This window comes from Pinus tabuliformis, chromosome 8 (genome assembly GCF_031772625.1).
Source record: "Pinus tabuliformis cultivar Carrire ecotype Pingquan chromosome 8, CPIR1, whole genome shotgun sequence".
Lineage (NCBI taxonomy): Eukaryota > Viridiplantae > Streptophyta > Pinopsida > Pinales > Pinaceae > Pinus > Pinus tabuliformis.
Window position 1 is genome coordinate 1,954,282,167 of NC_142294.1, and position 144,179 is coordinate 1,954,426,345.

Below are 144,179 nucleotides of genomic sequence, written 5' to 3' on the forward strand. Positions count from 1 at the left end.
TCCATACACATCAAGAAAGCCAAAGACCACTCCCACATGAGATGTTGTATCATCGGTGGAAGAAGCCATTCTTGTGACACTCGAAGGTCTGGCAGAAGTTGTTGAGAACAGAGAGGAACCTCCAGTATTCGAGCAAGGAGAACAAGATACCCTCATGATCTTGGGCTCAGATTCTGGTACAGGAGGTGGAGGGGAAGGAAGTGAAGGAGGCGGAGGCGAAGACGAACCAACAGACTCAGAGCCAGAACCATCAGATTCTGAAGAAGAGGAGGAGATGAAGAAGAAGAAAACATGGCTGACCAAAACTTAGAATGGATGACTCAGGGATCATTGGCTCTCCCAAGTGCTTTACATAGGATGCCAAAGCATTAAGAAAGAATTCTCACCAAGTATGACCCTGACAGAGCACTGAAGGCAGAAGATCACTTGGACAACTTCTACCTACAGTTGCAGATGCTCGAGGTATGGTACGATCACATTGCATGAATATTGTTCCCGTGTACCTTGTATGGTCGTGCAGAAGTATGGTATCACAGCCTTCCTGTCAAATCCATCCATAACTAGGCTATGTTCAAACACGTTTCTGGAAAGAAAATTAATGGCAAGACCCTGGCCATGTTGCTCAAAACGTTGGGCAACCTAAAGATGGAGGTGAAATAAAAGGTAAAAGATTTCAATCAAAGGTTTTTGCACATATGGAACAAGTTTGCAGTGGAAACGAAACCTCATGACTCCATCACTATTGATTACTACATGTCTGCACTAAAGACCAGCATTGTGCTGTTTGTCAAGCGAGCTGCAAAACCAACATTACTAAAAAATTGTGAAGAGGCAATTGCTGTAGAGAAGGACCAACGTGCGAATGGAGTCATCAAGGATGATTAACCAATGAAGGACTCTAGAGATGCAAGAGGAAGCCCGAGGTTGCGACGAGAAAGGGAAAAGACAAAGAAGCAAGTGATATTGAAACCCTTACTCGTCTTGTTAAGAACTTGACAACAAAAGTGTCTGAGCTCAAACAACGAACGGTCGGCACATCTACGAGCAGCCAGCCACCTAGACAATAGAAAGGAAGCATGTCATCGGGCAGCAATCGCTTCCCGGCTAAAAATGCACAGAGCTCCAGTTCAGTGCTCCAGTTAGAAAGTGCGTGAATAATGATTTTTTCTCTTTCCATGAAGATGATCACCCAGAAGGGTCCTGTTCGAAATGGAAACAAGTTGCAAGCTCAGTATGCAACTATACATTGAACGTAGTGGGAAGTACGCAGTTCTAGCTGAGAGACATAGACGACGTCGAAGATGTTGTTTCTGATGAGGCACCCATCACTGGGCAGGTAATCAACATGTATCAATTCTCGCAAGTGGCACACAAGACTGTTAGTCTAGGTTGTCACTGATTTCAATATGGCAATGTTTGTGATGGAAAATTCTTTGATACATGATTTCCCATTGATGCCCATTGATCATAATGCTCATAGTGATGAAAGTTTTATATATAATGATATGATGAGATGGAGGAGCCAAGTGGATTGAATATATATATATATATATATATATATATATATATACAGACAAAATAGAAGCAGTAGACCCAAGTTTGGAGGTCATTGGAAGCCATTATGCGGAGGAGCATAAATAGTGTTAGCGGAGGAGAAAAGAACCCAATCTAAATGAAAGTTTGATATATAATGATATGATGAGATGGAGGAGCCAAGTGGATTGAATATATATATATATATATATAGACAAACAAAATAGAAGCAGCAGACCCAAGATTGGAGATCATTGGAAGCCATCGAGAAGCAAAGAGGTTCACATCGGCAAAGGAGCATAAATAGTGTTATCGGAGGAGCAAAGAACCCAATCTAAGAAAAAAGTTGTGGAAACCTTTTAACAAAGGTCTACAATGCATCGAAGTTAACATATCAGCAGTATATTATATCGGTGGCTTTATTACGTGTCACATTGAAATCTGCGACTGTGATTTGAGCTACGGACCCGACTGTTCCAATAGAACAAGCTCTAATGTAATACTGCATCAGCCATTATCTGAAATTTCATATCGCAAGTCATAAAGGTCATAGTAAAACTTGTGATTGCAATATCATTGCGAACCCACTGCACCATTGTAATACAACTCAATATAATATCGCATCCATCACAAAATCACAAACCATAAATTTTATTATTTATCACCGCCCAAAATCTGCGATTACGATATAACTACGAACCCACGGGACCATTACAATTCACCTTAAAGAAACATTACATCCACCAGTTGGAATTCTCATATCGCAAAGTCTTAAATAATGTCACACCACTGATATTGATAAGGGCGTGGACCCCGGACCGCTGATTGCAATAAACCCGATGGACCGCTGATTGCGATGGAGTTGTGGACCCGACGGATCTATTGATGACTGTTCAATATTATATCGTGTCTGTTTCATCGGCAGTATGAGTATAGGTTGCGTTACATCTGCAATGTTAAAGGTTGCGATTGAGGGACCTCCGAAAGTTGCAATTGTGATTGATGATGTTGATGTGGAACCTCATTAGGTACGGTCTCTCCTATGAAATTTTCCGTAAATAAAACGAGTTATGAGTAATTGGATGAGCATCAATAAGTTGGCCTCTCCTTCCAAATGGACGTGTCTTTTGGGTATTGGGGAAACTTGTATAAAAGTTATAATACCTCACCTTATTCATTGATCTCGGGCATTGAATACAAAAAGGAAGTAACAGTTCACAACTCGTGAACTCAAAGAAGTCGAAGGACGAGCGAAAAAGAAGAAACAAAGGAAAGGAAGTCGAAGGTCAATTAGAAGAGAAATACACAAGAGCATTAAGAGTTGAAGAACGAAGAAAGTTGAGACTGACTGCGCATAGGGTCATTCATACAATTCAGACCTATGATGAATTAATCTATGGAAGAAGTACAGACCACAACCTGTAGAATAGTTTTATGAAGATCTATATAACCTCAAACCAGTGAAGTAAGATTTCATCAGTCATCATTTGAAGGGAGCAGTAGACAACACCAGCGTTGAATTATTTGTGAGTTTGTTCCTTGGAAGTAAGATACCGCGACAATCACTCCTGAAGCAGTTACTGCAACAATAAGAACAGAGGGTTGAAAAACAGAGAATTGTTTTTTTGCAGACATTGAGGCTTAGCACAGCTTATCAAAGATATCTTGTTGAAAAGAATCAACAAATCTTGGATACATTATTGGAGATCACGATGGCTATTTGAAATCATCATGAGGTAACTCTACAGACTCTATTTGGGAAATATGAAGAATTGTGAAGACTCCTTCATATGAAGACAGGGTGTCATTGGTGTAGCAGTGAATTTGTAGATTGACAGAACACAGTGAAGAAGATTTTGAGATTAGTGTAATACGATCAAAACATTTCTTAAAAAAGAAAAACTATAGGGTCAGAGCCCTTGGGGTTGGCGCCTCAGAATTGGAAGGATTGGTGTCCTTGGAGTTGATGCTCCAAAATCCAAGGTTGGTGCCTTGACAAGATAGGGTCGAAGCCCTTGGGGTTGGTGCCTCAGAATTAGAAGGATTGGTGGCCTTGGAGCTGGTGCTCCTAAATCCAAGGTTGGTGCCTTGACAAAATAGGGTCGAAGCCCTAGAGGTTGGAGCCTCACAAAAGACCAAGTTGGTGCTTGGCAACAGGTTGGAGCCTGGGAGATTGAAGATCAGTGTCTTCGTAAAGGGTTGGAGCCCTATATATATTGTACCTGATTTATTGTAAAGATTATATTAATAAAATCATTTATTCCTATTGTTCATTTTGTGTTCTAAATATAATTGATTTAACTAGTAAAAGTAACAATTGAAAAGGAATATTGATCCACCTCCCCTCTCAGTATTTCCAACAATTGGTTTCAGAGCCACTACCTTCACTCATAGCCTAACATCTTGAAGGTTGATCAATTAGAACACAAATGGAAAACCCAAGGAAGAAAGTCTCCAATCCTCCTAAAGATGTGTCTCCCTCAACCACCAAAGTTGAAATCAATCAATTTGTGAAGGCTCCATTGTTCAATGGAAACTTTGATATATGGGAAGTAAGAATGAGGAATTTCTTATAGACCTAAGGCATTGAAGTCTGGAAATCAGTGATTACTGATAGCATGATGAATGGAGAATCCAAGGAGTACAATGCAAAAGCAATGAAGGCAACATTGAATGGGCTACCTGATTCTATGAAGGCCAATCTTCAGAATTATTCGTGAGCAAAAGGAATATGGGATAAACTTCATGATCTTCACTCAAAAGGAGCATTGACCATGACCACTAATCAAGAAGATGATGTAAACCAAGAAGGAAATCCAGAACCCATCATGGAAGCTGAAAATAAGAATGATGACATCAAGGACAAAGAATATCTAGACGATGAAGAGAATGGAAAATATTTCGAAGAAGATATCCTCACTAAACTTATGGCTGCCATGGAAGAAATTATCTGTTTGAAAAAGGAAAATGAAGAACTCAATAAGAAAGAACTAGCTCGTGACCAAGACCAAACAAGGAAGGAAGTTGACCTTGTCAAGCTTCCAGTGCAAGAAAGAGATGAAGAGATTTCCAATCTTAAGGAGGAATTTCATCAAAACAAAAGAAATAATCATGAATAAGTCATATCCATGAAAAATCAATTGGATAAGGCAAAGAAATAGGAAGATACATTGTCAAGCCACCTTGAACAAAGGAATAAAATCTTGAAAAAACTTGAAGCGGAGATTGGTCAATACAAGAAAGAGGTCTCCTCTCTTAAATCTAAACTAAAGAAGCAAGAAAGTTAGGACAAGGAGCAGAGAAGAAAATGGAAGCATTGATAAACATATAAGGACAGGTTGATGAAGCAGAAAATGAGAGAAACACCATGATATGCCAACTAAAAGCAAAGTATGAAGAGATATTCAAACTAAAATCTGACCTCAACCTTCTCAAGGCTGAAACATGTAAAGCTACAAGGATCATGGAAGAAATGGAGAACAGTCTAGCTAAGGAAAATGAAGAAATCTTCGAAATGAAGTCAAATATCATCTCCCTTAAAATAGAAGCAAATGAAGCAACTTGTATCAAGGAAGAGATTGAGAAACAACTTTCTAAGAGGAATAATTATTGCGAAAGATTGGAAGAAGAGATTGTCTCCCTCAAAAAAGGTTGAAGGGATGGACAATTTTTTTAAGAGCTCCCAAGCCTTGGATGACATGCTCAGCCATCAAAGATCCCAATTTGATAAATCAAGTCTTGGCTATGAAGGAGAATCCTCAAGCAACAATGATAATGCTTCAAACAACAAGGATGTGAGAAAGCCAAAAAGAAATATTGATGCTCCCAGATCCCGCAAAGGCAAAGATAAGAGTCAAGGCAGCAATGAAGGAAGTCCCGTTCCAATAAGAAATGTATATGGTGTTCAGGATGCAAGAAGCAATGAATATCATCAAAGGACCTCAAGACAGAAAGAATTCAGAAGTAAATCAAGGAAATTTCCATCTCCCAGGCACCAAATTTTATTTCTTGGTTATTGTTATGCTTGTACAAACTTTGGACACATGGAAAAATATTGTAGGGCATATCACAAAGATAAATATTATGGTCCCCGACAATCTCCGATAAGAAATTTTGCTAGAAATCATGAATTCTTATTCATGAATAGCATAGAATGCTTCAAGTGTCATAACATTGGTCATATGGCACGTGATTGTAACTTGACTTGGGCTCCTACAAAAGCTAGAACCATGCCAAAGAAGAAAGTTACACAAGTATGGAGAAGAAAGAAAATACAATCTGAAAAACTCTTGAACTCTCCAGCCAACAACACATGTTGATTTAATGAAGATATCCTTGATATTCCGAGTGTTTGATGATGGGATTCTGCCAAAAGGAGAGCATGCATACAGTTAGGGGGAGATTATGATGATTAGGCATTCTTGTAGAAGTTATTCATGAATGGATCCTTATGAAATCCTTGATGAGCTATATTAATAATCATTCTTTGATAAGATCATTTCTCAGGAGCACTTCATTGAAAAACGTGATCTCCTAACTATCCAATGGATTGTTGTTGAAGATGTTTTCCACTTGGTCACTAAGTAGAAATTGGAGCAGCAAATAAGGCCATCTAATAATAATAAGGCAAATAACTATGTTGTTGTTATTACAAAATTTAAATGTATCGACTCAGGGATTTGATGTAAGAGCAGGTAAATTATGGACACAAATAGAGGCAACCTTCAAACAAACAAATACATTTGGGAATGGAGCTTGAAGCAAGAGCAGCAGCATCTAACAAAACTGAAGCATTTCAAAAAGTTACCAATCAGTAAAAAAAGAAAATTAAAAGAAAGTCACAGACTCGATATCAAAATCTGCTAGTGGAGCAGAGATTTTTTATTTTTATTTTTTTCAAGAACACAAGAAAAAGAATGGCTCATCAAAAGGACTATAGAAAGAAGAATGTTGCACAATCGAATATAGCTCAGTAACTTAAGGAGAAACACAGAGATACAAAGGAACTAGGATCTAAAGAAAGATAGCGAGAAAGACAATTCCAGTGGCATCTTCTCCTGATTCGGACTATAAAGACCTCTTAATTCTGACTGTGAAGACAACAGAATTTGGATTGCAGAAGCATAAAAACTTGGACTTGAACATTTGGTGTATGACTATTTGGAGTCTATTTGGAAGCATTGAAATGGAGCATCTTTAAGCATTGTTGAAGCCATGATAAAGTAGTTTTTGAGACATGAAGAAGGGATAATGTGCTAGCTGATGATGAGGTAGCAATACTATTATCTTGAGTAAAAATAAGAGCACCATGATAGGGGAAGTAACATACCCATGAAGATCTACTATTCATAAAGAACAGAAGCAGTTTGACAAGGGAGCAGTTCGACAGGGGGAGTCCCTGAGCACCCCGTTTTCCATTGATGTCAAAGGGGAGAGAGAATGTTGAAAGGGAAAGAATATTGCCATCAATGACAAAGGGGGAGATTGTTAATCTAGGTTGTCATTGATTTCAATATGGCAGTGTTTGTGATGGAAAATTCTTTGATACATGTTTGCCCATTGATGCCCATTGATCATAATGCTCATAGTGATGAAATTTTGAAATATGATGATATGATGAGATGTAGGAGCCAAGTGAATTGAATATATATATACAAATAGAATATAAGAAGTAGACCCAAGATTGCAGGTCATTGGAAGACATCGAGAAGCAAAGAAGGACACATCAGCGGAGGATCATAAACAGTGTTATCGGAGGAGCTAAGAACCCAATCTAAGAAACAAATCATGGAAACCTTTTAGCAAAAGTCCATAGTGCATCTGAGTTAACATATCAGTAGTATATTATATCAGCGTCTTTATTACGTGTCACATTGAAATCTGTGATTTTGATTTGAGTTGCAGACCCGACTGTTCTAATAGAACAAGCTCTAATGTAATCCCGCATCTGCCACTATCTAAACTTTCATATCGCAAGTCATAAATATCACAGTGAAACCTGCGATTGCGATATCATTGTGGACCCGTTGCACCATTGTAATACAACTCAATATAATATCGCATCCATCGCAAAATTACAAACCATAAAGTTTATTATGTATCACCACCCAAAATCTGCGATTGCGATATATATACGAACCTGCGGGACCATTACAATTCACCTTAAATAAACATCGAATCCGCCTATGGGAATTGTCATATTGCAAAGTCTTAAAGGATTTCACACCGTCGATTGCGATAAACCTGACGGACCATCGATTGTGATGGAGATATTGACCCAACGAATCTATTGACGACTTTTTAATATTATACCGCGTCCGCTTCATCGGTATTATGAGTATCGACTATGTTACATCGTTAATGTTAAAGGTTGCGATTGGGGGACCTCCGAAAGTTGTGAATGTGATTAATGATGTGGATGTGGTACCTCATTGGGTATGGTCTCTTAAAGGTTGCGATTGGGGGACCTCCAAAAGTTGTGAATGTGATTAATGATGTGGATGTGGTATCTCATTGGGTATGGTCTCTCCTATGAAATTTTTCGTAAATAAAATGAGTTATGAGTAATTGGATGAATATCCATAATTTGGCCTCTCCTTCCAAATGGACGTGTCTTTTGGGTATTGGGGAAACCCGTATAAATACAAGTTATAATACCTCACATTATGCATTGATCTTGGGCATTGAATATAGAAAGGAAGTAACAGTTCACAACTCATGAACTCAAAGAAGGGGAAGGACGAGCGAAAAATAAGAAACAAAGGAAAGGAAGTGAAGGTGATCAGAAGAGAAATACACAGGAGCATTAAGAGTTGAAGAACGAATAAATCTAAGACTGACTGCCCATAGGGTCATTCATACAGTTCAGACTTGTGATGAATTAATCTATGGAAGAAGTATAGACCGCAACCTGAAGAATAGTTTTATGAAGATTTGTATGACCTCGAACTAGCAAAGTAAGATTTCATTAGTCATCGTTTGAATGGGGTAGTAGAAAACACCAGCGTTGAAGTATTTGTGAGTTTGTTCCTTGGAAGTAATATACCGAGACACTCACTACTAAAGCAGTTACTCCTGAAGTCGTTACAGCTACAATAAGAACAGAGGGTTAAAAAAGAAAGAATTTTTTTGTGTAGACATTGAGGCTTAGCGTGGCTTATCAAAGATATCTTGTTGAAAAGCATCAGCAAATCTTGGAGATATTATTGGATATCATGATGGCTACTTGAAATCATCGTGAGGTAACTCTAGAGACTCTGTTTGGGCCACAAACAACAAGAAATAAATGCAGTCCTTCTTGGGAAAGATAAACTTCCTCCAGAAGTTCATCTTGAACTATGCGCAGATAGTAAAACTAATACAAGGCATGATCAAGAAGGATGTAGTCTACAGCTGGGGAAAGAGGGAAAAGAATGCATTCACCCACATCAAGTAGGCTATAACAGAAGCGACTGCACTTTACAGCCCATATTTTAACAAAGATTTCTTACTATATACCTTCGCCTCCGACAACTCGCTTGCTGCAGTACTCACTCAGAAGGATGAGCTGAACGACGAACGTCCCATCTAATTCATGAGCGCAAGCATGAAGGGACCCGAACTCAACTACCCCGTCATTGAAAAACAAGCATATGCAATATACAAGGCGGTGAAACACTTCAGACCCTACTTGTTGAAGAACCATTGCGTAGTCTATGTGCCTCACCCAGCATTCCACTCACTGCTCGTATAGCAAGAGCTGGGTGAACGACGTGCGAACCGGATGACAAGATTGCATGAGTATGGTCTTGACATCAATCCAATTTACACTATCAAGGGTCGTGGTCTCTATAAACTTACAGCTGAGGCAGTCCATGCACAGGAGGAAGAAGAAGAGCTCACTAGTTAGGAGCAAGAAATTGAAATGTACGATGTAGAGCAAGCACCACCCACTGCATGCAGAAACTCTTGGTACGAAGATGTGCGCCACTACCTTCAGCATGGCACCATACCCTCTCACATATCCATCAGCAAAAAAGAGGGCATTGCACCTCAAATATTTATCCTATCAATCGGTGCACATAGTGCTTTACAGAAAGTACAATAACAAAATCTTCTCAGGTGCCTGGAGGCACATGATTCAAAGAAGGTCTTGCATGATCTGCATGACAGACCAGTTGGGGGCCACTTCGCAGGAAATACCACTACGCACAAAGCCATGTGAGCCAGTTTCTACTGGCCCACATTGTTCAAGGATGCACATGCTTACGCCGGAAAATGCCTGGTCTCTCAGCGATGCACCGGTAGAACATGAAGGTCAGCAACCTCGCTACACCCTGTTGCAGTGACTGAACCGTTCCAACGATGGGGCCTGGACATCTTCAAGGAAATTTTCCCACATTCATCAAAACAACATCGCTACATCTTGACAGCTACTGATTACTTCATGTGATGGACAGAAGCAGTTCCGCTCAAGCAAGTGAATGACCAAGAAGTCATCAGCTTCCTCCAATAGAACATCATCTCACGCTTTGGCATTTCAGTATCACTTGTGTTTGACAATGCAACTTACTTTACATCTTTGAAGCTTTATGATTTTGCATTGCAGTATGGTATTGTGCTTAAACTCTCATCTAACTGCTACCTGCAGGGAAATGGTCTCGCAGAATCCACAAACAAAAACCTTATCCGCATAATCAAGAATACCATTTACTCTGAACAGCATAACTCGCACTCCTATTTGACGAATTCCTTATGGGTTGACCATGTAATACCCAAACCCTCTCTGAAAACTTCTCCATAATTTCTGGTTTACGGTAAAGAAGTCATCCTACCACCAAACATCTACTTGCCTGCGCTCCAATTGTCCCAAGAATCCCAAGGCAAGCCTTGTATTCTAGTTCAGTGTAGGATGGATAGACTTCACAAGCTGCAAGAAGAAAGGATGAAAGAAAAAGAAAAATTTACACTCCACCAGAACCATATCAAGAGATGGTTCGACAAGAATTCTGCAGGGAATGCTAACTTCGATGTTGGTGGCTTAGTCTTGAAATGGGACAAACCCCATGAAGACAAGGCAAGCATACAAAATTCCAGTCCCTGTGGATTGGTCCGTACACTGTCCACGAGAAGCTTGGCCCACACACATACCATCTGCGATCACTTGACCAGAGGATTGACAACCTTCATGTCAACGGCCAAGGTCTCAAACATTATTTTTAGTAAGTCAGGGCCGCGCCTCGCGCCATGTACATATTTTGTTTACTGCTTGTTTTCTTTTCTCTTTTCTTACTATTTTTGTTTCATTTTATTTTGTTTGCTTAGTACCATGCTATTTTTAGTTGTGTAAATAAGTGCTTCCCTCTACTGAGTTCTAGATTTTGAATGAGTATGTGGCTAAGATATAAAGAGTCTTGTGACACTGCAACACTTGTCCAGTCCTACGTTCGCCTTCTCTGTGCTTAGTTATAACCTTGTGTCGATGAAGTTTTGATGGAAAATATGAGCCGTCTGTAAGGGAATCTTGGGTCCAACCATGAATTTGTGTCCACTTTGGGATACCCCATGCCTGTACTCAGGCTTATGCTCTATGTGTTCAAGCTCATCCAACTAGTAGAAATGGATAAATGGAAAAATCTAAACAAGCAAACCTATGTCAGAGGTCTTACATGCTTCTCTAAAGGAACAACTTCCTCTTCTCTCAATAAGTTGGGATCCCTCTTCCACCCCAAAAATAAATAAGTGCCTATGCACATTCCTCTTAAAAAATACAAAGATGAAGAAGAGAAAGCCTTCATGCGCAGAAAGGTGAAGCATGAAACTCCACCGAGGTACTAACCAGGCTTGCTGGCAGTGGAGCAATGCATGTGTTCCTACGTGACTCTGTCAGGGTACTTTCCAGGCCTATTGGTAGCGGATCAACACCAGAGATGAAAACTCATACTCTGAAAATTTTCAACTCGCGAGCCAAACTACCCTTCCCGATTTCGAAACACTATGATCAAGTTGAAACATGTTGTTGTGTTTGACTGAGTTGGCGAAAGGTGAACCATGTTTGGCTATGGGGTAAGTGGGGAAGCCAAAGTAACCCGTGTTGGAAATAATACTGAGAGGGGGGGTGAATCAGTATTATCAGATCAATAAAACCTTTTCAATTTCATACTCAGAAACATATACGCGACTTCAGTTAAGTGAATCCGCGTGTACACGCGACTGTGTCTAAAGAAACTAGCGTATATGCAGATATCTTATGATTCAGTTAATCTTATCTTCAGTAAATGCATCAGAACATTATTAAGCAATTTAACAGTAAACAGGTGCAGTATAACAGAACAGAACATCACACAAGAGCCACACACATGAACACCATGATATAAGGTGGAAACCCAATGTGGGTGAAAACCACCTGCTGCAATTCGTCTCTTTCTTCTTTAATGAGAAACTTCTTTTACAATATACTGGTGCAGTCCTTTACCAGTATGCAGGCTACAACCTGCAGAGGGCTACAACCCTCTCTTTCGTTTTCCAACTACTTCTGGAAGGGAGCTACAACCCCCTCAGCTCTTGTACTAGCTGATCCATTTACTAGTACGTAGGTGCTGACCCTACAACCTTCAGAGACCACGTTTCATCAATTTTCAGACTGGATCCAAGAGTACAAAGCAAACATTACCGCAATACAATCATCAACTTATACTTGCATCATAATTCATTAAACAACCCAATACCGAATCACTGAAACCCTGTCATCAAGAACACAGAACCCAAACCAGAATCTAGAACTCTGCAACAACCACCAGAATCAGCAACAACCTGAAATATCAACCCTTATCATGCATACGCTACTTCACTGTACCAAAACCGCGTGTATACGCGCTTTCTCCAAAGGCAACCCGCGTGCAGATCTAGAAATGATTACTTCTGCCTTTGCTGTCAGATCCGACCCTTGCCAAGCGTCCCGAACAGATAACCAGCAATACCAGATCCTCTCACTGCGTCAGACACCCACACACCTCTTTGCCTAGTGATCTTCTCCTTATATAGCCTTAGGCCTTGTTCAATACCAAGAGCCAAAACCATAGAAACACAATACCATCAACTTCAAAACTAGGGATCGACACGCCCGTCGAGACACAATGGTCCGAAACCATAGGCACAACTTCCAAGGACTAACCGCCATGGACCAAAGGTACTTTTCCACATACACGCGCTTTTTCTGAAGCCAACCTGCGTGTACACGCGACTTGGGCTTAACAAACCTGCGTGTATGAACTTCCTTGGTAAGCTGTACTAGGATCTGTCTTCTGATTAAGTTGCCATTACCTGTACCAACTTCTGAGCATCTGTACCAACCTCTGAGTGAGTTGCCATCAAGGACAACACTTGAATCATAATGCCAACAATCTCCCCCTTTGGACTTGATGGCAACCACTACACCAAGTCACTCTCCTCCTTTGACATCAAGGGCAAAGGGCGGACCAAGATATTCTCTTCTTTGGTATACCTTCTGCTGTCCATACTCCCCCTGAGTACTTGCTGAAATCTCCAACTGTGCTCCCCCTTTGTGTATGCCAAAGTGTACCAATCTATCCATCCTGCTCTTGCTGAAATGTGCTGTTCATGCTCCCCTTGACTGTAGGCAAGATCTGCAAAAGATGTTCTTCAAGAAGAACAAGGACTTATACATCATAGAAGACCTTCCTATCACCAAAAGACTCAACATACATTCATCATTCATCCCAGGCATAGTGGGGAAACCAACATAGGCCGTTACATGACCTTGACACCATAAAAAGAGATATCACAAGAGATACATGACATAGAGACGAAATATCTAGACCAAGACTTATGAAAGCCACCAACAGCATCATGATCTGTACCATAAGCATCAGCCTGCAATCCCATTCCTAAACAGTAAGATGTATCATTTAGCTTCATAGACTTTATCAACAACTTCTAACCATAATGCCAACAATGCATTATTTGAAGAATATTCTCCCCCTGAGTGTGAGCCAACCATGTCTGAACCATTTCCTGAGTCTGTTCTGCTCCCCCTGAGCCTGAGCCAACCATGACTGAACCTGGGTCTGTTCTGCTGCCCTTTCTCCATATACGCGACTTTGCAGCCTGTAACTCGCGTATATACGCGACTTGTCTTCATTATTTCAGCGTATGCAGGATGGAATACTGAATCTCATCACTTTCAGATTCCCCTGTGTCTGTTATGTCAGCTGACTGAGTTGTCCCACACCTTTCTGTCTCTGTCTTCTTCAATTCCTGCAACTGTGATGATGTATGGTCCCCTTGTCTTGAATTTTGAAATCTGCTCCTGCATTCCCTTGCTTTATGCCCATAGTTGTTGCATGTATAACACCTTATATTTTTCATGTTCCTTCTATCACAATCAATTGCTTTGTGTCCATATGCATTGCAGGCAAAGCAATACCCTCTGAAATACTTGGGATGCGATGATCTTTCTTGAACCATTCTACTTCTGCATCTGGCTGCAACATGTCCAAGATTATGACATACATAACATTCAACATTATTCAGCGGAGGAAATAATCGTCTATCACGTCCATAGTTAGGAGTAAAGGATCTTCCTTGAGGAATTTCTTTCCTTGGTTGTTCCTTGAGCATTTCAGATTTCTCATTAGAGTTTCTTGCCTCACCTTGTGAACTAGATTCACCTTCACCATATTCATGAAAACCAAGACCAGTCTTGATAGCAGGAGATCTTTGACTATTAAGAATATCATCCAAGACTTTAGAACTATCTTGAAATCGTAAGAGCTTATCCTTTTCTTCTAGTTTACCTTTCAAGATATTTACCTCAACCTGATGTTGTTCTTCCTTTTTCAGATACTGCTTCCTTAAGTCTTCTTCAACTTTTCTCCCTTCTTCCACTTGTCGCTTTAGTTCGATCACTTCATGTTCTTGATCTTCAAGATCTTCTTTTAGAGAGAGGATCTTTGATTCAAGTCTCTGAATAGTTGTGCTCTGATCTTTTGCTATATCCTGCAATCTCTCCCTTACCCTGGTTTCTGTTTCCAATAGTTCTTTTAATTTGGCAGCTTCTTCAGTTTCTGCATTCTTCTCTTCATGTGCCATGAGACTTTTAATATCCTCGCTATTATTGGATGAAGCATTCTTCTTCTTGTGCGCCATGAGACTTCTAATATCTTCACTATCATTTAATGAACTTTTAATATGGGAATAATAGCTTCTACCATCTTCTTCGTATATCCTTTCTTTGTTATGAGGACATCTAGCAGCATAGTGACCAACTCTACCACATAGAAAACATTTGAAAGGCAGCTTATCTTTGAACCGTCCAGTTCCCCGTTCAAGATTCTTGACAAAATTTACCTCATCTTCTTCCTCTGACACTTCGAATGCGGCCTCTGGTGGTACCTCTTGTCGCATTTCAAAAGCAGTTAAGATCCCGTGAAGCTGTGACATGGTAATTTTCCGCACATTCTCCTTTTCTTCTATGGCAGATACTTTAGAATCAAATTTAGTAGACAGAGATCTCAAAACCTTTTGAACTAAGACAACTTCCTCAAATTCTTCACCCAGATCCCTCATACAATTCACAATCTCATCCATACGCAGGAAATAATTAGCTACGCTTTCATTACTTCGCATCTTAAGAGTTTCATACCGGATTCTGAGAGTTTGAAGCTTCGCTATTTTTACCTGATCATCTCCTTCGTAGCTTGTAACGATTTTGTCCCATATTTCCTTAGCTGATTTGAGATGCATGATCTTCATAAATTCTGATTGAGTCAAAGTACTCAATAGGACATTAACTACTTTGGCATTGAGCTCATATTGCTTTTTCTCTGCTGGATCTGTAGGAGTTGCTGATGGGAATTTGTATCCTCCTTCTACGAGTCCCCAAACTTCTGCTCCAAGAGACTGTAGATATGCAGTGGTTCTTATCTTCCAGTGAGTAAAATTGTTCCCGTCAAAGACTGGTGGCCTGATGTGTGCCTCTCTTTCTGGATTAGCCATTTTGATGGATCTTTTCCTTCAAGCGATCAAGCTTCCTCTGAAGGACCTGCTCTGATACCAATTGTTGGAAATAATACTGAGAGGGGGGGTGAATCAGTATTATCAGATCAATAAAACCTTTTCAATTTCATACTCAGAAACATATACGCGACTTCAGTTAAGTGAATCCGCGTGTACACGCGACTGTGTCTAAAGAAACTAGCGTATATGCAGATATCTTATGATTCAGTTAATCTTATCTTCAGTAAATGCATCAGAACATTATTAAGCAATTTAACAGTAAACAGGTGCAGTATAACAGAACAGAACATCACACAAGAGCCACACACATGAACACCATGATATAAGGTGGAAACCCAATGTGGGTGAAAACCACCTGCTGCAATTCGTCTCTTTCTTCTTTAATGAGAAACTTCTTTTACAATATACTGGTGCAGTCCTTTACCAGTATGCAGGCTACAACCTGCAGAGGGCTACAACCCTCTCTTTCGTTTTCCAACTACTTCTGGAAGGGAGCTACAACCCCCTCAGCTCTTGTACTAGCTGATCCATTTACTAGTACGTAGGTGCTGACCCTACAACCTTCAGGGACCACGTTTCATCAATTTTCAGACTGGATCCAAGAGTACAAAGCAAACATTACCGCAATACAATCATCAACTTATACTTGCATCATAATTCATTAAACAACCCAATACCGAATCACTGAAACCCTGTCATCAAGAACACAGAACCCAAACCAGAATCTAGAACTCTGCAACAACCACCAGAATCAGCAACAACCTGAAATATCAACCCTTATCATGCATACGCTACTTCACTGTACCAAAACCGCGTGTATACGCGCTTTCTCCAAAGGCAACCCGCGTGCAGATCTAGAAATGATTACTTCTGCCTTTGCTGTCAGATCCGACCCTTGCCAAGCGTCCCGAACAGATAACCAGCAATACCAGATCCTCTCACTGCGTCAGACACCCACACACCTCTTTGCCTAGTGATCTTCTCCTTATATAGCCTTAGGCCTTGTTCAATACCAAGAGCCAAAACCATAGAAACACAATACCATCAACTTCAAAACTAGGGATCGACACGCCCGTCGAGACACAATGGTCCGAAACCATAGGCACAACTTCCAAGGACTAACCGCCATGGACCAAAGGTACTTTTCCACATACACGCGCTTTTTCTGAAGCCAACCTGCGTGTACACGCGACTTGGGCTTAACAAACCTGCGTGTATGAACTTCCTTGGTAAGCTGTACTAGGATCTGTCTTCTGATTAAGTTGCCATTACCTGTACCAACTTCTGAGCATCTGTACCAACCTCTGAGTGAGTTGCCATCAAGGACAACACTTGAATCATAATGCCAACAACCCGCACAGCAATTCAATACTCCTTGTTAGACCAAGGCCCTGTGTTGTCAATGGACCAAAACAGAGAAGTTGGAATTCAATCATTGTGTCACTATTGGGTCCCTATAATACTAGTGATTACCCCATACTATTGTAGTTATACCCCTTATTTATATTTTTGTGCCCCTATTACCCCCATATTGTTATTTCTGTGCCCCATAGAATCCCTCTATTGTTATTTTTGTGGCTTTATATTATTATTGTTAGGTCGGCTGGATTATATTGTGACTCCTTAGACTCCTATATATAGAAAGGAGGTTTTGTCATTTTATCATCCAAGAATTGTTCATTTATGTAATGTAAAGGAGGTTTCCCCCTCGAAGAGGCTGAATTCTAAGGCGTTGATCTATCTTTTCTATCTTTTCTTGAGCTGGTTTCATAACATTTGGTATCAGAGCTTTGGATTCTAGGGTTTCGCTGCTCCAAACAGGTCATCGTGGCATTTTCGCTATAACTTTTTTTCTGTGACGTTTCAGAAGTCACAAAAAAACCCATTTGAGAAGAAATCGCGTCGAACCTTGGGTCCGAATTTCAGAGCTTTTCGTGCGATATTTGCGGAGATATGATCTGAGGAAGTTGGTCTTTTTGCAGACTCCTGAATTACATTCAAAACAGGTGACCTGGGGAAAATCGTCATAACTTTCTCTCTGGGAATCAGATTGAAATTTCGTAAGAAGGTACAGAAAGAGGACGGACTGTAGTTTCTTTTATATCTTTTTCAGAACCAAAGATCGAAAATTGTACACGTGGCACTTCATACAAGTTCGCTCTACTGAAAGTCTATAATCAGGTCATCTTTGGAATTGTGCATAACTCTTTCTTGGAGAATCCAATTTGGATCAGACTAGTGGCATTGGAAAGAGGACACAGAGAGCTACTACAGGTCACAAATTTAGAACTAGATGATTGGAAAGTACAGAGATACATCAGAGGCAATATCGAGCTCCTACAAAGTGAAAAAAGGTGTGTAGATTTTTTAAAATTTTTGCTTAAGCTTGGTTTGAAAAATTATTTTGAAGGAATTCAAAGGGCATAGTAGAGCATTATTATCGGTAACTGATGCCCCGAGGAAAGAAAATGCAAACACCTAGTAAGGAACCTGAAAGCTCTAGCATGACTCATGAAGAAGAGGAAGAAATGCTACATGATATATCAAAATTACAAGAACAAGTGCAACAAATGTCACGCTCACAAAAGTTAACAGAAGCTAAGATAAATGGCGTGGAAGCTAAGATGAATGGCATGGAAGCTAAGATGGACAATTTGAAGATAGATTTGAACACAAATTTGAAGACAGGCATGGCAGATTTGAAGACAGAATTGACAAATTTTCTACAAGAAATACTTACTAATGGTGAAAAGGTAGTAAAGGAAACTCATGATGAGAACAAAAGAAATGTTAATCATGATTCCATAGACGCTAATGTTGGATCGAAGAATCACCATATTCCAAAAATCGATATGAGGAAGTTTGATGGCAAGGATCCCGCCACATGGATATTACAGATGGAGCAATTCTTCGATCTCAATAATGTGCAAAACACACAAAAGGTACGTATGGAAACTGTATATTTGGAACCAAATCAGTTTGTATGGTATCAATGGCTTTGTTCTCGTAAACAATTTATCACTTGGGCAATTTTTACGGAAGAATTGATAGCACATTATGAGGATACAAAAAGCAACACTTTTTTTAGCCAATTGATAAGTCTCAAACAAAAGGGTTCAATAATGGAGCACATTGAGGAGTTCCAAAAATTGAACATAAGGGTAAAAGATATTCCAGAGGAGCATAGGATTGATGTGTTCATAGGGTCTTTAAAGGATAATATCCAACATGATGTTCGCCTTTGGGAACCTGATTCATTAGAGAAGGCATTCAGGTTAGCAAGAAAAATGGAAAGCAAAATTATGGCAACTAGGAAGCATACCACTCACAACTATAAAGACGGAAGTGTTGTTGCCCCTAGTCTTCCACAACCTACAAGGTTGACACCACAACAATTGGAAGAAAAAAGAGCAAAAGGGCTTTGTTACAGTTGTGATAGCAAATACACAAAAGGTCATAAGTGTGCTGAGAAGAAATTATTCTACATAGATTGTGAAGAGGAAGAAGAAAAGGAGCAAGAAAGGTCAAAAGAAGAGGATATACTCCAGGAACAAAGCCTAGATGAAGAACAAATAAATCCGACCATATCTTGTAATGCATTGGCGGGAATTACCACTCCTCAAACCATCAAGATAGAAGGACAAATCAAGAAGAAAAAGGTAATAGTGTTGATTGATTCAGGAAGCACCCACAATTTTATTCATTGTAGGGTAGCAAAAGAATTGAATTGCTTCCTATATCCAGCACCAGAGTGTCAAGTGATGATTGCAAATGGAGGAACAATAAATTGCTCTGGAAAGTGCCATAATATCAAGCTATCCATGGGAGAATATGTATTGACTAGCCCAATGCTTTCCATTCCAATGGGAGGTGCTGATGTTGTACTAGGAGTCCAATGGCTACAATCCTTGGGTACAATAGCTTTTAATTTTCAAGAACTTTTCATCAAATTTTCTACGGAAGGAAAGGAAGTTGAATTAAGGGGTATTGCAGGGAAACCAGGAAAGATAATCAGCTCTAATGGCATGACAAAGCTTCTAAAAAAGGAGCAAAGAGGTGTAATTGCACAATTATGTTCGCTAGATGTTTCCACATTGGAATCATCTATTTCTCCAGATCTCCAAAAAGTCCTGGACAATCATTCCAAGGTATTTGAGACTCCCAAAGGTCTCCCACCTATGCGTGATCATGATCATGCTATTCATCTGATTCCAGGAAGTGTTCCTCCAAACATCAGGCCGTACAGATATCCCTATGTCCAAAAAAGTGAAATTGAACGTATGGTTGCAGAAATGCTAGAGGCTGGTATAATTCAACCGAGTCAAAGTTCTTTCTCAGCTCCAGTAGTATTGGTGCACAAGAAGGATGGATCATGGCGCATGTGTCCGGATTATAGGGAGCTCAACAAGCTCACTATTAAAGATAAGTTCCCCATTCCTGTCATTGATGAATTACTGGATGAATTGCATGGATCAATTTACTTCACCAAGTTGGATCTTCGTTCGGGATATCATCAAATCAGAATGAAGATTGAAGACATTCCGAAAACAGCATTTAGAACTCATGAGGGTCATTATGAATTTTTGGTCATGCCTTTTGGCCTTACCAATGCACCTTCAACATTTCAAGGTTTGATGAATTCAATTTTCAAACCATTCCTTAGAAAATTTGTGTTAGTATTTTTTGATGATATACTAATCTACAGCAAGTCTTGGAAGGATCATGTTGAACATGTTGACAGGGTGCTACAACTATTGGAGGAGAAACAATTATATGCAAAAAGATCCAAATGTTTCTTTGGAGTCCAGGAGGTGGAATATTTGGGTCATATTGTATCTCATGAAGGAGTTAAGGTAGACCCTAGCAAAATTAAAGCCATTAAGGAATGGAAAATCCCCACATCCATAAAGCATCTGCGAGGATTTCTTGGGTTGACAGGGTATTATCGCAAGTTTGTTAAGAATTATGGGAGAATAGCAGCACCTCTAACAACATTATTGAAGAAAGATTCATTTTCATGGACTCCGGAAGCAACAAAGGCCTTTGAACATCTTAAAGAGGCAATGTGCCAAGCACCGGTCTTAGCTACACCGGACTTCACAAAAACCTTTATTGTGGAATGTGATGCTTCAGGAAATGGAATTGGTGCTGTTCTAATGCAAGATGAAAGACCCATTGCTTTTGAAAGTCGTCCAATCAAGGGAAAGTTTTTAAGCAAAGCTATTTATGAGAAGGAAATGTTGGCAATACTCCATGCACTTAAGAAATGGCGACCCTACCTAATGGGAAGACACTTCAAGGTAAAAACGGATCATGATAGCCTTAAATACTTTTTAGAACAAAGATTATCCTCTGAAGAGCAACAAAAGTGGGTCACAAAGATGTTGGGTTATGACTTTGAAATCATCTACAAAAAAGGGAAGCAAAATGTGGTGGCAGATGCACTCTCAAGAAAGGATGAGGATGTGGAAGCATTGTTGTGTGCCATTTCTATTATCCAACCAGATTGGATAAACGAAGCAAGGGAGGAATGGAAGAATGGGAGAATGACGAAGAAGTGTGGGCACTTATTCGAAAGCTACAACAAGATTCCAGTACTTCTGATACATTTAGCTGGCAAAATGATTCGTTATGGTACAAAGATCGCTTATACCTCTGTAAGAATTCCCAGCTAAAACAAAAGATTCTTATGGAATTGCACACTTCTCCCTTAGGAGGGCACTCAGGATTTTTAAAAACTTACCACAGGGTTAAGAAGGAATTTTTTTGGGATGGCCTTAAATCAGATATTCAAAAGTTTGTGGCGGAATGTTTGGTTTGCCAACAAAATAAAGTTGAAACAATTAAGACACCGGGTCTATTACAACCTTTATCCATTCCAAGCCAACGTTGGGAGGAGGTTTCAATGGATTTTATCACAGGTTTACCCAAGTCTGAGGGAAAGAGTGTCATCATGGTGGTAGTTGACAGACTTACCAAGTATGCACACTTTTGTGCATTATCACATCCATTTAAAGCCAGTACAGTTTCTACTGCATTTATGGAAACAGTTCAAAAGCTACATGGAAACCCAAAGATTATTGTAAGTGACAGAGATCCCATTTTCACTGGAAATTTTTGGACAAAATTATTTTCTTGTCTTGGTACTCAGTTAGCTCATAGCTCATCTTATCATCCTCAATCTGATGGGAAAACTGAGATAGTAAACAAATGTTTGGAAGGATATCTTCGTTGCTTTGTATCTGATAAACAGACACAATGGGTCAAATGGTTGCCTCTGGCTGAATGGTGGTATAACACTTCCTTCCATACAGCAACAAAAATGACCCCATTTATGGCACTTTATGGGTATCAACCACCATCCATCACATCATATTTAAGAGAAAATTCTAAGGTTCAGGCAGTGGAACATCACATCGAACATCAACAACAAGTCCTCCAACTCTTAAAGGATAACCTCGTGTTGGCACAAAATAGAATGAAACAACAGGCAGATCAACATCGCAGTGAAAGAAGTTTTGATGTAGGTGATTGGGTATTCCTACGGCTACAACCATATAAGCAAATGTCCCTAAAGCAAGCTAAGAAGGATAATAAATTATCACCAAAGTATTATGGTCCGTACAAGGTGTTGCAAAAGATTGGTACTATGGCATACAAATTGGAGCTTCCTGCAGCTTCTCGATTGCACCCAGTTTTCCATGTTTCATGTTTAAAGAAGGTTATAGGCGACAAGCTCCCAATTCAAACAATATTGCCAGAACTTGACGAGGAAGGAAAAATTATATTGGAACCAAAGCAGTCACAGAAACAAGAACTCGACAGCTACGAAATCGATCAATTTCAGAGTATCTTATCAAGTGGAAGAACTTATCCGCTGAAGATTCCACATGGGAGGATGAGAATTTTATGCAGAAGTATCCAGAACTACTCAAGCGTTGAGGACAACACTTTTTTGAAGGAGAGGGGCATGTTGGGTCCCTATAATACTAGTGATTACCCCATTACTATTGTAGTTATACCCCTTATTAATATTGTTGTGCCCCTATTGCCCCCATATTGTTATTACTGTGCCCCATAGAATCCCTCTATTTTATTTTTGTGGCTTTATATTATTATTGTTAGGTCGGCTGGATTATATTGTGACTCCTTAGACTCCTATATATAGAAAGGAGGTTTTGTCATTTTATCATCGAAGAATTGTTCATTTATGTAATGTAAAGGAGGTTGCCCCCTCGAAGAGGCTGAATTCTAAGGCGTTGATCTATCTTTTCTATCTTTTCTTGAGCTGGTTTCATAACAGTCACCAAGTGTTGTAGCGGCTGCAACACCCTCCAAAATTTTAGCCTACATCCAATTTCGCAGCCTTCCTTGGGTTTTTCCTTGATTTTTGCAAGCACTCAAGCTCATCCCATGAGCTCGTGTTGAGTCTTTTCACCCTCCTCACTTGACCATTTGTCGAACATCTTTTAGCATGTTGGTCACAAATTCATGCCTGCAGCCATGTTTTGGCCATGCACAAAGTCCCTCTTCATGTGTACAATTTGTATTCACTATGTAAGTATTTTTCACACTCACACATGAAGTTGTATGCATTGTCGTGTAGGTGTCATCACGGTCGTTCAACGATCTATCACAAGTGTCGCACTTGTCGCTCACACCATCAGTGAGTCACACTGGGTGTATGTTTTCTTGACGGTTCGAGGTGTCTTATCGTCAAGTCATGTTGAGTGTGTGTCCACAAGGTCATGCATGTACGAAGTCACTCGTTCACACACTTGGTCATTTTGTTGAAACTCTGTCGACCAGACCATCCTCCAGTAGTCAGACCTTCGCTAAGCTGCACTACGCAGTTTCAGATCTTAGTGATCATGTAATGTTTCCCAGAATTGCGCAGAGCTTGAGGTTGCCTCCCAGGCAGTCTGCACTGTGCAATCCTAGAGTCAACCCAAATGATTATTACCCAGAATAGCACAATTTTTTCTCAGCAAACCATCTCAATATGCGTTTCCCGCAAGTAAATCCATCAAGCCTCTAGCTAGTCAACTAGAGAGTTTGATCGGGCAGTGACCCCGGGCCTCACTCTTCCAAAAAATTACGCAGAATCTGTCAAGCATGCTCGCTCCATTGACTGAAGAAACTGCGCACACATGTCGGACAGACACATGTTGCCTGTCACTGCACTGCCCTCAAAAATTGCGTAGTTTTTCTTGCCAGTCACCCTATCAGGTCGCCTGCTACTCCTCCTAAAAAACTACGCAGTTTTCATAAGAAGACCCCCAACTACCCAGCATCCTGCTTAGCCCAAAAATTGCACAGGGATGTCCAGCAGGCCAGCCTCCCAGCTCTGCGCAGTTTTTGCTAGCAGCCTCTTGTAGCTCGAACCAAATCCCACAGACAAACACTGCCGCTCCAAATTTCCCATCTCAACCTCCCAGTGACGTCTGCGCAATTTTCATGGACAGTGCCCAAAGCCCGCATCCCGGGTTGAAATGTGCTTTGCACAATTTCAGAGCCTTGTCCTCTCTCTCCATCACCTGCATCCGAAAGCGAAAAATAATGCATCATTTTAGGCTAGGAGATTTATGGATTTGATGTTGTCTCATCATGGGTGATTGCAAATACAGGTATATGGATGAGACATGGAGTGACGATGAATAAGATGAACAAGGAGCACATGCAAGAAGACTTGTTCGTGAATGGACAAACACATGGAGCGTGCCAAGTACAAGCGAAGGAGAGACATGCACGTGCAACATCAAGCAAGCAGCAAGACCATTGAAGACTCTGCGCACCTTTCCATGTGGAGATGAAGCTATGATACACCAAGAGCACATCCATCACTCAACAGCATTGTAGCTCGACATGGACACCACCAGCAGCATGAACATGCCAGCTTCGTCGTGTCGAGTCATGTCATGAGTCATCTCAGCTGCATCAATATTATGGGCCATACTATTGTAACCAATGTAATGTAATGTGGAAGTCCAAGAGACTCACATGCAAATCTGAAGAGCCATGTAAAGTTGAGGAGTCATGTAAGTCGAACAGTCACAAGAGCCAGTTTTACTCTTGGCTATAAATACCACTCATTTGTGTTAAGGTCCTATAATTTATAGGATCAATGATCATTGAGTATTTTCTTTTAGTATTTCAAATTGTAAATAATATAGCTTTCTGCAAATGATTTCCAAAAAAAAGATAGAAAAGTGAAAATAAAAAATGAAAAGATGGTATAAATACAAAAATAAAATAAAATAAAAAAGAAATGAAATGATAAATGAACCCCATAAATAAATAAATAAACTTGAAAGTGATGCTAGTTTAAGTGCCACTACTAGCCTTATGGCTTTCTAAAAGAATAAATAGATGAAATTGTGTGCAGCTTGTTCAAACTGCCACAATCACTTTTTGCTTGAGACATATAGTTTAATCATGCTCAAGTTGTTTTCAATTTATGTTAATTAGGTTAGAGTGAATAACTTAACCAAATAGTTTAATCTTGGTTAAGATTAGATAGGTAGAAATAGGTGAATAATGTTAATCCAACTGTTTAATCTGGATTAATTTAGCTGATTAGATTAGTCTAGTGTTTGAAATAGGTAGCCTTTGTCTTTGAGAATAAGAATTTAACGGGTTTTCATACCCAAATATACACATATTTTCTTTAAAATAGCATTAAGATAGGCAAATGAGGATTTTATGTAATATGTCTGAAGTATTTCATTATCCAAAGTTTTGTACTTTGGGTTATGTTGTATACACTAAAAATATGTGGCGGGACCCTCCAGTGTTAACATACCCGCATTTCACCACCACCCGATCATCCCCCACTTGCATCTGACAGCCCATAAAGGAGTTTGGACCCCCCCTCCCCCGAATCAGCAGCGTTTAATGATAGGGGAGGGTCTAAAAAGCAGTTTACCGCCCCCCAACGTGGCGCCACCAGGTGAGTTTGGACCCCCCCCCTCCTTAAACTAGATACCACAGCACCCCCCCCCCACCGAAAGCGGTATTTCCTCCACGTCCTATCACGATCACCACTCTCGTCTCACCACCTCACCCCATGTCCTGTCACTCTCGCCAACGGTCCCACTCCACTCCTTCCCCAATCCCCAGTTGCCACGTCTAACTGTTTCAGCATCCATTAATATCCTAACCATTTACCCGCACCATTACGGGAGTTTAATGCCTAAACAAACCATTAATTCAACGGTTAAGGCCATTTTCACTGTTGATAAATACAGAATTTAACACTCTGATCACACTTTCTTTTCATCACTTGTTCAATAGAATTCCCTCCTATTTGTACTGTAATTCTTTATGCAACATTACTACTGCCTATCATTCATCAATCGCCAGTGTTCTGCCACCCTGAGTTTCCCAAATTACTAGACACAGCGATTTCTTACTATTGTAGTTTTTTATTCTCATCCTACAAACCACCATGGCACCTAAACTTCCCATGTGATCAATTTGATGCTTAATCCCCCTATTGATCTAGACCATACTCCATTAGCAGACCGAGATTATAAAACCACTAAATCACAGTGTGAATTCGACTTGTTCAAATTGCGTTATTGGTTCCAAGACAATTTCCTTGATCAATCCGATGAAATACGTCTTTGGCAATCCAGACGCCCTCAATTTTTTAGTCCCCAATCCTATCATTTTCCTGAATTTTTCCTGAGATGTCAAGCCTCTTACCTTGCAAGCAAGAGGCCAATTATCTCCCCAAATGGTGAAATTATATTCACCATCACAGCTGATAGCAATAATCAAATGTTGCAGGTTCCCCACTGTGATTCCTTCTCCCCTTTCTCCATTGAATCTCTCATGTAAATTTACCAGAAGTTAACTTTCCCCTAGAGAGAAACCATCTTTGAAATATTCCTCCCTAAAGACTCTCAACTCCCTAAGAAAAATCCCCCATATCCCTCTTCTATGTTCCCTCAAAGGACAAGATAGATTATTTATGTTTTGTCTTCTATTCTTGGTTACTACTCAGATAAGTGGGTAGATGAGCCTATTCTAGGCTTTTTTTCCACCCTTTCTTCAAAAGAAGGACCATCATTCACTTTTGACTATGGTCAATTCTTATCAAATGTAAAAACTAAATGAATGTTCGTATATTCATCCATTCTGATGTATATGTTTCTATTTTTCCAAGCAGATAAGTTTCCATTCTCAGTGTAGAAATTAGATCAACAAGGAGAACCATAGTCAGTTGTCTTTTGGACTTCCTTAGTCAGAAAAAAATCACAAGAGTGCAGCTTTTCAGAGTTTATAGATCAATTTGTATATCCATCCACTTGCCTGTTAAGTGGCCAGCAGGTTCCAAGGATCAATGAAGAAATACGGAAGGTTCTGCAACTCGGTGAACAGGTTAAAAAAGGGGATTGGTATCTTTACCAATCATTCATAGAGATTAGAGTGTATGGTTCAGAATTTCCACCATACAAACTGCCCAAATATGTGCCCATGAGGATATTTTACTTGTAATATATCAGACAAATAATTCATTCTAACAATATTCATTTTGTGGCAGCCAAAAAGAAATCCCAATTCAGGATCAAGACACAAGTTGGACCTTTTATTTGCAATAGTAGAGCAGTAGGAGAGGAAGCAGACCTCCTACTGAAACAAATGAACTTTCCTCTCAACTTCACTTGGTCTTATCACCCCTTTGGGGTAATTTCCAAGTTGAGAGTAGAAAAAAAAACTACACCATATGTGCACACACAGAGGCCTGAAATTGAAAAGTATATGAACCAGCACACTTGGGTGGAAAATACGTTGCAAGAGGCTGAGGAGCAAGTACTTTCAAGGACAGCTTTAGAGACTCCAATACCCAAAGAGAAAACAGATAAGAGAGCAAGGGAGGATGATTCTCTAGTCACTGAAATCTCAGCCAAGGAATTTAAATTATACACTAAGAAGCTCAAATCAGGTTTTGGTTCTAAAATAGAATTTCCATCACTGGAGGATACACAAGGCACTATTGTGCTCTCAGGCTTCAAGATTTTCAAGCTAGACGTTGGAACTACAGAATCTCCATCATCTTCCTCAATTAAAAAAGATATTCTAGTTATTGTCCCTCAAACACCTAAAACTTCTACAAAGCATAGACAGTTGGACATTTTTCAAAGATACAAGGAAATCAAGCAAAGGAATGAGGCCACTCATGACAACATATCAGCTCAGTTCAAAAATAAATAAATAAAATAAAATAAAATTCCTCTTCCGTTCAGCACAGACTCATTTCATCATATGATACAGAGAAGGGAAGAATGCATATGGAATTCTTGCAGGCCCAGGTCCCTCAACCAAAGTCAGCAACAGACTTCAAACATACCACTTTTGAATTTGAGTCAAAGGATGTCCATCCTTTGGATCAAATAGATATGCACAAACAGGCAGGTGAGATGGTATATTCGACTTTCACACAGACTACTATCACTGCCTCAAAACTACAGCTCACTCTAAATAATGTGTAGTCTCAACTCAAATTGGAGAAAGTCTCCTCATTGGCCAAAGGTACTAGAATCAAATACTTGGAGGAAATGGTATTCAAAGCAGGCCTTGATCCAGAAAATGCAAAAGCTATAGAAGAAATAATCAGAAAGAAGAATGATGATATTGCAGCATTAAAAAAAATTGAAGTTGCCAGCAATAGAAGAGCCCCAAGCAAAACTAAGGAAGGATTAGGGAGCGAGAGAATAGCGGGAGAATAGTGAGGGTTGCAGAGAGTCACAGAGGTTAATCTTCATGGAAGCGTGCAGAGGAGGGAGCTCCAATCCCTCCTACAAGGATGTCGTTGCCAGTAGAGGCAAGAAGCCTCTAGAGAATGACAGCGGTATAGAAGAGGAAAGGAGCGGGACCCCGAACGAGGAGACAAGAGAAATCAAAATGAAGAAGAAAAAGGATGCAAAAGACAAGGAGGAAGAAGACAAAACACAAGAAGCAAAAGACAAAAAAACAAAAGGGACCATGCAAACCCAAGGTGGAAATTTCTCCCAGGGTAGTCTTAAATGATCCAGCTCTGCAGGCGCACAGGGATCACATGAGGACTTATGCCATCATCTGCAAATTCATGGGCCTATGGCCCACTGAAAAAGCTCTACAAACTTGGATCAAATATCACTGGAAACCTAAAGGAAGCATTGACCTACATCTTGGGTCAAAGGGGTTCTTCACGGTAGTATTCACAAACATCGAGGACAAAGACAGAGTGTTTAAAGGAGGGCCTTAATTCTATGCAGCAGCTGGTCTCTACATGCGATCATGGATGATTAATTTTGTCTCAGAGCGTGAAACGTTTACCTCTGTCCCAGTTTGGGTAAGGCTCTATTCTTTACCTCTTGATTACTGGCAAATAGAATCGCTAACAGCTATAGGAAACAAATTAGGGAGGTTTTTCAAAGCCTCTGAAGCCACAAGAAGAGGAAAATATACTTCCTTCGCAAGGATATGTGTGGAAATGGATCTATCTGGAGCCCTTCTGGATGAGGTAATCTTGGAAGTTTATGATGAAGAATGGATTCAAACAATAGACTATGAACATATTCCGTTCAGATGTCGTAAATGTCATGAACATGGGAACCTTTACAGAGACTGCCCCCTCAGTAAAGCAGAAAACAAGGGCAAAGTTAACACAGTAAAGGATAATGACAATTTTCGCAAAGTGGTAAACAAAGGAAAAGGAGGAAAAAGAGGGCCAAAGCAACATCCAAATGAGGGGCAAAAGGTCAGCCAAAACAAGTTCCAAGTTCTTGAGGAAGAAGAAGAGAATGCGAAAGAAGATCAAGCAATGGAAGTGAGTCCAGAAGAAAATGAGGAAAATGATATACAGAAACAAAGAAAGGACATTGACAATCAAAACGAAGCCATGATAAGCGATACAGAGCTGGAGATGGACCCGGAAATGACCCAAAGTGAAATGGAACTGGAGGATCAGGAGCTTCAAGAGATTCTTGACAAAGAACACCTGGATCTAGAAGGGTTCTTAATTCAAGGAACTAAGGGAGGGGTAGATTCAGTGCCTCAAGAAGAGCTCAATAGAATACAACAGTTGTTTTTATGGAAAACTCAGGCCAAGGGATTTGAAAAGGAAAAAAACAGTAGCAAGCAGGATAATAAAGGTGTGAAAATGATGAAAACAACCCCTGGACTAGCAACCAGAAATCCCGGAAAAAAAAGAGGCAGAAAAAAGCAGAATGAGCTCTTGATGGAGTGTGGAAAGTTGATGATAGACTCGGGTAAGATGAAAGATCTTGCCAGCTACTCCTTTACAAATATTTAATTATGAAGTTTATATCATGGAATATTAGGGGTTTAGGCAGTAAAAGAAAACAGAGAATGCTTAGTAATAGAATGAAACAAGCGGTGCCAGACATAATCTTCATCCAGGAAACAAAATGTTCCATTCAAAAATTAAGACAAATTCATAGCAAATGGCTCAATAGATTCGAGTATCTAGAAGTTAAAGCAGAAAACACAGCAGGGGGTATCCTCACTCTTTGGAACCCCCAAAAAATTGGGATAATAGATGCAGAGGCATCTAGGAATTATTTATCAGTTGTTATTCAGCCTGTAGGAGATAAGGAGAACTATTTGGTCACGAATGTTTATGGCCCCCAAATATCAGAGGACAAACTTAAGTTTTTGGATTCCTTGGTGGAACTCAGGGACAGACATGCAGGAATTCCTTGGATCATGGGGGGAGATTTCAACATGATCAAATCTCTTTCGGAAAAAAGAGGGGGAACCAGAGCTCTAAGTAAAGACTCTATCGCATTTCAAACCTTTACAGATAATATGAATCTTGTTGATATAGAAACGAGCAATGGCCTTTTTACTTGGAATAATAAAAGAGGAGGAGAGGCTCAGGTCGCCTCCAAATTAGGATTCATTATCTCAGAAGACCTCATGCTTATAGATAAAGAAATAACAGCGAGGGTTCTTCCTTCTAAAGGCTTAGATCATTGGCCGGTTCAACTGGAAATCAAGGGCATAGGTACTCCCAGGAACAGACCTTTCTGATTTGAGAACATCTGGCTTTCTCACCCAGATTTCATCAGCAATATTGAAAAATGGTGGTCAGAAGATTTGCAGATTCAAGGAACAAATATGTTCCTTCTGCATAAAAGATTAAAGCACATCAAACTCAGGCTTAAAGAATGGAATAAGAGTGATTTTGGTAATATTTTTGTGGAAAAAAAAATCGATGGAAATCAAAATGCAGATACTCAATCAAGCTCTAATAACGGAAGGCTTTGACAAAGTCAAGAGTGAACAAGTAGATAGACATCATCAAGAATGGGAAATTTGAGCAAACAAGAGGAAATATTTTGGAGGCAAAAGTCAAGAATCCAATCGCTGAAAGGAGAGCATAACACTAAATTCTTTCACAGATCTACCATGGCCAATAGATCTCACAACAAAATCTCCTCGATCAAGGACAAGGATGGGAGGCTTCATACTTCCCATGAGGATATAGACTCGGTTTTGGTTCAGCACTTCCGTGACATTACCCAGGAAAACAATTCAGACAAAGAGCAGTCCATCAAGGAAATAACCAACAACATCCCTAAGCTAGTGTCCAGAGAGGACAATTTCAATCTCAATAGGCCAATAACAGAAGAGGAAGTATGTGAGTTCCTCAAAGAAATGCAGAAGGGCAAAGCACCAGGCCTGGATGGATTTAATGTGGATTTTTTTAAAGCCTGTGGGAATATTGTTAAACAAGATATCTTGAATGTTGTAGAGGATTCCAGGTTGAACAAAATTATGTTGAAAGCTCTCAATACCTCCTTCATCTCCCTTATCCCTAAACAGGACCTTGCTCAAACTCCTGACAAGTATAGACCCATAGCTTTATGCAATGTGGTTTACAAGATCATATCCAAGGTAGTAGCCAACAGGCTCAAACCTCTACTTCCTTCACTGGTTTCAGGGGAACAATCAGGTTATGTGGAAGGTAGACAAATTCTAAATAACATTATTCAAGCTCACAAGGTGGTTCACTCACTGACAAGCAAGAGGCAGGCGGGAATGATCATGCAACTAGACATTGCCAAAGCTTATGACAAGGTAAACTGGTCCTACATCAAGAAAGTTCTAATGGCCTTTGGTTTTGACCATAATTGGGTGAGATGGGTAATGGCCCTAGTGACTTCCTCTAGCTTTTCAATTTTGGTGAATGGTTCTCCCTCTGAGGTTTTCATTCCTTCTAGAGGCCTCAGGCAGGGAGACCCACTTTCTCCATTTCTTTTCATTCTTATGATGGAAGGACTGGGTCGAGCTATCAAACAGGCTAAAGCAACAGGTAAGATCAAGGGCCTACAACTTATAGAGAATGGTCAGGCTCTGACACATCAACAATTTGTTGATGACACAATGCTACAGGGAATCCCCACAGCCAAAGAAGCTTCAGCCTACAAAAACATCCTCGATGTCTTTGCCCGGGCTTCAGGTATGGAAGTTAATCTCTCTAAATCAAAAATCTTTTTCTTTAATACCAATATTGCTATACAGAGAAATATCGCCAGAATTCTAGGTTTTCAACGGGACTCCCTTCCCTCAAAATACTTGGGAGTTCCTCTAACTGCCAAACCGATGCACAAAAGCATTTGGGAACCGTTGATCAATAAGATGTAGGACAAAGTCAGAAAATGGACCAGCAGAGCTTTAAATCTGGCTGGCAGGTTGGTCCTTACAAAGGCAGTTTTACAAGCTATCCCTGTTTTTATGTTATCAGCTCTCCCAGCTCCAAAAGGAGTTTTGCAGCAATTCAGAAATATCCAAAGAGACTTTCTCTGGGGTAAGGAGGAGACTAGGAAGAAATGGGCCTTGGTTTCTTGGGAAAAAATCTGTAAACCCAAGCACCAGGGAGGCCTTGGCTTGGATGACCAGGAGATTCTCAATAAAGTTTTAGGGGCCAAACTATGGTGGCGATGGGTTCATGATCCAAATGCTCAATGGGCAAGTATTTGGAAAGAAAAATATGCCAACTCCTGGCAATCAAGTGATCTCATAAGAATGTCTGGAATTATAAAAGGGTCATACATCTGGAATAAAGCCTAGGAGAATAGGGGTCTTGTACAAAATAATAGCTTCTAGGAAATCAGAGAGGGAGATCTAGCACTATTCTTGAAGGATAGATGGAAACAAGAACCAATATTTCTAAAAGAGGACTTTCTTAGCCTTAAGAATGAAACATACATCCAAGGTTTAGGTAAGGTAAAAGATTTCTGGGATCACACTCTGAGGCCTTCCATTTGCCAGCTCTGTAAAGCTCAGGAGGAAACAATGGAGCATATACTCAACAACTGCATTTTCTCCTCCTGTTATGGGATTATTTCACCATCATTTTTCAAAAGACTGATAGGGATAAAGGGAGTATCATTAACACCCTTAACAATTGGAGCAGAAATTTCTCAGACAACGAATTCCTCAGCGTAGCTTGGGCCCTAACGCCAAGCTTCATTATATGGAATGTCTAGAAAGACAGGAACAAGAGAATTTTCAAGGATGAAAAAAAACCCCCTCAGACACTGTTCGAGCTAACCTTGAAACAACTTAGGGAAACTGTTAGCTCCACAGTGTGCAATCAACCCAAGAATCCTTCCTCAGAGGCGGATTTAAGAATTCTCAGACATCTGGGTTTGCAAGGGCTCATTCCTCAAAGCTTGCAGAGGACAGGAATCACAAGGGAGGTGGAGAAGGACTTTTGGCATCCTCCTATGACAGGTTTTTTGAAATTAAACATTGATGGTGCTTCGAAAGGGAACCCGGGAACTGCTGGTTTTGGAGGGGTTTTAAGGGACGAAGAAGGAATCATCATCTTCATCTTCCATGGTCATTTAGGCAAAGCCACCAACAACATGGCAGAATTAATGGCCTTGGAACAAGGCTTAGAGTTTCTGAAGCAGGACAACCGCTTAAATGTTATTATTGAAGTAAACTCTGAGTTAGCCATCAATTCAGTGAAAATAATTAGCTGTGGAACTGAACCAAAGAAAGTTTCAAAACATTGGAGGCTCATTAGGGTTTTCCAAAGAATTAAAAGTCATCTTCTGGGTCTTCGCACAGTTAATTTCAACCATGTGCGAAGAAAGGCCAATAAGCTGGCGGATATCCTGGCTAACCAAGGAGTGAGCTTCACTGAAGGCAATGCATTGAGGAAGCGGCAGGTGCTACCTCAATGTAGACTAAAGGTTCTCTGTAGCGAGCAAGCTGCAGAGGATATGGACATATTTGGTAGCAGAGCAAAGGAGGAGTGTATGAAATGACTACAATGCAGAAAGTTTCACCTTTGTTCTTCCGTCGGGTTTTCGGAGGTTGGCCTCAAAAAACCTTGGTTATCGTTAACAGGTTTTCGCAGTTCTCTAAGTGGGCGCATTGTAGAGAGGTTCATAACAATCCAGAGTTTCATTACAGACACGGACAAACGAATGTGTGGGACGGAAAGCATGGATTTTCCAGCAACCGCAATTTCCTCTTTTTTCTTTGGCGGAAAGGAAATCAGTTGCACTGGTGGTTTTCTGGCGATCACACGGCACTTAAGTGGAAAGTGGTTTTAGTGTTTTGGGAGCGATTCCATTTGGGATCCTACACATGGCAGGAGAGAGAAAATGTAAACCGCCCTCCCCAGGCACTATTGTTCGAATACCTAGTGATGTGAGATATGGCTCATGACCATTTGATCCGGTGGAGCAAATCTACGATCGGGAATGGGCGTGTTGTTTGATGGGCTGGACCATTAAACTTTGTTTGACTTCGTAGGGCGATTCTCTCTCATCCGATGGATGGCTTGGGGGTTTGGACGGTTATTGATCTAAAGGCAAGTTTGGTGAGCTTGTGTCCGGATGGCTCTGCTGTTATCCTTTGTTTTTCCGCCCACTAGGCGCTTTCTTTGTACGTATTTTCCAGCATTAGGTGGCATTCTTTGTTAGGTTGAAGGTCATTTTTTAGGCAGTTAGCCTTTTTTGCCGAGGTCCACGGTGTTAGATGGACTTTTGTATTCTATGTAAATTCTTGTTAGCTTAATGATATAGAAGGCACTACTCTTTCTTCAGCCAAAAAAAACAAAGACCCCTAGGCTAAAGAAATTAGAGATACAGAGTTGCAAAAGGAAGAGATGCTAAATTTGCTTGTGGAGAAAAGTGCCCAGATTAAAACAATGGAAGCTAAAATGGACAAGATTATAAAGGAAAAGGAACAAAATGCACAACTTGCAGTTGTTCCTCTTGATGCAATTCCAATTGCATCTCTGCTACAGATAGGTGTCCCTACAACAACTACTACAACCCGAACATCATCCTCAACAGTGCTTCCCACTTCAATGGTGGATAACTCAGTTAAATTGGCTCAATCTATGGAAAATATGATTATACAGGGAGAAGAGATGAAGAAACTGAAGTAGGAGATAAAATTTTTGCAGGAGCAGAGTAAAAAGTATGAAAATGCCTACTTGATAGAAACACAGAAAACTCAGACCTTGTCCCAAAAGTTGCAAAAAATGGAAGAAGGTTGTGCCATGGGCAAAACATTGGCATAGGTGAAAGAAAATATCTGGAAAACAATTAATGAAGACATGGGAGAAATTTGGCCTTCCATCCAAATCATTTTTTAACAGAAGGAACTTTTTGAAAGGTCTACTAAAGCCATTGAGCAAGTAACAATGTAAACTTTGAAACGGGAACTGATACTGTTACCCGTTTCGTAGAGGTAGCAAAAAAATGACCCGATTTTCAAAAGTGGTGATGCAGAATACACATGTTTTTTTAGAACATGGTTTTTGGAACTTAATTTTTTTTCATGTTCAAGGATGAAATCAAGTTTTAGAATGGTAGTGATTTTCATGTTGATTTTAAAAAGTGAGTATTCTACATCACACCCTTTTTTTAAAAGACCTATTTTTTGACTTTTAATTTTCTAGTGTGTGAAATGTGAAAAATTATTTTCTAAATTTGATAGTTTTTGAAGTCGTCATTTTATTCATATTTTCTTGTTCTCTATCTTATTTTATTTTTTTTTAGTGGGGTTTTTATTGTTTTGCGTTTTTAAATTAGAAAGTCGATAGTTTGAATTTTAGATAATCTACATATTTATACATCCTTAATTAATTTTTCAATCCACATGAAATAATTGTTTCTAAAAAACAACATTTTTTAACAATGGACATAAAAATAACCATTTTTAACATAAATATAATAAAAAAACTAAACGTTTTGATAAATTTTTTGCTAGAATTAACATGTCAAAATCACAATTTTTATACAAAAATATTAACTAAAAATGGTCAAATAATAGTTTTTTTTATGAATTTCATGTCAAAAAAATAATAATAACAACTTTTTTTTTCAAAAAATAATAATTAACTTAAAAAACAATGTGAAAATCACAATTGTGCTCTCTCTTTCTTTCACATACCAGACTCTTGATGGAAATTTCACCTCTTTTGAACTTTTCCAATCTGAGATTAGCTTCTTATCACTTAAAGCACTTGAAATATTTGTAGGCATGAGCTCAGGTGGAGTTCGTTCACCAATGTTTTTTGAAGATACACCTTTAAGACTCTTTGGTCCAGAAAGATTCACAGAAATTTTCCTTGATGCCATTTTCCTAAAAAAAACACATAAATTAGTAAATAAAAAAACATATTAACTTAAATTAACAACAAAAATATACCATAAATTTTTTATTTGTATAATCAAAATTGTCCAGCCACCTCTAACGGGCAGGCGGGTCGATGGGCGAGCGGGAGGTCAAGTGAGGGATAATGAGGCTAAGTGCACAATTAGGCAAGTATGGGCGAGCCCCTACCCATGCGCCGCCCACAACCCCCTGACGACTACATTGAAGCCCCGGCCCCATTAACTTATTCCTCTCACGAGAGATCTCTTGTCTGGATTCACTACACATTAATAATTAAAGTAACACGCCTGATCCAATCTCCGAAAATGATGATGATGACAAATCCCTCGATATGATTACCAAGTTATTGTACTCCCTGCATCCATCAAATCTGTGTTTTCTCTTTGTTTCGCTCGCCAACTCTGTATTTCTTCGTGGTCCATCCTTTGCATGCCACGCTAGATGTTTGTTTTCAGCTGAATTTTCTGTTTGAATGAAGCTTCCTAAGCTTCCCCCCCTCCCCGGCCCCCCTCCCCTTCCCTCACCCTACCCCCTACCGTCCCCCCACACTCCCGCGCCCCATCCCCCCTCGCCCCCCGCCCCCGCCCCCCTCCATCCCCCCAAACCCCCTACACCCCCCAACCCCTCCCCGCGGCCGCCCCTCGCCACTGCGCCCACCCCTACCCCCTCGCCCCCTGCCCAACCCCCCACCCTCATCCCCTCCAACCCCCCCCCCCTTTACACCCTACCCGCGCCCTACCCTTACCCCCCCCCAAACCCCCTACCCTTAGCCCCCCCCTCCTCACCCCTACCCCCCCCCCAACCTTACCCCCCCCCCACCTTACCCCTACCCCCTAACCTTAACCCCCGCCCACCCCCTACCCCCCCCTTACCCGCGCCGCCCCCCTTACCCCTCCCCCAACCCCCTACACCCCCCCATCCCCTACACTTACCCCCCCCCCCCCCCCACCCCTCCCCCGCCACCGCCCCCTCCCTGGCCCCCCCGCCCACCCATCCCCCGCCACCGCCCCCTCCCGCCCCCCCGCCCCCTCCCGCCCCCCCGCCCCCTCCGCGGCAGCGGCACCCCCGGGCCGCCCCGCCCCGCCTGACCCGCCACCGGTCGGGCAGGGCGGGGCGGCCCGGGGGTGGCAGAGCGCTCATTACTTCTTGGCTTGCTTCGTTCCGATCAGGATCCATCATGAAAGCCATTTAGCACATGTTCCAATGGAGTAGCTCAGGGGATGACACGATTGTGATCGCAACTCACAAGTTTTCTAAGGTAAGGCACACAATTCAATAGAGAGAACAACGTATTCCAATTTTCTTTTTAATTTCATTTTGTCTTAGTCTTTATAACTGGTTCCATTTTTATCTAATCCCAATACATGGGGATAAATAAAGGTGAGGTAGACTTTTAATTATAATTTGGTAAAATATTAATTTAAATAGGGTTTAAATATATGATTTAGCTATGTAGAGAAGTTATTATTTTTAATTTTAATTATTGATAAAAGGGTTATTATGAAAATGTATTTATATTTTCCAATTTGGATTATTTCATCAAAAAATTAATTAACAAAATCATTAAAGTGCCTTATTCTAATCTATATAAATATATTTCCAATTTTGATTTTTTAAAATTTACTTAATATTTAGTTATCTTCTCAAAAATATATTTTTTAAAAAATTCAATAATTTGTTTATTTTCATTAGAAAAAAGATAATTGTGCCGATCTAAGATTAGGTGAAAGTTACTCTATTTTAACTGCTATCACTGTAAGTCCGCCCCGCAGCCAACACAAGAGCGGATATGAAAACGAAACCTTATACTCATATTTGTCAAATAACCTGAGCTGAAAATCGAATTACTTCTTGTTTATTAAATTTTTAACTTAATTTACCAAATATATTTTTTTAGCCTTCGTTTTCCCAAATATATTTCGTTGAGATTTTATTAGAACAAAATAATAAGAAATAAATAATTCTCTTAACTTGTAAGCTTTACGTCCTATAGAATTCGTGTTATTCTATATTTGTTTTGGAATATATATTTTTATTATATATATATATATAGAATTCGTGTTATTCTATATTTGTTTTGGAATATATATTTTTATTATATATATATATATATATATATATATATATATATATATATATATATATATATATATATATATATATATATCGGCTAATTGTAGGCTTGTAAGTCGAAGAATTACGTGCGAGGAAAAACATACCAGCAGTTACAAAGCAATCTGACCTAATTGTCGGTCGACAGTGTTCAAATTTGCAGATATCCGTGTATTATTATCGTGACTTATTTGGAGCATTTCACCCGTTCGTTATTTTTTAAGATGAGATAATCTTTAAAATATTGAAGTAGCACGGTTCAGTTTCAGTTTTGCTATATGTTCATTTTGTTTTTGAAATGTTTAACATATCATTATTTCAATGCAGTTAAACATTATTTCCACTTTTAATATTTATATATTTTGCCCCACCAAGACGCTGTCCAAATCTTTAATAAAATATAGATACTGCTTCGTCTAAATGGTCTAAGTGATCCACAACGGAAATTATGAATGAATGTCTCCCTCCCATGGTTGCCCATCCGTGATCTAAGATACTACTGTTCCTATCCATAATACAATGTATGCAGCGGCAGCGGTACCCCCGGGCCGCCCCGCCCCGCCCGACCGGCGGCGGGTCGATTCCGGGAATCGACCCGCCGCCGGTCGGGCGGGGCGGGGCGGCCCGGGGGTGGCAGAGCGCTCATTACTTCTTGGCTTGCTGAAGATGGATTTTGTAGAAGCCTCTTTTCTCCAGTCCGAATTCGACTTGCCGCTTCCATTCATGGAAGAGCCACGGGAGACGCCACCGCTATCAGGGCAGCGCAGGACGGAGGATGCTGCGTGACACACGGCAGCATGGTTCATGTCTACGATTGGACCATGGAAGAGCTACAACCCCTCAATCTTGATATGGTTATCAAGATTGAGGGGTTGTAGCTCTTCCATGGTCCAATCGTGGACATGAACCATGCTGCCGTGTGTCACGCAGCATCCTCCGTCCTGCGCTGCCCTGATAGCGGTGGCGTCTCCCGTGGCTCTTCCATGAAAGGAAGCGGCAAACGAGATGGTAATCAAGATTGAGGGGTTGTAGCTCTTCCATGGTCCAATCGTAGACATGAACCATGCTGCCGTGTGTCACGCAGCATCCTCCGTCCTGCGCTGCCCTGATAGCGGTGGCGTCTCCCGTGGCTCTTCCATGAATGGAAGCGGTAAGTCGAATTCGGACTGGAGAAAAGAGCCTTCTACAAAATCCATCTTCAGCAAGCCAAGAAGTAATGAGCGCTCTGCCACCCCCGGGCCGCCCCGCCCCGCTGCATACGTTGTATTATGGATAGGAAGAGCAGTATCTTAGATCACGGATGGGCAACCATGGGAGGGAGACATTCATTCATAATTTCCGTTGTGGATCACTTAGACCATTTAGACGAAGCAGTATCTATATTTTATTAAAGATCTGGACAGCTTCTTGGTGGGGCAAAATATATAAATATTAAAAGTGGAAATAATGTTTAACTGCATTGAAATAATGATATGTTAAACATTTCAAAAACAAAATGAACATATAGCAAAACTGAAACTGAACCATGCTACTTCAATATTTTAAAGATTATCTCATCTTAAAAAATAACGAACGGGTGAAATGCTCCAAATGAGTCACGATAATAATACACGGATATCTGCAAATTTGAACACTGTCAACCGACAATTAGGTCAGATTGCTTTGTAACTGCTGGTATGTTTTTCCTCGCACGTAATTCTTCGACTTACAAGCCTACAATTAGTCGATATATATATATAATAAAAAAATATATTCCAAAACAAATATAGAATAACACGAATTCTATAGGACGTAAAGCTTACAAGTTAAGAGAATTATTTATTTCTTATTATTTTGTTCTAATAAAATCTCAACGAAATATATTTGGGAAAACGAAGGCTAAAAAAATATATTTGGTAAATTAAGTTAAAATTTTAATAAACAAGAAGTAATTCGATTTTCAGCTCAGGTTATTTGACAAATATGAGTATAAGGTTTCGTTTTCATATCCGCTCTTGTGTTGGCTGCGGGGCGGACTTACAGTGATAGCAGTTAAAATAGAGTAACTTTCACCTAATCTTAGATCGGCACAATTATCTTTTTTCTAATGAAAATAAACAAATTATTGAATTTTAAAAAAAATATATTTTTGAGAAGAAGATAACTAAATATTAAGTAAATTTTAAAAAATCAAAATTGGAAATATATTTATATAGATTAGAATAAGGCACTTTAATGATTTTGTTAATTAATTTTTTGATGAAATAATCTAAATTGGAAAATATAAATACATTTTCATAATAACCCTTTTATCAATAATTAAAATTAAAAATAATAACTTCTCTACATAGCTAAATTATATATTTAAACCCTATTTAAATTAATATTTTACCAAATTATAATTAAAAATCTACCTCACCTCTTATTTATCCCCACGTATTGGGATTAGATAAAAATGGAACCAGTTATAAAGACTAAGACAAAATGAAATTAAAAAGAAAATTGGAATACGTTGTTCTCTCTATTGAATTGTGTGCCTTACCTTAGAAAACTTGTGAGTTGCGATCACAATCGTGTCATCCCCTGAGCTACTCCATTGGAACATGTACTAAATGGCTTTCATGATGGATTCCTGATCGGAACGAAGCAAGCCAAGAAGTAATGAGTGCTCTGCCACCCCTGGGCCGCCCCGCCCCGCCCGACCGGCGGGAATCGACCCGCCGCCGGTCGGGCGGGGCGGGGCGGCCCGGGGGTGCCGCTGTCGAGGAGGGGGCGGGGGATGGGTGGGCGGGGAGGGGGCGGTGGCGGTGGAGGGGTGGGCGGGGGGGCCAGGAGGGGGAGGTGGGGGGGGATGGGTGGGCGGGGTGGGCGGGGAGGGGGCGGTGGCGGGGGAGAGGTGGGCGGGGAGGGGGCGGTGTGGGTGGAGGGGTGGGCGGGGGGGCCGGGGAGGGGGCGGTGGTGGTGGGGGGAGGGGGAGGGGGAGGGGGAGAGGGGGTGGGCGGGGTGGGGCGGCCCGGGGCCGGGGAGGGGGCCGAGGATGGGCGGGGTGGGGAGGGGCCGGGGGGGAATGCAGGGGGTAGGGGGGGGGGGGGGGGGGGGGTAGGGGAAGGGGGGTGTAGGGGTAGGGGTAGGGCGGGGGGGTAAGGGGGGTGCGGGGGGGTGGGGGAAGAGAGGGTAGGGGAAGGGGTAGGGCAGGGAGGGGCGGGTAGGGTAGGGGGTGGCAGGGGGTTGGTGGAGGGGGTGCAAGGGGGGTAGGGGGGGTAAGGGTAAGGGCTAGGAGGGAGGAGGGGGGGCGCGGCCGGGTGGGCAGGGGGGTAGTGGGGGGTAGGGTAAGGGTAGGGGGGTGGCGGGTGGCGGGGGGTAAGGTAAGGGTGGGGGGTGAGGGAAGGTAGGGGGTGGGGGGTAAGGGTAGGGTGGAGGGGAGTGGGGGGTAAGGGTAGGGGGTGCGGTAAGGTAAGGGTGGGGGGTGAGGGAAGGTAGGGGGTAGGGGTAAGGGTAGGGTGGAGGGGGGTAGGCCGCGAGGCCCATGGGGCCGGCATTAAGGAAGGGGGGGAGGAGTTGAGATTGGAGGGGAATGGGAGTTAGGGGGTGGGCTTATGGGGAGGAGAGTTGTGGGGTAGGGAAGGAAGAGTTGGGGAAATGGTGCATGGGTGGGTGAGTTGGGGGTAGCAAGGACTGGCGCATGGGTAGAGCAGAAGGGGGAAGAGGGCATGGGTGAATGGGAAAGATCGGTAATGGGTTGGGGGAAGAGGGCACGACGACGGTCTACCCACGTTATTGGGTGATTGAGTTTGAATAATTGTTTAAGACAGTTTATATAACTGATGTATGCATCGTATCTTCAAATAAAATTAATGTTTTCCATATTTTGTTAAATGAGAAGTTATGAAGCATTTTTATGTTGTTGGATTATGTCTTAAGTATGATAAATTTTATTGTTTAAATATCTACAATGCAATATCAAATTAGAGATATAATCTCTGTTCTATTCAGTATACAAATAAAGACTTTTGAATTCATTCAGTGATATAATTTGTTCATAATGTCATGTTTTTTTAGTTTTATAGTTGAAAAATTTTCAATTTCTTTTGTATCTAGCATGTTGTGGTTGAAAACATGTTAAATTTATACTTAGGAAAGAAAAATGATATTCTACCAGAAACATTAATGTGTTTTTTCCTTAAAATTTAACTCTGTTTGAGACATAAAAAATTGGTTTTATTAGCATTTTTTAAAAAGTTTGAAAATTGACCCTAAAAAAAAAATCATTATTCCAGTATCAACACTTTCGTTTTGAAGCTATATTTTGCACGAAAATTTCGTAGTAAATTTCGTAGTCACTGCCATTTTTAAAACACGTTCAAAATTGACACCTAAAAAAAAAAACATCGTTCCAGTATACACACTTTTCGTTTTTAGCACTGTTTTTGATGTTTTTTTGGGGTTTTTTGGCCAGAGTTCCCGTTTTGAGTTTATAGTTCCCGTTTCAAAGTTTACATTGTTAAGTTAAAAAGCAGCTAGGAGATAAACCAAATGAAGCCACTGAGATGATTAAATTCCTAAATTCTAAGAACAGTGAAGAGTTAGAAGAATTAGAGATTGAAGAGAGAACGGAAACCATTTTGGAATTTAGAAAGGTGTTGACTAAAAGGAACCTGATGAGACAGCTTGAAGAGAAAGGGAAAAACATGAACACAGGCATACAGAGATTCTTTGCCAAGCTAGAGCCTCTCTACAAGAAGGGACTTCCAAACCTGTTAGTTATTAATGACAAACTCAGTACATGGCCAAATTACAATGCACAGATTATGAATAAGGCAAGAGACAGCTCGAAAGTTACAGCTGGAAGACTCAGCATGACAGGAAAGGTGTTTCTAGAAGCACTATCGTTTGATCTCGACATCCAGTATGCAATTTTGAATTTGTTCATCACCCGACCGACATTTTCCAAGTATACCAAAGTTGATGAAGTGTACAGAAAATTAATGAAGATGAATATCCCAAGCGAATAGCGCTAGGATAAACTCTGTGAATTGTTAGAGTAAATGGTAAATTCAGTAGCACATCTCAGCGTTACCGCACATCCAGTTTTTCAGCACCAGACAGCCAGTTGTTCCTTTATTTCAATGCCACCACTTCAGACAGTTCAATTCTCCTCATTTTATTGTAATAAATTAGCTTAATGCAGTCCTATGATTTTGTAGATACATCCTCGTTATCCTAACAGGATATTTTTTCTAATTTAGTTATAAATACTTCAATTGTTGAAGTAGTACAGGTTGGTTTTTATACGAAGAGACATTATTGTGTACCTTTTGCTGAAGCATCGACTGATTTTCCAAAGTAATACAAAGGTTCTTTCATAAGATTCATGTTGTCAAATTGGTGGTGAAGTACACTTATCTATTATATGCTTTTATATCTCTTTGTTTATAGCACATGATTGTTTTCTAAAAATTTGAATTATTAAATAGATAAATAAATGGCGGAATTTGTTTAAATCTACACTCTACACCCAGCTACGAATAATCTCTATGTTTTCTTCTGATCTTTGAATATAGAATTCAAGTAACAATGCTCTATATTTTAAAATGAACCTTATTTTGTTCTTCTTCTCCATTTCACAAACTTTAAAGAATCATATCGATTTGGCTACTTTGCCTTGTGAGATCTATTTGTAGATACTCTAATAAATCAGTGTTTTATCTATCAGACTCCATAGCCCAATGGAAATCTAAGTTATCAACCAACCCTTCAAATACAAATCAAACCCCAAACTTCATAAATAGCCTAATATTTGATTAAACAAACCTAAATCTTACAAAGAGAATCCTCTTTGAAGTTGGCAGGGATAGATCCCAGCTTCCAAAGTTGGTTTATGGTTACCTTGGTGATTTTCTTCTGCAACCTCGGAAAATTGTTGAGTGCTAACAATTTGTACATGCAAAAGACTTTTCACCTTGGCTCCTCCCACATAGCCTTGAGAGCCAATAGTCTTTTATTTGAGGAAAGAGCAGTGGTTCCAACACCCCGCTATCGGAGTTAGTGATGTATGGTGTACCGATGTGTCTTGAAACTTTTTCTTAATTCAAAACCCTCATAACAGGCCAACACATTTTCACACATGTATTGTATTTGTTTGTAAAACTATTCTTTGAACACTTGTAATGCATGTTGCTTTAACCTGTATTAAGACAATTGAACTATTTCGGTTGTTCTAATACATATGCTTACAAAAATGTGTTGTGTAAGTTGTTAACATTGTCTCACATGTGTGGGCTATCCCCCCGAACACTAGACAGAACCATTCCCGTAAACTTGTTATAATGATCATCGCACTCGTGTGGACTATTCCACTGGGTGTTGTACGTGTTATATGTTCACCGTGTGTTTGTGACTATCGCATCCATGTGGACTACTCCGCCGGAAGCTACGCATGTCCTGTTGTGTTGTGTGTCTCTGACAGAGTTGGGACTATTCCCTTTCGAATTGAGACTCACCTCCACCTTCTCCCTTTGCAGTGAAAGAACCTTGACACAAGTAAGACTAAGCACTCACTAGGCACGCAAACCTCGTTGTTCGAAGACAAAGCAAACCACTCTCATGTGCTAATAAGCAAAAGCTAAGGCAAACCTTTAAGACAACGGTAACCAAGCTATCATACCGGATGGGACTCCTACACAAAAATGAAGGTCATAAGATTCCCAGAAACCTTACCCAGAGACGGTAGAGTGTTATTTAACATTAAAGGAACTTATTATTTCTATTTCTCCAGCAGAAGATGCAAATTATATAACACCTAAAATCGCAAACCAACTAGTGATTCCAGAGTCCAATATCACTGTAAAATTAGACTTTTTCGCAATAAAATATATGACATAGCCAATTTACAGTTAAACATTGAAGATTATACATTTGTATCACAATTCTCAGTGCAGACCCTATGGAACAATCAAGGTGACATTATTTTGGGTTTACCTTGGATGGAAACTCTAAATTCCTTTATTATAAATACAAAGAAAAGTTTTTAACATTTTCTTACAAGAAGAAGAAAATAACACTCCAAGATTTTACACTAAAACCAAATTCAGTAACACCAACAGATATCTCAGATATTTCAAAAATAGTGCCTCAAGAAAGTAAAAAGGTATTACAAAATATGCAAAAAGAAATTGACAAAATCAATGTTCACAAAAATGAAGTTTCTCGATTTAAAAACCATAGCGAAAAATCACTGTCGAAAATTAAGAAACTTAAGAAGGATAAGAAGTCATTAAAAAACAAGATACAACAACTTATCGAGAAAGAAGCATCAAATATAGGAATTCAAGTTGATGACAAAACAACAAATATTGATCGAGTGAATATGACAACTCAAGAAGACAAGTCAGTTAAAAAAACAACACACTTAGATGTTGCAGTTCAGACAATGGACATCCCAAGTGAATGTTCCATAACCAATTCAGCAACATCTTCGCCAAAAGAAAATCTAAAAACTCCATATCGACATCTAAATCACAAGAGTAGACCAATCAACCATGTTATGTATCGGTACCATTCAAACCAGAAACAACAAACTGATGTTCTATATAATAGTGATGTAACCTCAATCCAATCTTACGCTGACAAGTCGTTACAAAATTCCAGTGATCAGAATACTATATAGAAGATTAATCTGGGATGGTCTAATCCCTTCTCAATGCAACAATTTTGTTTGTCATTAAGATCATATCAACTTGTATCGACGAAGATGACTGTTCCGAAACAGAAAGACGTTCAAAGCCGAAAAAGAGAACAAGCTTTTTGTCATCGACAAGCTTGAAGGACAAAAACTTTTTGAGGAAGGAGAGTATATAAATAATGTAAATGATAATAAGCATAAATAATTATTAGTTAATTAATAATTAGGTTGAAGAGGCATGTCTAAATGAGACATGACTCTTCATGAAGAGACACTTGCCTAGTATATAAGCAAGCCTTTCATTCTCATTGTAAATCATTCATCTTATTATCATTCTTATTCATATATTTAATATAATATTTGTATCCTCGTGGATATCTTGATATTCCAAGTTTTTTGGAATAATTAATTTGTAAAAAGAACTTTGTTCGCTTCAATACGCTTTATTGTTCATGAGAAAGGGAAAAAGGACCAATTTTAGAAGAAAAAAAATGTATACTATATATCTTATATAGGCATAAACACCAGAATTTTGTAAAGTACATGAATGAAATTCTTCCTCCCATTGTACGTTTTATCATAGATGTGCATACATTGACATGCACAATATGTCTCGAATGAGATATCACCAGGATTATGCTTACATATTCTTTAAAATTGTGGAGGGCCCTCGTAGTTTGTTATTTAGTTCAGTACTATATTGTTCCCTTTTTCAGTACCAGCCACGGAAAAAGTTACGATAAACTTAAATATTGAAACCTTACAATTTTATTCCTAGAACGGCATTCGAGTCAAATTGTTACCTGATGTGAAAGAACTTGTAGATTGAACTAATTCCTGTATATATATTATAAATGAGGAGTAACTCACCATTGCAGACATAGTAAAAGGAACTACAGGTTGAATTAAATTTTTTTATCAAATGAACAGCAACTCATGTGTCAGGCAAATTGTATAGTGCATTTGTGAAATGATCAAGTTCCTCATCTAGCAGGTATGTTGAAAATGATGTTCCCCTCTCGAAGGTATGTTGGAAATATGTTCTCCCAAAAAATGAAACATGTCACAAAATTTAGATGAGAAAATTTGAAAATAGTTATGATCCATGTATAAAACACACAGAAGACATGATAATCACCAAACATATAGGGGCATAACCAAAAACACCAACACAATTATAATAAATATAATATTTCTATTGCTAATTTATCAGAATAAACTTCTGATGCAAACCTGTTGGGAAAAGATGGACTCTCAAAAGAAAACAGAAAATATTCCACAAACAGGTTCGGCGCTTAAACCTTGTCACATTTTCAGCACAAGCATAGAGGCCTACATTAGGAAGGGGTGGTCACATGACACCTTACAATCCAAATACTCAGACACTGGTTAACAGGGATGGTGCATAACTCACTGCTCAAAAAATAAAGATTAAAATAGCTGAAGAAATACGACACATGCTTCAGTGACGAGCAAGCCAGATGAATTGAAAAGCTGCCTTTTACTCACAAAATAATTAATTATGACAGCACCAAACGTCCAAAATAGAGTTTTACACAAGGGATAACTAAACAGTAAACCTTGTAGATACTTATTGCCATGGGCACTAGAGAAGGGTCAGGTTGGCAATGATAGAAACTCAAGAAAATGATCTGGTTGTTCAATATCAAGGAAAATCATCGTTGAATGGAAGCAAACCTTCATTAAACCATGAACGTTCCCTGCTCGAGAGTAGTTTAGGCGTTGCATAGAAATAATTCAAAAGGTTTAATGACAGAGACACATGACTAGATCAGATAACATACTTGCCAATAGGTATACTGACAAGGGCAGTTAAATTCATCCCCTGAGTTAGCAAACCTAGAAAAGGAGGTTAAGTACACAAGATTGACTCAGACTTTTCTAGAAACAATCATATTACAAAGGTGAAGATGTATCAGAATTTGTACACCTAAATGATCTACATACACAACTCTTTCTTCTATCAACTTTACAAAGAATTTAACAGTTACATGGATGCTCTTTAGAACAGAACAGAACTGATTTGCAGCCTTAAAGGCCATCCAAAGCCCTACTTTAAGCCTTTGTGTTGGAGCATTTGGATGGAAAACTAAAAGTACTGATTCTTGAGCATTGCCTGCAATAAACTGGATATTGACAGGAAACAAATCAATAGAGCTTTCTAATCAAGATATGGGGAAAAATGGGCAATCAAAGTAGAAGATGAAGCAATTCACATTCTGCCATTCCTCTTAAAGAAGATGAGATCAGCATAGGTACCTCCACATAGAGAGTCTGGAATCTAATGCATTTCCAGCTGATCCTGGCCTTTAATCTCCAATGTATTTTCAGCTTGGAGATAAGCTGGAATTAGTCCTTCGGGATGTTTGCAGAAGCAATATACAAGACCACAGAAAAAATTGTCCTTCTGAAATAGCCTGATTATAAGCAATCAATTGCATCTACATTTATTGCAGACAACTAAACACGCAAATGCGTGAAAATTACCTTCTAAGAATAGACCTAGTTTCCACCTCTTTCCTCTGACTCCAGTTTCTTTGCATTTACTCCATTCTGACCACTATCAGCTGTGGCAACTTCAGAACCAACTGTTTCAGCTGCTGAAGAATAGTCATCAGACTTGGTTTCTGTCTCTGCTTCTGGCTCCAAGTCTGGGAAAAGTTCTGCCTGCAATGATGGTGAAATCCCTTTCACGTGAAGCCATGTAAGCTCCCAGAGGCTGTCACCTCCAAGAGTGCTTCTCTGCATGAGGACTCCTCGTGCCTTCAATATGAGTAACATGTTCTTCAGCAACTCGGGAATCAGTTCTTGAAGTTTGTCACTGCCTTTACCTCTCAGTTTTGCTTTCATATACTTCTCCATGCGGCTGAGCACACCAAGCCACAGTTTTCGGAAGTTTGGCAGAGTAAATAGCTGATCCAAAAATTGCAAAAATATTTTTGAGAGAAATTTCATGGCATGATGAAGGGTGCCCTCCATGTTACGATACTCCTTAGGAGAATGACCTTGAGCAATCTCCAGCAAATCATCAAGCATTGTAAAGATGACTTGATCAAAACACTGTAGCCAGACTGAAGGTGTTAAGCAAATTGCATCTGCTGCTGATAGGCACCTCTGCAATGACAGAAGAGCATAATTTCTGACTTCTTCTCTCTGCTCTAAACAAACTTTCCGAAGCCCATGTGCTAACCGCAACCACATTTCCCCTATTTCTTGGGAGGACTTTGAAGTATCCTCCCGAGAATCACTTACAGTTTTCCAGTCAACAGAGACACTCTTTGACCACCGAATTAAGCATTTAACAGATTCAGTCATCAAGTCCAGAGCACGCAAAGACCTGTCAGCCAAACCAACCCGAGACTCTGCAAAAGCTCGAGTAGCATCAAGGCATAAAACATAGTTTGCTTGTGTTAGATGTGCACCATCAGACATAATGAAGGATAGTGCTTCAAAACCACATTCTGATGCTTCTGGATGGCGAGCAGTAATAGAAAGCAGAGATGAAACTGTTCGCCACCCCATTGGAGATTTAATGTGGCCAGCGTTTGCTTTCACAAGACGCATGACTTCTTGAGTGATGTGTTCACAATATGCATCTGCTACCCGGGCATCCAATTTTAAAATAAGTTGCAAAGATCTCAAAAGTTCATCTGCAAGATTTTCCTTGTAAGGAAGCAAACGTTGACAGATGCGTAGGAGTCCAAAGACAACTTTTTCTACAAGAGCGCATGGCATAACTGTTGATTGCACTATACCAGCAATATGCTCATAAACACCCTGCCACAGGAGCATAATTCTATCCCGATTGTTTAGAGTAATTGCAATTAATAATTCAAGGCAGAAAACAGCAGTGTCTTCATCTTCAGGTGAACTACTACCCTTCTGTGGTCTACCTGCTGCCCAAATGAGGGCCCTAGCAAGCTGCAGCAAGGACTCTGCTTGTAAAAATTTACTCTCCGTAAAGATACTATCAATATGACATTTTTGGATGGTTTGCACAGTGCGCTGATGTGCAGCAAGCTGCTGCTCAGTTGGTTGAGACCTTGGTTCATCAGTGTCAAGTGACAACAGTTGGCTAAACCTGCCCATCAACCCTGATGATCGACGTGGAGTACCAACTACAGGTATATGAGATATAGATGGGGTCCCTGAAAGTGGCTTGCCATGCATAGAGTCATTTGCAAGATCAGGATCTTCAGCTGCATCACTTGCAACACGAGCAGGTAACAGGCCTAGCTTATGTAACCTCAAGATACAATCAAGGATGTTCCTCCATCCAGTTCGAATATAGTCCCCAAACCTGTTTGCTATGGTGAAAACTGTGACAGTTGCCATCCTTGCTTTTGTATCATCACCAAATGCAAGAAGAGGCTCCTCAACAGAAGCAGCTGGGTTAAGAAGAGTTGTAAATTTACAGAGAGACACAACTAAATCATCAAGCACATCCTCTAGATGATGACAAGCTGACATTTTAGCCACTGCAAGAAAGCCATCAACACATGTGTGGAAAACATCTTCATCTTCTGCATGGTCAAAGACCACTGAAATGGCTGCAATGGTTGGACCTGAGATGATGGCAAACATATCATGATCAAGGAAGGGTCTGGAATCACACACAATGTAAGGAGGTGTTTTCTGAGATTTCCGTATGAGATCAATCCAACGGCTAGGATTCATTTCCGGGAATAAACTTTGTTCATATATTGTCCGGATTTCATTCTTGACAATGGCATGGTAAAGCTCAGAGAGATACTCTCGAGGAAGGTCTTTGCCAGCATTGATATGCCGATTATTTCTGATGAAATCCTCTTCAGTCATCTTCTTCTTAACTTGGACATTGTGCTGATCTGTATTAAGCATGATAAGTGAATAGGACAATAGAAAAGCTGCATCCTTATCTGCAAGAATGCCTGATGACTGTTCATAATATCTCTCTGAGAAAGCCTCTAGAACCCTTTGTATTTTTTGGGCTTCACCTGGTAAACGGAAGGTCTCAAGAAATAACCGCAATGCAGTGTCTAAATTCATGTCCTGAAAGTCAAATGTCTTTGCAAATTCATGAAGCACCTTCACACAAAACTCGTCATGATTTCCCAAGAAATCACCAACAAGGTTTTTATCAAGTCCTGCAGTATATCTAAAAAAGCAAGCAACGCTTTGGTGATCAAGCTTCTCAGGAAGTAAATGAGTCCCTTGAAGAAATTCGAGGCCTTTCTTTGCATCCCTGTTAAAGTGATCTGCTCCAATCATCAATCTTCTCTTGATATATTTTTTGCGGCGAACAAATTCCACCCAATGGTTAGCATCTTCATAACTCTCACACTTGATTGTCCAAAATGGTGCATATTCCTCTATCTCCTTTACAGGTACAGGCTCTGGAAGGGGTGATGCAGCAGTGACCCTATCTGCCATGCTGTGAATGACTGCAATCAGCCCATCCAAAGCCAAAATGTGCATCGCAGACAAGGGACAATTTACTGGAAATGCACTACGTGACAGTAGGTTCCCAAGCTCCTCAAATATGTTAGCACAATAATATCACAATCCAAATTTGCATACATCTCAGGCATAAATGTTGGTTGTCTGCAGAAGTCTACCAATGCTTCCATTGCTACTTCCTGTTGCTGATAAGAAGCCCCATACTTGCTCTGTGCAAGCCTGATTATAACACAACTAAAGAAAGCTTCCAGTTGCAGTTTCAACTTCGTACGAAGATGATGATATAGATTAAGAACAATGCTGCATACCATGGACAAAATCAAAGGGCTCGATGACAATCCAAACTGCATCAAGTTACGAAAAAGCTCGTCCTGTATAAGGGCTAGCAACTTTGGGTGTTGGCCTATAGATTGCCCTCCTAGTTCAATTGCAGAATTTATCAATCCCAAAGCAAAAAATGGAACATCTTCATCAAAGGCTAAGGGATTGGACCTAGCACCTATGCCCATGGTCTCAACAATATTCAAAAGAGAGCATAAGAAGTGAAAAATTTCCACCATGCATGGGACCCCATAGGGCTCTGTCAAAATATGTACATCATTAGACAATTCTTTAGTGCTAGATTTAGTACCCGTTGTTTTATCATCTGAATAATTCACTTGTGATGCAAATGCACCAGCTACTGATATATTGGCAGAATCAGAGTCTGCACTCCCATTATCAAACTGCCTGCCATCTATTCTGTGTTCTTTTGGAAGCCCATCTACCTGCAGAAAGAAAATCATGTTACATGCCCATCATTTTAAGCACTGAAATTATATTTGCAACTTCATGTACAACACAGCAACCATATGTGACAATCTAGCCTTCAACAAGAACAAACGCAAGACAATGTCTGAAAAGTTTACAAATCACTCAATCATGCCAAGTGCCAAAGTTCAAACAGCTTACATGAACTTTCGACTTGACAGAAGGCATATCACTTCCATTGGCAACTGCAACAGCCTCGGCATGATCAAGCTCTGGCAAATGAGCGAAAATAGCCCTCACAAGCTCATGCATTGTGTGCCGAGCTACTCGTTGTAGCAGTTCACTTTTTGTTCCAGCTTGATGAACCACTCGAAAGCATGTATTTACGATGGTACAAACATCCTGGTTGTTGAGGACTACAGAAGTCTTGCTTTTCATACAAGCCAGAAGAACCTGCAGGATCTTCATCAAGACCACCTCTTCTGATGCTGGGTCAGTTACTTCAAATCGACAACTCGTCACAGCATCCACTATGGAATGCATTGCCTCATCAACATGGACTGTATTCAAATCAAAAACTTCCAGAGTTAAAATCTTGTAAACTGCAGATAAGGCAACCCCAGTAATTGGTGCTCCAGTTTCATCTGAGCGGATTACATCCATAAATGGTTTCAAATAAATAGATGGATCGATCATGTGCCATGGTTGTTGCCAGCTAAAGATTTGCCGGCGTAAATTCTTTAAAGATTGCACAAGCGAGTGCTCTAACTGATCATCACCTGCCATATAACGGCCTGCCCACCTTGCATTTCTCCTCATTACAGCCAACACGGCACCCACTTCTGAGTTCACCATACAAGCTAAAGCCCCTCTCTTTGCTATGCCACCGCATTCTTGGGGCTCCTCTTCTATTGCCTTAATTCCAGTTTGCAGTTTTGGACGCCCCATTTGCATGAACCTCCTACTATCTGTAAACTCTAAAATATGTTGAACTAGAAATCTGCCATTACCATTGTCAAAACACAATCTGGGCTCAACTCAGCAACAAAAGTACCAGCTTGTTCCTGAAAAATGAAGCCTCCTGTCAGAAGCAGTTTTGTTTACACTGTGGACCAGCTAAAGGTTACATCAGTAAAAAGTTATTTATGCATGGTTACCCTCCCATTTCAACAGAATTAAGTGCAAATTAAAAATTGAACCACTTTACAGCAGGGTTTCTGATCTAAAGTGGAAATCTATGTTAACATGACCCAGACATAGGGTTAGGGATCACATCAATGTGACCGTATGATTTCAAGAATATCAGTAGAGAATGAAAAAGGCCTTTGATAAGAGGGCTAAACTCGTAAATTTGAAAGGAGGCATTGTTCACTTGTGGGACAAGAAACTTGAGGATCCTGGCCCCTAATTATAAGGGGCATATAACTTCATTTGTACACATCAAGTCATTTGATCATTTGAGCTTATTGATCTATCATAGACAAATGCATTTATCTTTATGATGTGTGACAATATTGGATTGAATTTATTTATAATCACCATGTTGATGCCCTAACTTGCCAGTGCTCAGTGAAAAACATCACCCAAACTTCAAACAAACTGCAAAGGCATTAATATTACTGCATCAATAAAGATTAAACTGAAAAATCATTGAATTCACATATTAGACCTAAATATTACTACAATAAAGATAATCATTACAACATAGTGAATCGGAAACAATTTATAGATTTTGTTACAACAACCTTGCAAGTTTCAGGATCAAAAACACCATTACAAAGTTACAACAGACTGGGATGACGTTTCACTGTCATGGAAAATGAACTACTGAGAAGTACTATTTCATAGTTTGGTAGTTGTTTGATGATAAGAACATAATAATAATCAAGTGAAAGAAGAAGCTAATCATGTAAAGTAAAAATACATCACAAGCAGTCATCAAATCAAGAGAAATCAGCTAATCAAGCTTCCCCTAGATTTCTCAACATGGTATCAAAGCTAAGGTGACTACATCAAGGAAAGGTGGCTTGGAAATCATCCAATTGAAGAAGGATACACAAGGGCCAAGCACAAAGAGATCGCCAAGGACTAAAGGAAGGAACTAAGAAGCATCAAGAAGGACTACCCATCTCATTACAAGGATCACATCATCTCAACTCTTGAAGAAGAAGACTTCAAAAGACCCTACCTCCATTCAAGGACCCTACACTTGAAGCATTCTTTGGAAACTCATAGATTCTACGAATCATCTTCCAAGGAAGCAAAAAGAAGCATTGCCCTCATCATCAAAGGAATCAAGGCCATCTCCCTAACATTGAAGAAAGAATCTCATCTCTAGCATCTTTGAAGAAGGGCATCTCCATTGAAGAAAAAGTATTGTCATCTTTGAAGAAGGAAGACATCATCAAGGAAGCAATCATCATTAACAAAGCATCTTCAATAATCAACATCATCAAGAAGGCATCAAGTTGAAGATATCATCATCAAGGAGCATCTTCACTTGACAAGTAAGTATTTTCTATTTATGTCTGGATCTACCATTAATATGACTTCATTTTGCAAGGAGAGCAACAAACTGGTTGGGTCATCAAATTTCCTTGCATGGAAGAAAATGATAGATTTGATCCTCATAGAGAATGAAGTTATTAAATATATCAAGGGTTCAATTTCCAAATCATCACAAGAGCAATCTCAAGCACTATCGAAGTACATGGAAGGGGAAGTAAGGGCTCAAAGAATACTCATAGAATCGATCAAGGATTCTCTCATTCCTTATGTAGCAAAGTTGGAGAAATCAAAAGAAATCTATGATAAGTTGGTAGAATTGTTTTTTGTAAGCACTATAGAAGTTATATCATTAAGAATCGAGCTATACAAGATGAAGGTATCAAAGGAAGAAGGGATAGCCTCATAGCTTATGACTGTGTCACAAATAAGAGATCAGCTTCAAGAACTAGGAGAAATAATGTCTGATAAAGAAATGACCACCGTTGTGTTCAATGCACTACCTAATGAATGGGGCAACTTTGTATCATATCTATGGAAAGAAGGAAGCCACTCCATTTAGTGAACTTTGGTCATAATATAAGATTGGAGAAACTAGGTTGAAGGCAAAAAGCAATGTTAGATCAAATGAGCAAGTTCAAGCATATGCTGCCATGGCGAGGAGCAAAGGAAAGTTTGGAAAGTTTGATCCTCAAAAAAAGAAGAAGATCGATAAGTCAACGATACAATGCTATGAGTGTAATGAATATGGGCACTTTTAAAGGAATAGTCACAAACTCAAGAAGGACAACAATAAGAGAAAGGAAAGAAATGAAGCCCATGTCATCGAAGAATTAGAAGAAGAACCCGAAAGGAAGAAGTCAAAAAAAGAGGAAGTGATAGACCTCGACTATTAGAAGGTCTCTCACACATTTTCATGTACATAGAAGTTGGCAAGTAAATGTAGGAAACATTCAGAATGATAGATTCATGACATCATCCTAGAAGCAAGGAAGGATAACTGAAGTAGAAGTCTTCATGGTTGTAGCAGTCATCATGATAGAAAGGAAGTAGCTCATGGCTTCTCCATTAAAAGCATACAAGGACAACCGAAGTAGGAGGATATATGGTTGGACAAAGTCATCTAGCAATATAGAAGATAAAAAGATCATCATACATCATCATTATTAGAAAGGAGAATTTGCAGAAGGAGGATCATCAAGATCCTCCACTAGAATCTTTATAAGAAGGTTCACTTCTACTTGGAAGAAGCGTCTCACTGATAGTCTACCATCCACCTTCTGTGAGATCTATTGTTTAGAAGGATGAAGGTATGATAACAAAGTTGTGCAGCATGTCAAGTTGGTTGAAGTACTCTCATCTTCAAGCAAGGAAAGAAAGTTGTTGAAGGAAAGTCTAGATGACCACATAAAGGAAAATGTATGTATATATGGTAATAGATAGATAAAGTCATGTCATCATATGATTACAGATAGTATGGGTTAAAATGCTCTATTACATGAGCATGATGAAAGAAGAAGAATCTCTTCCATTAGAATGATGTATGAAGGCATGAACACAATGTGCCTTGAACTCTTCGACATATTGACAAGATGGAATCAAGATAATATGACCTCATGAAGAATTTGAGATGGTTGGAAACTATGATTCCTAAGATGAAGGAATCATATATAGAAGATTCTGGGAAAGCGATATGTGAAGAAGATGGAAGAAGAGTTCGTAGGAAGATGGATCTATAAGATAAGAAAAGTGATCAACATCTGATAACTAGAAGGATTAGCTATGACATCTCCTTGGAGAAGGTATGAAGACCCTGATAAAGTCGAAAAAAGGAGGAGACCCTTGATATTGAATGTCTTGGAGATGGATTCGTGGAGATGGATTCATACATGTGCAAGATGTTGATTTGACAAGGTGATGTCATGACGTGAGGCCATCTTAAAAGGTAACTTTGATTTACTGTTCATTTTGATTTTTGAGAAATCATCTGGTTGGGTTGAAACAGAGCTACTAAAAGAGAGTTGTAGAAGTCACCTACAACCTGCACTCATGAAGTTGGATGGAAGATCCTAGAAGAATGATGACTTGGAAGAGGTAGTTGGATAAAGGATAGTCAGATGTGGACTAGAAGATCACTCCCCAATGAAGAGAAGGGTGACATGACTATTGGTTCAACACAATGTTTCATTGAAGGGAAGTGATAAAGAAGATGGTTGATGCTCTACGAAGAAGAAGGCTCCATGATGAAGAAGTTGAAATTCATGACATGACACCGAAAGGAAGAGCCCTACAAGCAACTGATAGTACCATAACCTCCACCAAATAACAGATAGTTATTGATGGAAACAAGTCCCTAATTGAGAGGGAGCTTGGGCAAGTTCCTGGTTAAGCGGGAGCTTGAGTATATTCCTTTTATAGGAATGGGTATATCCTCCATAGCTGAGAGGGAGAGATAGACACATCATTCTTGTCTTCATGTTATGAAGAAAGAATGGAAGATTGAGTAAGCATTTGGTTTTTGATACTCTTTGAGGATGTGGTAGGGCATCAACTAGGTAAGAGTAGTTGAAGAGGAAATTCCTTGAGAATGTGTTAATCCAAGACAGGAATTGTCCTAAAAGGTCATACCTTGTGAACATCCGGGTGGGATATGTGCCTTAAGAGACAATGATGATGGTGTCTACTAGTCATTGTCTCGCCAACATTGTTCTCTGATCTTGTGGGGAGATAGAGTTGTTAGTCAAGACCTTGTTATGTGACAATGTTGGTTGGTATGATGAGATGCAATGAGATAAGTTGAATTAATAGCTTATGAGATGGCTTACAAATCCGACGACTCTTATGAGAATTCTTCAGTATGAGAATGTACAAGTACCAAGTATGTATTATGAATACCTCCCTAGTTAAGAGGGAGTGTTTAAATGTGTAACTAGGTCCGGTCTTCATAATGTCTATTGTAATCATGATTTTATATACTTGATATTAAAGAGAAAAGAGATTTATTATTGTCATTCCTCATGCATGGGTTTCATGCTTAAGATAAATTTATTTATAGGTCAAGCACCCATTGAGTGCTTCTAGGTTTGTCATAGAGTTATTAAGTCAAAAGAGTCATTGTTATACATGTAAGACCCCTTTGAGCAAGTTATATCTTTTAAAAAAAAAAATTGTAAAGTCAAAAGTGTCATAAAGACCCTCCAAGCCCTTGTCAAACAAGTCAGCCTACAAGAAGGATCAAGTCGCCCTCATGGACAACAATTCGACCTCCTAAGAAGCCTATATATAAGGGAACCTCGACTTCATTTGAAGAGACATTCATTCAAGCAAGAAGCAAGTTCAATATCCTAAAGAAGGAAGCTGGCAGACTAAGGAAAAGGATGAAAATCAAGACAAAGAAGAAGAGAAGCAAGATCGAAGTTTTGGACCTCTCTCTCTCTTGTGTTAGGGTTTCTAAAGTAGCTACTAGACCGAAATTGCAAAAGTTGTCGAGGAAGTCAAAGTTGCAGAAGAAACTGTTGGGGAAGTCAAAGTTGTTGCTAGGTCAAAATTGTTGGAAGTTGTCGGGGTCAAAGTTGCTGGAAGTTGTCGGGGTCGAAGTTGATGGAAGTTGTTGGGGTCAAAGTTGCTAGAAGTTGTTGGGTCGAAGTTGCTGGAAGTTGTTGGATCGAAGTAGTTGAAGTTGTCGGGTCGAAGTTGCTAGGTCGAAGTAGCTGAAGGAAAAGTTCATCAAGAAGGAGAAGTTTGACTTGGTCTTGGAGGCGTCTTTGTCAAGGGTCTTAGGTCTTGGAATTTGTCATCTGAGCATTCTATAAGAAGAGAAGAATTCTTGTGGGTTTTCCTCTCAAGAGGAGAGGTTTCGGCCCTAGTTGATAGCCTATATCTTGTGTCCTCTTATCTCATTATATTTCATAGTTTGGTAGATGTTTGATGATAAGAACCTAATAATAATCAAGTTAAATAAGAATCTAATCAAGTTGCGTCAAAATACATCACAAGCAGTTATCAAATCAAGGAAATCACCTAATCTAGATGCCCCTAGATTTATCAACAACACCAAAGACATTTTTTATGAGAATGTTGGACCTTCTCATAGTGCACATTTGGCAATACACTTTGCACTTTGGTCCTCTTCTTCTATGCAAAAATGGATTTTTTATTTTGGAGCTACTCAACACATGACTAGACATGAACACACTACTCTCTCTGATTATAGACAACAACAAAGTGGAAAGTGTTTATTGATGAAAATTTAGCCCTACACGTTTCGGGGTGCTTCATCATAGATATAGCTAAGTTTGGATATGTTCTTCATGTTCCAGATGTTGGATAAAATCCTCTTTCTATTTACTTTGTTACACACCGATGAAATGTGGAATTTTGGCCAGATTGGTGGGTTGTAAAGGGCATGAATGATGGTTTCAAGCTAGTTACCTTGAGACATTATGACATATATGATCATATGCAAAACTTGGGGAAGACTCCTCCCTCAAAGAGAAAAGGGTTTGTTGTTATGGTAGCCAATGTTGATGACATCAGCGGGTTATGGCAATTGCATCTCAAATACATCAAATATGGATCTTTGTGACATATGAATCGTCTACATATGGCTGATGATCTTCCATGCATTGAACCACCTAGTGGTGTCTATTGATGATGTGTAATAGGGAAACATCCTTGGAAGCCATTTCCTAAGAACAATGTGGGGCAGGTTTCTTGGCCTCTTGCATTAATTCATAGCTAAGTCACCTGACACGGGGATTCGGGATTTGTTGGATACAGGGATTCGAGTGTCAAATTCGGAAACATTGACCCCCCAGAACAGGACACGTAGGATTCTTTATATATTATTTTATTAAATATATATATATATATATATATATTTGAAAAAAAATATATATATATATATATATATATATATATATATAAAAATTAGATATTTCTTACACAAATTCTCATTAGTGATACAAATTCATTGATTTCAAACATAAATCTCCATCTAGATGTTAGTTTTATTGTTTACAAAGTAAGTTAGTAACATTATAGCATGCATAGTACATACAAAATTAAATACATGTCACATAAATCGTGATTCATAAATGAAAGATAACTTACAAGATAGTAAGATAAAGACACTAACAACTTGTAGTTTTCTCATTAAGTCGTCAAATCAAAATGTGTTACATAGGTAGTGCAATGCCAATGGCAAATAGAAATTGAAAATATAGAACAACTACAGGTATACAAGCCTCAAGGCAATAGGTAGCCCATGACTCATGAATCATCAATCCTCATAGTCATCATCAGAATCAGCATCAATGTCCTCATCATCATGGTCACCATTACTCTCCTCTGCATCCTCCTCCTCCCCTGTATCCATAGTCACCTCTGCATCTGCTGGTGTGGAGGATGACCCCTCTAAAATATCACCGTCATCAAATCTAACAAGCTCTAGCACTGGATAATTGAGATCCATGTTGGCCAATACCAACTCAACACTACTGTCCAGACCCATATCATCAGGAAATACATCCCACATCTTTGTCTTTCCCCTCAACCACTCTTCCCTCTGCCTGTAAATAAGACAAAGGTTGGTGTGCACATACACCATTGTCTCTGCCCTGGACTGCCCAAGCTTGCTCTTCTTCACACTATACAAATTCCCATATGTGTTCCAATTCCTCTCGCAACAAGAGGATGAAGTCACCTGAGAGAGGAGCCTCATGGCTAACTGCTGAAGAGGAGGGCTTGTTGCCCCATGTTTCCCCACCAAGAATAGGGTTTCTTAGCCCCCCTGTCTCTAATCACATCATATCCTACAAATCGACCAGTGCCAGTGGAAAACTCTGCAAAGGCATCCTCCACCTCATCAAGCAATGCTCTACCCTGGAAAACCCGCATGAATGCATCTTTCCTCCCCTATGAGATTTCACCATCCATTTGAGGAGGGAATCTGCGGGAAGGTCCACCATTCAGCCACTCATGGCTGTAGTATTTTGGGTTCAATGAGTGAGCTAAACAATGTAAAGGTGTGCAAATCTTGTCCCATCTGCTGACAAGAATATCCTGTATAGTACCACAAAAGGCCTTTGGTGATGTCTCATACTCGAGGCACTCACTCTGTAGAATAATGCTCCTCACAGACTCAATCATGGAATCCCATCCCTCATAAACTCTCCTAGGATGGGTTTGTCTGTATCTGCAAATCGAAGCAAAGAAATGATAGGGTCCATGATCTGAATAATTAGATCTACCCTCTCCCACCAAGCATCTTCTAGCACTGTGTCCTTCACTCTTTTAGAGGCTACTTGATCTGTCTTTCTCCAAAAAGACCAAAACTCAAAAATAACCATGGCCCCAAGAGCGGTCTTGACCTCCCTCAACCTCTTCAACATGACGAATGAAGAGGCAAACCGTGTATCGACAATCTTCAACAATGATAGATTGGTGTACTCCCTGTAGATAGTGAGGGCATTTGTATGATTTTGCACAAAGTTACAGATATGTCGAGCATCCTCAATAATGTTACCAATCCAAAGCACATCAAAAGCAATGGATTTCAGTGCTAAGTTCAATGAATGGACAATGCAAGGTGTCCAAAACACTTGTGGATATTTAGCTTCCACAATCATGCCAGTGGATATTTAGCTTCCACAATCATGCCAGCGGCCTTGCAAACAAGTGAATTATCTGTAATGATTTGCACACAAAAATCACAACCTACATCTTCAATAACTTTAATAAATAACTCACCCATAAATTGTGCATCCTTGTATTCTCCAAGTGTATCCACTGCTTTCAAGAAAACTGAACCATTCAAGGAAGACACCATGAAGTTGATGAGTGGGTGTCGTGCTGGATCTATCCATCCATCAAAAACAATGCTAACCCCAGATGTTGGCCATGATGCTTTAATAGGCTCAAGCATTTTTTGCACCTCTTTTTTTGTCTTCGTCAACAATGTGGTTCTAAGCTTCTCTGAACCAGGAGGCACATACCATGACGAGGACCCATGAGTTAGAGCTCGACACATCTCAATAAATAGGGGTGAACGTGCAACATTAAATGATATGAAGTTTTGATAGAAAAATAAGGCAATGGTGAGATCAAGCTCTTCCCGTTTTTCTTTTTGAAAAATCTTGTCCATTGGACCAAGTGAAATTGCTTTTCTTTTTGTTGCTTGTCCCCCAATAGAACTCTCAAATGGAAATTTGGTGGTGCCTTTCCTCAAAAATGGAAGGGGGTCTTCATTCTTGGTTTTTCTTGATTTTGAGGCCGCATTTTCCATACCAACAGTGAACTCTTTTTCCATTTCTTTCCTCTTTTGTAAAGGAACAGCTTTACAAGCTCCAATTCCACAACCTAGTGAAGCAATATGTGCTTTTGAAAGAACTGTGGCAAAAGTTGCATCTCCATTGCACATTGCCTCCTCCCTTCCCCTTGGTGCTTGTCCCATCCTCTCTTGTGACATATTTCCACAAGGGATATTTCTCAATGTTGTCTTTAGGAGGAAGTCTTCCCTCAACATTACTTGCAGCAGACTCTGATGATATTGGGGGAGGAGGGGCATCTCCAATGGAGACATTCTTCCCCTTCCTTTGCCCCCTACCTGCTGCCCTTGATTGAGCCATGAATACTGTAAAAAAAAATAAACAAAACATGCACAAATTTGTAAAAAAAAATCATATACAAACTGTTGTAATAGAAATGCAAAAAAATAGAGATGAAATGCACTTACCTAGAGCTTGAATCTCCTTGCCAAACGTTCCACATCCTTAGCTCCTTGCTCCAAACCCTTAGCTCCTTGCCCACAGCTCAATGTTTGCAAAACTGAATGAGAGAAATGTAAATGAGTAAAAGAACAGCGTTGTTTTATGCCCGCGGGTTTCACTTTTTTGGGATTCGAATCCCAAAATCGGGACACGATGTGTCCTATCCCGTTAGGACACGTCGTGCCCCATTTTGGGATTCGAATTCCCAACGAATAGTGTCCATGTGTCCTAACAAGACACGATCCAGATTCAATCGTGTCCCGTTAGGACACGTCGTGTCCCATTTGGGATTCGAATTCCCAACGAATCGTGTCTGATTCGTGGGATTCGGACCCGTCGCCTATAGTGATATCTGTGGGCCTATGGTTGCATCTTATGTTTGGGGAGCTAAGGACTTCCTCACCTTCATTGATGGATTTTACCACTTTCTTTGAGCGTACACCACTAAATATAAGGACGATTGTTTGGAAAGTTTCAAGAATTCAAATATTTTATCAAAAATCAAATCAAGAAGAAGTTCAAGTGTCTCAACACTAATGGTAGATGAATATATTAGCAATGTTTTCCAATCATTTCTCACACCTCATTACATCTCTTGACAGATTATTTACACAAGATTGCAAAATAGAATAGCAAAACAAAAGAATAGGGCCATCATGGAGATGGCCCATTGCAAGTTTCACTCCAAGAAAATGAAGCTTTCAATCTAGGGAGATGTGGTTATTTGAGTGGCCCATATCATCAATAGAACACCCACCCGTGTTGCCACAACTATTACTACTTATGAGAAATGGTATGGAAGCAAACCTAATTTTCATTTCAAATCTTTGGATCTAATGCATGGGACCATGTTCCTAATGAAAATCAAAACACGTCAACATCTCCAAATTCTAATTAGCTATAGTGAAATTTTTCAGGGACACCACCTCTAGATCCCACCATTCACAGGGTGGCTAAAAACAAAGACGCTAATTTTGATGAGAATACTACTCATGATCCTCCAAGATCTCCCCCATTATTGCTTTCAGCAAAACAAGATTTCAATACTCTAAGGGTTGATAGTTGAAATTCTTTGAGATTTTCTCTGACCTATGAAATTCACAACGGCTCAGCTCTAATGAAATTCACACAACGGCTCGGTAATGCTTTGTAGCGACAACAATTTTGTAAGCCTTGTAGTGACTTAACATAAAGATTTGCATTGCACGAAAGCTGCAATTCACGCGACAGCTCAGTAACATAATCTGAATTGTGGATTTTTCGGTAAAAATCATTATATCAGTGAAATTGAGGCTTTGAGAAAGAGGAATTGATTCACAGGTCAACTATATGTAATGGCATGAAAGCCGCAATTCACGTGACAGCTCAATAACATATCTAAATTGCGAATTTTTCGATAAATTGTTTTTCGTAGAGGGAATTGCGGCTTAGAGAAATCAACAAATATTGTTTTAGTTGGCTGAGAAATCTATGTAAAGATTTTGTCGGCTTTAAACCTTTACAAAACCTGAGACCATTGACTTCAAGAATTGCGGCCCTTGAGCCTAGTGTAATTATCCGTCGGCGCTGGGAACTAATAAAGATTGTCAGAACTGAAGAAGCGAGAGCATATCGGAAAGCTACCACAATTTAAGCCACAAAGATTCGAAGCCGCATCAAGCATTTCGGCCGCAAGGAACTAAAGTTGTCACAGGCAACTCATACAGCTGGATTCGAAGCAGACACAAGGATGTCAGGCCGCTAGAACTGAAGCTAACATAGGGATTTCAAGCCACTGAAATTGAAGGTGACACAGGGATTTCAAGTTGTAGGGAATCAAAGTTGCAGAGGAAATTCAAGTCGTAGGGAATTGAAGCTACCACAAGGAATTTTTCAAAGAATTGCAAGGATCGCCACAAGGAACTGCAAGTAAGGTGATTAATGTTTTTCGTCACACAATAAAGCAAGTCCTGAAACAGGTAACGGATTGAAGGATTCTCCCATGGGTGAACCTTTAATCTCTCCAGGAGAGTTTTCACGGGAAAAAAACTATCTTCTGTAACAGGGAGCAGCTATATAGCCTACAGATATGGCGTTGAAGCAGGATTTCTCCTTCTGGGCTTCCCAGGTTAAGAACTTGCTTCGAAGGGCGAATTTCTTGGAAGACGAAAATAAACAACTCCGATCAGAGGTGATTGAGTTAAAACAATTGGTACTTGAACAAAAGAAACAGGAGAACTTACATTTGCAAAAACCATTTGTAGAGCCCTCCTCGTTCCAATCAAAGCTCTCAAATCTCAAGGAGGAGATGAGGTCACAGCATGCGCTCTTTAAACAAGAGGCAAAAACACAAAAACAGTTGCTTAACTCTTGGGTACAAGTGGTCAAGAAGAGTGAACATCCCCAGCCTCCCCCGCTCTCGATGGTCGAGGGGGTGGTGCAAGCCAAGTTACATGAGGAGTGTGTCCACCGATTTCGAAATCTAAACCTTAGAGTACGTGGGCTTCCATCTCCTGCGGCCCTAGTAGACGCCCTACAAGCTGACACATCCTTCCTCCATGACACATTGGGCCTACAAGATATCTCTTTAGAGCATGCATGGATAGGTCCCAAAGCAACTCTTTTCCTCTGCTTTTGGACACCTGAGGACCAGGTCAAAGCCCTCCGAGCTAAGAAAAAACTGGCCACTCTCCCGCCCAATCAGAGGATCTTCTTGGATCCTAACAAGCCAGAGCACAACAAGAGGAACTCAAGCAGGCCAAAGGTCAAGTAGCAGTTGCACGGAAAGAAGGAAAATGCGCAGTTATTCAGGATCTTAAGGCCGTCATCTGTGATTCAGCCCCCCCAGTTACTCCAGGCCTTGGGACAAATGACAGTCATGTTCAGAGGGGGAACATGGCAAGGAGGGTTGGCCCACTATCTCCATATGTTGTTGGAATTGTAATGGGGCCTTTTGGTCCTCACCAAGCACATTGTGTGATGCCATTGGTTCCTGTGATCTCCTTTCTCTTATAGAGACATGTGCGAACCCCAGCCCTAATCTCAGGGTACTGTTGGATTTGGACATGCAGATAGGAGACACATTCTAACAGCGTGAGTGGATTTGGGGGAGTTGCTTGCCTTGTATGGGATTCCCTTCGTAGTCGAGTTTCCATGGTGTCTTCAGATGAGCACGCTAGATTTTTATGGGTTCAACTACACCAGGATCGCCACTGGCTTCGCGACAGTTACTTTGCAGTAAGTTACTTCCCCCTTGCCTCATCACCCTTTGCGACTCGTAGGGAGTCTAAGGAGCGTCGTTTCTTTTGGGTGACTTCAACACCCGAACCAAGAGCATATAGGTTTCCCTTCACGACAAAGTTGAGGACACTCTCTGCCTCCAAGAGACAGAACCAAAGCCAGTTGGTCTTCACAGGTGCTCCCAGGATGAGTTTGGGCGCCTTACAAGTTACGGGAGACATCTCCTTCATTTTGGTGAATCTCACAAGTTATTGATCATGAACAGACTGCTTTCTTGGCTCAAGAGATTTCACCTGTTTTCTCCACAGTGGGGGGGCGAGTGTAGTGGATTATGTCTTGGCCACCTATGATCTTCTCCCACATATCCAACACCTCTCCATTTCCAGCCTCCCTCTAGCGGATCATGCCCTCATCACTTTCCTCCTCTCTACTCCCCCTCTTCCTGCCACCTCTACCATCTCTGGAAACACCTCACTACCCCCCTCTACCACCTTCCTTCTCGATAGAGATTTTGCCCCTTTCTATGCTACCTATCTCAAGGAATTGCTCCCTCCCATCTCCCACTTTAGAGCCTTGGATACTGTCACAGGCAAATATGAGTTACTCTCCAAGGCCATCGCAGAAGCTGCCTTGGACTCCTATCCCCACTCGACTCATAAGAACACTCATAAGCCCACTCTTGGCTCCTGTCCCATGAACCGGTGGTATGATGAGGATTGCAAAGCTTTCCACACGCATCATCGCATTTCCCTCACATAGGATCCCTCTACCTCCCCTTCTCTCCAGACAGCTTATCATAAACTCCTTTGCCATAAAAAGTGTATATTTCTCTCCCAAAGGAGACGAGAGCTTTGTCTGGCCCTTCGTTACTCCCCCAAGGCCTTTTGGCGTACCCTCTTCCCTAGGCATCAAACCATCCCTCCTGAATTGGACTCCATGGCCTTATTTTCACATACTACCTCCCTCCATAGTTGCGGGCGAGCACCCCCCCCGAACCCGCTCCCGAATCGCGCTCCGGTCGGGAGCGACTCCGAAGCGCGCTCCCGAAAAAAAAAATTGCGCTCCCTGCCATTTTCGAGAGCGTTGCAGGGAGCGGTGGCTCTGTCGCTCCAGGAGCGTTTCGACGGGGGCCGAGAGCGATCCGGCGAAAAAAATAAAAAAATAAATAAATAAATAAATAAATAATAAATAAATAAATAAATAAAAAATTAAAAAATTAAAAAATAAAAATAAAAAATAAAAAAAAATCCGCGGACGCCAAAAAAAATCCAATTTAAAAAGAAAACAACAAAAAAAAAAAAAAAAATGTTTTAAAAGCCCAATGGGCCTAAAAAAATTTCATTATCACTTCATTGAGCAAGAGCAAGAGCAAAGGAGCAAGGAGAAGCGAGGAGCAAGTGCTGAGGAGCGAGGAGCAAGTGCCGAGGAGCGAGGAGCAAGCCTGCAGAGGTAAGTAACTTAGTAATTTAGTTAGTTTAGTTAGTTTAATTTAGTTAAGTAATAATTTAGTTAATTTAATTTAGTTTATTGAGTTTTAAAATCATGAATTTAAATTAAATTAATAAATTAAATTAATTAATCCCAGTAAATTAAATTAATTTGCAGATTCAAGAATCAAAACACTACAAACATCAAACACCATGGACCTGGCTATATTTCTTGGCATTTTCCTCTTCCTAGTCCCTTTTATGGTTATTATGGTGCTGGAGAGTAGGAAACGGAGGGGCCAAACTAAAGAGGGGGATGAAGAAGCTGGAGAAAGTCAAATTGGTGAAAACCCCGGTGAGGAAGAGCTGGAGGAGGGTGAACATGACCCTCCAGATTCAAGAATCAAAACACTACAAACATCAAACACCATGGACCTGGCTATATTTCTTGGCACTTTCCTCTTCCTAGTCCCTTTTATGGTTATTATGGTGCTGGAGAGTAGGAAACGGAGGGGCCAAACTGAAGAGGGGGATGAAGAAGCTGGAGAAAGTCAAATTGGTGAAAACCCCGGTGAGGAAGAGCTGGAGGAGGGTGAACATGACCCTCAAAAAACTAAACAAGACCAAACTCCATTGTGGAAATATGTTAACAGGGCTGAAACAGGGACAGGGGGTGGAACCACTAAATTTCATTGCCCCCATTGCAACATTGATTACACAGGTTCATACACCCGTGCTAGAAGACACCTCTGTGGGAAAAAGCCATGGGATGGAGACAAACAAATAGGAATCAAAACTTGTACAGCGGTGTCAGCAGCGGATAGAGCCAAATACATAAGGGAAGAGGAGGAAGCCCAATACAGATCAAAAAAATCAAGGGGTTTCTTTGAACCAAGCTCACAATCACAAAGAACTCCTTCAGCATCCTCCCAAGGCAGTGGATATGGAGGCACAGGGTCATCATCTTTAAGGCGTAGAACCATATCAGATTTCCTTGATGAGGGGTGTAAGAATGATGTGGATTCAAAGGTTTACAGGTTTCTCTATGCATGTGGGATACCATTCAATGTTCTTCGCTCACCTTATTGGCACGAAATGGTTTCTGCCATAAATGATGCCCCTAAAGGATACAAGAGCCCTGGGTATGACAAGGCAAGTACCGCTGGCCTTGATCATGAAAAAGCAAAAATACCACATTCTTTGAATAGAATGACAAGTTCTTGGACTGACCATGGGGTGTCCATTGTATCTGATGGACGGACAAATGTAAAAGGCAAGCCATTGATAAGTGTTCTTGCTGTGTCTGTTAGTGGTCCCATCTTTCTAACTGCACATGATGACTCAGACAAGTTCAAGACCGCCATCAACATTGCAGAAGCATTACTTGAAACAATTGAGCGTATTGGCCCATACAATGTCATCCAAGTCATCACTGATAATGCTCCTAATTGTAAGGCAGTGGGAGCAATTATTGAGGATAAATACCCCAACATATTTTGGTTTGGATGTTTGGTTCACACATTGAACCTTCTGTTGCATGATATTGTCAAGAACAAAAATGAACAATACCAATGGATTGGTGATTTGTACAAGAAAGGCAAACAAATGATAAAATTTATTACAAATCATAGCAATACCCATGGCCTTTTCCGCAGTCACTCGAGATTGGAATTGTTGAAGATTGCGAAGCCCAGATTTGGTAGCTATTACCTCACCTTCAGCGCGCCTTTTGAAGGTAAGAGAGGCATTAGCTAGCATGGTATCAAGTCCACATTGGTAGGTATTAAAGGAAAGGGCTACAAATGCAGCTGACATGGGAGGTTTTGAAATGGTGGAGAAGGCCGCTCTTGATGGTCAGTTTTGGACAAGTGTGAGGCAAGTATTGGATTTCACCAAGCCAATTTATCACATGATTCGGTTCGTAGATACAGACAAACCAGTGATTGGCGAGGTGTATGAGCAAATGGATACCATGTTGGGGGAAATAAAAGATATTGTTCATAATAGAGATCCCAACTTGTACAAATTGATTCATGATTGTGTGTGTGAACGGTGGAATAGGCTTAATCTTCCACTACATTGCTTGGCGTATATCCTTACGCCAAAATACTACTCTACATCTTGGTTGGGCCAACCTGCAGCAGGGGGTGGGGTTAGGACCAAACCCCATTTAGATCGGCGAGGGTCCAGAAAATATCGGGGGTAGAGGCCAATAAAACCAAGTCGTCAACAAAAAGGAGTAGAGAAATCAACACTTGATGGAGAAGGTAGCCATCCCCCTCCTGAGTGTGCTTCTGGAGGAAAGACTCCAACTCATTGATATAAATCCCAAAAAGGGTAGGCGAGAGAGGGCAACCTTTCTTCACACCAATGTTACTTATCGGCAAAATATCGGCGAGGGTCCAGAAAATATCGGCAAAATATCGGCGAGGGTCCAGAAAATATCTTATCGGCAATATCGGCAAAAATATCGGCAAATATCGGCAAGCATAAAAAATAATTTTTTCAAATTTTTAAATATAGCCGATATTTTGCCGATATTTTCAAAATATCGCGATATTTTCCCGATATTTGCCGATATTTTGAAAATATCGCGATATTTTCAAAACAGAAAATATCGCGATATTTTCTCGGCGATATATCGTTTTGCCGAAAATATCGCGATATTTCCGAATATCGCCGATATTATCAACAGTGATAGAGACAACTGGATGCCTTAGCTGATTTTTGTGACCTTCAATAGTTGAAGGTCAACCTAGGTAAAACCAAGGTTATGATCTTCAATGCATCAATCCAAGTGAGGACTTTTCCTCTTATGAAAGCTACTCTCATCCCTTTTTCTTCGGAGGCATATATGGATACCAAGTTCTTCTTTAGTCCCAGAACATACATTACTTCATCAAGAAGAACAAATTCCCCAAAGTCTAAATCAAATTTTACAAGACCAAATCCCTTCACTGGATATGTAGAATTGTCCCCAAGGATGTTCTTCAAACTTGTCTCCCTCTCAACCATATTTGAGGGGACTTCCTTATACCCGGAGAAGTGTTTAGAAGCCCCACTATCTACTAGCGAACTATCATACGAATCTTACTTTCATACATGGAGTTCCTTGACTTCTTTTGAGGACAATGACCTTCTTCACGATCATTCGGAGAATCTCTTCTTCTTCTATCATCTCTTCCTCTTTGATCATCTCTTCTATTATTGAACCTGCTATTGTTGAAGCCACGATTGTTGTTGTACCTTGACCTTGGAGCATTCCTCTTTTCCCGACAATCTTGAGCATAGTGGCCAAACTTGTGACAATTATAACATTCAATCTTTGACATATCCTTGTCTCTTCTTGTTCTTCTATTGGAGTCCCTGGGTGCTGGAGCAGACTTCCTTGAATTAGATGGACCTCCTCTACCTTTCCTTTTCTTATCTTGAGTAACAAATGTTGATGGCTCTCCTTCTTCCTGCTTTTGAATCCTTCCTCTTGAGATCATCCTAGATTCTTCTTGAGTGCATTTTCCCACCAACTCATCAAATGTAGGAAATTGATTATTGTTGCTAATAGTAGTGATGAAAGTTTCCCAAATCGGAGGAAGACCTTGTAAAGTGACCATCACCAACTCCTTGTCAAATATGGGCTCACCAACAGTTTGCAATTGATCCCTTAATTGGGATACCCTCATGACATAGGACTACACAGATTCTCCCTTGTTCATCTTCATTTCTTTGAGTTTATTCTTCAAGGAGAGGATGTGGTTCAAGTTGTTGACTTGATACATCCCTACCAGCTTATCATAAATATCCTTGGACTTCTTCAAGTTACCAACATAAACAAGTAAATGATCTTGCAAACCATCAATAATAATTTTCTTATCCTTGATCTCACCTTTCTTATACTTGGACTTGGTGGCAGCAGGAGTATTCTTTAGAGGCTCAGGAATCTTCCCTTGCACATATTCCAAAACATCGTTGTCATCCAATATAACTTCCAACTTGATCTTCCATGCTGCAAAGTTTGATGAATCTCCTAGCTTCTCATTGTCCTTGAAGAAAGAGGTAGTCATCTTGTCCAAATCAAATAGGCTCCTTCAACTTCTTTCAAAGATGATTGTTCCTAGTCTCGTCTCTTTGGGCTTTGCTCTTCACTTTAGCTCAAATACCATGTTAATTTTACAATGTTCTATGTTGTTACAATCACTTTAGCCTAATTCTTAACTTCAATTAGCAATTAATTCAATCTTCCAGTAAACAATAGCAATTGGAGATTGAACAATAAATGCAATTTACAAGAGACAATCAGAAGCAATGGCAAGAGACATCAAATTTGGTCAAAGACCAGGGAAAAACCCCACAAGGGGGAAAACCCTTTCAAATTCTTCATATTAGATTGTCATAAAATGTTCAACAAAGAGTACAATGATCCAATCCAACAATGAGTCAAAGTCAACCTTTGACTATCCAAATAGACAAACCAATATCCAACCAATGATGAGCCTCAAAAAGTCAATTTTGGTCAACAGTCAAAGTCTGTAATTATGTCCAAGTCAATAGTGTCAACAGAGCCTTAACCAATCCACAAATTCAACAGTCGACACCTCCAATGAACACGGTCAAAGGGCATCAAACTCTGCCTCTTTTGCTGGTCAAACAGAGGTCAAAACAGTCCCAAACAAAGCGATCAAACCTGGTCAATGGAGAGAGAGTCCTTGGGGTCAAACTCTACAATCAAGCCTGCGATCAACACAGGTCAAAGTGTCGATCTCCTCAAATTTTGTGCCAATCAATGTGGCCTAGCATAACATAGTTTTCCCAAGCAAAATTGAAGTCAAACCATGCCAAAAATACCAAAGTCTATGTTGGTCAAAGTCGCCTGCACAAAAAGTCAAAGTAGAAATTTCAGAGTTGCTCAAAGACCCTCGCATGTGTGAAGAGAAGATGTTGCCTCAGACCTGTACGAACCAATCATATGTGAAGAGAGAAGATGTGTTGAGTTGATGAGATCCCAGATGAGGTGAGACTTGACTTGTATTTATATGCGTTGGAGAGGTGCCAATTTTGCATTTAGGTCGACCTAAACAATTGTGCCATTGTGGGTTTTTACATCAAAAATACATTTTTCCTTAACTAAATTGAGTGCTTCCAAGGGCAATTTTGTGTCTCTCTGGATGTTATCCAATGAAGGGGATTTATCCCTGAGCTGCCAAAATAACAAGGCATCTAAAGGACAGGCAAGGAGTTGTGAACAGAACATCACAAAGTTTGGAGAATTGACTTGACACTTGGATCACTGGTTAGTTTGACTTGGATTTCTCTTGTTGACGAAGAATCTATAAGGAAAGGATTATTGGGTTTTCCCCTTGTGGGTTCTTCCCTGGCTTCTGGCCTAATCTCTAGTGTCTCTTATCTCTTGTGCACTTTATTTATATATATAATTGTTTGATGACATAAGTAAATGAAATAAAACTTAAAAAGAAGCATAATTAACATTCACAAGTAATTGTCATGTTAAGAAATTCTAGCTTACAAACGAATTTCAACTAGCACACATGGAGCATTCAGTGGCCAAATAAGAACTCTACCGGTTCCACCCATGGTAGTGGATTCACAGCCATAGGCATAGACATCCCTTTAAGGCATAGAACAATATTAAAACCCATTAATCAAGGTTGTAGGGATGACATGGAGGCAAAAGTTTTTTTATTTCTCTTTGCATGTGGCATACCATTCAATGTTCTTCGCTCACCTTATTAGCATGAAATGGTTGCCGCCATCAATGATGCCCCTAAAGGATACAGAAGCCCTAGGTATGACAAAGCTAAAATAGTGGGACTTGATCAAGAAAAAGCCAAAATCAAAAATGCTTTGGGTAAATTCACAAATGTTTGGAACGAATATGGGGTATCCATTGTATCTGATGGTTGGACAAAAGTAAAAGGCAATCCATTGATAAGTGTTCTTGGTGCGTCTACTACTGGTGCAATCTTCCTTTCATCTCATGACTACTTAGATAAGTTCAAGGTTGGCATCAACATTGCAAAACCATTAGTTCAAACAATTAAAAGTATTGGGCCATACAATGTTATCCAAGTCATTATTGATAATGCTTCACATAATGAACCTTTTGATGCATGACATTATTAAGATAAAGGAACTTAAATGCAAATGGATTGGTTTATTGTACAAAAAAGGTAAGTACATGATAATATTTATTACCAATCATAGCAATTCCCATGGCCTTTTCTGCAGTCACTCAAGGTTGGAGCTATTGAAGATTGCAAAGACTAGATTTGCTAGCTATTACCTCACCTCCAAGCGCCTTTTGAAGGCAAGAGAGGCATTGGCTAGCATGGTATCAAGTGAATCATGGAAAGTATTATAGGACAAGGTTGCAACTGCATCTGACAAGAAAGACTTTCAAGAGGTGGTGGACATCGTTCTTGATGGTCAATTTTGGGCAAGTGTGAAGAAGGTTTTGCAATTCACCAAGCCAATTTATAACATGATTCGTTTTGCATATACACGTGTTGGTGATTAGAGAGGTGTATGAGCAGATGGATTCATGCTAAAGCAAATCAAAGATATTGTTCAACCGAAAGATCCCATCTTGTATGATCATACTCACAAACATGTGGTCAAAAGGTGGGATAATATTAACGTTCCACTCCATGCCTTGGTATATGTCCTTATGCCAAAATACTACTCTCCATCTTGGTTGGCCAAACGTGCACTTGGAGGTGGGGTTAGGAGAAAACCCCATACAGATCCCTGATAGGGAGGAGCGTGCTAGATTGCGTGGAGAATTAAGCAAATACTTCAATCAAACTAGAATGTTTGGTTCTTTGCATACAATCGATGAAAGATATTGATTGAATCCTGTTGAATGGTGGAACATATATGGATTCAAGGGACCTTTGGCGAAATTGGCAGTTAAAGTGCTTTCACAGGTCATTAATACTTCTTCTGCAAAGAGGTGTTGCAGCACCTATGGCTTCATCCACAATGTCAAAAGAAATTGACTCAATGAAAACCATGCAGAAAGCTTGGTTTATGTACACTACAACTTGAGGTTGTTGACACATTATTGTGAGTGGGCTCAATTTGATAGAGTATATATCACTTGGGACAACAACCCGAAGGAGGATAATTTGGAGGATGGAGCCTTACATTTAGAACAGTTTGAAGCAGAATTTTTGGACAATGAGGATGAAGCAGCAGCAACAACATCAACAACAATGCCACCTCCATCTGCAGCATTGCGTGGAGGTCATGTGCCTTCTGGTTTTGGGCGTGGTTCGCGACCATTACAGAGTTAGACTATGCGAGAGATGACTCCCATTATTCATAGATCACAAGAAAAGAATAGAAGTTTCTCGTGGCAAGAAGAAATTTTAGTAGATAGTAGATTTACTTGTCTTTTCTAGTTTCTACTTTCTAGTACTTTTTAGAACTATTGACTCTTTCATATTTATTATGGTATTTTTGTAAACAATAGATGACAATTTAAGTTTAAAGTTTGAAGTTGGCAATTATAACTCATTGGTAATGAATTATGAATATGATGCTTCGTGAAACATGTTGAAAATGTAGCAAGGAATGGCTTCTTTGACTTGTGCCTTAGTCAAAGATGCCAATTTGAATTCAATCTCATGGTTGCTTGAGTTAGCTTTCAGTTAACATGTGTGATGTGGCCTATCACTGAGTTATAATCAGTTAATTTGAGTTAGATAGCACGCAGTGAGTTGTGGACTAGTTGATGGCTAAAATTAGCTATCTAGTGGAGTTAACTCTAGTGTTTGTCAGTTAACTAATCTCGAGTTTTAGAATAGAGATAGACATGAGTTTAGTTGAGTATTTTGACTTTGTGTTAATTGAACTTACTCTCAGTTAACAGTAGCAGCTGCTAAATTTAGCCCTAGTCAGTCATGCAATTTGAATTGCCTATTAAGATTGAATGAAGGTACAATTGTAATCATTATTGTATACAGGTTTTAGTGTACAAGCTTGAGGATCAAGCAATGCAATTTCTCTTGGGATTTGCGCAAGGAAATAGGGAATTCTCCTATTTTTTAGGAAGTATTTGTGCTAGGAAATAGGAGGCTCCTCACAAGCCTTATTTGCCTCAATGTTGGGCAAGTCTTGTAGAGAGTTGATCAATATAGCAAGGAGCTTCAAGCTTGAAGTAGTTTCTATGTGATAGATCAGATTGCTCAGTTGATTTAATACAAGCAAGAGGGGTCTTTACAAGTTGGGTTCCCCAGCTATATTTTGTGTTCTATGTATGATTGTGTTTCTATTCATTGTTTTCATTCTGCAGATTTTTTGGTAGAGAAATCTTGTGTCTTTTGTGATCAGTTTGCTCTCATTAGCAGTTGCAACATGGTATCAGAGCTGAAAACAAGATAGAGACTGAGTTCCTTGCTTAGATTCAAAGTGCGTTAGAGAGAAGATTCGTTAGTGCAGGAATTCTACAAGTGCAGGAATCATTCCATTCTATGGTTTGAGGACAGAGCATGCCCTAGAAGGGACTTTGAATTTTTGTGCATGGAAGGACAGAATGGAGGTTTTGTTAGATGATAACGGGGTTTCGAAATACATCAAGACTGATATTCCTCAACCTCCTACAGCAGATGTACAGTAGCTAGCTCAATGGACTAAGGACATTGCCAAAGCAAGGAGGATGATCCTAGAAGGAGTCAAAGACCATATTGTTCCAAATTTGCATGGGAAGAATATAGCATTCCAGATGTGGAAGGCCCTTACTGATCTGTTTGAAAGCAGTAGTGATTCAGAAAACTTGCTTTGAAGGACAAATTGAGAAACATTTGAATGAGCAAGAATGAGAACATTGTTACATATCTATCCAGGTTTGCTCAAGTGAAGGATAAACTTGGAGGTGTTGGAGAGATAGTTCCACTTGCAGATCTTGTGAGTCTTGCTCTTCATGGGCTTCACAAATCTTGGCAAAGTTTGCAAGATGTAGTGAACGACAGAGATAAGCTCCCCGATTGGGAGAGACTATGGTCAGGTCTTGTGCAGGAAGAGATAAGAAGGAACACAAGGGATGGAGTCTCACAGCTAGGACAGACGATGAGGATAACTTTGCTTTAGTTGGCAAAGGGAAGAAAGCCAAGGGCAAGAAGGCTCGAGGCAAGACCGAGTCTAGTAAGAATGGAGGCAAGAAAAAGAAGGATCTTAGCAAGATCACATGTTTTCATTGTCACGAGTTTGGACATTATACTGCAAAATGTCCAAACAAAAAATCCAGCAAGCATATTGCAGCAACAGTAGGAGGAGAAGCACTCTCTTCTCAATTCGAATTGGATTTCTCTTTGATAGCTTGCATGGAAAGCTCAGTTCGAGGTAGTGTGTGGTACATTGATTCAGGGGCTTCATTCCACATGACAAGGAATAAAGATTTCTTTAGTAGTTTGGAGGAGAAAGACATGCAATTCCATATCGAGCTTGGAGATGATGGCAAATACATGACCAAAGGAGTTGGTATAGTGAGCTTTAAGAGGGAGTTTGGTTCCCTTCTCCATCTCAAGAATGTGATGTATGTTCCAGGATTGAAGAAAAACCTTGTCTCAATAGCAGTCCTTGAAGACAAAGGGTATGATGTAGTATTCAGCAAAGGGAAGGCCTACCTCAAGCATTCTGCTTCAGGACAGGTCAAGCAGATTGGTGTCAGGATCAAAGAACCTCTACAAGTTGGAGGTCGATGCATGCGCAGCCTTGAGCAGCAAGGAAGAGTTTGTTCAGGGTCGAGATGTTGAAGAGCTCTAGCATAGGCACATGGGACATCTACATCATAGAGCATTGAAGACACTTCGGCAAATTGCCACGGGGCTACCACAGTGCACTCGTGATTAGCATGATGTGTGCAAGGGATATACTCTTGGCAAATATGCCAAATCTTCCTTTCAGGGTCGAGATAGCAAAGTTGGAGCTATTCTGAAGAGATTTCATTCAAATGTTTGTGGCCCCTTCTCCTCAGTTTCACTCGCCAAACATAGGTATTATGTGATCTTCATTGATGATTTTTCTCGTAAGTGTTGGATTTATTTCATGAAGAAGAAAGATGAGGTTTATTCCAAGTTTGTGGAATTCAAGGCCTTAGTGGAGAATGAGACATGGAAGAAAATCAAGTCCCTGAGGAGTGGCATTGGAGGAATGTATGTCTCCAATGCCTTCAGAGATTTGAGTGCCAAGGAGGGCATTAGGAGAGTTGATTACACCCTGTAATCCTCAACAGAATGGGGTTGCAAAGAGGAAGAATAGGAGTATTGTTGGGGTTGCTAGAGCCATGTTGCATGACCAAGGGTTGCCCTTATCCTTGTGGGCAAAGGCTTGCAACACAGTTGTGTACTTGCAGAATAGGAGTCCTCACAGATTTCTTGGGTTGATTACACCTGAGAGCAATGTCACATGGTTCGGGTTCGAATTCGAGTTCGACAATGATTAAGTTCGATTCGAATTCGAATTTTTTGATAAAGTTCGAATGAGGTTCGCCATTAAATTCGAATATATATATAATTTTATAAATAATGTTTCTATATAATTTTTACACAGATGGATCATATTAATATGATATTTTAAAGATTCCAAGACAGTCTACATACCAGACACGTCAACACAATTAAATATCAATGATTTTTTATTGATACATTATGTGACAGGGCCAAGCCTGCGTATAGCGAGGCTATCAATATGCATCCAAGTCCGCTTATCAAAACCAAGAGTTTGAGATAATCATGAATGACGTCAAACCCTAAAACTACTTTATATAAAATGCAGTATTCCCAAACGACGGCCAATGTTCTATTATATGGTTTTAAACCGTGAATTTGAAGTAACAATGAATGACGTCAAACCCTAGAAATAGTGAAACAAGATTTTCCTAAACGAAGGCCAGCCTTTTCTTATATGGCGGGCAAACCCTGTAATACGAAGAGATTGGAACTCCAAAGTTGAAATACGACGTACCCTGCAACGCAAAACAAGGCAGGCAAAAAATCGAACATGCACATAAATTTATCGAACTTAACATGTAAAATAAGGCACGCAAAAAAATCGAACATGAACCGGAATTTATCGAACTTAACCCAAACCTGAAATTTTTTTTGAGGTTCGTCGAATTTCGAACCTCAAGGTTCAAGTTCGGCGAACCCTGTGACACTGCCTGAGAGGCTTTCACTAGTACGAAACTTGATGTCTCCCACTTTCGCAATTTTGGGTCCATGGCGTATTCCCATGTGTCCAAAGATGGTAAGAAGAAGTTGGAGCCCACTGCAGAGAGGGGGATCTTTGTGGGCTATACTGAAACACCTCATGTTTATAGGGTGTACATTCCCTCTCTCAAAAACACTGTTTTGAGAAGGGATGTCAGATTTAATGAGGAGAAAGCTATGAGAAGTTCTCTAGAGCGAGAGTTGAGCACATCTACAGATGAGGAGCTTCTAGCTCCCAAGGAGGAGCCTTAGTCAGATTCACAGAGTCAGTCCTTGCCTAAGGGCAAGAGGACATTCCAGGAGGATGATGTGGAGCCACCACATGATGAGGAGAAGAGAGCAGACTGAGTGGAGGCACCCACTCACACAGTGACTCCCAGTGAAGGGAGGAAGAGGACCAAGTTGGTTGATAGATTGGTGCAAGAAGCTCAAGAGCAGGTTGGACCTCCTAGTTCCTTACACAGATAGTGCAGATCACCAGAAAGATACACTAGATACATGGCACTAATGATAGAGTTGAAGAGGAAGCTTCCCAGCAAGTTTGGTTGGATGCCATGGTGGAAGAGTATAGTTCCATCATGAAGAATGATGTTTGGGAGGTTGTGCCTAGACCTAAGGGCAAATCAGTTGTTGGCTTCAGGTGGTTGTATAAGGTGAAGCATGCAGCAGATGGTAGTGTGGAGAAGTACAAGGCCAGGTTTGTGGCCAAGGGCTTCTCACAGATTGAAGGGATTGATTATGAGGAAACCTTTGCCCCAATGGCAAGGTACTCATCTATCAAGACCATACTTGCATTGGCAACACAATTGGGGTGGAAGATCTACCAGATGGATGTCAAGACCAATGTTGCACGAAGAGGGGACGTTTTTTGGAAGCAGATACGCAGAAGTGTAATTTCCCAAAAATCTAGGAAGCGAAGCATCTCTGAAGCGTGTATATATATATATATATATATATATATATATAGCATTTATATTCAAAAAAAAAAAAAACTTCCAAAATACCAAATTAGTTGTAGAAGACATGAAAACATGCATATTTTTACATAAATCAAGATAGATATGGTATCTATTGTACATCAAAGATTAATTACTCTAGCATCAACCATCTAGAATCTAGATTCCTCTTCTCTTGTCTAGCCTTTGCCTCTACTTCGATTCTCTAGGGATATTAGTCAACATTGCCCATTTTAATCAAACGGCCTAATCCAAGCCTTATAATATCGTAGAGAAGGCTTAACATGCCTGATCAATGATTTTGACTTGAGTGAAGGGTATATTTTTGCTAAGGCCATGACAAAGGAGTTTAACAATCAACAACACCAACATTGGGGTACATATAGGGCTCAATGCTCTTGATTAAATGCCAATCACATGCCCTCATACATGATATAATCCAATGAAATGCCACAATCTCATTGATCTTGAAAACTATAGTCTGTTGAATTTTGAATGGGATATGAAATTCTATTCTCTCCATATGAAGTCTAATGAGGTTGGAATCCTATGTCGTTTCATGGTAATGTTAAAAATTTAAGTAAAAAGATGAAAATGAGAATGCCAATTTTACTTTAAGAATTTAACATTACCATTAGGGAGCATCAAGGGGCACCTTGGGAGTATTCGGAAAGCATAGTTCCTCACATAACAGTTCGAATCTTCCAAAAAAGAAATAAAAAAGCCCCATGAAACCATGTGAACCATCCACCTTCTCTCAGATCCGCTCGCGATCTGCAGCAGATACACGCCCAAACCTCCATGGATCCGCAACTGATCCTTTCCAAAACTGCGGATTAGGCCCCCATGGATCCGATTTTTCAAAAATCACCAAAAAAGGGCGAAACCGCGGATCCGATTTTCAGATCCCGTTCTGCCAAAGGATTGGTCGCAGATCCGTATGGGACGCGGTTCCACCTCTTGATCCTTAGGGGGGGGGATAGTTCCTGCAACTATGGTCAAGACAACTTTCCTCAATGGAGTGATTGAGGAAGAGATCTACATTAAGCAGCCAAGGGGGTTTGAGCAATGTTTTACAAAACGGACTCGGATTCGGACTCGGCCGAGGATCGACTCGGAAACGGAAACGGAAACGGCAATGACTCGGCCGGCTCGATTTCAATGACTCGGTCGTTGTAAAAAATACATTAAATATTTATTTTTTTTATAAAAAAACATAATTTTAAATAGTTTAAACATAATTTTAAATATTTTCATTCAAGTTTCCAAACACACAACATTATAATATACATGGAAGACAACATATGATCAAAGTAGGCTCATGAACCAATCCATTATATCAAAATGGTACGGTGTACCCAAGGGCCAATGGCAATAGTAAATACATAGTCAACTGTAGTCTGTCATACATGATCAAAGACTCAAGAGTCAAAACAAAATACAAATAACCAAGGAGGCTAGTAGCTACTGGCTACTGCCAGAGGAGCCAAGATCATCTCGACCAATCTCTGGATCATCATCATCAGAGGCAGAGCCAGACAAGGGGCCCCATGGCTCCTCCTCATCATCATCGTCTCCAACTGCAACTGTAGAAGTGGTGCCAGTACCAGTACCACTAGGCTGTGAAGCAGATGCAAGCTGAGATAGAGTACAAATGCGGCTGCGCTTCTGTCGTGGCTGAGCAGAGGAAGGCGAAGCACCTACAACTGGAGTCCTACTAGCTGGCTGTGAGACTGAGGCTGGTGGATTGGGATCTGCATTCAACTGAACACGCTGCAGTGGATCTCCAACATCAAGTTCATCAAGATCCTCATCAGGATCAAACTCTGGTAGACGACTCTCCACTACCCAATCTGATGTTGGATCAATGTCTTCCAACACAATGGGATCTGAATCAGGTCTTTTGTTCAGCAATTGGTTCCGTCTGAGCCGAAGGTTGTATTGGACAAAAACTAGATCATTCAACCGTTTTTGCTCCAAACGGTTTCTCTTCTTTGTGTGAATCCTCTCAAAGACAGACCAATTGCGCTCACACCCAGATGCACTGCAAGTTTGACTCAAAATACGAATTGCAAACCTTTGCAATTCAGGGCACTGGCCACCAAAGGCCTCCCACCATTGTGCTGCAAAAAACATAGGAGTGTAATGAATTATGAGTTAGATGAAGGCTGAAGCTCAACAAAATTACAAATTATATCTAACTTGAAATTGAGAAATTGAAAATTGAAATTTTTGTTTACCTGGCTCATCTGCTTCTCTTGCAATCTTTGCTAGGTTCTTCCCAAAGGTACCTGTTGCATTGGTGAAGGATGTGACCTGCTGATGTATCAGTAGCTGATCAGACTCCGATGGGACCATGCGCTCAATGCAATCAACCAGTCCATCTCTGACCTCCCCCCTCAAAGCTCCTGACTCCTTAGCTTTATAATGATACCGTGGGTTCAAAAAATACCCAGCTGCATGTATAGGGCGATGGAGTTGATTGTTCCATCTTTCATCAATGATTGCCCAAATGGGCCCATACTTTGCCACTCTATCCTTGTATGCTGCCTTTATTTGCTCCTTTGCTTGATCCATAGCCTCATAAATGAAGCCCATAGCCAACCTTTCCCCATCCACCAACCGCAACACCTTAACTAGTGGCTCAGCAACCTTCACAATCTCTGTTGCCTTTCTCCAAAAAGTTTCATCATGGACTTTCCTTCTCAATTCTCTGCCTTCTGGTTTGTTAGACCAACTGCTATTATTCCAATCATCACTGGAAAACATCTTTTGCAAGTTTCTATGTTGGGAAAGCATAGATTGCAATGTCAAAAAATGTGTAGCAAATCTAGTGATGGCAGGCCTAATAATATCCTTGCCTCCAGTGTGTTTCCTCATGATACTCAAAACCAGTGTATGATTGTAGATAAATTTTGTTATGCTTTTGGCATTATCTACAGTGTTTCTGACCCAATCTAATTTCCCAATATCCTCAAGCATGAGGTCTATGCAATGTGCAGCGCATGAGGTCCAAAAGATGGTCTTGTGTTTTTCCTCTAACAGTCTACCAGCAAGAACATAGTTAGAGGCATTGTCTGTGATGATTTGAACAACATTAGCCACCCCCACACCCTGAATAACCTCATCCAATAGCTGAAACAACAAGTGGCCATCTTTTACCTTATCAGATGCATCAACTGATTTTAAAAACATGGTTCCCTGTGGGCAGAAGACAAGAAAGTTTATGATGGTACGGTTTCTTTGATCAGTCCATCCATCTGACATGATGGTACACCCTGTTCTTGCCCATGATTCCTTGAAATCTTGCAAATACTCATTAATTGATGTAATTTCTTTCTGCAAACGAACCCCCCTTAGCTCTTGCATAGTAGGGCCTTTGAAGCCTTTTCCAGCAGCATGTATGGCCTCAAACATAGGCTCATAATATGGTGAACGAGCAGCATTAAAGGGGAGATCAGCATCATACCACCATCTAGCTATGTAGTCACAAGCAGTCTCCCTCAATTCTTTCTTCCAATGGTCATCTAAAGTGGGCTGAGAAAGACCTTTACTAACTTCAGGACCATGTGCATCTGATGGAGAGGAGCCTGAGTGAGTGAAAAAACTTTTGATAGTCCCATCACCCTTCATTCTACCCTTTCCCTTATCTTGAACAGAAGCAAAAGAGGGAGGAACATAACGGAAAGGGTTTGATGCATCAGTTTGAGGGATAGAGGAAGAACCCTCAAACTCATAGTGGGGGTTGGCAGCCATCATTCTTTGTATCTCCCTCTTCCTCCCAATTTCAGCCTGTATCTCTTTTTGCCTAGTCTTATCTGCTTCAAATTTTTCAAAGCTTTCCAACAAAGTCTTTCTAATCTCCCCAATTTCGGGGGATTTACATGCAGTAATATTGCCTTTAATCCCTGCCAAGTGTTGTTTCAGCCTATGAATCCCCCCAGGACCTGACTTAATTTTCCTATGGCAAAACTTGCAACACATCTCATCATCAACCATTTCAACATATGCCCAAGCAGCATCTTTTGCTCTAGGTGCCATTTTTTGACTAGGAAAACAATCTGAAAATGAAAAATAAAAATAAAAATTGATTCAATGTTCATTTATTTGACTAAAAACACTCTCTAAGCTATCTTTATATGCACCTAAAATTTAATAAGTAAAAACAGATTTATAGAGGTGGAAAAAAATACCTCCAGGCACAAACTGCCTCCTCAAACTTGCTCCAAAAATCAGCTCCTCAATGCTGCTCCAAATGGCTGCCCAAGAAGCTCCTCACTCCAGCTACAATGCTCCTCCAAGACTCCTCACTGCTGCTCCAAAACAAGCTCAAGAACTGCTCACTAACTCTCAAAGAAGACTCTCACTCAAATGCATAAGACTGCTGTGAGTGAAATGAGAGCATTTGGCTGTCTTAAATAGAGTTTGGGAGGGGGAAATGGACCCCAAATGCATTTAACTAATCACATAAACCTTTTCATGTCCACAAACCCTAACTAAATCAGCCAAAAATCAGCAAAAAATTAATTTTTTTTAAGTTAAAACGCTGCCCAGCGGGTTCCAAACGGTACGGCCGTTTTTTGACGTGACCCGGCCGGGTTGACCGGGTCAGCTATGACCCGGCCGAGTCATTGGCTGACTCGGCCGGGTCATAGCTGACCCGGTCACCGAGCCGGGTCATAGGGCCGAGTTGAAATTTTTTTGGGTGACCCGGAACGAAACGGCCGTTTCGGAGTCAACCCGGCCGTTTCGTAAAACAATGGGTTTGAGACCTTCATCAAAGACACACATGTGTGTAAGCTGAAGAGACTCTTTATGGGCTCAAGCAAGCACCTAGAGCATGGTACACTCGCATTGATTCTTATCTCAAAGGATTGGGCTTCACTAAGAGTGAGGCAAATGCCAACCTATACTACATCATGGTAGATGGTAGTCTGCTCATCTTAGTTCTTTATGTTGATGATTTGATTTTGACAGGAGATGACAGTTTGATCCAGGATTGCAAGGAGGACCTTGCAAGAGAGTTTGAGATGAAGGATATGGGGTTGATGCACTATTTCCTTGGATTGGAGGTTTGGCAAGGTGATGGAGAGATATTTGTTAGACAAGGGAAGTACACCTCTAAGATCCTTCAAAGATTCCACATGCAAGATTACAAACCCATGGCTACTCCTCTAGCTACTAACTAGAGGAAGGAGGATGCCTCCACAAGAGATGCAGTAGATGGTACAATCTACAGGCAGTTGATTGGGTCCTTGATGTATTTGGTGAACACAAGGCTTGATATTTGTTTTGCAGTGAACCAATTGAGTCAGTTCATGGTGGATCCTTCCAAGGTCCATTAGAGAGCTGCAAAATATGTTTTAAGATACCTCAGAGGCATAGTAGATTTTGGATTGTAGTACAAATAGACTGATAGACTGAGACTTCAGGGCTTCACAGATGCAGATTGGGTAGGGAGTCCCACAAATAGGAAGAGCACATCATGAGCAGTCTACGGTATTGGGTCAGCAGCAGTTTCTTGGTACAGCGGGAAGCAAAGATCAGTTGCACTCAATTTAGCAGAGGCCGAGTACATGGTTGCCATTCAAGCAACTTGCAGGGCTATTTGGATGAGGAAGATCCTAGTAGGACTCTTCAGTCAGGGGATGGAGCCTACATTGATCCACTGTGACAATTAGAGTTGCATAAAACTCTCTGAGAATCTAGTGTTTCATGATAGATCCAAGCATATAGACAATGGGTACCATCATCTTAGAGATTGTATGCAAAGGAGCACTGTTATGCTACAATACATTCCTAAAGAGCAACGGGATGCAGGCATCTTGACCAAGGCCCATCTTAGAGATTGTATGCAGAGGAGAATTGTTATGCTACAGTACATTCCTAACATGCAGCAGGATGTAGACATCTTGACCAAGGCCCTATCAAGGGGCAAGTTCGAGTTCCATAGAGGCAGGATTGGGGTTGTTCATAATCCCTTCCTTGCTAAGAGGGAGTGTTGAAAATGTAGCAAGGAATGGCTTCTTTGACTTGTGCCTTAGTCAAAGATGCCAATTCGAATTCAGTCTCATAGTTTCTTGAGTTAGCTTTCAGTTAACATGTGTGATGTGGCCTATCACTGAGTTATAGTCAGTTAATTCGAGTTAGATGGCATGCAGTGAGTTGTGGACTAGTTGATGGCTAAAATTAGCTATCTAGTGGAGTTAACTCTAGTGTCTGTCAATTAACTGATCTCTAGTTCTAGAATAGAGATAGACATGAGTTTAGTTGAGTAGTTTGACTTTGTGTTAACTCAACTTACTCTCAGTTAACAATAGCAGTTGCTAAATTTAGCCCTAGTAGGTCATGCAATTCGAATTGCCTATTGAGATTGAATGAAGGCACAGTTGTAATCATTATTGTATACAAGTTTTGGTGTACAAGCTTGAGGATCAAGCAGGGCAATTTCTCTTGGGATTTGCGCAAGGAAATAGGGAATTCTCCTATTTTTTAGGGAGGATTTGCACTAGGAAATAGGAGGCTCCTAGCAGGCCTTATTTGCCTAAGTGTTGGGCAAGTCTTATAGAGAGTTGATTAGTATTGCAGGGAGCTTCAGGCTTGAAGCAGTTTCTATGTAATAGATCAGATTGCTCAATTGATTTAATACAAGCAAGAGGGATTTTTCCCAATTGGGTTCCCTAGATATATTTTGTGTTTTATGTGTGATTGTGTTTCTATTCATTGTTTTCTCTCCACAGATTTTTTGGTAGAGAAATCTTGTGTCCTTTGTGATCAGTTTGCTCTCATTAACAGTTGCAAGGTTTCAAGGATTTTCTACAAAACGTTCCATTTCATGTTTGATATTCTTTGTTATACTTTGGTAATGGTTACAACTACAACTTTAGTGATGACTATATTGAATTTTGAAACTTCGAAACTTTAAGGTTGATGAGAATCGATGTGTTGTAACTTGTGGACTTGTGGTTGATGAAGATTATAACTACTAGATGATTGATGTTATATGGTTTAATCCATGTTTTTATGCATTTTATAAATAAATCATCATTCTACATGCTTATGTTGACATATATGCATCAAAATGTATAAAAATATATATTATATAAAAAACGCTCCTGACCCGAAAGCTTCAGAAAACAGTTGCTCCCGCTTCCAAGCAGCCATGGTCCTCGGGTGACCAAAAGAGTAGGTCAATGGGACTAAAAGATACATCCAATGTAAATACAAGACATGTGGGAGTCCAAATGCAACTCCATTGTAACTCCAAAGCTAAAAAGACTAAAATATGACTAAAATAAGACTAAAATGAAATAAAGGTACAATTAGAGAATGTATAAAATCGCATGAAATGACCAAAAATGAGAAGTACGAAGTATGTCTACTGTTGGACTATGTAACTCCAAAGAAGCAAAGGGGGATAAAGATAAGGCCAATGAGGTCAACATCTCCTGGATCTGATGGTCAATGGCGAGGGAAGTGAGCAAGGCAATCTCTCTTCGTCTGGCTCCTTTGAAACCATTAGGAAATTCGACTATATGATCCTAGGGTGAGTAAAGGAGCGAGGGCTATTCCTAACATCTAAGGTCGAAAGGAAGAAGTTGTTGATTATTCTTTGTCCGTTGTGGTTGGGAGGAGGTCTGTCTGGAGGGCTGGAGGAGGGTTGTCTGGAGGGCGGGAGGCGCCCTGTAGATCATTCTTCTCCAAACAACACCATGAAGAAACCAATGAGGAATCTACTTGTGATCGTGATGATCCAATCATGGTTGTTGAAGAGGGAGGAAGATTCAAAGGGTTACATTACTCTAGAAGGAACAATGACCAAAACTACCATCAAGCAAGTACTAGTAGTAATAATGTCCCCGAAAAGAGTGTTAGGCCACCCCCACCTCCTAAGAACATCCCAATGCTCAATGCACCTAGTCCTAAGATATCCTTGGATGTTGACTTAGGAAGTGTTTGGTAAATATGAATGTGCAAGTGCCTCTTTTGGAGTTGGCCAAACTTGAACCCCAAAGAGAGCAATTCAAAAGAGCATTCAACTTAGAAAAAGAGTTTGAGGACTCTCCTGTGATCCTTCAAAATATGTATAATGACCAAAGATATGGACGGCATGCACTATTCTTATTAACCTTGGTGATAAATAATTTGATCCTATATAATTGTATGCTTAATGCATGTGGCTTTGCAAATGTAATGCCTTTAAGATTCATATATGAGTTTGAAATGTAAATCACTAAACCATATAAGAATGTGTGTGGCTTTGACTCGAAGTCTATTCCAGTGTATGGCTTGATAAAAGATGTTAAAGTGTCCTTGGCTACTAATAAAGACATTTTAGTGCTAATGGATATTGTAGTCATTGATTTCTTAGATGCTTGGGGTATGCTCTTGTCTAGGAAATGGTGTGCCTCTATAGGTGGGCAATTACAAATGGATCTATCATATGCTACCATACCCATTGTGGATGGGAAACCATTCATTCTATATAGAGAGCCACACATGCCTAAGCATGTGGAAGACATAGAACCATTGCCATTCACTAAGCCCATTGGCAAAGCCAAGATCAACATACCACCCAAAGACTTACACTTGAAACAAAAACATTTTGAGCCATAGATTCTTGATAGACCCCCAAAGAGGTTGGATCATCAACAAGGAATGTCTACCAAATCAAAAATGCCCCTACAAATAAGAACAAGAAATCGACATTCCAAAACAACAAAAAGAAACAATGGGTTCAAAGACAATATAAGGATTTTCAGGTTGGTAAATCCATCCTTGTCGATGACAACCTTCTTCCATTTAGGGTCCACGATAAAGTAGGGATTAGATATTTCTATATTGTGCAACTTGATGGTGAACTCCTACCTTCCCCTTAAGGAGGTAATCACCTTACTCGTTTAATGGAACCTGATGCATTTGTTGTTAGGTAGTTACATTATTGTGTGTGCATCATACTTACTCATTTCTCATGTTGATGTGTTGCATCCTAGAATAGATTGCATTTAGGTAACCTTTTCTTTTCAATATGGTTTTATATATCACATAAACAAAAGGGTGAAGATTAGTGCCTCATAAACATGCTAGCAAACAAGTTGATTTGAGTGTGCAAGTAACAGGTCTACGAGCCCAGGGATTGCAGGGGTTCTCATGAGCTCCCCCATTCAAGCATATGGATCATGCACTCTACGATGAGCACATGTCCTCAACTTGGAGCCAAATGTTACCCACCAAAAGTGAGTGACCCCATTGGCGAAAAAATCTCCTATCTTGGACAACCAGCCTGCAACCCTATACATTGCTTAATATATGATGATATGCAACGTTTCTTCACCATTTGCACCGGTTAAGAACCTCTCACCATGCAGCATTCCTCTTTAAGGAAGGTGGGTCACAACTCAGCAAATACTTTAACCATTTTGAAATCATGTGCTTTTACTTAATGTTTTGGCCATTCTAACATGGATAAAGGGATGATCTAGATGATTAACTGATCTTGACTCTAAACTTGTTCTTTCACATTACTAGGGGGTTTAGTCATTGGCCCTAGTGCCATTGGACCTCCTTTGAGGCCTTAGAGTTTATAGGAGTACTACTTGGGAAACTTGAATTGAAGTAACCATTTCATACTTACCACTATTCACCATTCCCTTGATTTCACATCCATCCTTCAGGTTTTGTTGTCATTAGTTCATTGGGATTCAGCACCCTCATATATGCATCCTTGAGTCAAGACCGGAAAACTTTGCCCCAGAGGTTGATGCAACTAAAAAAGGTTAAAAGCATAAGATGGCCACAATGAAATAATAAGAAAAGTTAAAATGCAAAAGATTGTTGGGACAGTAATTAGCATGCGTGAAAAAAGCCCAGCATGAGCTCCACCCCCTTCATTAGCCATCACCTAATTCCTAAGCACTAGATGCTCCATCATGCAATAAAGGAAGCTTTGCATGTCCCAACCCTAATGAGCAAGAAGTTGACTCATCATTAAGGGGAAAAACAATGCTACATCATTAAAAGCAATCTTAGTCATCTAAGTTATGCTCCTCATCAAAGCATTATAAAAAAGAAGTAGAAGGCGCACCAAAGGAGTGAAAAAAGCAAGCCGAGGAAAGGGGTAACTCATGCCTCCACAATTTCTCCCTTCAACATCTATACACTCAGGATGATGAACCTCCATCAGCTGGTCCCATGACCATGGCACCTAGCCATGAAGCATTTCCCCTATGTTGCCACTGCTATCACAAACACTTAAGAATTGAAGGGTTGACCTTAGACATGTCACCTCCCCATAGGAGCTTAGAGCACCTAATGGGGTTGACCATCTAGCCACCCCTAACAAGGTAAGGAACACTTTTATGGGACTTGGTCTAGTTAGATATTTGAAAGTGATCCCGGTTTGAAGTCTTACTATGCCTTTAACAATTAAGTATGGTCATTTATAATGCATCTATGGTCATTGTCTCTAATGAATGGTTACTTTCACTTGAATTTGAAGATGATTTTGCCAGGTGGTCCTTCACAGATTAGCAGAGACCTTAGGGCACACATTTCATGCTTTCACTCCACATGATACCCAGGATGAGGGGCACACATCCACGATGAGGGGACGACTGCGGAAACATTTCCCTGCATCCCCCTTTTGGGTAGATATGGGGAGACGCAAGGGGAAACGTTTTCCCAATGTGGGGGACGTGTCTCCCCAAAAGGGGTGTTTTTGGGTATAACCCCTCAAAAGGGAGATGCCCAGAAGCACCCCTTTTGAGTTTCAAAAACTTTTATGTGGGGAAGCCTAATATTCAAGCCTATGGCCCTATTATTGCTATTCAATTCATGGAAATGTTATATTCTTAAAGTAAAAGTCGCATTCTCCTTTATCTTTCATTTTCATCATTTTACTTAAATTTTTTACATTACCATGAAATGACTCAAGATGTATGGTTCCGACCTCAAGGGGAAAGTAGAAGTTTAAATCTCACTCAAAATCCAGGAGACTTAACAGTTTTTCAAGATTTCAGGATCAAAGGGATTGCAACGTTTCCATTGGATTTTGTCATGAACACGGGTATGGAACTAGTATTTAATCAAGAGCACCAAGCCCTCTATGTACCTTGATGTTAGTGTCATTGGTTGTCGAACTCCTCTTATCGTGACCCTACTAAAAATGTACCCATCAAACAAAATCTTGACTTGACAAGCTACGTTTTTTCTATCTTATTTTAATATTTGAAGGGTGATATTGATGATGAAAATCCCAATATAGGTAATGATTTTTGTTGAATGGTGTTGTCATTGATGCCAACATCAGTGATTGAACACTCTTAATATTTGCCATCAATTGGAAACTCCATTATTCAAAGCCCCTGGAAAACCCCAGAAGCCCCACACTTGATAAAGTATATGGGGATGAAGATCAGGGATCTTGCACTCAGGATCATCTTTGTTGGATTATCCTCGTCGAGCTAATTTCGGTGGTATGTGGCACACCACGCGAATCCTCTCGGTTTGAGAGATATGATTGTTTGAAGTTGAAAGCACCAACTCATGGGCAAAATCCCCAAAAGGAAGATGATGTGGCAAAATGCTATTGGACAATTTTGGCAAAGTAAATTATGGCACAATCCATATGAAAAGAAAGGGACTACAATTATTTATTTTCTATTATCAAACGTTGGATGAAAAATTAAAGTTTGAATTTGTCTGTGGAGGGAAAGATTTTGAATTTTAAATTCAAAATTCGCTCCTTTTTGGGATTTCGGTTGGCTCTTATGAGACACTCAAAAACTATATAAGAGCATTTGATCAACCCTCCTTGTTATGAACAAAAACACATATCTTATGAGCTATTTAATCTTCGACCCTGTGTAATATTGTAGATTAAACGAAAGGTTGGTTGAGAAGGGTTTTGACTTGTGTTTTGGGGTATGGTTTCTAGGATCAAGGGATTCGTTTGGGTTGAATATTGATTGTAGGTTGGTTTTTTGTGAATAAGCCCTGGAGAAATGCTTAGAAATTTCAGCCTATATTATGAACTAAGGCTCAAATATATTATAAGTACCTGCAGGTGTTGACTTGATAGAAGGTTGTTAAATTTGGCCTCAATCCCTGAAATATCTTGGCACCACGACAAGGACATTATGGACATGGTATATTTGCCAAGCCTCGTTGGTCATTGAAATCACTCACAGCGTTCTTCCCAGAAAGATGTGGCTCTCTTAGGGCTCAAATTTGGGCATACATGGAGATTTACTTTAACACCTGACAGAGTTTATGCATGCAGATTGTTCCAAGGAATTTTTGACAAGGGCCAACTTATGTTTGTAATCAGACATGTTCCTCTGAAGTCACTCATGCGCAATTTTGGGTTTATCACAATATTGTCACAAAAGTTCAAGTGAAATTTTTGATGCCTTGAGTATGGTATGTTTACAGCCTTTTCTGGATGATTTGAAGATTATATTTGTTAGGATATTCCTACACATAGGAAATAATTAAGTACAACTTGGTTTAGTGTATAGTTAGGTAAAGTGTGTTTCTTTAGTATGTACTTTTTGTAACTTACAATCCGACAGTCGCGATATGTTCTAAACATGAAGTGATCCGACAGTTCATTTTCTCCTTGGTATTACCGACACTTGATCTGTGCTTAACACCCGATTGGTCCATGATCTCTATTTAAAGAGCATGGAGGGTCATTTGTTGTGTGACCGTTCATGAGAGAAGCTTATGTAAAAAAAAAAATCTTTTACATTAATAAATTGCCCGAAGTGGCCGTGTTGGCTCAAGTCATGGATTGTTTCCCTCTTTGAGAGTTTTAACCACGTCAAGAATAGTGGTGTATTGATCTGTGATCTATTTGTGAGAGGTGTCCTTTGGTGTTCTATCTAAGGAACTTACCCTATAAATTCCTACATGGTATTAGAGCTATTTGAGGGCCGCATCCGTTGATGATCCAAATCCGAAGCTGATACAACTGCATCTAACTGTCGTTTCCTAGATCTATTGCTTCTAACTGCTTTTGGGTCGAGAGGACTGCTCTATTGTGTTAGGAGCATCTGTTCTAGTGAGGAACCCCTTTTGTTTCATGCGAAAAGGTTTTCGGTAACCCTAGTTACATCATTTTTAAGATCTAGAGGTATACAATCTTTATTTGCAGTTACAATTATTTATCTCTATGTTTATTTCAGTTTATAGTCCTCTATAAAAATTTTATTACCGGATCTATACCTTTCATTTCTGCGTATGCTCTTTGCCCCACGACTCTGTGCGATCTGAGCAAGCTAGAAACCAAAAGAAAGGATTTTTCTCATGTGTATGCTATTTTCCGCTACGCCTTAGTGAAATCTCGGAAAATCATAAACATTAAAGAATATATTTAGTTTCCAGCCAAATCTAACTTTAAACCGTAAGGCTTGGATTACTTTTGCTTGATCATTTGGTTTGTGTGGCTTTTTTTTGTTTTGTAAGCAAAAAGGGATTTTTCAAGTAAGAACGCACTCCAAAGCTTCAGTGAGCAAAAAAAAAAAACCCTTCTTCCTTTCCAAAAATTACTAACCTTTTAAACTAGCTCACTTGGTCTAAAGTTACTTTATGGGAATAGAGGTCTTGAGTTCAAGTCTTCTTTTTTTTAAGTTATATTTTCAAAAAGCACATGTAACTTATGTTTTAAAGTTACTTTATGTAAAAGTGTTCTCACCCATTATAAAAAGTGAGTTACTTATAATTCTAAAGTCACTTTATCTTTTATTTAAGTTACAATTTTATAGATAGTTCATAAAGTACCATTGTAGAAGTGGATTTCACTTATTTATAAAAGTGGGTCACATAAAGTAATCTTTTTTTTAAAGTGAGCTAATTAGATTAAGTTTGGAAAGGGGAGAAATTTTTTTTTTAAATATAATATTATCATTCACTTCCCAACATTCACGTGGTTCGTCAGCATCTTCAACAACTTTTCTTCAAAAAGCCCGAAAGCCGTTTTTTTGAATCGACCTAATTTTTCGAGATTTTTCCATTGGAAAACTTAGTTTCAGCATCTACAACTTCAATTTCTTTTAAAATGGAAAGTCCATGCCTACTTATTCTTGACAGCACCAACTACTTCCAATGGCTATCCTACATAGTGGATTTACTTAGAAGTAAAGGTCTTTACAGAATAGCCTCGGGCCAAGAGTCTAAACCTCAAGATGAAGATAAGAAAGTCAAATGGGAAAATAAGCAAAATCAAGCACGTGGGTTGATAGGGATGTCTATTTCCCCAGACCTTAGATTCCATATCACAAAAATTGATACCCCCAATGAAGCAATGAAACAGCTCAATAAAATTTTTGGAATTAAGAAAAATTAGAGCCCATCAACTCAAAAATGAGTTGCTTACATTGGACCCCAATAATTTTTTTCCATTGAAGATTTTTTGTCCAAGTTCAAGACCCTTAGACGTCTCTTGGAAAGTGTTAAGGTTAAGAAAGAAGATAGTAGTCTTCTCTATCTCATTCTTACTAAGTTAGGACCAGCCTACTCTGTGTTTGTTTCCACCTTCCATTCTACTAGAGAAGTCTTTATTTCTCAAGGACAAGACTACAAGCCCCCCTCTTTTGATACCTTTCGTGATTCTTTAATAAGAGAACAAGAAAAACTCTTACATCTTGGTCTTCTTAATACTGGAAACTCTTCTAAGAAAGCCTTAGCAGCCCATTAGCAACCACATTCAAAGAATCCTAAGAAGCAGCATCCTAAAAAGAATGGTCCTAAACCAAACAAGGTTCCTAGGCCATTTCAGTCTCAAAATGAAAAATCAACTCAACAAAATGATAAGGCAACTAAAAACAAAAGGAAGAAGACTGATAGACATTGCAACTTTTGTAATCGTGATGGCCACTTAGAATCCAAATGCTTTAAGAAGATGAAAGCCTTGGAAGCATCAATAAAGAAGCATAACATCCATTTGGAACACTCTTCAACTTCATCTTCAGGAATAGCACTTTTTGCATGTGGTTGTCAAACATCTCGATCCAATTATGCACTAAATGTATCTTCTTCTTCTCATTCTCATGAGTGGCTCATTGATTCTGGAGCTTCTTATCACATGGCCAAAAACAAAGCCATGTTTTCTTCTTTAAATGATTGTAACACCAAAAATATATATGTTGGTGATGATAGATCTCTTAGCGTTGTAGGGACTGGAACTATTCATCTAGACAATGGTCAATTTAAAGATGTATTATGTGTTCCTACCTTATCCTGCAACCTTCTATCTGTATATCAGATAACTCATTCAGGTGACGGTAAAACCGTGAATTTTCATCTCATGATATTGTAATTAAAGACCTAAGAGATCCTAGACAAATTTTAGCTACCAGCATTGCTGATGATTCTACAACGTTGTATAAGTTTAACAACTTTGGGTCATCAACTCTTCCCTCCGTATTTGTTGCTCATAATGATGAAGTGAGCAAACTTTGGCATGAGCGATTTGGTCACTTAAACTATCGCTCCCTTCAAAATCCATGTAAAGAAAATATGGTGACAAGTCTTCCTATGGTATCTTGCAGAGATGGTGTTTGTTCCGGATGTGTACTTGGAAAACATCATCGGGATAGTTTTGAAAAATGTGCCTCTTGGCACACCTCAACCCCTTTACAGCTTGTGCATAGTGATTATTTGGTCCACTTCCAGTTGTTTCATTCTCTGGCTACAAGTATTTCTTAACTTTCATTGATGATTTCGCCAAACGCACTTGGGTATACTTCTTAAAACTCAAGAGTGAAGTCTTTAACATGTTCTTGGCCTTTAAGGCCTTTGTTGAAAAACAATTTGGACATCAAATTCTTAAGCTAAGATCTGATAATTGCAGAGAATATGCTAACAACAAATTCATCAACTTTTGCATTGAGCATAGAATTCAATTGCAACATACTGTTCCATATACTCCACAACAAAATGGTGTAGCTGAAAGGAAGAATCGCACCTTAAAGGAAATGGTTAATTGTATGCTTCAATCTAAAGGACTTAGTCTTAATTTTTGGGCAGAAGCAATTAACTGTGCAAATTACATAGTAAATAGCACTCATACTAAGGTTTTAAAGAATATCACTCCAGAAGAAGCATGGAGCTCAATTAAACCAAATGTAAGTCACTTTCCTGTTTTTGAAAGTGAAGCATGGACCCATATTCCAGATGAGAAACATAAAGCCTTAGAACCTAAGAATGAAAAATGTATTTTTGTTGGATATTCTGAAGATGTCAAAGGATATAGAGTTCTTCAACCTAAATCCAAAAATGTTATCATTAGAAGAGATGTAAAGCTTGCTGAAAATATATCGGCCTACAAGCCTAGTTTGGCGGATGTGCCACCTCTCTCTATCCCTTCTACTTCCGAAAATATTCATTCTTCAGATGATGGCAGCAAGGATGACAATCCTCCCCCACCTTCTCGGGATCCTCCTTCAGCTCCTCAACTTCCAAAATGGGTTCATGCTACTTAGGATGTAGCAGGTGCTCTTGCAAGTGATCCTACAGATCAGCATCATACACGTTCTCAGTTTGATAGAGCCTCTTCTTTATTGGTTCAAGCTTCAGCGAATTATGATCCTGACACCTTTGCAGAAGCTTCAAGCCATCCAAATTGGGACGCAGCTATGAATAAAGAATATCATTCATTATTGGCAAATGATACATGAGACCTTATTCCTCTTCCAAGGAGACGAAAACTTGCAAGATGCAAATAGGTTTATAGAACCAAGTTTGGACCAAATGGAAAAGTTGATAAACATAGAGCTCGTCTTGTTGCTAAGGGTTTTTCACGAGTTCAAGGCATTGACTATACTGAAACCTTCTCCCTTGTTGCCAAAATGAACTCTATCCACCTTGTTCATTCCCTTGCTGCCTCTTTCAAATGGGAAGTCCATCAGATGGATGTTAAATCCACCTTCTTGCATGCGGACTTGCATGAAGAAATACATATGGAACAACCTCCTGGCTTTATCCAAACAGACTCCAGCCTTGTATGTCGGCTTAAGAGATCCCTTTATGGTCTCAAGCAAGCACCTCGGGCTTGGTATGCCAAAATGGATAGCTTTCTTTTAGATACTGGATTTTCTAGGTGTCATTCTGACAATACTGTCTACATCAAGAAAGTGGGTAAGTCCCTTATCATTCTTGTTCTTTATGTTGATGATCTTATCCTTACTAGTAGTGATCCCAACCTTATAAACCATGTGAAGTCCAGCCTTAAAAAGCAGTTTGAAATGACAGACTTAGGACACTTGCATTATTTTCTTGGTCTTCAAGTCTTGTAATCCAAAGAAGGTATTTCCCTTTCCCAGTCCAAGTATGCCTGTGATCTTCTACGCCACTTTCACATGGAAGACTGTAAGTCAACCCCTTCTCCCTTTCAGTCTAGAGCCAAACTTTCAGTCACTTGTACTTCCCCTGAAGTTGATGCAACCTTATACCGCCAGCTTGTTGGAAAACTTTTGTATCTGACCCATACTCGTCCTGACCTTTCCTTTGTTATTGGCCTTGTTGCTCGGTTTATGCAAAACCCACATTAAAGTCATTGGAAAGCAGCTAAAAGAATACTTCGTTATGTCCGAGGTACAGTTTAGTTTGGGATTCATTATAGTGCAGAGGCATCTCCTCTATTGGTTGGTTTCACTGATTCTGATGGGGCTGGTGACCTTGATGATCGGAAGTCTACTGTAGGTTATGTCTTCACTCTTGGTTCTAGAGCTATTACACGGGATTGCAAGAAACAAAGTGACATTTCTCTTTCTTCAGCAGAGGCGAGTATCGTGGCACCGTTGAAGCTAATAAGGAAGCCCTGTGGCTTTGTCAGATCCTGTCAAAGTTTGGTTTTTAGCAGCAGCATCCAACTACACTTTGGTATGATAATCAAAGTGCCATTCAACTATGCAAAGATCCAGTCCAACATCAGCGCAGCAAACACATTGAACCACAAGTGCACTTCATCAGAAATCTCATTCATGACCATGTTCTTCAAGTGCAATATTGTTCAACCGATGATCAAGTTACAGACACCTTTACAAAGGCTCTCATAGAGACAAAGTTTACTAAACTTCAATTTATGGTTGGAGTTCAGGAAGTTGTCACTAAGGGGGGATAGGCTCTAATGCCTCCTTCCTTCTCCTATTGTGTCATCTTCGTACATCCTTCAATCATATCCCAAGCTGTTCTTAAGGGGGGATGTTAGGATATTCCAACACATAGGAAATAATTAAGTACTACTTGGTCTAGTGTACAGTTAGATAAAGTATGTTTCTTTAGTATTTACGTTTTGTGACTTACAATCCGACGATCATGATATGTTCTAGACATGAAGTCATCTAACAGTTCATTCTCTCCTCAGTGTTACCGACACTTGATCCATGGCTTAACACCCGATTGGTCTATGATCTCTATTTTTAAAGAGCATGGAGGGTCATTTGTTGTGTGACCATTCATGAGAGAAGCTTATGTAAATTTTCTTTCTTTTACATTAATAAATTGCCTGAAGTGGCGGCGTTGGCTCAGGCTGTGGACTGTTTCCCTCTTTGAGGGTTTTAACCATGTCAAGAATATTGGTGTACTAATCTTTGATCTGTTTTTGAGCAGTGTCCTTTGGTGTTCTATCTAAGGAACTTACCTTGTAAATTCCTAAAATATTTGTATAAACGGGAATTTTGGACAGTTCCTTTTCTTGATACAGCGTGAATGAATAGAAGCTAGCTTCTATAGAAACCCATTTGTAAACATTTACCTATGGCTCTCTCTAATTCAGGCTACCTTGAAGAAATTCATAGTAAAATAGTTCAGCCCACATTGAATCATATAGAAATTTGCTTTGACTGCAGACTTTTGTATGGCAGAATGGTTACTTAGAAGACGATTTATGGGTACACGCAAACATTCAAATGTCACATAGGCTTCCTATGCGATGAATGACATCGATTCATGAGCATTGCTTTAATAGAGAGTGTATTTGGAGTTATCTGGCATTAGTAAGATTGGTACAGTAAAAATACATACAACTATATATGTGCCTTCATTCTTATCAAAGAATTACGCTGACCTTTTTAGAAGATCCCTGCAACACAAGTTTGATCTAAGTTGTTGGAGCGAATCCTTGAAGCTTGTGAATCTTTGTTTGGTCTTTGCATGATCTTGAGGGCACAATGCAATGGAAAGAAAATTTGCTCACCTGTTCGAATAATTTATTCGTGATGTTGAGAAAGGTTATGATAACAATTAGGGTTACCTAACTGCTTGAGGTAAACCAAAGATATATACCTATGTATTCTGGTATATACATAAATGGTAAGTGTTGGTGCCAAAGATGGTGTGGGAGGGAAACTGTCGTAGACGTTTGGATGTGAAACAAGCATGATCTAGTCACATACACTGTTAGATAGTATCCCTAAAAAGAGGATCTAATCTTCGGAAGTTTGTGCCCATATCCATGTACAAGAATCATCCTTGGAGAGTGATAAGTTGGACAGTGATATATGCCAGTGTCTTCATGACAATACCCTCATAACAAAAATGTGTGATAGTGACCTTGATTAGATAGTGATCCTATATGAATATGTCAGAGAAGTATAGCAATGTTGTTTGGGCTATATACAAATGATGTCCGGACAATATAATAGTGATGCTTTGAGCATATGACAGCGATGAGTGACAGTAATCTTTATGATATGACAATAACTTGTAGGCATGTCTTAACAGTGATATGCCAGTGAGACTATGATCCATATGACAGTGAGGAAGTGATTTATATGTGACAAAGATCTTCATGACAATGTACCCTCTAAGAGACTTCGTCGACATCGATTCACATATATCTAAATGTACTAGATCAAGAACACCCTTGGATCTGGTGTCACTCCTTGGAAAAGTTGCTTTTGCAAACTTCCCCAACACACATTCCCTACATACATCATCATGCTCTATGCTCATCTATAGAACACCTATCACCATCTCACAGCAATTTGACTGCTCCATCGTGAATATGACCCATCCTCCTATGCCATAGCTCTCCTTGATCTCTAGGATCATTATTGCTCACCAATGCCTTAGGAGGATCAAACTACAGCCTATAAAGTCAGTCACTACTGACTTCAATAACTATGGGTGATTTCCAATCCTTGTGCTTGATCAACACGTGCGCCCCTCTAAAGAGTACATTGTACCCTTTATCCTGAAGGATAGATACGGAAATCAGGTTCATACCCAAGCTTGACACATGCAACACATCATGGATCAGAATCGGCTTGCCAAACTCCCTTTGAAATAGAACAATCCCTCTCCCAATTGGATTACACTTGGACTTGTTCCCCATTTGAATCTGGAATTTGATGTACTCTTCCTTGTAACTAGAGAAGTACTCCCTAACTCCTGTCATATGGAATGACACCCCACTGTCTATATACCAAACACCCTGTGAGGTTGAGCTAGTCAGGCAAGCTATGAGTGCAAACTCCTATTCCATCCTGCTAGAGAGCTCATCTGCACTTGTTGAAGTTGTTGTCTGCTTCTTGCCCTTCTTTTTATTTTTCTTCCTTTGCGGGCAATTGCTGACATAGTGGCCAAACTCATGACAGCCATAGCATTTTACCTTAGAAAGGTCCTTCTTCTTCTCACCTTTTGGGTTAGGTCCTTTGCTAGACCCCTTCTTCGCTTTCCCTTTTCTGCTAGAGCCACGTTTTCCTGTTCTACCTCACTTTTCTGAGTTTTACTGTTGTTCCCACTAACAAGACTTAGTCTAAGCTCCTCCTAAGTGAAATCACTCCACAGTCGATCCCAACTCAGTAAGGTGTCTCATCCATTGATGACTTGAATGAAGACATCCCACTGCTTAGTAAACCCATTCAGGGCTATTTGCACTAGCTTGTCATCATCTGATTTATCTCCAACAACTACTAACTCGTCCTTGACAAGTCTGAGCCTGGTGAGGTAGTTAACAACGTCTTCACCCTTATTCATCCAGGTACTTCTCAACTTCTCTCTGATAATCAACGTCCTATTAGTAGTAGCATTCTGGTACAGATTCATAATAGCATCCCACATCTTCCCTATATCTAGATCTACGATATGTGGAACGATATGATTCTTAACTTCATCAAGGATTATTCTCCTCGCCTTGGCATATTCCTTCATGTATGTTGTGAGTTGTGCTAGATCTACAAGTACCACTACAACAATGGCTTTCTAGCAACAAAGAAATTTTGGCTTTCTAGACACCAAAATTAGAGGCACCAACCAATTTGCCCTGATCTCTCAATCTTGCTGAAACCATTTCTAAAAACCCTCAAAAAGTTAAATAAAAATACAAATAAATATGAAGAAGTCGAACTGGGTTTTATAAACCCTCGATTTTCTCTTCCTGTGCCTACGCTGAGCCTCTTCTGCCCTCAAATCTGCTCTAATACCATGTGAAATTTTTAAAAATTGTTGCAATTAATCTCGTTATTATTCACCTATAATTAAGAAATTATTTGTCTTCAGTAATTTATACATGGCAAATACTGAATAAAACATTACTGCAACTTCACCAAAATAAATCACAAGAACTGAGAAAATATCACACACACGAAATAATAAACACCAATATTTTTGGACAAATTGTCCCTAGAAAAACCCTAGTGTGAGGAAAACCAATTCTGCAGATAAAGGTTTTATTATTCTTCAGTAAATCTATATTTGAAATTACATACATTGTTTTTTGTAAAAAATAGCAAACCTCTGGCAAATTTTCTCTTCACTTTTGCTATATGATCTGACTTCCTGGAAGCAACTCAACCCTTTTGAATCAATTCAGCCCTCCTCTGTGACCCTGAATCGACTCACACGTGCAGCCCTGGCAGATAACTCGACCTCCTCTGGCAACTCACACTAACTGGGAAATCAACTTTGCCTCCTCTAGAAATTCGATCTTCACTAGCAAACTGGGCTTCTTTTGTGCAAATCGATCACTCTGGCAAATTTTCACTTGCTCCGACAACACAACCTCACTGAACCAATTCAAACTACTCGAAAACCCAGCCTTTGCAAATAAAAATCTATCTCCCTCTGTCACCGAGAATCTGGAAATTGTTGTGAAAAAATCTCTCTACAGCAACTCGATCTTCAGTCACTGTTGAACCCAATTGTTGGTGTCCTCCATGTTATCATTGCACCCTTGCTCTCACTGCAATTCGTTGTGTCTCCAAAAGCCCCATCGATCTCCTCTTATAATCTCTCGTTGAGCAATCAATGGCCACGATCTAATCACAATTGATGGCTAAGATCATCTTGACTTCATTCAATCACTTTTCTAGAAGTCACTAGAGAAAAATTGATTTGTCTCAATTAATCCCAATTAATTAACCATTTTTCCTAAGTTAGACTTAGGAAAATAATTAAATTGGTTAATTAAATCTAATTAAGACAATTTTCCTTAGAAACTTTTTATGGGCATTCAAGATAATTAATCCATCTTTCTTTATAACCTCATAGACACCACCTGAGACTAGAACACCTATCTAAGCTACACAAACTAACATACTCATTACATTGTTGCCCATTGCATTATTGGAGTAACTAAAGATTTGTTTCACACTTCATTCACTTGTTGGAAAGATGCATGGTTGCGTAATACAAATGCAACCTACCATATGACCTTTTGGAAAGACTTCTTTGAAGAGTTCAGTGACAATGTAGATGGAGCAATGTACTATGCAAACAAGTCAAGTCTCAAGCCATCCAGAAATGGCAAAATTGGGCTTAAACTACCTGGACTTCCTAAATTTCTTCTGCATGATGTATTCTACCTTCCAAAACTGCAGAGAAGCCTATTGTCCCTTGTTCACATTCACCAGCGAGGACACTACATTCATATATTTGATGGAAAAGTAGAGATAAGAAAAGTATCAGACAACAATTGTCATGACTAGAATAAAGGAGGAACACTGTTGAAACTACAAGGAACATATGCTCATGCACAAAACTCTACATGTCCTTCACAGTATAATGAAGCTACATTGCCATCCAACTTTTATGGCATGCAAGATTTGGAGATCTTAATTATGACAATCTTTGTTTGTTGAAAAGGAATGGTGTTTTTTGTTTGCCAATTATTCCAAGGAAATTGAAGCACTATGATGATTATATCCTGGGAAAACATAGCAAACAGCGATTTCATGATTTTGCTTCCAAAGCACGTAGAAAAATTGCACTAGTTCATTATGATTTGGGTCGCCCTATTCCTACCCCTTCTGCAAATGGAAATAAATATATTACCCAAGATGTTTTGGGTACGCTTGATGAAAAGTAAATCAGAAGCTTTTGAAATTTTCAAATTATTTCATGCATGGATTGAAAATGATGCACAATCACATATTGACTACCTTCATGCTGATAATAGAAAAGAATATACTTCTAATGAATTTGAAAACTATCTTCATCAACATGGGATTCAACATCAAACAAATTGTTCCATACAATCCTCAACAAAATGGTGTAGCTGAAAGAATGAACAAGACTATCTTAAATATGGTTTGTTCAATGATGTTTTTCAAAAATGTAAAGTTGATGTTTTGGGTTGATGCAATTCTATGTGCAGTATATGTCAAAAATAGATGTCCATCTCATGCTCTCAAAAACAAGACTCCTTATGAAATATGGTATGGCCACATTCCTTCGGTAAGGCATCTCAAGATCTTTGGTTCCACCTGCTATGCCTTGATTCCTAAGGAACAAAGAAGCAAGCTTGATGCAAGGAGTCAAAAGTGCATCTTCTTTGGGTATTCAAATACCACCAAGGCATATCGTGTTTACGATAGGGTAAATACGAAGTTTATATTGTCTAGAGATGTGATTTTTCTTGAATTTTCCAAGACTGGCAATATTGTTGAGCAATAGCTTGATTGTTTGGATAGGTTCAATTATGCAAAAACTTATCATCAATTTGATAATGAGATTCCACATCTTAAAGGGGGGGTCCCTATCTTGGATCAATCTATGGAAATTCCTTCTGAAGCACTATCTCCCCCTCATGAAGTTCCAATCACTCCAAATCAGAAAGACCCTTTAAGTGATGTGATTGAGAGCTTTGGAAGGCTAAATCTTAATGTAGCCCCATCTCAATCAACAGAGCAACCTGGACCATCTCAAAAAGGTCCCCCAAAAATGCTCACCAAAAATCTTGAAAGTGTTCGTCCTAATGAAGTCGGAAAGACAAGAACTAGAAGTTCCACTAGACAAAATGGAGGTGATGACTTGATTCAGTTGATGATATGGATGTTTCATATGATTGTGAATTGAATTTGTCTACTAATTTTGAACCAACTTCCTTTGAAGAAGTTGTTTCTCATGATGAATGGAAAGAAGCAATGGAGAAGCAATATGATGCTCTCATAAAGAATGGAATATGGAAACTGGTGGACCCTCCATTTGGAACCATAACCAATTGACTGCAAGTGGGTCTACAAGAACAAGCATAAATCAGACGGCTCACTTGACAAGCACAAAGGCTCGGCTCATGGCATAAGGATTTGCACAAAAAGAAAGTGTCGATTATGAAGAGACCATTGTACCCACAACAAAATGGACCACCATTTGGACTCTCTCTTTGCCTTGGCAACTCAAAATAGATGGAAAGTCCATTAGATGGATGTGAAGACTACTTTCTTGAATGGAGACTTATAAAAAAATGTCTTCATGTCTCAACCAGAAGGCTTTGCTGTGAAAGGACAAGAACAAAGAGTATACAAACTCGTCAAATCCTTATATGGCCTAAAACAAGCACCGCGAGCCTATTATGAAAAATTAATTGAGCAACTTCTGAAATTTAATTTCAAACACTTTATTGTTGATGATGCAACTCTATTTGTCAAAAAAGTTGGCAAAATTGTTGTCTATCTTGTGGTATATGTGGATGATTTGTTGATAACACGGAACAATGAAAACTATATTGCATCCATAAATAAAGAATTGAAGAAAAGATTTGAGATGACAGATTTGGGACACCTTCACTACTACTTGGGCAGTGAAGTGACCCAATATCAAAGGTATATATTCCTCTCTCAAAAGAAGTACATTGGAGAATTGTTGAACAATTTTAGCATGGTTGAATGCAATCCTTTATCCACTGCAATGTATCAAAATATGAAACTCGCATCTAAAGAAGGAGATGAATTTGAGGATGCAACTACGTATAGATAGCTTGTGGGAAGTCTTATCAACCTCACCACTACTAAACCAGATATTTCATTTGTTGTTGGAATCCTTTCCAGGTTTATGCAAAACCCATGTGAAAGGCAATGGTCCACTACAAAAAGAGTTATAAGGTACTTGAAAGGAACTCAAGACTTTGGACTCAAATATTCATAGGTTGATGACTTCAGCTTGATTGGATATTCTGATTCAAACTTTGATGGAGATAAGAAAAATGGAGGGTCCACATCAGGCTCTGTTACAAGTCTTGGATCAGAAGTTGTCTCTTGGAGGTCACACAAACAGTCAATTCTAACAAATTCCATAACAAAGGCAGAATATGTGGCAGCTGCAGAAGCAACCAAGGAGATTGTGTGACTTAGGAAAATTCTTGAAGACTTGTAGAAGAAACAAGTGAACTCTACTCCCCTTCTGATTAACAATACTTCTGCAATTAAGTTACCCAAGAATCTCAAATTAATGATCAAATCAAACATATCAACACAAAGTATCATTTGATTTGATATCATGTAAAGGCCAAGACTATTCATCTACGGCATTTTTCCACAAACGAGCAACTAGCAAACATCTTCATTCACCAAAGCACTTGGAAGAGAAAAAATGAAAGATTCAGAATGATGTTTGGACTCACAACACTGCTTCAAATTAAGGGGGGATGTTAGAGTACACCTAATCCTCAGGGATTGGGTGAACATATTGTAAAAATGTGATAAAGGAAAATGAAGAGTTAGAATAGAAAGCAGCCTTGGAATACAAAAACCAAAGGTCACACCTCTTCAAGTTATACAATGTTGTTTACATTGATGCAAATACATCAATTTCAGGAGTTATTTTCTTTGGCCAGACAGTCTCCGTGCACTGGCTTCAACCTCTGTCCCAAATCTGACAAATGATAACTCAAACAGCCAAATAATGCCCAGTCATCCATTTATACATCCAAAGGCTTATGAATGAAGTCCTTGAAAATATTTATGATTGTCCTCCAAAAACATGTTGGGGCATTCATGAGACCAAAAGGCATCCTTCTATAAGGCATGTGCACCCCACATGGTCATAATAGCCAATAGTTGTCCCTTTTTCTAGTGGGCACCTAGTTGTATCCTGAGTAATTGTCCAGGAAGGAGTAAAGCCCCATCCAGCTACTGTTTCAAGAACCTCTTCTGTGAATGTAAGCCAGAAATGGGTCTATGAGAGTCAGCCAATTTCACTTGTGAAAGTCCACACAGATGAGAAGCTAACCCAATCTTTTTCTTGGCAATTACTATCAGTGACAGCTATTTTGTTTCTGTAATAATGTATCACAACAGCATCAAGCAATTTCTTCATGTCCTGTTCCACTTTGCTTTATACTTTGGATTCATCTTGTACAGCCTCTGTCTTACCAATCTGGCATCCCACTTGAACACAACTCTCAATGCACAATATTCCTTTGGAATTTCTTTCAGATGACAAGAATAGGCAAAAATCTCCGCAAATTCATAAAAAGATATGGATTGCTTCAACTACAGCCATATCATCACAAAAAATGACCAATTGCAAAATTTCTTTGTTCTTCCTCATCTTGGCAATGTCTGTCTTCTTTGTCCTGTCCTCTGCTCCACATAGCTTCCTTTCACCCATGGGATGCTTATCTACCTTTCTACTTTCATATTGCTCTTTAGCATAATTTTCTAGGACAGCATCTTCTCTCTCAATAATGAAAGACCTTCAAATTGTCTCTCTATATGTTGCTCAGCAACTGTCTGCATCTTCTGCAACACCTCACTCAGACTGGGATTATCCTTTGCGTCCCTTCTGTCCACAGCTCTGCCTTGAACCACTACCAAAATTCTCTTCAATTTCTTACTTGTTCCTTCCTCTCCTGTTTGCAAAACCAGATGCATGCAAATTCATCAACTGTCCAGCCAAGTCATGAACAGATGCGACAGTTAGACATGCCAATACCAGCCAACTACCACAACTATCATAAAGACCAATCATCATTCTCTTAACTGTTACAGTGTTTAAACTCTGCAAGGTCAATTCATCAATGCCGATAAGATGTTTTCTGGACCCTCGTCAATATTTTGCCGATACCGATATTTTCAACACTGATTCATACAATGTTTCTAAGAACAAGTGTACACAGACCAATTCAACTCGATCACTAGGACCAATCCACATACTAAACCTGGTCTGAAACATTATAACAAGCATATCACAAAAGTGATAGGAGAATATGACTTGGTTACTACATTGATCCACCTTGGGTGTTATCAATATGCCATATGGATAAGTGAAATAAAGGATATTAATTTATTGCCAATTAAAAGCCTACTGACCACTGGGAAAAAAATACCTCAACTTGTATATTTATAGATATTTGCTACTCATAGCAATTCCAAAAGCCTTGGGATTTACAAAGCAGATCCGAGTTTTATCGATCTAGGCAACAAGGAATCAGCTTTCTAAATGACTACTCACCCTTGGAGGGTATAGAATCCTGAACAAAAGCACGTGTTTGCACCTATAACTTGCGAGAAATAACAAGAAATAAAACCAATTACCTTCAGGCTGAGATCTTTTACACCTGAACAATCAATTCAATTATATATATATATATATATATATATATATATATTTGTTTTGAAGGTGATGCTCCCCCCTAAGCCATACTGGAAGAAGTACCTGTGGCCCTACTGCTGTCGGGGAAACCGGCCAACAAACAGTGAGCCACAACTCAGCCTGCTTTCGCATGTGGGTGGCCCATGCAGGGCAACGACATGCACATCCTCTTGGCGATCAGAACTTTGATGGGTGGCCTGGAAAGGCAACACCCTCGCCATTGAACCACAAACCCAGCGGCATTTATATAATTTTATAAATGAACCATAATAATATATATTTCTTGGAAAGTACCATACTAATAAAAGATTCGTTTTCGTATTATACAACATATATGAGAGGCACTAAAATGCTGTTCTGCAAACTATCCGCGTGATCATACCTCTGTTCGGCCTTAACAACTGATTCACTTTGTATTGTGCTGAAATTAATCATTTTCTTGATGGAACTGTTCTATTTAACATAAATAGATGATTCTAAGATGCTCCTCGCATACACTATTCGCACTAGCATACCTCTGACGCCAAAAGTCTAGAGTCCCCATACAGAGCCCAAACGAAAATTATTTTCATAAGCAGATACCATGGTTTAGTGGCATTGGTTAAATCATATTCAATTCACTCTAATGTCAGCCCTGGCCAACTGTCGTTGACATCTGGGTTTTGGTCAACAATTCAGTTCCTGAGGATTCTCATCGCAGGATACTACAACAACCCGAATGCTAGGGCTAAACGCATCAAGATGGTTTTCACCAAGTAGCAAGGGACTATGGCTAATCGTGGTCCCCATCCAACCACGATCCATTTAAACCAGGTTTGAATCTTCGGCCGCTGCACCGATTCTAAACCCTGTTATACTACCACGGTTGGTCTAACCCTCATTTAGCATCTGGGCACAGGTTTCCAACCTGACTTTTCAATTGGGTGCCTCTTCTATGCTAACATGGTTAGTCTGACCCCGACGAGCATCTCAACAATGATTTCCAACCTGATTTTTCATTTGAAATCCCCTTCTAGACTAGCATGGTTGATCTAACCCTGGCTATCACCTGCGGACTGGTTCTCGGCCTGATTTCCATTTCGGTGCCCCAATTAAGGCCCGCATTACATCGCTTCTTATCAGAATAATATGCTGAAGACGATTTTATGATGGATCTGGCTTGGATGAGCAGCTTAAAACACAGACCGAAAAGAGAAAACAAGGACAAAAAAAATGTGAAATTCAGCCATGCTTAAAACCCAAGTCATGCAGACAAAGGTTTTTCGAGAGGACTAGTTGTGGATCTTACCTGTGAATGCAGGGATGAAATCCGATGTGGGTCGTCCTGGTTATGCTGTGGCTTTTGCTGCGAATGATTCTCAGATCATACAGCCTTTTTTTCTGATTTCCTCTAAAGCCGTGTCCAAAGGCATAGCCGATGGCTTTGGTCTTTCATTATTTCCCTGCATTGTCAAATCGCAAAATATGTTTTGGCATCGTCTCTAATTTTTCCTCTTTCGCACAAATACCGATATGCCCGGAACGAGGATTAATTTACAAGTTGTGTGCTCTATCAGGGCTGCAATCAGTTGTAAAATGCAGATATAGAAGTTTGTTTTTGATTTGGCACAAGGAGGGATACCATTCTAGGACCACAAAACAACTAAATTCACTAAAGTGCAACCATTGAGCATCATCGTGATGTGACAGATGGTGAAGTAATTTAATTGCAAAGTTTAGTGATACTAATTTATTTTCTTTTGTATATTGGTTAAGACAATGACCTTTCATTTTTATTATACATATGAAATCATAATTTATCTCTACATGATTTAAATAACGATCTTTCATTTTTATTTTATATATATGAAATTAGAGTTTATCTCAAATATTATTTGATAATTTAAATGTAAGAAATTGATTGTTATAAAATAATATTTATAAGAAATGTTGTGATTGAGTTTATTTTGGATGGTTGGAATAAAATATTTATATATATATATCACATATATATTTATAATTTATTTGAGTATAAATTGTTATAATGGCTTTGCACCTTGTTTAAGTCTTAAGTTTTAAAAAAAAATTATCCTTATTTTAAAAACGCGCAGATAAAATACTTAATTATATTAAAAAATTATTTAAAGAAATTAAATAGTTTATATAATTAAATATAAGGTTTAAGTAAAGGATCAATGGCAATGGGTCTGGTTTAGGGTTTATTGACAGGGGCAGTCTTTAGGCAGTCAGAGGCTAGTTATAGATGGAGGAGGAGGCGGAACGGACTACACACCAAATGCTTTTGAATGGACTAGCATATTTTTTGCACGAGTTAGGGCTCAATCATTGCTGGTGGGTGCGGAATCGGTCCTGGGACTGACCTATTCTAGGTATTTACCTGACTATTGCTACCATGGGGTCGGGTTGTCGGTAAGGTCGACGGAATGTTCGAGGGACAGGTCTATTCGGGCTAATGTGGTCCTCTCTGCTAGACAAATGGGGCATAACTAGGGGGACACTGGGGTTACTAGAAATGTACGTGTCAGCTATGTTCATTCCTCGGATTTAAGACCTCCATCGGACTTTTATAAACCTTGTCAGGACAATCGGTGCTCTCTGCAGTTACAAGAACTTCTTATTGATGTGAGGGTGGGGGTTTTTGGATCAAAATTGTTTGCAGGCTTGGTGGCAAAACCACTATCTAAATAAGTCTGTTTATCTAAGGATTTTGGGCCTTTTCCAGTTGGGGATGTAGACTCTTTTGATCTCTGTGGAGGGGCTAGTATTGGGGCTTCTTCATTAGTTGGGCACCCACTGGTGGAGGGGGGGAATGATTCTTCATCTCTTGTTTGTGAGGTTTTAAGGAATGTATTGAATGGTAAGAGTGTGGAGGGTGGTCGTGTTGTTGTTTCTCTTCCTGGTTCGGTGGGATTTCAGTCAATATTGAAAGATAGGGTTGAAGTTGCTAGACAGAAGGGGCATAAGAAAAAATTCATTGCAACACATATTAAAGATTGTGGTGAAGGATTAATTTTTGGGGAGGACATGCCAATGTCCAAGTTGGTTGAATATTCAGATTTGGTTGTTGTTGGTCGGGCTCGTGGTAGACATTTGGGGGTCCCTTTTCTCAGGGACTGGATTAAGGAGACCTGGGGTTCTAAGATTTCATATGTCCCCAGGGTTTAGCGGCTGGCGAAAGGTTGGTTCACTTTCTTTATGCAATGCAAAGATGATGCTAGATGGGTCATTGGCTCTCACTTATAGATGGTGGGGGTCCCTGTCTATTTTTCCAAGTGGTTTGCACTATTTGATGCCAAGAGGGCTAAGGTTTCTAAATTCAAGCTAAGGTTGTTGAGGAATTGGTATGGGTATGCCTCCCTTGTCTTCCTAGTGGCTTCTGGGAGTTGGACCATCTGAAAGCAATTGGGAATTATATTGGGAAATTTGTTGAAGCGATATGTCGTTTGTGGAGACTGGCGAAGTGACGGTGGCTCGTATTCTAGTAATGTTGAAAATGCAAGAAGGTTTTATGGTTGAAATCCCCATTCAAATACCATTAGGATCCTTCAAATAAAAGATGGATTATGAAAGCATACATTTTCAGTGCTACAGATGTCACACTTATGGTCACTCGGTTGCACAATGCATGATGTAATTTCGACCTAGGTTTGTGGGGGCGGATCGTGGTGGATGCAAAGTGGGAGTGTCTAGGCTACACTGGATGAGGTAGGTAGTGGTAATCGTCGAGGAATGGAACATTTGGGGGGGAGTATCAGAGCAGACCTCTCCTATCATTCACAGGGTGGTGGATTTAAAGGAGAAGGGGTATACTAGCAGGGCGAAAGGGATGAATTTGTCGGAGTCGATGGTCTTTATTGCTGAAGTGATCGGTACCCTTGGTATGTCACCATCTGTTCCTATGGTACATGATTCTTTGTCATGTGATAAATCAGTTGTTATTTCATTATATTCTACTTCAACTACTTTAGTTTCCTCTCTAGTTATGGTAGATTTCATCATTCCTATTATTGAGCAGTGTATTTCATCTCCTAAAGTTTCATCTTTGTCTTCACTCTCGAGCAATTTAGAAGAGCAGTGTATTCGATACTCATTATGTAATCACGTGGTTTTGGATAGTGATGGCATATGTGTTTCTATTGGCCTGGGGTTGGTTCCCACCTTAATTATGTTCTCCAGGGGTAGGGGTCGAAAATCATTACCCTCGCATGCACAGGCTCATGCGAAAATGGATTTAGCATTTGGGAGACAGTGTTATATTGAATGGGTGCTTAGAGCAGTGAAACCCAGGATTGTGGTTACCACATGAAGTTTTTGTCATTTAATTGTCAAGGGTTGGCGAGCTCGTCTAAAAAATTGTCACTTCACATACTGGTAATGGATACTAAGCCGGATATTATTTTCCTACAAGAGACTTTGAGTATTGGTTCGTGGGTGAAGGCTACTTTGGAGTTATTCCTCTGGGTTGGACGTTTGAGGCTATTGATGTTTGTGGCCGATCTGGTGGCTTGGCGATGGGATGGCTAGATAGGACATGCCATTGTGAAAACATTTGGGGTTTTGAGTCGGTTATGGAACTGGAGGTTTTCTCGACAGATTTGGATGCCTCCCTGATAGTTGTTAATATCTATGGTCCTTATATTGATCGGATCCCCTTATGGGAGAACCTATTTCTTAAATCATTTTTCGAAAATAAGAAGGTGATTTTGGGTGGTGATTTAAATTTTACTTTGGGGGCTTCTGAGGTGTGGGGAGAAAATGTTAATCCTAATGCTCTTTCTCCATTTTTCATCAATCTATTGGATTCACGTGGGATGGTGGATATTGAACCTATTAAATTGGATCCTACTTGGAGGAATTGTCACTCAGGTGAGAATGTTGTTGCTAAGAGATTGGACCGTTTCTTGGTGGCTGAGGATGTTTCCTCGTCTTTGTACTGTTTGAGGCAATGGGTGGTTTATGGTGGAGAATCATATCATAATCCAATTCTGTTGGAATGCAAATCATGGGAGAGGAAACCTCCAAGCCCATTCAAGTTCAGTGTTGAGAGATAAGCACTTTGTTGACCTGGTTTCAAATAATTGAATTCCTTATTGTCAGCATAGAGGTCATGCGGAGGTTCAGTTTGTGAATAATTTGAGGAAGATCAAGCAACTCACTTTGGCTTGGGCTCATGAAAAGAGATGTTAGGATGATCGAGAATTAAAAGATATTGAGGACAGGCTCTTTATTTTACCAGAGGGGGATGGTTAGGATTTTCAATCAGTAGAGGATAAGTTGGAGGTTACAAGGCTTGAGCACAGACGGAGGGTCTTGTTGGCTGAGCAGGAGGCGGCATGGTGCTTAAAAAATCGGGCCATTTGGATGTAGAATGGAGATGAGAATACAAAATTCTTCCAGGCAGTTGCTCGAGGTCAAAAAATGAATAATATTACATGTGAGTTGGCATATGAAGCCAGGACTAGACGTTCCTCCTTGAGGGTCTAGCTCGACTAGGGGTGAATCATTTCAATAATCTTTACAAGGAACTGGGTGGGACTTCTATTGAGGAAATTATACAAGTGCCTCAATTGTTCCCTAGGTTTGTGGAAGAGGATGACAATGTGGAGCTGATGGTCGAGGTGTCAATGGAGGAGTTGAAGACAATTCTTGCATCCTTCCAAAAGAATAAGAGCCCTGGACCGGATGGGTGGCCAATAGAATTTTTTCTGGGATTTCTAGAATTGATTGGGGAGGATCTCCTCTAGGTGATTGAGGAATCCTATTCGAAAGGTTATACTCACCCTCCTATTAATCCTACTTTTATTACATTGATTCCCAAGATAGATCATCCGGGTTCACTTGACGATTATCGGTCTATCTCACTATGCAACTATTTATACAAGATTATATCCAAGATTATTGCACGTCGGCTAAAGGAGATTCTCTCTCATAGGATTTCGGGAGAACAGTTTGGTTTTCTGGCAGGTAAGCAGATTCATGAGGCTATTAGGGTGGCACAAGTGGGCTTACACAATTTAAAGGCTAGGGGATTAAAAGGTGCTATTATTAAATTGGATTTGTCGAAGACCTATGCTCGGGTCAATTGGCTTTATCTTTGACTCCTTTTAACACGTCTGGCATTTGTTGTGAGCTTCATTCGATGGGTTATGAGCTGTGTGACTTCGATATCCTTTGTTGTATTAATTAATGGGGCAACTTCACCCCTTTTCTCTCCTGGGAGGGGTCTACGTCAAGGGTGTCCAATGTCCTCTCTGCTATTTTTGTTGGTTGTGAAGAGTTTGAGCCATTTTCTAGATCATGCTAAAATCACTAGCAATTACAAAGGGGTTCCTATATCTCAGGTTTTGTTCATCTCCCATCTTTTGTTTGTTGATGAGATTTTGATATTTTTTATGGGTCATGTCGAGATGTGGATAAACTATGTGTTGGGTTTGTGTTGTTTAAGAAAGCTACAGGTATGGTTATAAACCTGGATAAATCCTCCATTACCTGTACCAATCTTGAGGCGGTGGAAATTGACTATTTGTCCTCTAAGTTTGCTTGTCCTATTTTGGATATTGATGAGGTCTTTAAGTATTTGGGTTTCTATTTAAAGACCAAGGATTACTGGAAAGCTTATTGGCAGTGGTTAATTGAAAAAATTGAGAAGCGCTTGAATGTATGGAGCCATCGGTGGCTCTCGAGGGTTGGTAGGTTGGTTTTGGTCAAGTCTATCTTGCAGGCTATACCAGTGTATTGGATGTCACTCTCTTGGATCCCTAAGGGGACTCTAGAAAAGATACGGCAGTTATGTTTTTCCTATTTGTGGAGGGGACATAAGGAGCAGGGTTTGCCTTGGGTTGGTTAGGATTCAATCTCGATGCCAAAATCTCTGGGAGGTTGGGGTCTAAAGAACATATTTCATTTTTCAAAGGCATTAGCAGCTAAGGTTGGGTGGCGTCTCATATCCATGTATGTGGACTTTTGTGGTGATTAAGAAATATATTAAACCATATTCTCTTATTGAATGGATGAGGCTTCCTTCATGGATTTCTAGGGATTCCTCTATGATGTGGAAGGCATTATTGAAATCTTTTAAAATTATTAGGGATGGATTGGCATGGAGGGTTGGAGATGGGAAGTCGATTCAGGTGGGTATGGATCCATGGGCGGGAAGTGGTATCAACCACATTCTTCCTGTGGATTATGCACCTTTCTTATTGAGGCTAGGTTTATAACACTTCACCAAATCTGGAATCCTGTTACTACCACTATTTGGAAACAAGGTTGGTTAATTGGAGCGTGTCTCAATCTGCTGGGGGGACATCTTGATCATTGGAACAGATATACAAATGTGCTCTCTACTGCACACATTCATATCTCTGATAGGGCAGATGTATTAGTTTGGGACTCTGAATTGTCGGGTGTTTATACTCTTAAGGCGGGATATATCAAGCTCAGTGCGACATTATTAGTGTGGAATCCTAAATGGTGGTGGTGCAGGCTATAGAAGATTCAATGTCCTACAAAATAAAAGGTATTTGGCTCGTCATTGTTGGAGGGCAAGGTGACTACATGGGATTTTTTTATAGAAAAGATAGTTTAATGGCTGGACATGGTGGTTCTTGTGAAAAATGTCATCGGAGGATATCCCTCATTTATTTGTTAAGTGCCCATTTGCTTGTGATGTTTGGATGGAGGTTTCTCGAATGTTGGGTCTGCGATTTGTATGGGCAGGTAATTCCTTTGATGAGGCTTACCTGGCATGGTTTTCTGAGTGTTCCTATAAGCAATTTTGGGCTCTTCCTTTGATTGTTGCCTGGGGTATCTGGTTGGCGAGGAATGTTATTATTTTTCATGACAAACTCTTGATCTCTTTTGTGGTAGTTGTTCAAGCTATTGGCATTTTCACATATTTTACATCCTTACCTTATGTGGGGCGTATCCGTGATATACAGGCATAATACATTGACTATACGTTTCCATGGGGATATTTTGATGGTTCCTCCGGGGGAACCCACCTGTTGGGGGGGGGGGGTTGTCCTCTTTCTTTCTACAAATCAGTACTGTTATTTCTCTGCGGGCTTAGGGGATGGGAGTAATAATTTTGTTGAATTAATGGGCTTGTACATTCTTCTCCAACAAGCGATCCTGAAAGGTTGTCAGGCTATACAAGTTTTTGGGGACTCACAGATCGTTGTGCACTAGACAAATAGGATTCAACGTTGTCATATTATTCTCTATTTGCCAATCATTGAGGATATATTTCTCTTTATACAACAATTTGATCATTTTTCAATAACACATGTTTATAGGGAGAGAAATGTCATGGTAGATGAAGCTGCCAAGAAGGGTTCGGTGCTACAGGTGGGTCAGATGCAGATTGAAGAGTTCCTTCCTGATGGGCAGAGGGGTATATATCATCGCCCTTTTCATGAGAGGGGCACTATATAATTTGATGAAGAATATATAATGTTGCAGATTGGTCTTGATTAAGGTGATAAAATTTTGTATTTTGATCAGTAATATATAATGTAATATACGACATATATGGACAATATATGGGTCTTATGATATCTGAAATATATGCTCAACATATATCTACAAATGTAATTTCTATCTTTTTTGGAAGTAATGAAATTATGACTTTTTCCAAGGAAAAAAAAAAAAAAAAAAAACATATAATTATATTTTATATCATTTAATTGATTTAAATATAATTATATATAATTTTAAATATTTTACATAAAAAATAAATTTTAAATATTTTATATAAAAAATAAATTTTAAATATTTTATATAAAATTTTTTTTTAAATATTTTATATAATTAAATTTTAAATTTTTATATAAATATTTATAAGAAATATTACCAATTTAGTTTATTTTGGATGGTTGGGAGATATGATTGATATTCTCTCCACCCAAACTTAATCTATGTATGTGACATCACATACATATGTATATGCATATTGAGTAATATCACATACATATTTATAATTCATATTGAGTATATTATTGTAATGGCTTTGTGCCTTTAGTTCTAAAAAATATCCTACTCTTACTTAAGAACGCGGAGCTCAAATGCTCAATTATATATATTAAAAAATAAAAATAAAAAAATAAATGAATATTTTATATAATTAAATGCAAAAAGATATGTTATAATGATTAAAAAATATTTTTTTAACATTTATTTTTTCCTTTTACATGTATCTTTTTAATTGGAATTAAAGCAACATAGATCCATCTTAACTTTGGAGCTATCAAGTGCCAAGAGGGATCAAATCTCTCAAGGTGCAAACCTTTTGTTTTGAGTGCAAAAATCGATGAAAGGTTTACACCTAAGAGAGTTTTGATCCCTCTTGATGCTTGATAGATCTGGGGTTAAGATGGATCTAGGCTATATATATTGTCAACTTGCACCCCAATTAGAGGAAGAAGAATTATATATATATATATATATATATATATATATATATGATGGGGGTGCAAGTTGATAGTAGGTCATCTTCGGGATTTGTGCCATGGACATTACCTCAATAAGAAAGGACAGTGGGCGGTCATGTTACGACCCTCACACACTTGCTCTCAAACGCAAGGTGGCACTGTGCATGTAGGTTATTAATGGTGATGGGAGAGGACAAAGGGACATCTCCTTGTTGGGGTTTTATGTTTATAGATTTGAACGTTTATATGACATTACAATTGGAATGCTTATAATTTTTCTAGAGAGATTAGGGATGAACGCGAAGGAGCTGCACGAGATCTGCCACCCTGGTGCAGCTGGTTTCCTCCTCTTCCCTATGGTCGACGACAATGGGTATGTTATTTCAGTGTGCTCCTCTTATATTCTTTCCTCTGTCATTTAAGTCCATATGATAATACACTGGAGAAGCGTTTTTGAGCCGATGTATGGGGTTAGAAGGAAAATCATCCATGAAATTTGGGAGGAAAGTGTTGTTTTTTTTTTATGGGTTGTTTGAATATTGTAAAATTGTTTCTGTCTGTTATGGAATCTTACTCTCTCGAATGGGCATGTATTTGCGGTCTATGCACTAGAATTCAGTATGCATCTCTTGCATGGATGTTTGTGTCTGTTATCTTGTTTTTTCGATGAACCTGTTGGCATTTAAGAGAAGGGGTCTCCTACATAAGGACATGCTCGAATCAATTATGTGTTTTGTCTTAAGATGGCTTGGGGAGCCCTGGGTTGATGTGTTTGGCCTCTCTTGGCAGACCCATCTCATATTCATGGAAAAATGTTTGGTTTATGGCCTTACTACTCATTGTTATATGGATTTTTGTTGTGGTATACTTACAGGTCTAAATTTTCAGTGTGTGTACCGGGACCTTAAGCTTGTCAATCGCCTCAAGCTCGAGGTCTTGGCTCTCTATTTCAGGGTTTCATATCATTTTGGTATTTGGTTGAAGTGCAACATGGTGCGCCCCTCCTCCGGCAGAGGAACCTCTGCTAATGGAGGTTGTGGGCATAATAGAAATGCAGGACAATGATGGGAAAGCATCCAACCCCAGCCTCATCCAGTTCAGGGTAAGGGTCGCAAATCCACTTCAAGCCTCATTCGAGAATATGCCTAGTTATACGAGACGAACACGCAGCCTCAAATTCATTAGTTAATCTCAGGTTAGGAAGGAGAATTAAACCAACAAGCAACTAGTGCAGATGTGGATATGGAGGAATGGCGAGACCTGTTGGGACACTCCAAAGGTTCGTCCTCTCAATATAAACATATTGTCTATCTTTACTGGTTGATGAAGAATATCGTGGCAAGAGCTTTGACGTCTCCCTTAACTGGTCCCTCCAAGACTGATCTTGGACTCCAGGAAATTCATAAAGAATTTCAACTTATGCAATTCCAGATTCATCAACAGAATGCCCACCTCAGTTGTATAGAGAAACATATTTCGTGTCTCCCTCAGACAGAATTACCTGGCTAGAGTGCGAAAGACACAACACCTGTGGATTCTTCAAATGATTAGTAACATGTTTTGCATTGTCTGGGCTTTAATTTTTGCTTTGTATAGATGAAGGCTTTACAGACTTTGATATTATGTTTTAGTTATCTAGAGTTTAGGAGAATTAAGGATTCTCAGACATATATAGATTTGCTAGATAGTCTCAAACTATTCTGTTTTTGGATGGCTTATAATGCAGTTAGGTGGCCAATAGATATGGTTTCCCATTGGGCAGGTTAAGGCCACCTAACCATCAGAATATGGATATAACTTGTCTATTTTGATGAAAATGAATGAAACAAGTCTTGCCAAACTTACAATAAATATATATATATATATATATATATATATATATAAGACATTTTAAAAATATATAAATCATTAATAATTAAATCTTGTAAAATATATATAAAAGACATTTTAAAAATATATAAATCATTAATAATTAAATCTTGTAATATATATATATATATATATATATATATATATATATATATGTATGTATGTATGTATGTATATATATATATATATATATATATATATATATATATATATGTATGTATATGTATGTATATATATATATATATATATATATATATATATATGTATGTATGTATCTTCTTGTCTTGAATTACAAAGCAATTTTCACGCCTATAAATAGGCTATATTACATAAGAATATATATATATATATATATATATATATATATATATATATATGTATCTTCTTGTCTTGAATTACAAAGCAATTTTCACGCCTATAAATAGGCTATATTACATAAGAATATCATTAGCAAAAGTATGGGTTGTCAAAATATGGAAACCAAAAGCTAAAACGGTAAATTGACTCTATGACCTCAATTTTACCTAACAATAACAATATTTATAAATATTATTTGTTATAATTTTTTTTTTTAATATTATTTTAAATAATTTGAATTTTATTTATTTTATTTTTATTAGACTCAAATATTTACATAACAGGACATCACAACATCTAAGTGTCCTATACTACACTAGAGATCTTGACACCAAAATTTCAAAGAATATGAATTTAAAAATGTAAATAATTTTCGAATGCACATTTTCATAGCTATAATTCATAATGAGAAGAAAAATTTTCTCGTGAAAATGTGTTAACAAATTTTGAAACATTTGATGTTTCTAGTGAACCCTTCACCCATCCTCACGGACATGAAGCAAGAACGTAGATGAAGAGAAACATACAAATCATTTTTAAACGTAATGGTGTCCTAACATCTATCCTCACACCATTGCATTTTAAGAGGGTTGGTTTGTTTCTCTTCATCTATGTTCTTGCTTCATGTCCTTAATGATGAGTGAAGGGTTCATGGACGTTTCAAAGATTGTTAACTCTATTTTTCCGGAAACATTTTCTTCTCATAATGTAAATTTGTTTTTTTAATTTTTTTTAAAGAAAAATAATTATATTTATTAAAATTATAATATGAAAAAACTAAATAAATCAAATATTAATTATTATTTAAAAAAAACTAAATATATCAAATATTAATTATTATTTAAAAAAAAATTATTCTATCATATAAATTAACAAATTTAATGATTATGGTAGATGAAGTAAATAATTGTTTTTTAATTGATTTAATTTTATATTTAATTTTTTCACATAAGAAAAATAATTATATTTATTAAAAATATAAAATGGAAAAATTAAATATATCAAATATTAATTTTTATTTTTATTTTAATTATTATTATGTCGTATAAATTAGTAAATTTAATGATTATGATCAATGAAGTATTTCTTGTAACTAGTTCATAACATGTACTAAAAATTTTAATTGAGTTTTTCAATTTATTATTTCATTATATTATATATATATATATATGAGTCGGTGTTCTTTTTTATTGAATTCTTGTTCTGATTAAAAATTGGCTAGTGGTTAGGGTTTTGTATAACTATTTTTCAGCATGGAGGATATTGTCGATTATTTGCCAGATTCGTTCAAATCTAAGTCGATCTGGTAGTCTCCTCCACATCAGCTGGTGGAAATGGAGGAGGGAGGGACATCTAGCTCCCAAGACATCAATATGGGGGAAGGGGTGACAACTGGGCTCTTGGAAGGTGGAATCTTTTATTCTCTCCCAATTCTAGAGGGAGACCTTTCAATCCAACATCCTTTCTACTCTTTTCCACCTGTATCCCATGAAGGGGCGTATTCTCTAGAAGGGTTCTCAAGGAGATTTTGTAGTTCCTTTTAGTGCTCGCAAGGAGAGGTTTTCCATCATCAACAAGGTTTGTCAAGGGAAACCATCGTCCCTTTCTCTGAAGTTAATTCCAGTGGAGTTATTATTTTGGAGAACACGCAGGTCTTTTTAGAAAAATTTCAAGGATTAGGCAGCAGGTTAATGGTGATATTAGAGGATCCTCCTCCTTGGAAGGCATTTTAAATTGTTCGTGGACTGAATTAGGGGGGTATTTTGAGGTTTTTTGGGGGCTTCATAATCTTTTAGTCCCTCGGCCTTTCTGACAATGGACTTGGCTACTTAGGGAGAAGGATTTTCGACAGAGGACAATCATAGGAGCAAGGTATCTGAAGATGCAGTGATTCAAGAAGTCAATCCTTCTGTTAATCTCCCAGGTGGTCAGGGGGGTGCAAAGCTCCCTAAAAAAGTTGGCAAGAAGGTGAAGTGCATGAAGGTAAGAGAAGAAGTAAAAAAGCTTACTCTTGGGATTAGCCTACAATTAGATGATATTATTGACAATGCGAGTAGAGTTTTAGTAGGAAGTGTAAGAGGACAGATTTACTTGGCTGCAAGATGGAAGTAATGGGTAAAAGAGGAATGGAGAAAGCTTATGCCTTCCCTGTTGGTGGTAAGCACTTTGACTAGAGGATGGCTCACCCTAAGGTTTAGTTTGGATTCAGAAGCCAGTTGGGTTCTCTCCAGGTTCTAGAATATTGAGGCAACCCCCATTTTGTTTAAGAGGCGGTCTCCTATGTTTGATCCTGATTGGGAGAAGCTTGGCATAGGCCCATTGTGGCTTCATATGCCCGCCCTACCAATGCAACTTTGGATTGAAGACGTCTTTTGGTTTATTGATAATGAGTCTCGTGACCTATTTAGACTATGAGAGGCCTTTCTTAGAGACGAGAAAAATTGATTTCACAAAGGTTTTGGTAAATCTAGATACTAGAAGGTTTGGTGAAAAGTTTAAAACTTCGGTATCGAGAGTTCTCCCACAGTCAAATATTGGATTATGAGGGGTTGTCGTTCATGTGCAGAAGATGCCATGAGGTTGGACATGTGCTGAAAGTTTGTCCTTTACCATATCGAGGGAAAGCGGGAAAAAAGTAGCAATTCAGTGCCAGTGCTGATATGGATGTCTTATACTGGTGATATGTTGGGGGTTGGGGTCATTTCAACATAGCATGCCAAAATATGTTCCCTAGGTTCGACATGACTTGGTCTATCGCTTGTTGATGTATGGGTCTCGACGAGTTATGCTGCTACACAAGTCGTAGCTTCGGGGTTATTTGTTAGTGGTGCTTCCCCAATATCGGGTACTTTATCCTCTTCTCTCCCTCAATCCACGTTTTCTTATAATAATGCATGCTTTATGGTGTCTCAGTTTATTTCTCTGGGTCGTCCAATGAGTCTTAATTCTATTACGTGTTCAGTTGTGTTTGAGCCTACTTGATATCCAGCCCCTTTCCCCTCCCTTTCTTCCATAGCTAGATCCACTTCTAGATCTAAAAGTGGCTCCTGTTACAATTCCAGATCAAAGGCAAGACCTCAGGTTCCTCAAGAATCCTTGGGAGGGTTGGGCCCTCCCTCTCCTTCCAAATTGTCTAAAATTTCGTGTGGTCGTCAATCTAATATTTCTAAAACAAAGGTCTAAGCTAGCCAAGAGATTGCGGCTCACAGACAACTCTCTTTAGTTAGGGTTCTTAGAGCAATGCATCCCCTTGTCAATTGTTTGGATGAAGTGCATGTCTTTCAATTGTAAAGGAATGGTTAGCGCCTCTAAGTATGTAGCCTTGAAGGGGTTGGTATTATCATCTCATATGGATGTCTTTTATCTTCAAGGAACTTTAGGGTTATGTTATGAGATTAAGAAGGTGCTGGAAAATGTGTTCTCGTGTTGGTATTTTATGGTTGTAGATGAAAAATTCACTCTGGTGGTTTGGCCATGGGATTCAATCAAAAGACAGTAAAATTTCTTAGCTCATGGGGTTGTGAGGGTGTCATGGTGGCCGATATTTTCTCTATATAATTTGGAAGAATTTTTAGAATGTAATTGTTTATGGGCCTGTTGAAACCTCGAAATCATTGCTTACAACATGGGGGAAAACCACCCGATCCAGACCTTGGTTGGTAGTTCCTTTTCCGTTTGGTGTAGTGGCTCTAACTGGGGATAATGGGACCAGTTTCCTAATCTAATTTATGATAGTGTTGATGGGGTGATATGTGATATTTTGGAGTAATGTTTAAGCTAAAAGTAATCTAATCTAAACTAATAATCACATGTATATATCCTAATTTAAACACTATCTAGTTATGAATATACCTCAGAATAAATTTGAAGTATGCGATCTACAATAATGTCTTAAAGCAATTGATAATAAATATCATTCAACTGCAATAAGAAATGAAATCGTTTTAACAATAATCGTTTCAAATAAATAGTTAGCTGAAACGATTGTGAAAGATATATCGCATAAGAAATTATTCATGTATTAAGCATAAAATTTAAGGCCATCACCATACAAAAGTGTTATATTGCTAACCAAGATTCAAACTTTCATACATAAATAACTTGAAGAGAACTTATTGCTTAATACATAAGTAAAACAAAATTACGAGATAAAAGTACCATTTGTAATAAGTCCTGCTCATGTGATTCAACAATATTGATCTACTTCCAATCAATCCAACACCATCTAAGAGTACAAAAGTGCAATTTCAGTAGAAGATGCCAGATAAAATAAAAATAAATAATGTTCCATTTATTTCACGAGAACTTCCTCAAAGGGGCAAAAGTGAATGTTTTGAAGATTGCTTTTGATAAAATTTCTGGACCCCTCTCTAAATGCATGAGAGGGGTTTAAATACTAAACTATAAAACTAAAAATAGATTATTACAAAAATAGTTGTGGAGGTTTAAACTAACTTCCTCAAATTATGCAAAATAAAACAAAAATAGTTATGAACATGGTGACTAACTCCTTTGTGTTTGATCTTTGAGATCGCAGATGTTCGTCGTGAGTTTAAGTTGTGACAGTTGACCGATTTCATATTTCAATTGCCCAGTGAACATAGCGTTGGTCAGTGCTGGCACCATTTTCTCTGCGGAAGTGGTTAGGCATCGCAGGGTCATCCATTGGCTGTGAGGTTTCACTAAATGTCGCGAGTATGCTTCCCAGTTTAACCTGGTCGTTTGCCTAATTGCTTCTCCTTTTTCCTCTGTTGCCTGCCTCCACTGTTGTTCGAGTTATTTGACATTTGGAAGAAAACCTGGAATGGAATCTACCACTAGGTTGGTGCTATGTAAATTTTCATTGATGTTCTTGATAACACTGTTTGCTACTACGTCTGTTGTTTCCTTTTCTGCCTGTCTAAGCTGAGAATCCCAGTCTGCAAATAAAATTTCCTTGTGTGATTCCTCCAGTTTAGGCAAGTCGACCTTTCTCCCATCTTCTAAATTCTGCTAGGTAATGAAGTCAGAAAATCTTTTCAAGATTTCATCATATTCAAGTCTCGTCTCAATGACTTGACTTGTCAATTTGTCACTTGTCTTGCAATAGGAATTCCATTGTGAGATCTTCTGGCATAATAGTTCCTTTTGGTGCATCAGCTGGGAGTTAAGGTCAATGCTTCAGTAATAAACTGATCAATTTTTGGATCATCTTTATGCAGTTCCTTGTAGGCACTTATTGAATTCATAATTAAATGTGGCTCGCATCTCGCAGAAACATAAGAGATGATGATCCGAATGGAAAATGGCATCAACCCATGGGTGGATGTCACTTACAATACCATGGGTGGATGCCACTTACAATACCATGGGTAAATTCCATGGGTGGACGAATACCATGGGTTGATGCCATTTTCCATTCAGATCAGATGATAAGAAAAGCAAAAAGGAATAATTTGATAATGCGATATGTGATATTGCTTCGCAAATCGCAAAATCGGCATTATCGCAATTCAAAGGCTCGCCACCCTAGAAGCTTTCTTCTCGACTTACGATGCAGACATTTATGAGAATTAAAGATAAGAGATAACAATAATTAGTGGGCATTTAGTGAAGGTTAATGGCATTTATTTGTGAAAAGCCATTTAACATGATATGATATATTCTTACTTGCATTCAAATAAAACTCCTTTTTATCACCTTTACAAGTTGTATGTATTATTCCATTTCACGTTCATTATTATCTCTGTATATCCGATAGCTGCTATTTTTCTCCACTTTCAGGAACAATCCACAGAACAAATCTTTGGGAGCGATGGTGAAGAAAGGCAAGGCAGTCGCGTCTAAGCTGAGAATCCCAGTCTGCAAATAAAATTTCCTTGTGTGATTTCTCCAGTTTAGGAAAGTCGGCCTTTCTCCCATCTTCTAAATTATGCTAGTTAATGAAGTCAGAAAATCTTTTCAAGATTTCATCATGTTTGAGTCTCATCTCAATGACTTGACTTGTTAATTTGTCACTTGTCTCACAATATGAATTCCATTGTGAGATCTTCTGGCATAATAGTTCCTTTTGGTGCATCAGCTGGGAATTAAGGCCAAGTGCTTTAGTAATAAACCAATCAATTTTTGGATCATCTTTATGGAGATCAGTTATTCCTTGTATCTGCGCTTCCTTTTCTCCTAAGCTGGCTTGATGTTTTATTTGCATATGCTTGAATTCTTGTTAGAGCTTAGCTAACTACAATTCTGCTTGTTGGTTAGGTTTTTCTAGTTGTAACTGTTGTTTTAATAACAAAATTTTATTTTCCCTTTCCTTGAGCAACATTTGCACCTTTGTTACTTTATCCATAGTCACTGTAGCATAGGCTCCTGCAAACTGTGACAATCTAGTCTTCTTGGATGGGTCGATGGATGAGTCTTTCCAGACAATATCCATCGGTTCATTATCGAGAGTAGTAGCAGCTGTAGCATCCAACTTTCTCTTATTCCTTTGTCTTTTAACAACGGCTTTGTGGGCAAGGCTATAGAATACATCTAAAGGAGGAATATCCTCAATCCTCAAAATAATTTCAGAGGTAGGAGTGATAGGAATGTGCTCCACCTCTTGAGTATTTACAGTTTTCTTTACTACAATTTCTTGAGTTGTTCTATGTTGTGGACTCTGTAGCTCTAGCGTTTGTTCCTCTGTATGGAGCTTTCTATTAAAGTGCTCCCATTCTTCATCTAAATCAATCACCATGGGTTTTATTGGCTGGGTGGAGGTGGAATGAATTTCAGCCTGTTTTTTAGTTGAAGTTTTCTCAACTGTCTTTTCTATAGACTGGGCTATATCTTTTTATGACTCCTTACTTTTGCTTCTCCCATTCTGTGATTGTTGTTCTGAGTGCTCTGACTCCTTGGTAGACTTTTCTTGGGATTCTGCTTCAAAATCAACTTTATATTTTTCTTTGGAACTCCCTTCTAGACTTACGATGGGAGTTGGCTCCCTTATTAGTTCAATCCGCAATTTGTCCAATGGGACCTTTAATAGTCTCCTTTCTTTGTATTCATGAAAAACGTCGAGTTCTCTTGGGTCAAAAAGTAGTGATGCCATGTGCTTCACATCTGTGAATGTCTCTTTTTGTAAAAAGATGTCATCAAATGCATCTTTCTCATGACTGAATACCTTCACTTTTACCATGGTAGTAAAGTCTTTGGCAGCGCCAAATGGGTCATACTACCTTCTTGGGAATTTAGGTAATTGTAGAGATAAAATGATCTCTGCTTCTTTAAATGCATGCCCCACATCGTGTAGTGCAAATGCTCCACACTGCAAAGGGAATGTAGGCCAAATGGCCTTTTTTGCTTCCTTTAATGCTTTGCTCAACCCACCCTCACTAGCTATTTGATAGGCTATCTCTCTGGCCATCAATTTGTCTGGAACATAGTATGGGAGGACATGTGGCGAGGTAATGCTACCAAATACCTTGATATACGTGAATGTTTCCTCTCCAAACCATCTGGCCACTGGGAGGATATCTACCTCGGCTTCCTTGGAAAACCTAGGAGCGTCTCGGTTGTAAACCTGTTTGTGGATAGGGAGCATGACTCCATGACAAATTTTGTAAAAATGTGGGTGAAACTAAGATTCCCACATGTCTTTATGGTATATATGAATGGGAAGTGGATCTTAGACAGTCCACTTCCATCCCATGACAGGAAATTTTGAACTAAAACAAATTGCATCCATCACACAGGCACTCATAAAAAATGGAGGGTAAACCCTCGTTGAGACAATCCTTTTCCTCCTATAGTCGCTTATTGCTTTTGCTAAATTACCAGACAAAATTTGGGCCCAATTCATTATGGTTGTGTTTACGACTGCATCTATTAATGGCAGGCATTCTTGGGAAAATTTAGTGCTATCGGGCTTGCCAAACATCCTACATAGCATGGCCGCTGCAAAACTATGAGGGGGAGAAATCGACGCAGTAGAGTACATATTGTTTTTGTCCTTTTTTATTTTGCCCTGATTATTTGACCAGGTTCGGGTGCAATTTGTTGGGTCCTTGTTCTCTTTGGCAAACTTCTCAATGAACTGTTTGTTGTAGATGACTTGTTGCTCTGGTAGGTGGTACATAAGCCGTAGGTTGTTTGCGAAAAAGATCCCATAACCTCTTGGCTTCTAGTCCTAAATTCTCTGTCTGAGATATCAGCCTCATCAATAACCCATTTAACCATATTTGTATAAGGGATTATCTTTGGTGCGCAGCTATGTGATGCAAAAATGAGCATGTCATCTAAAAAATGGAGGCATCTGAGGAATCACGACCGTCAACTGTGATCTTTGTTTCTAGAAGTCTTGGTTCCTCTTCTTCTAAGATATTATACATGGTTTCCCACGTAGAGGTTCCTCCATCTCTGCTGCATGTAGTATCCAAAAATAGAGGAGTCATTTCTGATTTCTCAGACGTGATTGCCTTGCCTTTCTTCACCATCGCTCCCAAAGATTTGTTCTGTGGATTGTTCCTCAAAAGGGAGGAAAACAATAGCTATCGGATATACAGAAATAATAATGAACGTGAAATGGAATAATACAAACAACTTGTAAAGGTGATAAAAAGGAGTTTTATTTGAATGCAAGTAAGAAGATATCATATCGCGTTAAATGGCTTTTCACACATAAATGCCATTAACCTTCACTAAATGCCCACTAATTATTGTTATATCTTATCTTTAATGCTCATAAATGTCTGTATCGTAAGTCAAGAAGAAAGCTTCTAGGGTGGCGAGCCTTTGAATTGCGATAATGCCGATTTTGCGATTTGCGAAGCAATATCGCATATCGCATTATCTCATTATTCCTTTTTGTTTTTCTTATCATCTGATCCGAATGGAAAATGGCATCAACCCATGGTATTCATCCACCCATGGAATTGTAAGTGGCATCCACCCATGGTATTGTAAGTGACATCCACCCATGGTATTCATTCACCCATGGGTTGATGCCATTTTCCATTCGGATCATCATCTCTTATGTTTCTGCGAGATGCGAGCCGCATTTAATTATGAATTCAATAAGTGCCTACATTTAAAATTTCAATAAAATTATAAGGAGATAAGATGAAAATACAATTAAAAAAAGTAGTTTTTTTTTTCCTTAAAAAATTCATAACTCTTGGTTTATTATTTTAACCATTATTTTATTATTTTCCATGGAAGGCCTATTTGAGTCCTTAAAATTCTCATATCGAATGTTGGGAATGGTAGAGGGGATACCAATTGCAAATACCAACCATAATTCTACTCAATTGAATTATTTTTGTCAAATATCTATTTCTTCATCTAATGGTTTTATCAAACAAACATGACCAGATCTAAATTTGACTACACCAAAAAAAACACAACATAAATCAATGCAATAGAACTAGAGGTGGATCAAGTTCAGGGTTTTTGAGTGCTATCAAGCCAAACATTTTGAAACATTATCATCCAATTGTTTAGGCACAACGCTCCATTACTTGAGTAAATTAATCATGGAATTATCTAGAAACATTAACCTTGTTTTGATTCTGTTGCTGGGCATACACAAAAACTGGACCAAGTAGATTGATAAGACATGATCAATTTCTCATTCAAATGATACACATAAGTACACTAGTTTATGATGCCCAGTTTCATCTTCCAAGAGGTTTATTGGACTCCTAGTGATTGTTCAAGTCCACTTGTGACTTTTCTTCCTCTCAAGTGAATAATACAAATTTACATAATCCATAAGGATTAGGTTTTCCAACACCTTGTTGGATTATCATGTGAGTACCATAGGCACAAGGTCATTTCCATTTCACCTATTTATCATTTCACAAACTTAATGTGATTGAAAATAACAAACAACACACCAAAAGAAAAACATGATCAAAGTTTAGCTCCTAGTGTTGTGGGAAATTTTCTTAGTAGACATCGAGAACTTATTGCATTAACATGTCACATAACATGTTCTTGTTGTTTGTTATGTGAAATATCCTAGAAATGACCACCACTATCTAATATTCAACTTGCATTTATTATGTTTGATGCTCGAACCAACTGGCATCAGCTTGGTTGAAGTGAAGCTCATAGTTCACTTCATGAGAACATCGTGAATACACAAAGTAATCCATATTAAATAATAATATTTTTGTAAGAATATATATCTAAATCTTGATTCACTTAGTACAATAGATTTTAATAAATATTCATTATGCATAATATGCCATGCTTTTGAAAGATAACACGACTTATCAATATTACACACTATAGATTACACAAAGACGGTTTTATGAATATAATCACATGATTATTATTTATCACGTAATAATCATTATTGGATAACCCTAGATGTAGCATATCCTAGGCATGTCATAGATCTTCCCCTCTTAAAAATGCTTTTTCCTCAAAGCATGGGAAAGGAAAATAACTTTCAAATAAAGGAGCCATCTTCATTTATCTTTGACATACTTGATAAGGTTGAGGACACAAGGTGATGAGACATTTGAAGCCTTGAATATTATTGTCGCATTGAAAAAAGGATCAATCCATCAAAGATGGATTCTTTTTTAGTTTTCTCTTATGATAAGATTCAAAAAATGATATTCTTTATTGTTGAATTTGAGGTGAATATATATTTGAGTGCTTTTATATGTTAGAAAACCATTTACTATGGTTAGGTACCTCAGTATATTAGTATCTTGATTCTTGATAAGCTAATCCTTCTTAACATGTGTTTTAATTTTGTCATGATTCACTTGAGTCATCATGAAAATATATGATATTTTTATTTTTATTAGTGTGAAAAAATCCTTCAATTAATATATGAATTCATCAATGGCAATCATTGGTGTATCAAAATGTTTACTAATTATGTGGATTTTGTTTTACAATTGAATTATTTCTTGAATTTAACCTCTTGAAGCTCTTTCACTAGTACGACTTCATTAACAATAATACTTTGATTTTTAGTTTTGATCCCTTATATTAAGGTAACTTTATCTTCAATTTGAACTTTTTGAGGCTCTTCCCTAGTACAAAGTTGATAACAACATTATGTTTTTCAACATTGATTACATCAGTGTCAATAACCTTGTCCTTCATTTAGGATTTTGGTCGCACCTTCTTTTCTTTCTTCAACTTATTCATTTATATTGGTAGAATTTGAAAAATTAAAATTGTTATCATCTTTGGTCGACCCTTTTTTTATTTACATCTTCAATCACTCCTTTGTGAGCATTTTTTGTATTGTTAATTGGCTATTGTATCTTTTTTATTTGTTTATTATTGAAATATGTGAATTTATGTATCTTATTTCTCTAATTCCCTGCAAGTATGCACACTTTATTCATCTTTGCTAATAAGGGTTTTATTCAAATTCCTAAATTTCCCTTATAACTCATCATAACCTTGTTGTTGTGATTTCTAGTCATAATGTTTTGTCACAATTTGTATATAGCCTATATATTTTAATGACAAAACTTATATGCGTGAATCCATTATGATATATTGTAAGGTTGTCCTCTTTTCATCATAAAAGACACACAAATATTTCTCTTTTATATTTAGAAATAATGTCCCCAATGTTTCCATTCAATTAAAACCTAGAATTATTTACCAATATTAAAATTGATTTTGCAACATTGCATTGAGATACAAATTTATTATAATTAATTGATAGTAACAAGCCTTGAATTTCAAATTTCTCATCATCATAGATATCTTCTTTTATGATTATACTTGACTATAAAAATAACAATTAATTTTTCAAACTAACATCCATATAATTTTCCTCTTTGTTAAAACAAATATTAATAATAATATCCTTCTCTTGCATATCTCATTTAAGATGTAATAATCCAAATTCCATATTTTATCACATATACTACATAATCTTCCATCATTATCTTTACTAAAATCCATTTTTCCAAAAAATTCTACACAACTTCCAAGTGATACTATTATATAGGACTTCAATAATCTTAAATCAACTTCCAAGTGATACTATTATATAGCACTTCAATAATGCATTCTTGGTCGGTTTCATTTTTCCTTTTCACTTTCTCTTAATCAAAATTAAGAGATTAATTTTATAACCTTTGATTAAATCATGGAATATGTTTTAATAAAACAACTACTTTGATACCAATTGAAGTAAACAAAATAATTCTCATGTATCATTATTAATATTATAAAATATATAAATACATTCAAGGAATATATCATATCTTTAAAAAAAAATATCATTTGAAATTTATTATTATTATTATTATTATATAATTATTATTATATTATATTATTTATTATATAATCATAAATGATTTATTATAAACCTAAATCTAATATAATTTAGATATATTACATTAATAAATATTTTAATATAAATATTAAAAAATTCAACCTTAGAATAAATCAATACATACATCCCCTCCTGTATGAGTGATCGGGTTTGATTGGGTCGACGCAATATCTCAAGCAACCAGATGTTGATATTGATAATATTCAACCACCCTAAGTATCAGGGACCAACTAACTTGATCATTTGATTCATGTTTTCCTTAAATCAGTTTGTAATAATTAAACTATAAAGTTATTTATTCAAAATTAATGAGGGAAAAGGGGAAAAATATGAATTAAGATATGTTATATATTTTTCTTATATTAAAAATACAAATAAAGTTTTTAATTGTAATTATACTTTGGGTTGATATTTTAATTATATTTTTGTCATGTGAGAAATATTTTTATATTTTATATGGGGAATATACATGTTTTGATTCTTAAGGGATTATTTATTCTCAACTGCTAGATGTCATTGCATCAAAGATATCAATGTCATTGTATGAATTGAACCTACTTAGAAATGATAATATTCATTTCTCCCAACTATATAAAATAAACTCAATTGACATACTATTCTAATTATATTATATAAATACAATAATCTTTTTCATTTGCAACGCATCTTTTTAATATATACTAGTCACAAACTCATAACTACATCTAATCTTAAATGACTTGTACACTTTTTTTATCAACTTTGTCGTATTATTTTTATTTGGAACAATTAAAATCTCTTAAATAAATAATAGTATATCATTTTAAACAATGTTAGTTTTACCAAGAAAGGTGAATAGCATTAAGGAAAGGAAGGAAGCTATGGTTAGATCTTTCTTTTTGTGGAGTAACTTTTGTATACAACATTCCCTAATGGGGGTGGTATTCGGATCCCAATGGATGCATTGGTGGGAGTGTCTCGTGAACACTTGGTTCATTCTCAATGGTGGGTGGCTAACGGTAGTTAATGCACATACCTTTGTTGGTGTGCCAAGAGGAGAGACGCGAGGTGTATTTAATTCCCCACATTTTATGAATGGGAGGTTGTAGATTGTTCGATAGGAGTGGCGAGGACACATCCTCATCCTCCATTGTTGTTTGCATTTGTTGTGCTTGGGAGTGGCTTCTTTTGTGCAATAACTTTATGCTAGTGTTTGGAAGTTGGGAGAGTATCTCAGTTGATGTGTGTGTTCTTTGGTTTTTTTTCTTAGTGGTTCTTGGTATGAATTATTGTATGTGACTCTTGCAGAGGTGGCAACTCAGAATTTTGGTGGAATCTTCTCTGCTCTTCAAGCGTTGGTATTGAGTAAGTTCTCTAGTATACTCGCATTCATGTTGGCATTGGTTTTTATTACTCTCTTTTTTAGAATTTGGGTCTGTATTTTTGGTTACGCTCTTGGTTTAGGGGGAACTATATATGCTTGTATTCTTATTACTAGGTCTCTAGTATTCTTTGAGCATTGGGTCTAGTCAATTGAATACATTTGGGACTTTCATTATGTACGCTGGAAAGGTAGTTCTTCAAGGTCTGTAGTTTCTTGTGTTTCGATTGTGCATGACCTCCTAAGTCAATTGACAGAGGCTCCTTTGTTGGTAGTTGATTCTGGATAGTTATTTATGTTGTTATGGGAATCCTCTACGTCCAATTTATGTGGTAGTTGTCTCTTGTCTAGTTTAGGTGATAAAATGGCGGGTTAGTTCTCACTATGGATTATGAGTCTTAATTGTGGCGAATTGGACAATTTTCTAGGTGTTGGTTCTCTTGTTTGGTCTGTAGGTGGTGACTTTATTGTTTTTCGGTATGGGTGGGAAGGATTTCTGCTTCATTCTTCGTACAGTTCCATTGGGCATGGGTTGTCAAGTCGATGTCGTGTGTGCCTTTTTTCTACAATTCTCATGCCTCCAAGGCAGAGGATGAGTAATTGGAGAGGAGGTTCCACTCATTATGGGTATAAAAGGGCGCACCCTTTTTCTTATGATTCTATAGCCTCTGTTTTTTATGTGCCCCACTTGGAAGTAAGGAAAGAGATTCTCATCCCAAAGAATAAGGAAGTAGGAGACCACCCTTATTACTCATATTCATAATTAGTCACTGAGGATGAGAAATGGTTGCCAAATCTTGGCAGATTCCAAAGGAGGAGGTGGCATTTTCTGAGTTCTTTAGCTCTTAACAAACAACACACAACTATGTTGTGCTTTATCTTCAAAGAAAATCAATTCAATAATCACAATGTGTTCTCTACTCCGGAAGATATTAAGTGAATGCTTCGCAATATGCGATTGTGTATGGATAATGTTGATTCTCATTTTTCAAAGATGGAAGGGATTTTTCTCAGTTATTCTACCTCTGGAGATTCGACTGACCCTCCACGGATGATGGCATTAAGAATCCTACTATTCTGTCCTCAACCCATGAGGAGTAAGAAACTCATGGTTTATTTGGTCCTTTGGTTTTTTGGGTGGCATTTGGGAGGCTAATTTGGTTACCTTTTGATACAATATGTCTTGGACTTCTATTATAGAAATGTGATGCAGGAGCATTCAGCCCAATAATATCATTGTATTTTAGTAGACATAGGGGTCTTGTGTTTCCAAGAAGTTGGTTTCCTAAGTGTGAATTAATGTAATTATTTAGGCTTTTGAGTGATTTTAATGAGAATAGGGTTTAATTGAATATTGTGAGACATATTTGTAAATATTCTCTAATGTAGGAGAATATGAGAGATTTAGGATAGTAGAGAGATTGACGGATTTGAGAATTAATTGTAAAACTTAGATTAGGAGTTAGTTCATGATTTTGAGGATTCGGGAGGATCCTTAGGGATGAGGAAGAGATTTTAGGATTTTGTTGAGGAGTTTATGGATCTAAAACAAGAATTGGTTTTAAAATCCTTTCGTATAAATGTAAGCCTTAAAGGCAAAGTCAGAAGTTAGATAGGGTAGATGGTTGGATAGATAGCCAAGCTAATTAGAGGGTGACTGTAAGCCTACGGGTAGATTGTAAACGGAGGCCACTAATTAGAAGAATCAGGCCAGAAAGGGACGGAGAGTCTCAATATGTAATCATTTGTTTATATGTTTATATACAGAGAATTCGATTCTGAGTGTATAAGTGTGCGTTTCGAGTGTTAAATGATGAATTATGAGTGAATCGGAATTCTGTGTAATATATGTATGCAGGCAGAGTTCGGCATAATACACAGTGGAGAAGAATGAGACAGAGGATGATAATGAAGCGTGAATCGATTGTAGGATCAAAGTAATATCCAAGAATGAAAGTGATTAAATAATATGTAGAATTAAGCTCAGGAGGGAGTCGCACAACAGAACAGTGGAAGGACGAAGAACCATTGAAATAACCGAAACCACAAATAATATTGAAGAAATGGCATAAAACCAAAGTAAACAGAGGGATGAGAAGTGAAGAATTGGTGCACAGGAGTTGTTGGATCTTTATAATCAGTGGACAAGATTAAGTACTAGAGAACAGGATAAGTGAAATCGCATCGCAACATATCTCAAGAGTGAGTGAAGCAGTCTTAAACGATTGCGATACGCAATATCATCGCTGACCGTTGGATCGAGTGATTGGATCAACGGTGGAGGAGCTTTAATAAATATTGCATTGCAATGTTTTTTTGATGAGTGAACTAACCTCGGCCACAAGTGATTGCGATATGCGATTGTGATGTCCGATGCGATCGGAGATTTGATCGCATCGCAAATATTTATGGGAGATAGACCTTAGCCCTTAACCAATGCGATATGCGAAGGTGCGATAGTGCGAGCAATAAATATTGCGACACGCGGACCAAGGAGTATTGCGAAGTGCGATAGAAGGTAATGAATGCAGTTTATTCGATTTGAAGTCCGACTGTGTTATCGTATCTCGAATGCGATAAAGAGTCATGTGTTAGTGGATTCGCGAAACTGCGATTGCAATTGCGATAAAGGGAGAATTGGTAACTGTGCAAAGGCAGAGGAAGCGGAAAAGGTGAGTTCACATATGTTTTACATGTATTTCTATTATAAAAGATTTATAATAGAAATAAAGCGATAGATGGTTTATGAGTAAGTCTGATATAACCAAAGTAATAAGAGTGGGATTTGGTTATATATGTGTGGGCGTTAAGGTTTAATGAAAGTTTAATGGAAGTGGATGTATACAAAGCACCGATAGAAAGGATGGATTGAAGGAGAGACTGGGTCGATTAATAAATCGTTTCCGCAGAGATGTAATAAAAGGGGGCTTTAAATCTTAAGTAATGAAGATTTGGCTCGACAGAGAGTTAAATTCCTAGGGAAAAACAAATATATGCATTTTGACATACATACTGTGGGTATACGCGGGTTTTCCTGCGTCAAAGTGGTATCAGAGCAGAATTGTGATTGAAACATTTGGTATTAAGGCAACACAAAGAAATTCTGTGTGAACATTTATTTGAAAGAGTTTAGAACATAGTTATATTCTGAAGGTGCGTATACAGACAAATGATGATGAAAGGGCGATCAAATTTCAATCTGAGACATGTTATCACCCCAAGAAACTCTCCTAGGTTGTATATCAGAGATGCTCGGGAACATTACAAACTCAACAAAAATGTTGGAGAATGGTGGATGAATGGAAGGAATGATGCATATTCAAGCCAGATAACCACTTCTACTATGCTTAACCCCAGACATGGGTGAACACCCCCATACTACAAGGCTTTAGACCACCAATTACTCACAGTTTTAAGGAAAATGTGATGATGGAGAATACTGATCACACCAGCAGATGCACAAGACCCTGTGATGGCCAGCTGCAACCAGTTAAAAGGTCTGTAAATCTATTTCCTAATGCACAGACAGGATGACAACTCTCTGGCATTAAAACAACAGAAACCTACATACATATTCCATAATACATACTAGATTCTAACAGAGAGGTGGGATGACAGCCCCTCTAATGCTAAACATCAAGAGCACATGAAAAATGCATAACAGGCACAACCTGGAACAAAGAAGAAGTGGAAAGTGAGCAATTAACAGCAAAAGAAGCTTGCATTAGTTGAAAATGAAGACCAGACGCTGCAGGTATCACAGTAGTTACAGTCTCCAGAAGTTGAACTTTACATCAAAATAACATTCATCAACCATCATCCCTCTGTCTTCTAGATATATATAGAGGTTGATTACAAACACACTTTGTTGTGTTACACGAGGAGGGGTCATAATGGACCACCAACACATTAATTCTTTGGAATGGGCCTCTGCTATGATCTGCTGCTTTAATAGACAAATTTGATCTTTTCTGATACGGCCATCCTTCTCTGAGCAGATTGAGTGCAATTTGTACAAGGCTCCATGACTGATTAATGCCTTTAACTGCTCTTTCCTGTACTTTTCTTCCTCGGCCATGATGTTATTTGAATGCAGGTAATTGAAGTATTAGTCGCGCAGAGTACTTGGTTGCTGATGTCTTCGTCCTTCAGGAGCTCAAGACAGTTAAAGGAGTAAAGACTTCATGGTGGGTGGACAGAGTGAATAGAGAAACGAGGCAGACCGTCAGATGGCACAGATCAACGATGGAGATCACTCGATGAGGAATATCGGGAGGCGAGGCGGAAGAAAGCTGTGAGCCGTCGGATCCAGTGCATGGACGGCAGAGATCTATCGGCGGGAGAGAAGCAGGAACCAATAGGGTTGAACCAATATGGGTCATCGGATCGCGGGCGGACAGATCCGACGTCGATCGGGCGTGAAAAACACGCAGACGATAATGGGCGGGGAAAGGCGGTTTCGCGAGTGGGCGGTATTCCCCCACCACTTTCGGCGTTGGGCAGTTTCCGTATGCGATGGGGTGATCCCATGAAATTACGATGCGTGGCAGACGAAAACCACCACCCCTGCGGGTTAACGTGCACGCAGGTCGCGCAATCGGGGCTTGCGACTACTGTTAGATCTCGTGATGGACGCGATCAACGGTGGGGAAAAGAAACAAGGTTTATCATGCGATAAAAATAATGGAGACCGTCGGATCGTGATGCGATCGACGGCGGGGATCAAGGCGGAGGGTTATATGGGCGATTTGCAATAGCGACTGAGGGGAAAAGGCCTATAGCGCTTTTTTGCGAAAGCGCGCGGGTATGTGGGCTTGAACGTATAAGCGGGAGCAAATGGGAATACAGGTTTATGAAGGATTTTGGAGGAAAATAGAAGCAGCGAGAGGTTAAGAGGGTGTAAGGAAACCGAAGGAGAAGAAGGTGAAAAGACTGCCGCACTCTCCTTTTCGGCATAAACACACCACCAGACCCGAGTTAGACCTTCCAACACTGAAGTTGTAGTAGAGCTAACACTGGCTCCTTCTAGGGATGAGATCCTCCCTGTGAGGTCTCAAGAACTGCAGACCAATGCCTTCTTACAAAATCAACGTAAAAACATTGCCTAGTATTCCATTAGGCATGGAGTCTAATTAAGTCTATACTAAAAGAAGATAATTACAACATTAAGGCTTGAGAGCCTTAAACATCATAAATATTCAAAAACTGGCCAACTGATGGGCCATAAAAATTGTTTCTCCTGCTCTCGACCCCTTCATCATAGAGCTGCAAAACAGGATTGATTTGATCATCTACCTCAAACAGTTTAGGACATTTAAGCTTAATAGGTAGATATGGATCAACTTTCATCCCCTTTCTGTGTATTTTCCTCCTCGGATGTTTTTCATGAGAGCCTTTGTACACCTGCAGGATAACCATGAATGTTGTGTACTTCTCTGTGCCATTTGTGATCTGCACAACTACTATGAATGATGAACCAATGTATTCTTGTGCAGGGGGCACAAAGACATTATCTGCTCCTTCATTTTTCTTAAAACAGTCCACATCCAAGTAGGAGTTCCAAGACTGTGCATCCTCTTCCTCTGTCACCTGACAAGCTGCCCTTTCATTCTGCGCGGAGGCCATCTGAGCAGGCATTAGAATGTCAAGACTGAGATGATTAGTATCAGCCTTGGGCTTTGAATTATGGCCTGCCTCAGAGTTCAAGGGGCAACTTTGAGGGATTGTCACTTGAGCATATAGAGAAACATAAGATGATGGGGAGCTTTATTCTCCCTTCTTAATCACTGGACTGGGGACCAAAGCAGGCTGGAAAATTTGTAGATCTTCATAGCCATGTGAAGATGAGCTGGCTTCGGGCACAAATTCTTGGAGGATGAAGGGACCTTCTGCTAGTTGCTGCTGCTGATAAGCTTGTTGTTCTGCAGGTACAACAAACTGACAAGCATTGCCTCTGGATAATGCTTCTTCATATGCAGCTCGGGTTAAGAAGGGGGAACTGCCCTTATCTTCCCAACCATGGACCTCCTCCTTTTCTTCAAACAGCTCTTCTTCCATGACTATATTCTGTAAAAGGGGCCTCACCCCTTTGTCTTCATTTGTAACTTTATTTCTTTGCAAAATCTGTAAATGCTCATGTGCTCCTCTATATGGATTTGGAGTTGGAAGAGAAAAGGAACAATGAGCTTTTGCCTCCTGAGAATACTGCTTAGCCTTTAATTTGGAAACTTTAAAGGCCAAAAACTCAATCATCCTAGCTAATTCATCGATCTCAGGCTCTAAGGATGATGAGGATTCACCTCCCTGTCTTCTCCTTTCAGCATCACCTTCGAGTCTTTCTGCAGCAATGATGTTGGCTTCTATTTCAAAGGCTGAATTTTGCATATCAGCCAAAGAAGTACATCTTCTTTCTCTTAATAGTAGGAAGAACTGGGAATTGAAGGCATTGACATAAGTGAGCATGGCAGAAGCAGGGGTGGGTCTTACTTTAGCTGGCATTCTGCTGTACATAAGATTGAATCTGATGTTGAAATCAGACAACAGCTCACCATCTTCTCTCTGCAAGTTCCCAAATTCAGTATGATAAAAGAGCAGATCTCTGTTATTCCCCCAGTGCTTTAGGAAAACATCATCTAGGGCCTCAATGTCTGCAATAGACCTAGGGGGTAATTCTCTAAACCATTTTCTAGCTTCCCCATCTAGGCTTTGGACAAAAACCCTCATCCAAACATCCTCTTCATTGATATCCAGGTTATCAGCATAGCTATAAAAGGCCTCGAGGTGCTCTTCAGCTGTTACTCCTTCTATACTAGTAAAATTTGGCATAAATTCTTGATAATCGCCTGCAGGCATGGCACTCAAGGGGGCAGGCAAGACCAAAGGCCCATACCTAGCAGCAATAATTCTTTCTATCTTTGTAAGAGCTTGCTGACCTGCCATGACTAGGGTATATGAAAGGATACTGGTGGAATGAGTGGTATGAATCAATGAAAAGAATGACAGAAATAGAGGAATATGATGGACATCATGGAAAGCTTCTTTCTTTGAACTAGAATCCTAAAGGGAAATGAATGACAAATGAGTTTTATGAATCTCTGAAGGTGACTTTCACTAGCAGAGATACATGGAATTACTAAGGCTTACCTGGTCCTAATGCTCCCTCTACGATACTTTCTTCTGCTCAACGATCTTTTCAGGGTCAGGCACTGGTTCAGCTAGTGATTTTTGAAGATTTCTCCGAGCATGCCTCACAAACTAAGCCAGGACTATACTGTGGAGTCGCCAAAGGTTCCTCCAGTGGAGTCGCCAGATAGATGATTACAACCAAATTATGTGCCGAGACCTTGTCTATCATCAAAATCTGGAACTATGTCGTTCTGCCAAGGAAGATGAGCTTCAATCTCCTCTCCCCGACAACGACGCCAATTAATGTTATCACCCCAAGAAACTCTCCTAGGTTGTATATTAGATATGCTCAGGAACATTACAAACTCAACAAAAATGTTGGAGAATGGTGGATGAATGGAAGGAATGATGCATATTCAAGCCAGATAACCACTTCTACTATGCTTAACCCTAGACATGGGTGAACACCCCCAGACTATAAGGCTTTAGACCACCAATTACTCACAGTTGTAAGGAAAATGTGATGATGGAGAATACTGATCACACCAGCAGATGCACAAGACCCTGTGATGGCCAGCTGCAACCAGTTAAAAGGTCTGTAAATCTATTTCCTAATGCACAGACAAGATGACAGCTCTTTGGCATTAAAACAACAGAAACCTGCATACATATTCAATAATACATACTAGATTCTAACACAGAGGTGGGATGACAGCCCCTCTAATGCTAAACATCAAGAGCACATGAAAAATGCATAACAGGCACAACCTGGAACAAAGAAGAAGTGGAAAGTGAGCAATTAACAGCAAAAGAAGCTTGCATTAGCTGAAAATGAAGACCAGATGCTGCAGGTATCACAGTAGTTACAGTCTCCAGAAGTTGAAATTTACATCAAAATAACATTCATCAACCATCATCCCTCTGTCTTCTAGATATATATAGAGGTTGATTACAAAAACACTCTGTTGTGTTACATGAGGAGGGGTCATAATGGACCACCAACACATTAATTCTTTGGAATGGGCCTCTGCTATGATCTACTGCTTTAATAGACAAATATGATCTTTTCTGATACTCGGCCGTCCTTCTCTGAGCAGATTGAGTGCAATGTGTACAAGGCTCCATGACTGATTAATGACTTTAACTGCTCTTTCCTGTACTTTTCTTCCTCGGCCATGTTGTTATTTGAATGCAGGTAGTTGAAGTATTAATCACGTAGAGTACTTGGTTGATGATGGCTTCGTCCTTCGAGAGCTCAAGACAGTTAAAGGAGTAAAGACTTCATGGCGGGTGGACAGAGTGAATAGAGAAACAAGGCTGACCGTTGGATGGCATAGATCAACAGCGGAGATCGCTCGATTAGGAATATCGGGAGGCGAGGTGGAAGAAAGTTGCGAGCCGTCGGATCTAGTGCATGGACGATAGAGATCTATCGGCGGGAGAGAAGCGGGAACCAATAGGGTCAAACCAATGTGGGCCATCGGATCGTGGGCGGACAGATCCGACAGCGATCGGGCGCGAAAAACACGCGGACGATAACGGGTGGGGAAAGGCGGTTTCGCAGGCGGGCAATATTCCCCGCACCGCTTTCGGTGTCGGGTGGTTTCCGTATGCGATGGCGCGATCCCGTAAAATTACGACGCGTGGCGGACGAAAACCGCCGCCCCCGCGGGTTAACGTGCACGCAGGTCGCGCGATCGGGGCTTGTGACTACCGTTAGATCTCGCGATGGACGCGATCAACGGTGGGGAAAAGAAACAAGGTTTATCGTGCGATAAAAATAACGGAGATTGTCGGATCGGGATGCGATCGATGACGGGGATCAAGGCGGAGGGTTACATGGGCGATTTGCAATAGCGCTCTTTTGCGAAAGCGCGTGGGTATGTGGGTTTGAACGTATAAGCGGGAGAAAATGGGAATACAGGTTTATGAAGGATTGGAGGAAAATAGAAGCAGCAAGAGGTTAAGAGGGTGTAAGGAAACTGAAGGAGAAGAAGGTGAAAAGACTGCTACGTGCTCCTTTTCGGCATAAACACACCACCAGACCCGAGTTGGATCTTCCAACGCTGAAGTTGTAGCAGAGCTAACAAGACACAGTAATCACATAGAGGTGGGGTATGCAAATTTGTCTAATGATTAGCAGAAATCGAATGAATGAGAATTTAGAGCAGGATTACAGTAGTGAAACTGTAAGAGGGACTTTTGCAAGTTCTTGAAGTAGCAGAGTTTGAAGATACAACTGAAGGCTGGAGAAAAGAACAATCCATTCGAAGTACAGAAGATGGTGGAACAAGATCACACAGAGATCTTGAAGGTGAGATGACATGTTTTGTTTTGATTTGATTTGAAGATTGGAGAATGTGTGGTTTTTATATTGACACACAAGTGACAACATAAGGAGGTGAGAAGGTTGCAGCAATCTAGAGCGAGGAGTGCTCGAATTGGTTCCAGAGGAAAGAACCAGAGAAATGCTAACAGATTGAGCTCAGAGGAGAGAAGCTTAGTGAGGCATAGATAGCAAGAAGGAGACTTGTTACTGCAGAGATATTGTTGTAGATCAAAAAGGCAATTCCACAAAAGGATGTGGGTAGAATTACTGAGTAATGAAGGAAGCTAGTAAGACTTTCTAATTGAAAGAAGAGGTGGTCAGAACCAAGTATTTCATGGTGATTGAAATACAAGAGAACAATTGTGTTCTTGAGAGATGCAGATGAGTTAAAGCCTAGAAGGAGCAGAGAAGAGTGCTCAAAGGAGGTTCCATAGATAGAGAACCAAGTGCTTGCCAAAAGACTGAGTACAGAGGAAAGCTTGGTGAGGTAAGTGGCAACAAGGAAGACTTTCTATTGCAGAGGCTTTAATGCAGCTCATAGTAAGTAAGTGAGTGAAGAACTCATAGCGATGGAGGAGAAGATTACTGATAGTCATAGCAGAGGTTCTGAGGAAGACCCTTGCAAAAGAAAAGTGAAGAAGGAGGATGCCAAGGCAAATGGCAAGAGGATGAGTCAAGAGGAACTTGACAAAGAGATTGCTGAGATGAAAGAACAACTCGATGTATTGATGATGATACTAGAGGAAAACCAAAGATTAGGTTGGGTCTTAAAGAAGAATCCAATGAAGTGGCATAAATTAGAGAGAAGGCTACAACAGAGGCAAGTAAGGTGGCTGATGGAAAAACTCAGAGAAGCTGAGTTGGGAATGGAAGTGTCTATTTGTGAACTAGAGCAGGGTGCATTTCTGGGTAAAGATGAAGACTTGAAGACTGAAACTTCAAGTGAGACCAAAGGGTTATATGATTTTAAATCTGAGAATTTGTGTATGTTTGCAGGTGAAACATGTGAAGGATGACAATTTGCTGATATTGACATAAAGAAGGAAGAAGATAGGCAGAATCTAAATTCTGTTCTAAAAGAAGAAGTAGAGAAGGATATCAAGCAATCAAGTAAAGGACTTGATGAGATTGAGGAGAAGACCATCGAAGTATTTCTAAGTTATGTAAAGGACTTGGAATAGCAGGAGGAATTGGTGATTGAATCATCAAATGAGGTCATGAGGTCTTGTGGTTTTACAACTGACAAGGTGTGCATGAATGCAGGTATTGTAGAAGACAAACCATTTTATGGAACTGTCTTGAATGAAGCTGAAAGTTGCCAAGTAAAGTATGATGATGACTGTCTTTCAAATGAAGATCAAGTTGATTTATTGCAACAGAAGGAGTTCATAAATTCCATGTTTAGTGGAGGAAATATCTTTAATAGAGATGAGACAGTTGTGACTTATGATAATAAATTTGCTATTGGAAAGAACAATGAGGAATTGATTTTCTTAAATGACCAAAGGGATAGTGATGGACAAACATCTAAAACTATCACAGAGACGGAGGATTAGAATTTTATTCTAATCAAGAAGGAAGAATTAGTGTCAACAAGAAGCTATACTTGTGACAAAGAAGAAGATAGTGAGGATTGTATAGAGTTTTTAGGAGAAATTTTAGGTGAGATGGAAAATTTATGGCAAGAGTTAAGTCTTTTTGAGAAAAGGCTAGAAGACCAAAAATTAAGTGTTCAAATTGTAAAATCAAAACTGGATGAGAATGAAGAAGTTCACTACAGTGGACAGGGACAGAAAGACATCATTGAAACAGATGGCGTGGAGGAGAGACTAGCTGACAGTCTCATGAATTCTGTTGAGAATTCAAAACAACATACTGATGTGCTGACAGAGGAGGAAGAATTAGAGCAGCAAACTGAATTGTTGCCAAAGGAAGAAAAGGCGCGGAAGCCTTATGATTTTTATTTTAACAATTGTTTTAAGGTTACAGGTTTAGTTGCAGATGTTGAAGGAAATTTGGCACATGTGAGCAGCCAAATAAAAATGAAAGAAGGGGATTCTGTGGAAGTATTAAATCCATGGAACAGAGATGTTCAATTGCTAAAGAGAATGCTGGAAAGTCAAGATTTCATGCAGAAAGGAATAACTGTGAAAGAGGGTAAGGATGAAAGGGAGGCAACAAGAATAAGCAAAGAAAAAGTAAGCATAGAAGTAAGAGTAAGTGGTAGCATTCGACAACTTCAAAGAGTAGAACAACAGATTGAAGAGTTAGTGGACAATAGTAATAACTCGAAACAAAAAGAAAAAGGAAAAATTAAGT

The 144,179-nt window shown here is 39.2% G+C and overlaps 2 protein-coding genes across 2 annotated transcripts; both read right to left on the reverse strand.

The window, feature by feature from the left end:
* Positions 1 to 47,770: 47,770 nt before the first annotated feature.
* LOC149244285 (ARF guanine-nucleotide exchange factor GNOM-like) lies at positions 47,771 to 108,738 on the reverse strand. Its single transcript, XM_089374785.1, is given in 4 exon segments — positions 47,771 to 51,537; positions 51,540 to 52,209; positions 52,394 to 53,256; positions 108,398 to 108,738. Coding segments are annotated over 3 exon segments (4,455 nt in total). The 5' UTR covers positions 53,147 to 53,256; positions 108,398 to 108,738; the 3' UTR covers positions 47,771 to 48,505.
* LOC149244286 (uncharacterized) lies at positions 80,385 to 82,290 on the reverse strand. Its single transcript, XM_089367960.1, has 2 exons — positions 81,534 to 82,290; positions 80,385 to 81,416 (listed from the first exon to the last, which is right to left on the reverse strand). Exons 1-2 carry the CDS (start codon positions 82,273 to 82,275, stop codon positions 80,758 to 80,760), a joined length of 1,401 nt encoding a protein of 466 aa, XP_089224086.1. The 5' UTR covers positions 82,276 to 82,290; the 3' UTR covers positions 80,385 to 80,757.
* Positions 108,739 to 144,179: the final 35,441 nt, after the last annotated feature.

What these genes read in the sequence shown, in the direction of transcription:
- LOC149244286 (XM_089367960.1), bottom strand. Translation starts at nt 82,275, where the DNA reads ATGCTTGAGGATATTGGGAAATTAGATTGGGTCAGAAACACTGTAGAT. An exon ending in AAGAGAAGCAGATGAGCCAG is followed by an intron (nt 81,417 to 81,533) that starts GTAAACAAAAAT and finishes TGTTTTTTGCAG; the next exon opens with CACAATGGTGGGAGGCCTTT.